The 142,604-nt window shown below is 46.0% G+C and overlaps 1 protein-coding gene and 2 long non-coding RNA genes across 5 annotated transcripts; 1 reads left to right on the forward strand and 2 right to left on the reverse strand.

The window, feature by feature from the left end:
• Positions 1–10,800: 10,800 nt before the first annotated feature.
• LOC138754600 (uncharacterized) lies at positions 10,801–34,763 on the forward strand. The gene is made up of 3 exons (XR_011351848.1): positions 10,801–10,855; positions 16,658–16,793; positions 34,263–34,763. It is a non-coding gene; the product is annotated as an uncharacterized lncRNA (long non-coding RNA).
• On the reverse strand, positions 15,802–30,869 carry LOC138754601 (uncharacterized). Its single transcript, XR_011351849.1, has 3 exons — positions 30,752–30,869; positions 28,602–29,579; positions 15,802–17,316 (listed from the first exon to the last, which is right to left on the reverse strand). It is a non-coding gene; the product is annotated as an uncharacterized lncRNA (long non-coding RNA).
• A 2,373-nt stretch (positions 34,764–37,136) lies between the features above and the next one.
• Positions 37,137–72,772, reverse strand: hp1bp3 (heterochromatin protein 1, binding protein 3). Of its 3 annotated transcripts, none has more exons than XM_069919071.1 (12): positions 72,671–72,772; positions 65,141–65,241; positions 61,905–62,049; positions 60,538–60,691; positions 59,192–59,335; positions 57,803–57,886; positions 50,575–50,729; positions 45,072–45,162; positions 44,228–44,387; positions 41,591–41,702; positions 39,863–40,000; positions 37,137–39,299 (listed from the first exon to the last, which is right to left on the reverse strand). In XM_069919071.1, exons 2-12 carry the CDS (start codon positions 65,205–65,207, stop codon positions 39,023–39,025), a joined length of 1,527 nt encoding a protein of 508 aa, XP_069775172.1. In that variant the 5' UTR covers positions 65,208–65,241; positions 72,671–72,772; the 3' UTR covers positions 37,137–39,022. The 3 variants fall into 3 exon arrangements, with proteins under 3 accessions (XP_069775172.1, XP_069775173.1, XP_069775174.1); XM_069919072.1 differs by having other exon boundaries at positions 65,141–65,229; positions 72,671–72,771; XM_069919073.1 differs by lacking the exons at positions 37,137–39,299; positions 39,863–40,000; positions 41,591–41,702 and adding an exon at positions 43,104–43,208.
• Positions 72,773–142,604: the final 69,832 nt, after the last annotated feature.

Genomic DNA, 142,604 nt, shown 5'->3' on the forward strand with positions numbered 1-142,604 from the left:
TGATGGAAATCTGAAGTAAAAACAAAGTGCTGGAAGCAATCAGTAAGTCAGGCCACATCTGTGGGAAGGGAAGCAGAGTTAATGTTTCAAGTTCGAGGCCCCTCATTAGAACTCAGGGTCTTCGATGAAGAACGTTGGACCAGTCGAGAGAAGAAAATAGGCTAAGCACTGGCCGCTGTGTCGTGACAAACCCATAAAACCCTGATATATGTTTCACACCATTATTGTGAGTGTTCTGAATGTTATGTATAATTGTGGTTAGTTCAGTGTTAAATATGGGGGTTGGGGAGATGAAAAGAGCTTGAACTCTGCAGAAAACTGTATAAAATGGATAATTGTAAAATGTTGTCAGTGATGACACTGTAAAAATGGACACATAATATTGATAACTGTTTGAATTTAATTTTGGAAAATCATAGAAACATAGAAGATAGGAGTAGGAGTAGGTCATTCGGCCCTTCGAGCCTGCTCCGCCATTCAACGAGATCATGGCTGATCTTAAAGTTCAGTACCCCGTCCCCACCTTCTCTCCATAACCCCTAATTCCCTTATACTGAAGAAATAGATCTAATTCCCTCTTAAATAGATTCAATGAACCTGCCTCTACTGCCCTCTGTGGCAATGAATTCCACAGATTCACCACCTTCTGGGTCAAGAAATTCCTCCTCATCTCGGTCCTAAATGGTTTGCCTATTATCCTCAAACCATGGCCCCGGGTTCTGGATTTTCCCATCATTGGAAACATCCCACCTGCATCCATTCTGTCCAGTCCTGCCAGAATTTTATAGGTCTCTATGAGATCCCCTCTCAATCTTCTAAACTCCAGCGAGTACAATCCCAATTTGCGCAATCTTTCCTCATAAGTCATTCCTGCCATTCCAGGTATCAGCCTGGTGAATCACCTCTCTGCACTCCCTCCATTACAAGAACATCCTTCCTTAGATAAGGTGACCAAAACTGCACACAATACTCCAGGTGGGGTCTCACCAAGGCCCTGTACAGCTGCAGTAAGGTATCCTTGTTCCTATACTCAGACCCTCTTGATATGAAGGCCAACATACCATTTGTCTTTTTAACCGCCTGCTGTACCTGCATGTTCGCCTTCAGAGACTGGTGTACAAGTACCCCTAGGTCTCTCTGCACTTCCCCATCTCTTAATCTATTGCCATTCAAATAGTAATCTGCCCTCCAGTTTGTATTACCAAAGTGGATAACCTCATATTTATCCACATTCTAGTGCATTTGCCATGTATCTGCCCAGTTCCTCAATTTATCCAAATCACACTAGACCTTCCTGACCCCCTCTTCCGTGCACACAACCCCTCCTAGCTTAGTGTCATCTGCAAATTTGGAGATATTACATCCAATCCCCTCATCCAGATCATTAATGTAAATTGTGAGCAGCTGGGGTCCCAGTACAGATCCCTGTGGCACCCCACTGGTCACCGCCTGCCACTCAGAAAATGAGCCATTTATCCCAACTCTCTGTCTTCTACCTGCCAGCCAGTTCTCAATCCACATCAATACTTTGCCCCCAATCCCATGAGCCTTGATTTTGGAAGCCAGTCGTTTATGCGGGACCTTATCGAAGGCCTTTTGGAAGTCCAGGTACACCACATCCACTGGCTCTCCTCCATCTATTTTACCTGTCACCATCTCAAAGAATTCCAATAGATTTGTCAAGCACGATTTACCTTTTGTAAATCCATGTTGACTCCGTCCGATCCCTTCTCTGCTAGTCATATGCTCCGCTATTACATCCTTAATAATGGATTCCATCATTTTGCCCACTATAGGCTCACCAGCCTAAAATTCCCCACTTTTTCTGTACCCCCCTGTTTAAATAGTGGGGTAACATTAGCTACCCTCCAATCCATGGGTACTGATCCTGAGTCTATCGAGTTCTGGAAAATAATTCTTAAAGCATCTGCTATCTGAATGGCCACTTCCTTAAGTACCCTAGGATGTAGATTATCAGGCCCTTGGGATTTATCTGCCTTCAATCCCATCAATTTCCCCAAGAACATTTCCTGAGAGATACTGATTTCTTTCAGTTCCTCCCTTGCATTAGTCTCTATGTTTCCCAACATCCTTGGGAGGTTATTTGTATCCTCTCTTGTAAAAACAGAACTAAAGTAAGAATTTAATTGGTCTGCCATTTCCTTATTCCCCATTATATATTCCCCTGATTCCGACTGCAAGGGACCTACTCTGGATTTCACCAATCTTTTCCTCTTGACATATTTATAAAAGTTTTTGCAGTCGGTTTTTATATTTGCTGCAAGCTTACTTTCGTAATTTATTTTTGCTCTCTTGATTAATCCCTTTGTCCTCCTTTGGTGCATCTTGAACTGCTCCCAGTCTTCGGTTGTGGTACTTTTTTTGGCCAATTGATATGCTCTCTCTTTGGACCTAATGCTGTCTCTAATTCCCTTGTTATCCATGGTTGAGTCACCTTTTTTGGTTTATTTTTATGCCAAACTGGTATAAACGATTTTTGCAATTTCACCATTAGATCTGTGAATGCTTTCCATTGTCTATCCACAGTCAACTCCCCCATAAACACCACCCAATCAATCTTATTCAACTCCCGTCTCATACCATCATAATTCCCTTTATTTACCTTACTCTCAGTTTTAATTTCATCACTCTCCATGTCGAGTGAGAATTCGATCATATTGTGATCGCTCCTACCCAAAGGGCCTTGTACAACAAGATTGTTGATTAGCCCCTTATCATTGCATAATACCCAATCTAAAATGGCCTGCTCCCGAGTTGGTTCCTCGACATATTAGTCTAGATAACTGTCCCGTAAACATTCAAGAAATTCCTCCTCCTCAGTATTTTTACCAATTTGAGTAGTCCAATCTATATGCAAATTAAAGTCTCCCATGATGACAGCTGTTCCCTTATTGCATGCTTTTCTAATTTCTCTTTTAATGCCTTCCCTCACCTCTACATTACTATTTGGAGGCCTATATACCACCCCCACTAACGTTTTCCGCCCCTTGCTATTCCTCAGTTCTACCCATATAGATTCCGCATCTTCCGAGTTGATATCCTTTCTGTCAATCGTGTCGGTCCCTTCTCTCACCATCAATACTACCCCACCCCCTTTTCTTTCTTGCCGATCCCTCCTAAATATCGTATACCCCGGGATGTTAAGTTCCCAGGTTTGCCCACCCTGCAGCCATGTTTCTGATATCCCAATCAAATCATATTTGTTTATCTCACTCCCCTGCCAAATTAGTTTAAACCGCACCCGACGGCTGTACCAAACCTAGCTGCCAATATATTGACCCTGTTTGGGTTTAGGTGTAACCCATCCTTCTTGTAGAGGTCATGCCTTCCCCAAAAGAGATCCCAATGATCCAAGAAGCCAAAACCCTGTCCTTTACACCAGCCCCTCAGCCACACATTCATTTTTCTTAACCTTTCATTTTTGTCCTCAGTTGCACTTGGCACAGGTAGCAAACCAGAGATCACCACCCTGGCTGTCCTATTTCTTAGTTTCTGTCCTAGCTCTCTGTAATCCTTTTTTTCAGTACTTCCTCCTTATTTTTATCTATGTCATTGGTACCCTCATGTACCAAGACATCAGGCTGTTCGCCTTCCCCTTTTAGAAAACCCTGGACCCGATTTGAGATATCCCGCACCCTTGCACCAGGGAGGCAGCACACCATGCGGGCATACCTATCTGGCTCACAGAATCTCCTGTCTTTATTTCTGACAATGGAGTCCCCAATGACCACTGCATTCCTCTTCACCTTTTGGTCCACCATGCCAGGCTCAGTGCCAGCGACCTGGTCACTGCTGCCAGCTTCTGTCAGGTCATCTCCCTCAACAGCATCCAACAAAATATACCTGTTACTGAGAGGGATATTCACAGGTGTGCTCTCCATTTTCCTGGTATTTTTCTTCCCTCCCCTGACAGTTACCCACTTACCTGACACATCTGGTCTTGGGGTAACTATGTCCCTGAAAGTTGAATCTATCAACTCCTCACTCTCCCTTACCAGCCGTCGGTCCTCAAGTTGCAGCTCCAGTTCCCCAACTCGGTCCTTAAGGAACTGCATCTCGGTGCACCTGACGCAGATGTGGCTATTTGGGAGGGTGGGACTCACCCATGGTTCCCACATCTGACATCCAGTACAAAGCACTAACCCCATAGGCATGACTGAGCTAAAATAATGCCACTTACCTTTCTCCTCGCCTGCTTTTGCCTAAATAAATTAAATTAAATAAATTAAATATTTTTTTAAAATTAAAGTTGGACCTGATAAAATATCTGTGTCTCCTGGCTGCCATTATTATTTTTACCTCATGCCTCTTTCTTTCAAATCTCTTTTTTCATAGGCATGAGGTTACTAAAAAATAGTTTTGCCAATTTAAGCAATAGGTTCTCTGTATTGTCTGTTCCTTACAAGAACATACAAAATAGTGGTAGACTATTTAGCTCCAATAAAAGTTGTGGTTAAACTTCTATTTTGGTTCAATTTTTTTCCATACTGACCACAGATCTTGTCATTCTCTTAATAACGGAAAATTTCACTCTCTGTCTTGAGTGAAAAAGCAAATGTGATGTTGGCCCTCACTGCTAGAGCAATTGAATTTAAAAGCATGGAAATTAGTCAAGAAAAATAAAAGGATGTGAGATGAATCATGGCTGAAATATTATTTCCTTCAACCCCATTTTTCAGCCTTTCTCCCATAATTTATGACATTCTTACCAATCAAGAATCTATCAACCTTTAAGCCTACCCAAAGATTTGGCCTCCACAATGAATTTCACAGATTCACCACCTCCTGGCTGAAGTAATTTCTCCTCACCTCTGTTCTAAAGAGACACCCTTTTATTTTGAGGCTGTGTCCTCTGGTCCTAGACTCTCCCACTACTGGAAACATCTTGTTCACGCCCACTCAGCTTTTTTCAATATTTGGTAGGTTTCAATAAGATCCCCCTCTCCCTCCCCCCCTCCCCTCCTCATCCTTGTTGTGTTGGGGATGGTATCAGGTTCGATGCGTTCACAGAGGGATGAGTCTGGACACAAGCGTTACACTCACACACAACTTTAATTAACACATGGGAGACCATTAAATTACTATTTCACTTAACCAATGATATAGACATTTACCGCAGACCTAGGTTGGTCTCCAACAATAGTGAACCTGTACTCAACACATTCACACATTTGAGTTCACAAATTATAAACAGGGACTCTTACACACAACCGGTCCCCTGTGCCAACAAGTGTGATCTCGGCAAGTATTGATCTTACGCAATAGTACGCCTCAGCTTCAGTGTAGTGCACACCGCAACACTTCCAGCATCGTCCACAGGGGGGACCTGGCATGGAGCAATGTCTGGGGCTTGAACCATAAGGCAGAGAGAAAGAAATGCTCTGTACTACAGTACTAATCTATGCTTCTAGCTAATGATGACCCAAGGTAATTTAAACTAGCCAATGGCAAGGTGTGCACAAGTGAGTGGCCAGAGTTCAACTTTGATTGGCAGGGGATGTGACTTCTGAATAAGTTTCAGACAGGGAGAGTACGTGACCGCCCGCAATCCACACATTCCAGACAGGCAGGGAGGCCTTTTTTACTCCACATACAATGTTCCACCCTTCGGAAGTCACATTACTCTGCAATTACTGTGAAGACAATCAATCATTCTATGTACGTTATATCTATATAATAAAAGGAAAAGAAAAATACAAAAAGACATGATAAAAAAAATGATACCAATCAAGTGGATCAATATCTACAACAGTGTCTTCCGTATACTGGACAAGGCACATAATCAAATTCAATGACAGTGCCTCACCAGCTCCCCCCACCCCTCCCCCCCCCCCCCATCTGACCAAACTGGGTCACTGTGTTTCCAATGGGGCAGGGTGCTGTGGGAGCTGATCCCCAGTGTCAGAGAGGAGGATAGAGAAAGAAATTTGTCTGGTCACTGACTCGTGTCACTGGTTTCTCCGGCTTGGCTGGCAAACGTGAGCACCAGTGTCCATGAGCAGACAGTGCAAGGTCATCCATAGGTTCCAGAGCCCTCTCTTGGCTTCTGCACCCCACGCCTTGACCTCACGCTGGGGCACTCTCTAAGCACAGCACCCAGACGGCGGTCGCCATGCTATCCCGTGGTGAGGGAGGGGTCAGAACAGCAGACGCATATCCAGGGTGTACCCAGGGAACCCTGTTTTCCTGGTCAGTCGTCCAACACCAGGATGCCATTTTTTGCTCTCTTTAAACGGGTGCCACAAGTGCCTGTGTTGGATCCGTGTAACAATAGCCTCCGGTCTAAAAGGTAGCCGATTTGTGATTTGAAATAAAACCTCCTGAAACCCTCACCTCATGAAGTATTTGTTTCTGGGAATGTGGTGAATGTCTGCCAAGCTGCCTGTATCCCCTTTGGCGAGCCTTACTGTACTAACATTGGCTGTGCATTAACTCTACTGCTAAGGACACTCCCCTTTGGTATAACTGTGTATGCACCTATTGTCTTTCATTATTGTACCATGAGTTTCTGCTAATAAAAGCCATGATTATTGTTTGACCGCATTGTCTTTGTCAACTTCATCAACTGGAACTTCAATTTTATTAGCAGAAATGGGTGCAGCCCTCAAGCCAGAGCGGTTGATAATCGACCAGTCTGCCCCGAGGGCCAGAGAAATTTTCAACCACTGGATTGCTTGCTTCGATTACTACATGGTTTGAAACAACATGGTCGATGAGGCGATACAGTGGGGCTACCTGAACTTTCTGCTAGGTGAGGTCCCTTTCGCCGTATCACAAGGAGCTACCGAGGTGCTTGCTCGACACCAGTTGCTGACTAGACGCCAGAAACCCGGGGAAAGTGATCTGCCTATGCACTGGCCCTCGAATCACTGGCAAATGAATGTGATGTCAGGGCAGTCAATGTGCAACTACACCGCAATGCCTTGAAGCTGGATGCTTTAGTCAACAGGATTGACTCCAGTTACATCCGACAGAGGCTGCTGGAGACGGCTCCCTTAACCTACGACCGGGCAGTCACTCTAGCCAAAACACTGAGAAGTGCCATGCAGTCCAGTGAAATGCTAGAAATCAAAAAGGAAACATACAGGAGTGCTGGAACCCCGAAGAAAAGAAAAAGGCAAACTCCTGAAAAATGCAACTTCTGTGATAAGAGCTGGCACCCCAGACAGAAGTGCCCAGCTCGATTTGCTACCTGCAGCTATTGTGGGAAACTCAGCCACTTTGCTAAAGCGTGTAAGGTGAAAAGTACTCCCACTGATAAGAAGAATAAGAGAAGCACCAAGAAAATGCGTCCTGGAGCTGCAGGAATGGAAGACAACTGTGAAAAGGGGGAATCTTCAGATGAGCAGGCTGAATCGACTTCAAGTGACGGTGAGATGAGATCCCCCGTGATAGCTCAATTGACTCCAAAGCTCGGGAGATGTTACGGACTGGAATGGTTGACTATGAAGTGGGAGGTGAATGGTGAGACTCTTGATTGTCTAATAGATTCGGGGAGTACTGACAGCTACATCCACGAGAGAGTTGCCAGAGCATTAAATTTGCGGAGATATCCAGCGAACCGAAAGATATTGATGGCTTGTAGTGAACTTACAAAAACTCTATGGGACAAGTGTAAAGTTACTTTAAATTTGTAGGGACATTGCCTGGCTGATGTGTGGCTCTTTATTATGCCGGAGCTCTGCACCCCTGTGGTACTGGGGTTAGATATCCAATCTCAGATGAACAGTGTAGTGTTAAATTTCGGTGGGCCACTACATACACTTACCATCCCCCACGCTAGTTACTGCGGTCTGTCCACATTAAAGATCAAAGCTCCCTCCCTTTTCAGTGATTTATCCCCTGAGTGTCGGCCGATTGCCACTAAGAGCCGTTCTTACAGCAAAGTGGATCATGAGTTTATCAAAGCTGAGACCCAGAGATTGCTTAAAGAGGGAGTAATTGAACCCAGTAAGAGTCCGTGTGGGCCCAGGTGGTAGTTGTGAAAATTCACACTAAGAAATGACTGGCTATTGACTACAGCCAGACAATCAACCGTTACACTAACCTGGATGCCTACCCCCAGCTACGTATCAATGAAATGATTAATCAGATAGTGCAATACAAACTCTACTCCACTATCGACCTCAAAGCAGTTTACCACCAAATCCCCATTAAAAAAAAGGAACGACCCTTTACAGCTTTTGAGGCTGATGGGGGGGTTATACCAGTTTAAAAGGGTACCTTTTGGAGTCACTAATAGTGTGCCAGTGTTTCAGAGGGAAATGGATAAGATTGTTAGGACGTATGAGTTACAGGGTACATTTCCCTATCTGGATAATGTCACTATCTGTGGGAAAACACAGGCTGAGCACGACAACAACTTAAAGACATTTTTAGCAACAGCTAAAGAACTCAACTTTACATTTAACGAGGGTAAATGTGTGTTCAACGCGACAGAGCTACCCATTCTGGGCTACATTGTCCGCAAGGGCGAAATCCACCCCGACCCAGAAAGAATGACCCCCCTTAAGAAGTTACCACCCCCAAACTCAGCAAAACCCCTTAGAAGGTGTATGGGATTCTTTTCCTACTACTGCAAATAGGTTCGGGACTACGCCACGAAGGCACGGCCGCTGTTTGACACTAAATCTTTTCCTCTCTCTACAATGGCCTTGAAGGCTTTCAAGAGAATTAAAGCTGATATTGCCAAAGCTGCACTCTCGTCCATTGACGAGGATGTCCCATTCCAATGGAAACTGATGCCTCAGATTGAGCCTTGGCAGGAACCCTTAATCAAAAGGGCAGACCTGTGGCATTCTTCTCCCGCACGTTATGCGGACCTGAACTTAAACATCCTGCCATTGAAAAAGAAGCCCAGGCTATTATTGAAGCTGTTCGCTACTGGAGACACTTTCTAGATGGCAGAAAATTTACTCTTGTCACTGATCAGAAATCTGTAGCCTACATGTTCAGTACTAAACACAAAAGTAAAATCAAGAACGATAAGATGGCACGCTGGCGAACAGAACTCTCAACATAATTATGAGATCCAGTACAGACTAGGCAGGTTAAATGGTCCCTCTGACGCATTGTCACGATCTGCTGCTGGTGCTCAGCTGGAGGGGCTAAAAGAGATCCATAGCAGACTGTGCTACCCAGGAGTCATGAGGTTCTTCCACTACATAAGGGATAACAACCTTCCTTACTCCCTGGAAGAAGTCATGAAACTGACTAAAAGCTGTCCCGTTTACGCAGAATGCCAACTGCAATACTTGAAAGTTCCAGAGGCCACTCTCATCAAGGCAACCTGACCTTTTGATAGGATTAGCTTAGATTTTAAAGGGCCGTTACCTTCCAACAACAATAATGTATATTTCTTTAATGTAATTGACGAATATTCCATGTTTCCCTTTGTGATACCCTGCCCTAACATCTCGTCAGCGTCCGTCATTAAGTCACTTGACAGAATTTTCAGCATTTTTTGGTTTTCCCAATTACATTCATACCGATAGAGGTTCAGCATTCATGAGCGCTGAACTGCAGCAAGCCCTGCTATGAAAGGGGATTGCCACCAGCCGTACCACGAGCTACAACCCGCAGGGCAATGGGCAGGTTGAAAGGACTAATGCTACAGTCTGGAAGACTGTTAATTTTGCTTTAAAAACACATGGTTACCCTGTTACCTGGTGGCAGGAGGTGCTGCCTGAGGTGTTACATTCTATTCGGACTTTATTGTGTACTGCAACAAATCAAACACCTCATGAACGTATGTTTGCCTTTCCTAGGAAAACAGACCCCCTAGACCAACCAGTTCAGCTACTGCATACTAACCCCAGCTACGCTCATGTTAAATTCCCAAACGGGAGTACTGACACTGTACCCCTAAGAGATCTGGCCTCGCCTGGTTCGCCCCTTCCTCGCACCCTTACTCAGAGTGAGCCTGAGAGGATGGACTCACCCCCCCACCCCCCAGCCTGTGACCAGCTTTCAGATGGCCATGCTAAGGCTCCACTGCCTCATGCAGGCGATTCTGGAGTGGGTCCAGAAGTCAGTCCTTCCCACATGACAGACCCAGGACCTGTACCAGTTCCCAAGGTTGCAAAGGAGCCACCTGTTTTGAGGCAAAGCACCAGAATTCGTAAACAACCTGATAGGCTGACATACTCATAAAACATCTCATTATGTTTCGATTGCTTGCAAGATACTGGTGTATTTTGGCTGTTAGAGTATCTCAAGGCCAAACATGGTATCCATGTATCACTTGGTTCAGTCTTTCATAGCAGCTGCCCTTTTGATTTTAACCCTTCTTCTGCAAGGGGAGACCGTGGTGAATTTCTGCCAAGCTGCCTGTCTCCCCTCTGGTGAGCCTTACTGTACTAACACTCCCCTTGGATATAACTGTATATGCATCTATTGTCTTTCATTATTGTACCATGAGTTTCTGCTAATAAAAGCCACGATTATTGTTTGACCACATCGTCTTTGTCTACTTCATCAACTGGCACTTCAGGGAGGACTGGGACGACGCTGTCATTGTCGAGTGAAACAAAGTACTACAACATTTCTTTCTAGCATTTGATCTGTGACACTCTAATGTAACTGTAACTTTGAAACAGTGAACTGTAACTCCAATTCCCTAAGTGAGGATAAATACATTAAAAATGAGAAAAACAAAACTAAAGGTCCATAACAAACCCATACCCGGAACACACGTAACAAAAGGTGCAATCGAATGTCCAATGTTAAGGTTTAGGTTTCCATGGCAACAGCTGTTGCTTGTCTTGCTGAGAGTTCTTTGTATAATAATGGAGTTCCTTTCCTATCTGTTGGTCACCTCCTGCTGCCCAAGTTGGTGAGTAGGTATACAATCTCTCTCTCTCTCACACACACACACACACACACACTTGTTAGTACGATCTTTCACATGGTTAGTAATCCACGTGTGACCAGCTGAAACTCTTTGAACCCTGCTTGCAGCACCAATTGTCATGTTGGGGAGAGTGTCAGGTTCAGTGGGATTACAGAGAGTCTAGGCACAAGTATTACAATAGCACGTAACTTTAATTAGCACACGGGAGATAAACAGGGGAGAACGTTAAACGGTACTCAATTACTATTTCATTTAAGCAATGATATAGACATTCACCTTTGACCTCGGTTGGCCTCTGATAATAGTGAACCTCTACTCGACACGCTCACACACTTGACTAAACACACACTACAAACAGGAAATCTTACACACACCTGGCTCCTTGTGCTAACAGGGGTGTGGGTCTCTGCAAGTCTTGATCTTTCGCAAAACTACAGCTCAGCTTCAGTGTAGTGCATACCTTACCTACAACACTTCCAGCAATGTCCACAGTAGTGACCTGGTGTGGAGCAATGTCTGGGGTTTGGACCATGAGGCAGAAGTGCTAATCTGTGCTTCTAGCCAATAATGACTCAAGGTGATTAAAATTAGCCAATGGCAAGGTGTGCACTAATGGGTCGCCAGAGTCCAACCTTGATTTAACAGGTGATGTGACTTCAGAATAAGGAAATTCTCATGTGTACAGGCCCAGAGCCATCAAACGCTCCTCATATGTTAACTCTCTCAACACTGGGATTATTTTTGTAAACCTCCTCCGACCCTGTTCAATGCCAGCACATCCTTCCTTAGATATAGGGCCCAAAACTGCTCATAATACTCCAAATATGGTCTGACAAACAATTTATAAAGCCTCAGCATTACATTGGTGCTTTTATATTCTAGTCCTCTTGTAATGAATGCAAACATTACATTCGGCTTCCTTACTACTGTCTCATCCTGCAAGTTAACCTTTTGGAAATCCTGCACTGGGACTCCCAGATCTCTTTGGAACTTTGCTTTCTGAATTTTCTCCCCATTTAGAAATTATTCCTTCTACCAAAGTGCATGCCCATACACTTCTCTCCACTGTATTTCATCCACCACTGTTTTGCCCATTCTCCTAACATGTCTGTCCCTCTGCAGGCTCCCTGCTGCTTCTCCACCTATCTTTCTTATTATCCACAAACCTGGCCATAGAGTCATCAATTCTGTCACCTAAATCATTTACTTACATCGTGAAAAGTAGTGGAACCAACACCGACCCCTGCGGATCACCCCGACTCACCAGGACCCCTTTATTCCCACTCTTTGCCTTCTACCAGTCAGCCAGTGTTCTACCCACACTGGTACCTTTCGTGTAATACCATGCACTCCTATCTCATTTAGCAACCTTTTGTGTGGCACCTTCTGAACATCATAATAAACAACATCTTTGTCTGTTCTGCTCATTATTTCATCAAAGAACTCCAGCAGATTTGTCATGCTGAGTTCGGCCTATTTTATCTTGTACATTCAAATACCCTGAAACCTCATCTTTAAGAATGGACAATGGAATCTTATCCACCACTGAAGTCAAGTGAACCGGTCGAAGGTTTCCTGCCTTTGCCTCTCTGACTTCTTAAAAGTGTGGAGTGACATTTGCAATTTCCCAGCCCTCTGGAACTATTCCCAACTCTAGTGTTTCTTGAAAGATCACTACTGATGCTTTCACAATCAGCTGCCTTTTTCAGAACCCTGGGGTGCAAACCATCTGGTCCAGCTGATTTACCCGCTTTTGGCGCCTTCAGCTTCCCAAACACCTTTTTTGTAATAGTGACTTCACTCAGTTCTACTCCCGATTCTCCAATTCTCCAGCAGTCTGATAACCACTATTGCTCCTTTTCTAATCTTTATGAACTTTCTGCGATTGTACAGGTTAGTGATGAGGCAGCGCCTGGAGTTCTAGGTGCACTTCTGGTCTCTTAACACAAGAAAGGGCTTACCGACTTTGGAGGCAGTGCAGAGGGGTTCACAAGCTTGATGCTGGAAATGAAGGCATGGTTTATGAGCAGAGATTGAGTAATTTAACATGATACTCTTTGGATTTGGAAGGGTGAGAGGGGATCTTATAGAGATTATGAAAGGATAGAAATGGATTTTTTTTTCCATGTTTTCACCTTCACTTATGTAATATTATCCTTTTTGACTTCGATTTTTATATCGGGCTCTAACCAGAATTGTTGACTGACCATTTCTGCCCATGGGTGCTGCCTGGCCCAGTTCCACATGCCTGCATCTGCAGGCAAAGCCACCTGTGCACTCAGGGACATAGCCTTAAGATTCAGGGGAGTGGATTTCAGGCAGAGAAAAAGTCTGCCCCAGGAAGCAGTAGCGGTTGCCTCATTAAATTTATTGAAGTCATAGATAGATGAGGTAGATGATAAATAGATGAGATAGATAGATATTTAAACAGGGAAATTAAGGCTGGTGGGGAACAGACAAGTAGGTGGAGCTAGTCCTTGGCCAGAGCTGCCACAATCTTGTTGAATGGCAGAGCAGGGTCAGTGGGCTACAACAGGCTTGATGGGCCAGAGCAGGGTTGGTGAGCCAGACGGTCCACTCCTGCTCTTATGTTTTCACGTTGAGCATACTCACCAACTGAGCCTCCACGGTCCTCAGATAGGGAATTGCAAAAATTCACTACCCTTTGGGAGAAGTGTCCTAAAACCCTTCATTTTAAGAATGTGACCTGGGTTCGAGACAGTCCAGACAGTGAATCCCATCCTGAAACGACTATGCCAATTCCGTAAGAATGTCGTTTGTTGCAGCGAGGTCACCTTAGTTTCAAGGTTTCCCCACCTCTCCTCAGAGGTTAATCACCCTGATCCAGGAATCCGTTTTTGTTAATATTTACTATACTCTCTCTATTGGAAGTCTTCAATCTGAAACATCATTTCTATTTCTCTTTCCACAAATGAAGCCCATCCTTCTGAATGTTCTGGTCTTTTCTGATTTGACCAGATTTCAAACATCAACAATTTTTGATTTGAGGGTTCATATTTTCTCAGGATCAGATGGCAGGTACACAGTATTCCAGGTGTAGTCTAATCAAGACAGTGTATAATTATAGCAAGACGTTTTTTTAACTCATGGTCAAATCCTCTTATCGTGGTTCCTAATTATTTTGCAAACACATAGGTTAACTTTCAGTGCTTCCTGAGTAAGAATAGGTTGCTCCAGTTAGCGTAGCGTAGCGTAGTGACCTGAGTTTGAATCCAGCTAATGTCTGTAAGGACAACATTATGGCTGGGTGGGTTTCCTGCGAGTTCTCCGGTTTTGTCCTACCTTTCAAAACGTACAGGGGATGGAGGTGAATTTGGCAGCACGGGTTGGAAAGGCCTGTTACTGTGCTGTACGTCTAAATTTTACAAAGTAAAACATTAAAATACCCAAATCCTTTGCAACATCAAAAACTTTAAATCTCAATTCTTCTTTTCTACTAAATGGATGAACTTTCATTTTTCCACTGGAAGGCATTTTTAGGTATTGCACTACAGTCTGAAGACTTTCCTGTTTAACTCCCACCAGTTTGTTACAATAGGGAGAATAAAGATTTAGACCCAGCAGCCCTGAAGGAACAGTGATGCATTTCCACGCCAGAAGGTTCTGCAACCTGGAGGGGAACCTACAGATGTAGGCATTTCCTTGCTTGTCCTTCTTGCTGGTAGCAAATTGCATTGAGGAGTAGCGATCAGGATATGCAACGATGGCCAGTTCGGCTGATATTGGAGGGAACTGATGTTCAGGATGGTAGATGGAATGGGCTGTTTTGAGGTGAATAGTGTGGACCTCTGCAAATGTTCTTGGAGCGCAATGCAAAGAGGGGAAAAAAATGAATAAAGATGAGTCCTTAAATGAGTTCCTGATTGAGTCTGTCCTTGAGAAGTCTGATGGTGGAGGTTCCTTAACCTCATGGTGCAAGTCCTGTGGTACCGATACCTCTTTCCTAATGGTAGCAGTGAGAACAGAGCATGTACAGGGAGGTGTGGATGCTGGATCGCTGCTGCTCTCCGATGGCAGCGTTCCCTGCAGGTGTTCTCGATGGTGGGGAGGGTTTGTTCCTGTGAAGCCCTAGGCTGTGTCCACTACCTTTTGAAGGGCTGTATGCTGTGCCCCTACCAGACCACAACACTGACAGTTAACTTTGGAGTGAGACAAGATGAGTCACTTACTGGAGGATATCCACCTGTTGTTGTCATGGTATTTTTATTGGTTGTTCAGCTGAGCTTCCAGTCGAAGATACCCCATGGTTGTTGACCAAGGTGGACTTAGTGATTGCCATGATGCACTCCATCGCCCCGATCCTGAAGCAAGGATGATTGACCTTCACCTTTGTTATCAGAGTGCTTCCCACTTGATGGGCATTGATTTCAATTTCCCAAAAGTTTTTAAATTTAAATTTAGACATACAGCACAGTAACAGGCCCTTTCAGCCCATGACCCCAAATTACACCCAATTCTTTTTGAACAGAGGGAGGAAACCAGAGCCCCTGGGGAAAACCCTCTTGGGGAGAATGTACAAATTCCTTACAGACATCGCAGGATTCAGACCCCGGTCCCAATCGCTGATGCCGTAACTGCATTTCTCTAACCACTTCACTATCCATGCCGCTGATGCTATGGCCACAAGGGCAGTCACTCTCACATCACCTTTGGAATTCAGTGGAATATATAAAGGTATTACCATGCCTTGACGAAGGGCTCAGGCCCGAAATGCTGGTTATTTCCTATAGATGCTGCTTAACCTGTTGTGCTACTCCAGCATGTCTTGTGTAATTCACTACAATCCTAGTCTCTGCAGTCCTTCCTATTTAACATCTGGAATTCAGTTCTTCAGTTCACAATTGGCTGTGTTATGGTCTGGAGATGAGTGGTCCTGGCAAAACTTAAAGCAGACATCAGTGAACAGATTACACTGGACAACAAACTTTATTTTTCAAAAGGTTCACTTCCTGAAAAAAAAGCATTGGGGATTATGATAGACAACTTCCAAGCTGAAGACAAAGATAATTTCAGATTTGCTGCATCACGTAGGAAGTTGGAGAAACATTAAATTAACTTTTATTGAATTTAGCATGTTTAATCGCATAATGATGCTGACACATTGCGTTAGTTCAATTGACCTAAAAGTGTTTTGCCGCTGTTTAGTTAGCCAGAATTGATGGATTGCAGTTGACCTGATATTACTTTTCCATGGTGGCATGTCCTGGTGAATCTTCTCACCATGTTCATTACTGACAAGTCCAAGTGCGGATGCAGAAAATGATTTTTCCTTGACATGTTACACTTCATGGCTTTGTCTGCTTGAAGTATGTGTATCAACATGCGTTCAATCTACATCAATGTAATGCACAGCATCTAATTATGTGAGCTGTTTTTATAGCCTGTCTGCATCTATCCTGACTAAGCATGCTCAGGCCTAAGGCAACATTTGTATAGCACCTGCACTGAGTGCATGCCCAGGCATTCTTGGACTGACCAAAACAACTTGCTTTGTGGGCAATATACTAGTCGACTTAAAATATGACAGGAAATCACAATATCTAAAAAATTGGTACATAATAGAAAAAATTTGAAGTGATTTTCATGATTAGTAGCCGAAAATCCATAAAGTACACCCAAAAGTGTTCAGGAAGCAAAATCTTCATTGTCCAATGTTATTGGTGAGTAAGTGAGGTCTGATTATAAGTGTTAATTGGCTGATGTTTGATGACCAATTGGGAGATCATTTGCTGGATTATTATGTACTTTTTTTTGTTTGAACAGGAAATACCAGGTCAATGCTCACTTTGTCAGGAACACAAATTGGTGTTGGAGAGTGGAGCACGTCTTTGGCCTTAAGTGAGGTGTTATCTGGTCTTAAACCTGTGCTGTATCCCAGGTGTGGCCAAACTTGCTTAAGGTAATATAGCCAACAAACAATGAAGTTCAGATGTTTGAGAGCCACATGAAAAAATATTACTTGCACATTTTTACTCATACTTTTTTGTACAAATATTTTATACAAATATACACGTAATAATATTTATTCATGCATGTGGTTTTTAAACTGCTAATTTGTATTAGTTTTAATATTCAAAAAATACACACATATATGTTCCAAATATTTTCAGAATCCTGACTGATTATCTGAGTATCCATCTTGGCTGTGAGTTGTTGAAAATCCAGCTGATAAATTGTCAAGCCTGTACGAATTAGCTCAGTCAGGATTGATTTGTAAGGATTGCACGATGCTTCGACTTCACAGACTTCACAACAGGGTACAGTGATTCACAGCAGCAGGTTGTTCTGAAAACTGAGATGAGTCACACGCTGGTTTTCTTCAGTTCAGGATATTTTATTTCTGGAACTTGCTTCCAGATTCAATTATTGACTGGGATTTAGACCTTGGAACTCCATGAGTTCCATTTCAAGAGTAGATGAATCTGTAACAAGAGCACCGAGAATTAGACAACCATCACTGACCACATCAACCATGAATGGATTTACAAGAAAGGCGAAGCAGGACTTTAGCTTCTGCAAGTCCTTGAACACATCTGCAACAGGCCCCAGATTACCAAGCCCCCTCCCATGTTTATGTAGTATGAATTATGAGAATTTTTTGCTTTCATCTTTGTGCAGTGGCTATGAGATACCACACTGATAGTCTATGTTAATAACCCCAATTAAAGGTGATAATTGGCTAAAATCGCTAATCTTAAAGGAGGGGGCACTGTCCTCACCTCGCCCGACCACCTCACTCCTAGAACTGGCTGTCTGTCGCCTCCCCCCCCATCTAACTCCTGATGCGGCAGCAGGGTTGAAGTGCTGCCAGAGTTCACCGGAGCGCTACTCCAACATCTGATGGGGTTGCTTCAATTGAGCTTGCGGCACCGGCTCAATGTGGGAGCGATGGCCGTGTTCGTTACCCAGAGCCAGGGAAGCACAGAGCAGTTCCAGCTGTGTGGGAGATTATGGGTAATGAAGACGGCCATTGATTCCACATTGAGCCACAATCGTAAGTAAGTTTTGTGTCAACAAAATGTTTAAGTAAGTTTTAACAGGGGAGGGTGGGGGTGCAATTTCAATGATAGGCCATAGGTACTATGTTCCCTAGACACGACACTGGTAATCGTTGAATATATTGTGATCTGAGAAAATTAGCATCATTGTTAAGAATAATTAAGACTATTTCAAACTTACCAAAACGGACATGAAGGGTCAGTGTCAGAAACTCCCTCGAGGGGAGGGGGGTGCTGTAGTGACACTCCCCCTCACCATGCAGGTGCCAGCTGCAACAATTTAAGGCCCCTTTAAAATAAATGCTACAGGCCCCACCTATCTTAATCCAGCTCTGGTTCCAGAAGTGGACAACTTTTAAATTTAGACATACAGCACAGTAACAGGCCATTTTGGCCCACAAGTCCGTGCCATCCAATTAACACCCCCCCCCCCCCCCGTTACATACATGTGGGCTGAAATGGCCTGTTAATTAAAAATTAAACGGTTGGCCATCCTTAGTCTAAATCCGTCTTATTCATGTATCTGTCCAACATTTTCTCAAATATTACTGTAGTACTTCCACCAGCAGCCCAATCCAACGCCCCTCTACCCTCCACAGGTTCCTGTTAAATTGCTCCCCCCTCACCTTAAACCTATGCCATCTAGTGACAAAAGCCTGTGTTCACCTGATCTATTCCTCTCATGATGTTTTACACCTCTTTTATGAGATCATCCCACCCCCATCCTCCTTCACTCCAATAAAGCCCTCACCTGCTCAACCTCTCCCTGTAGTTCACACCTCCAAGTCCTGGCAACATCCTCGTAAACAAAATTTATTGATGGGTGTTTAATGACAGCAAGTGTGGACAGAAGAGTGAAGGATATTGTGGTCAATCCCATTCCCTTCCTTACAGTACAATCACACACAGGGAACTACCAGATCCATGGGTTGTCGCCACAAGTGGGAATTGCAGCGAGACTCAATGAAGCCAAATTTAGTGTGAAAGTTGCTCACCGTGGATTAACCAAGACTTTACATTTAGAAGTTGAATGAACTGTCCTTGCTCATTCTTCCGACAAACATGAGGTGCCTAATGGGGCTGGAGCAGCCGGTGCGGGACTATGGGGCTAGAGTGGCTGGTGCAGGACTACGGGGCTGGGGCGGCCGGTGCGGGACTATGGGGCTGGGGCGGGCGTTGCGGGACTATGGGGCTAGAATGGCTGGTGAGAATGTCCTTTCTCACTCAATTTCAAAGCTAAATAGAAAGTTTTAGAATTGGTCACAACCAAGTGGAAACAAGGCAGTTACACAGGAATATCTTCCACCTTTGTAATGGATCAGTATTGCTAGACTTTCAGTGTAATTCCTGAAGCTAACATTTAATCTTCCACTGGAGATTTGCTTACATAACTTTATAACTGGGGAGGTAGCCAGAGGCACTGGATGTTAATTCCAATCTCAGTTGTAAACGGAATCAACCACAGAACATTGCAGCACAGAAGCAGGCCCCTTTGGCCATTCTAGTCTGTGTCAAACTATTCATTTTGCCTGACCCACTGACCTGCACCCAGTCCATAGCCCTCCATACCTCTCCCATCCACATACCTGTCCAAATTCGTCTTAAATGTTAAAATTGAGCCCGCATTCACCACCTCAGCTGGAAGCTCGTTCCACACACTGTTTGAAGAAGTTCCCCCTAAAACTTTTCCCCTTTCACTCTTAACCCATGTTTGTACCTCACCTCCTCTTACTATCTACATTTACTCTATCTTCCTCATAATTTTAAATACCTCGATTAAATCTCATTTTGGTATGCTCCAGGGAATAAATTCCTAACATGTTTAACCTCTCCTTGTAACTCAGTCCCTGAACAACTTGATGCAAGATTCCCTTATTCCTGCTTTCTATTGGACTTTCTCCCAAATGTTTTCTCTTTGCATTTGCAGAATTTGTTCTCCTGAGCCTCATCTAGAATGATCTGAAAATGTCAGTCTTGGACGCAGGTTGAAAATCCAAAGCACGTCTTTCGTTTGCATTTCCCATTAACCATCTCTACTCTTTCTAGTCAGTGGAAAATTGCCACCAACAGAATATTGCCTTCAAGTTAAAGTACCAATGGTTCTCAATCTTTTTCTTTCCACTCACATACCACTTTAAGTATTCCCTGTGCCAGTGGTGCTCTGTGATTAGTAAGGGATTGCTTAAGGTTTGTTTGTGGGTTCGAAAACCACTGTTTTAATCATACCTAATTGACTAGTCATGTGCACAGTTTCATAACTCGAAAGGAAATGAGCCAATGACAATTTTTCTCAAGCAAAATATCTCAGTAATAATTGGATCTAGAGCAGTGATTCTCAACCTTCCCTTCCCACTCACATCCCACTTTAAGCAATCCCTTACTAATCCCATTTGCTGGCCTTTAAATGGGGTAACTCTTTGACACTAGCCGCTTTCAGGTGCTCAGACGCAGATAACGTGCCGGCAGACGCGGCTGGGATATTCAGGTGGCCGTGGGGAAGACGCCTTTCTGTCACCTGAACGTGCCAGCTTAAGGAGAGCCATGTCCGAGTGAACCCCGGCTCCTGTGGACTTGTTTATGGAGCATCTTGTAGCAGCACTACATGAAAATAATGGAAAATAAAAAAACTTTAATTGTCGTCCACAAAACAGTTGTTGGTTTGTTTTCACGAGGACAGTATCTCCGCGTGTTGCTCCCTATTGATGTATCCTTTCCTCGATCAATGATATTTTATGACAGAACTTCTGTGGGTTTCAGTTTATCAGGTTTAAGGACACAAAGGTTGAGAGATGCTCGTGTAGAACTCTCTCCAGAATGCAAAAATCAATATGAAAGATTAACTGCAACTAACAAGCTTTCCTCATTCTTTATAAACCGACACCAAATTGTGGCCGGCGCGGGACTACAGGGCTGGAGCAGCCGGAGTGGGACATCAGGAGCCCAAAGTCCCGCACCGGCCGCCCCAGCCCCGTAGTCCTGCATCAGCCACTCTAGCCCCATAGTCCCGCCCACCCCAGCCCCATAGTCCCGCACCGGCCGCCCCAGCCCCGTAGTCCTGCACTAGCCACTCTAGCCCCATAATCCCGCACCGGCTGCTCCAGCCCCATTAGGCTGTCAGACAATGGGAAGGGTAGGTGCTGGCAGCAGGGAGGGTAGGTGCCGGCAGCGGGGTGGGTGACTGTCAGCAGGTCGCCAGATGCCTGTCAACAGCCCACCCGCTGCTAGACACTTGAAAGCACTTTGCCTTGCTGCTTTCAGGTGCCCTAGGGGGAGCGCTCCGAGCTGGAGATTATACCTCCCTGAGGAGGGTTGGGTAAGGTCTCCTCGAGGCCAGGTTCTCCACTTTCAGGTGGTCTCCCGACAGCCGCATTCGGGTATTTTAGGCCACCTGAAAGCATCTACTGAGTATAATGTCCCCCTATAAGGGGCATAATTTTACTTCAATTCATGTACATTCAGTCTTCATGCAGATGAGGAAACTCCAAAATATCCACTAAGGTCATCATTATGGAGTGAAACATGATCCTGATAACTGCACCGAACCACTGCAGCCTGCAGTAAACTAACACTAAACCCGTGAAACAAACTAATAGCCAGACCAACACATCCAAATTCAGAATTGCCAATAAATCTAGATTAAATTGTACAAAAGCTTTTGCAGAAATATTGGCTTTATTGGATTTGGAAGTGAAAACCATAGAAATCAGCCATTCTCAACAGGGTCCCTGGAGCTCCCCCTGCAGGCCACTTCGCATAGCATAAATAATTTTTATGTAGTCGGAAGGAGACAGCGAAGCTTGACTGCTTCACCTAAACTCAAGCAGAGTCCTGGGAGGAAAATGCTCGAGAATGACTGGTCTGGATGGTACCCTACAGCACTACGCTGCTTTCCGATTGATCGATATTTGAGAAAAGCTCACCTCCAAGTTTACAATCTTCCATCGTGACTTTATAAAATTAGACATACAGCACGGTAAATAGGCTTTTTCAGCCCACGAGCCCTACAACCCTGGTGTGTTTTGAATGGAGGGAGGAAACTGGAATTCGTGGAGGAAACCCGTGCAGACGGGGGGAGAACTTTCAAAATGCTTACAGATGGCACTGGATTAACCAACTGAAAAACCTCACAAAGATAAGCGTATACAAAGCCGTTGTCATACCCACACTCCTGTTCGGCTCCGAATCATGGGTCCTCTACTGGCACCACCTACGGCTCCTAGAACGCTTCCACCAGCGTTGTCTCCGCTCCATCCTCAACATCCATTGGAGCGCTCACACCCCTAACGTCGAGGTACTCGAGATGGCAGAGGTCGACAGCATCGAGTCCACGCTGCTGAAGATCCAGCTGCGCTGGATGGGTCACGTCTCCAGAATGGAGGACCATCGCCTTCCCAAGATCGTATTATATGGCGAGCTCTCCACTGGTCACCGTGACAGAGGTGCACCAAAGAAAAGGTACAAGGACTGCCTAAAGAAATCTCTTGGTGCCTGCCACATTATCAGCCAGTGGGCTGATAACGCCTCAAACCGTGCATCTTGGCGCCTCACAGTTTGGCGGGCAGCAACCTCCTTTGAAGAAGACCGCAGAGCCCACCTCACTGACAAAAGGCAAAGGAGGAAAAACCCAACCCCCAACCCCAACCAACCAATTTTCCCCTGCAGCCGCTGCAACCGTGTCTGCCTGTCCCACATCGGACTTGTCAGCCACAAACGAGCCTGCAGCTGACGTGGACTTTTACCCCCTCCATAAATCTTCGTCCGCGAAGCCAAGCCAAAGAAGACTGTTGCAATAACTGTATTGCTCTAACCATGATGCCCTTTATATTACAAAATTCTAAATATTAAGCAAATAATAGTCAAATTTATTGTCATCTGGTTGCACAACTTGATGAAACTGTGTTTTCCGATCCTCAGTGCAAAACACTCAGATGCACAACCAGACAGAGGTTTGGCGCCAAAGGGAAGCTTTTGCGAGCATTGCCACCCCCAAAGCAAGGTGCTGTGTCCCCATCTGGTCACTCGTCATCAGACCCGCCCAAGTCACTAGCATGCATTAAGCGTCACTAACATCCAGCTCGATGCACGCTAGTGACTCTCCGCGCAATAAAAGCCGCATGTTCGGAGGGATGGAGAAGGTTTACGTCCATTCCCCTCTCCCCCCCGTTGAGTGAGTTTATGACTGACAGACTGTGCCATTTCCCCCACCATCCCCCCCCCTCCGCAATTACCCTAATGGCCCCCTCTAACACTTTCTGGTGCCGACAAATAATACATTAGCAGAACAAGTAGTCATATATATAAATAATTATCTTTTCATGAATATGATAGTCTTGGATGGTCAGTGTGAGCAGTTCCTTTGGACGTTCAGCTTTCTTGCTGCTCGTGGGAAGAAGCTTACCTCAGCCTGGTGGGGCCAGCTCGGATACTCCTGCATCTCTTCTCTGACAGGAGCAGCTGAAAGATGCTGTGTGCGGGGTGGAAGGGGTCCTCAATGATTTTGTGAGCCCTCTTCAGAAAACAATCCCAGTGGATCACGTCAATGGGGATGGGGGGGGGGGGGGGGGGAGGAGGGGGAGGGAGACTCCAGTGATCGTCCCTGCCACTCTTATGGTCCTGTGGGTTGTCCTCTGATCCATTTCCCCGCAGCAACTGTACCACACTGAGATGCAGTCGGCCAGGATGCTCTCAATAGAGCTCCTGTAGAAGGATGACCTGATGGTGGCTGGTAGCCTTGCCCTGATTCAGTCTTTTCAGGAAGTGCAGTCGCTGATGCATCTTCCTGACTTGAGGAGATGTTGTGTGTTCATGATGCTTCACTAGTTAAGTTGACTCCAAGCAACTTGGTGCTCTCCGCTACTACAGATTGATGGTCATTCCTGGTCTTCCTGAAGTCCACGATCATCTCCTTCGTCTTGTCCACGTTGAGAGGTTGTTACTTTTACACCATATCATGAGAATTTCCACCTCTTCTCTGCAGTGCAACTCATTGGTGTTGCTGATGAGGCCGACGGCTGTTGGGCATCTGCAAATCTGGTGACACTGTTGGATCTGGATCTGGCAATTGTGGATCAGTAGCATGAACAGGAGTGGGCTGAGCTCACAGCCCTGAGGTGCGTCAGTGCTCAACTCGACTTTCTGCTACCAACCCAGACATTTTAAATTTAGACATACAGCACGGTAACAGGCCATTTCAGCCCATGAGTCCGTGCTGCCAAATTTACGCCCAATTAAGCTACATCCCCAGTACATTTCGAAGAGTGGAAGGAAACCAGAGCCCCTGGGTAAAACCCCACACAAACACGGGGAGAACGTACAAACTCCTTATAGACAGTGTGGGATTTGAACTCCGGTCCCGATCGCTGGTGCTGTAAATGATTTGTGCTAACTGCGACACGATCCTTTCCACCCATGCCAACCGTGGTCTTTCCGTTAGGAAGTCCAGCATCCAGTTACAGAGAGGGGTGTTGAGTCCCAGCGAGGACAGCTTCTGCACCAGCCTGGAGATCATATTAAGTCAATGAACAGCAGCCTGGCGTATGAGGTGTTGCTCTCCAGGTGGGTCAGGACTGAATGAAGGGACAAGATTATAGCATCATCTGTGGAACGGTTTCTTCTATAGGTGAATTGAAATGGGTCTAGTGTCTCTGGGAGGTGTGTTGTGATATATTCCATCACCAGATGCTTGAAGCATTTCATACTGGTGTTCAGTGCCACAGTGTTAGTCATTGAGGCCTGTTATTCTCACCCTCTTGGGAACCTAAACCCTGTGCGAATGATGGGCTGCTACAATGAGGTGCTGAAGATGTCCATGAAGACTTCCATCTATTGATCTGTGCAGTACTTTCGTACCTGACCAGGTATGCTGTCAGGTCCAGCCACCTTGAGTGGGTTCAGTTGGAGAGGGTTCTCCTCACCATGTCCACAATTAAGCAGGAGGCCCGTTCATCAGAGAAACAAAGAGCTTTCGTTGGCATCAACCTGTTCTTCTCATCAAACCGTGCACAGAAGGTTTTCAGTGTGTCCTGCAAGGGAGGAGTCATTGTCTTTAACTCACAAAGTTGACTTCTGATCCGTAATAGTCTTGCTCCCTTGCCACAAGTGCCAGTGTTGCACAGCTCTCAGTGGATCCCTTGCTTTGGCTTCCAGATTGCGTGGGAGAGTTCAGCCCCTATCCCCTGTCCTGAAGGTTGCATCACGAGCTCCGAGAAGGGATCAGATCGCTGCATCCAACTATGGTTTCTGGTTAGCCCTGGCTGTGAAGCATTTGATCTCGGTGACACCATCAATGGACTTGCTGATGTAGCCAGTCACTGGGCTTGGGTATAAATGACCATTGTAGGTGGCTGCCTCCCTGAGTCTATGGTCACAAAGCAGTCTTGCAGCGCTGCTATGGCCCCCACCACCACCATCCCCGGCCACATCCTGATCCTCCTGCGCACTGACCTAGTTTGCTTTCCCAGCGGTCTGTACGCCAGCGTTAACAGGACTGATATACAATCAGAGTCTCTAAGGTGACGACGACGTGCAGCCTTGTACACACCAGGGATGTTGGTGTACACCCGATCCAGGGTGTTCTCTCCTCTGGTGGAAAAGTTCACATGCTGTTGAAACAGTGGAAGAACTGCTTTCAGGTCGATGCGATTGAAGTTGCCAGCTTCAATAATGACACCATCAGGGTGGGACGTCTGGGCTTTGCAAGTGGCAAGTAAATCTCCTTCATTGAAATACACACTAAAGGTGGGACATAAACTACAGTATTCAGTGTGAATTCCCTGGACAGGTAGGAGGGGCTGCATTTCACCATCACATACTAGAGTATGCTCTGCTGAACAGAGAGTCTTTACAATAGAGACATGTGTGCACCAGTTTTCTTTGATCCCCCCCACCCCCTCCTCGAGTCTTGTCAGAAGCAGCTGTGTCTCTGTCTGCCCTGAGGCAATTAAAGCCATCTAGTTGGATCGCTGAGTCTGGAGCAGAGTCCTGAGCCATGTTTCTGTAATCACCAGAGGATAGCAGCCCTGCATTTCTCTCTGGTTCAGATGTAGTCTCAGGTCATCCACTTTCTTTCCTCCAGATATATTACATTTGTGAGTAAGATTTCCAGGAGCACAGGTCTGAAGGGGTTAATTCTTTGTCTGGCTCCGATGCTGGCCCCTCTTTCTGCGTTTCTGCCCTCTCCCACAGACTTCCTTGCGCCAACAGTGATCCGCTCCGCATTTTACTACAAACTTGCTAGCAAATATAGCTCTTTTTCAAATATTTTCCCCAATTAGTTGGGTAATCAAATCTCTCTTTGGTTTGGCGTGGAGCGAAGATTTATGGAGGGGTAAATGTCCACGTCAGCTGCAGACTCGTTTATGGCTGACAAGTCCGATGCGGGACAGGCAGACACGGTTGCTTGAGGTGGGCTCTGCGGTCTTCTTCAAAGGAGGTTGCTGCCCGCCAAACTGTGAGGCGCCAAGATGCACGGTTTGAGGCGAGATCAGCCCACTGGCAGTGGTCAATGTGGCAGGCACCAAGAGATATCTTTAGGCAGTCCTTGTACCTCTTCTTTGGTGCATCTCTGTCATGGTGGCCAGTGGAGAGTTCGCCATATATCAAACTGTTCTAACAGTTAATAGTATCTGGTATAATTGATTGCATTATTTTATCGATATAAAATTAATGTGGGGTAGATGAATGCATCTTACATTGATGCACTCAATTTAAAATTAATTAACGTAACTGCAGAATTTGCTTAATGATTTTTAAGTTATTTACATTACCAATTTAAAGTCAGTCATAACATTTTACAGCATGGAAACTTACCCTCAGCACAACACGTCCATGCCAAGTTTCTTACATGAGCTAGTCCCAAATGCCATTATTTGGCCCATATCCCTCTGAACCTGGGCCCTACAAATCCATAGAAAATGAGCAATATCAGATTTAACTGTCAAAACGCTCAAAGAAATAGACGTCTTTTAAAAAATATAGCTTGAACATTACAGCAGGAGAGATAATCAACCTCATGCATGTAATACTGTTGACGTCCTTCCTCTCCTTCCCCATCAACTACCTGATTTCAACCATCTTCAGTCCACAGTGAAACAATCAAGTGGATAAAGAGGCATCAACATGGGGAGAAACTGAGAAATTACAGATGTCGCAAGGTGACAAAATAAATTCCAAAAAACATTTGGCCCAAAAGAGACATCAGCTAGGTAGAAAGTTATTTCTACCTTATTAGAATCTTTAACATAGCTGGGAGATAGATTTCTCCACTGGAGATGTACTCATGTTCAACGCAGTCTTGTTTTTTAACTCCAGGAGCAGCCCTTTTCATTTTTAGCATCCTCCAATTCCATCATCGATCAACACAACTCACTGGAATACACTCAGAGAATGTAGACTATAGTCAATGGGTCAGGCAGGACCAGTGGAAGGTTTAAGGACAATGACATCTGTAATATTTTTCTTCATAAATTATAAATTATGAATTGTTGGGGTCAGCAGAAAGTAAAATTTTCAGTGGCTTTATTCATGGTGATTTCTTTGTATATTTGTGTTTTACATAAGAGCATAAGAAATAGGGGCAGGAGTCGGCCATTCGTCCCGTCAAGCCTGATCCGCCATTCAAAGAGATCATGGCTGATCTGATGATGGGCTCATCTCCACCGACCTGCCTTTTCCCCATATCCCTTAATTCCCCGACTATGTAAAAATCTATCCAACCTTGTCTTAAATATATTCACTGAGGTCGCTTCCACTGCTTCAATGGGCAGCGAATTCCGCAGATTCACCACCCTCTAGGAAAAGCAGTTCCTCCTCATCTCTGTCCTGAATCTTGAGGCCATGTCCCCAAGTTCTGCTCTCCTCCACCAATGGAAACAACTTACCTACCTCTATATTATCTATGCCTTTCATAATTTTATAAGTTTCTATAAAATCCTCTCTCATTCTTCTAAATTTTCTTTCGAGGTTCTATAGGCATTGAAAACTATTAAATATTTCCTCATTTATAATCAGTTATATAAAATAGCATTGTATGGGAGGTTAACCCAGTATCAAATGATGACCGTGGATATCTGTGCACGTCATCAAACAGTTGCAGATAAACAACCACTTAACCGCTGTGTCTCAGCTCGCACAACCTACACGACCTCTAGCATCATTCAGTCATTCCCAGTCTCCACCCCAACACAAATCTAATTTCTTCTTTGTAACTTAATTGTTAATCATTTAAATTTAAATACAGCATGGTAATAGGCCATTTCAGCTCAAATGTCCGAGCCATCCAATTTACACCCAATTAATCCACAACCCCCGGGACGTTTCAAGCAGTGGGAGGAAACCAGAGCCCCCCCAGGGAAAACCCATACAGACACAAGGAGAACGTACAAACTCCTTAAAGACAGCGCGGGATTCGAACCCAGGCCCCAGTCACTGGTGCAGTAACAGCATTGTGCTAACCGCTGTGATACCTTATTTCTAACTTACCCAGTTCTGATGTCGTCACTGATCTGAAATGGTGGCTCTGTTTATCTCATCACAGATGCCACATAACATGCTGTAAAGTTCCATCATTTTGTTTTAATCTTTAGATTTCCAACAACTGGGTTTTTCCTCTTCTGGATTTCCATTTAAAATCTCTTCAGGTGAGAGATTTCACTTGCAAAAATCTGTACGATTTCCCCAGACAGTTATAACCCAGCAGTTTTGGTACTGACCTTGTGAAAATATTTCTTGCATTTTCAGCAGTATTTTATTCCTCAGCTCCAGACTCCAAAAGTCAGTCACTTTTCATGGTTTTCCATTCTCTTACTTTTGCACTAATGCCATTGTCATGCAGTTTCACCCAATTCAATAATTTGTTCCTCCCTAAAGGTAGGTTCTTGTTAGTTTTGCCACAGTCGCGGCGAGAGTGGGAGTTGGAACGAGAGCAGGACTCGTTGAAAAGCAGCGGGAAAGATACAGTAGGTGCTTGTTAGTTAGTTATTAGCTGTAGCTAATTAAAGCAAGGGGTGTTTAAGTGGAGTGACCTCTGTAGGTGTGGCTCGAGAGGCATCGGCAAGCAGAGGTTGAGGAGGATGTGCGGGTGACAGCAGGCCCTCCAGAAAAAGGCAAAGGTGAGAGCGGGCAAGTCAGGCAAGATCTTTACTTATTGTACAGTCCGAGCAGAGGGAATGGCAGCCAGGAATGTTGTCTGCTCCTCTCTCGGGATGTGGGAAACCTGTCCCTGATGACTACACCTGCAGCTCCACACAGACTGAGTTAGGGTCAAACTCCGAATCGTTCGGGAGGCAAAGGGGCTGATGAATCGGGAGACAGTCACACCAAGGAGGCAGGAAGCTGGGTGTCTGTTATGAGAGGGAAATGGAACCGGGTGGCCATTCCCCACAATAACAAGTTGACTGTTTTGGATACTGGGGGAGGGGGATTGACCAACCAGGGAAATAACCCAGCAGCCAAGTCTGGGTCTGTGGCTCAGAAGGGAAGTGAAGGGAAGAAAGGAAGAGAGCAATAGTGATAGGGGATTCATTGGTTCGGAGTGCACACAGGGGATTCTGTGGGAGGGATAGACTCATGGATGGATGTGGCTTCCCAGGTGCCAGTGTCAGAGATGAGTCCATAGAATTCTTGAGAGGAAGGGTGAGCAGGTGCATGTCATGGTATTCTATGACGGAGATGGCAAAAGCAACGAGGTCCTGAAAGGCAAATATGGGGAGTTAGGAAGAAGCAAAACAGCAGGACCTCAAGAGTTGTAATCTCTAGATTGCTGCCTGTGCCTCGCACCAGGTAGGACAAGACAGGGCGGTGCCAAGGGAGAATTCACAGGCATTGCCCCCCCCCCCAAGCAATGTGCTGTGCCCCCATATGTTTGCAGACACAGCCCGCCATCAGACCCACCCCCCCCACCCCCTCTGGCTTCACTAAAGCAGGCGCCAAGTGTCACTAGTCACTTGACGCAATAAAAGCAGCGCTCTCGGCATCTACATCAGAGGGGGAAATGATGGTAACATCACCCCCGCTGAGCGAGTTTATGAGCACTTCACTGCGCTTCCTCCTCCCCAACACGCTAATGACCCCAACATTCATTCTGGGGCTGACACTGAAGCAAGAATAGGTAGATGAATTTGTGGATGAGGAGTTGGTTCGGGTTTGTGGATCATTTAGATCTCCCCGGGGGGGGGGGGGGGGGTGGGGAAGGTACAACCTGTACAAAAATGGCCTGAATTGGAGGAACCAATATTCTTGATAGAGCTATTGGGGAGGGTTTAAAATAACTAGTCAGGGAATGGGAACCAGAGTGTGGGTCAGATAATGGAGCAGTTGGCGAAATGGTTACTTGACTGTAATGAAAGACAACAGGCATTGGATGGACCATAAATACACCAAGTTGGATGGGTTGAAATGCATGTACTTTAACGCAAGGAGTATTAAGAATAGAGCAGATGAACTCAGAATGTGGAACTATGACATTGTGGCCATTACAGAGACCTTGCTGTCTCAGGGTCAGGAACATGCCAGGTATCAGATGTTTCAAAAAGGACAGGGAGGGAAGTGAGAGAGGTGGGGAGTGGCATTGCTGATCAGGGATATTAAACACAGATGCAGAAAAGGGGGAAGTAGTGGTTGGAAATCAGGAACAGGAAGGAGATAATAACCCTACTGATGTATATTATAGAGCCCCCAATAGTAACGGAGTCATCGAGGAGCAGATAAGGAGGTGGATTCCAAAAAGGTACAAATAACTGCTCAGCTTTCAACCCTAGACCTCCCTCTGCAACTGGATCCTTGACTTCCTCATCGGAAGCCCACTGTCAGTGTGAATTAATAACAATGTCTCCTCCTCATTAACAATCCACACAGTACTCACCTCAATGATGTCCACTGCTCTACACCCATGACCGTGTGGCTAGCCACAATTCAAATGCCATTTACAAATTAGCCGATGACACCTCGGATGTCAGCAGAATCACAGGCGGCAATGAGGAAGCGTATGGGAGTTGGATAGATCAGCTGGTTGAGTGGTGTCACAACAATCTGACATTCAACGTTTACAGAACTAAGTGTGGACCAGGAAAGGGATACAAGAACACAAACTTTATTGAGGGGTCAGCAGTGGAAAGAATTTCACAATCCTTCCCTGAAGATCTCTCCCAGGGCCTTCGTGTTGACACAATCATGAAGAAGGCTCATAAGCAGCTCTACTTCATTTGGAGTTTGAGGAGATTGTCACTAAGGACTCCAGAAAATTTCTACAGGTGTACCACGGAGAGTATTCTGATTGGTTGCATCATTGTCTGGTATAGAGGTGCTAAGGCCTAGGACAGGAAGAGGCTGCAGAGAGTTGTGAACCCAGTCAGCGCGATCATGGGCATTAGTCTTCACTCCATTAAGGACATCTACCAGGGCTGGTATCTCAAGAAAGCAGCCTCGATTATCATGGACTCTCAGCACCCAGGTCATGTCCCCTCTCACTGCTACCATCAGAAAGAAGATACAGGAGCCTGAAAACAAACGCCTGATCCATAGACACTGTCTCACTTTTTCTCTTAGTTTGCATTTTTAAAAACGTTAGTCATTTCAATTTTTGTACTCAGAATGGTACCAAATTTCATGGCAATAAATTCTAAGGTTGTCATGACGCGTGATTTAATGTCCCTAATATTGATTGGCACTACCTTGAAGTGAATATGTTAGGTGCCTTTAGGAAGGTGTCCTGACACAATATATAGATACCCCAACTGGAGAGGGTATACTTGACCTGGTATTGAGAAATGAACCAAGTCAGGTTCAGATCTCAGTGAGTGAGCATTTCAGTGAGAGTGAAAGAGGACGAGAATAGACAATTTGGGAAAACATTTACACTGGATTTACATTGGCAGTGGAGATTTCTATGAACTTATGTATTTTTTGTTGCAATGGTCTTAAATGAAATGATCCTCATACTAACTGGATTATAGGTTTAGCATATTTCGATCGACTCAGCGCCACCCCCCCCCCCCCCCCCCCCACCATGTATCGAATTGGCACTTCCATTTGAATTACAGCCAAGATGTAATTAGAGATTTGTTGCAACTTCGAAGCATTGGTTAATTAATTTTTCACATCTTCCCGATGCCTTCAGCAAATGTCGCACTTGTATTAGTCCAAGAATCAGCCATTGATCTGAGAAACAGCCACAAATAAATTCCTTTCTCTCATAGCAAATGAATTAAAGCAATAGGGACAGAGCTACAAAATGAAAGCAGGAGGGCAAAAATGGGACAGCAGATAGCCACAGGAGATTACATTAAGGATAATCCCAAAATATTTTATGTATGTATGTAGGAGAAAAAAATCATCAGAAAAAACTGTGAGACCCCATGGAATCAATGAGGTCAACTTTGTGGGAGCCACAGCTGGGCAAGGTCCTCAGTGATTACTTTTGTTTTAACTGGAGAAATACACGAAAACTGAGGAACTTGAGCAAGTCTTGATATCAGTCAGAATTACATTTGAGGAAGTGCAAAAGGTTCTCATGCACATGCAGGTAGATAAATCTCCTGGGCCTGTATTCAAGGACTCTGTGGGAAGCTAGAGAGGAAACTGCAGATGCCCCGGTTGAGATTTTTGAGTTGTCTTTAAGTTCACAAGAGGTGCCAGAACACTGGAAGGTGTAAAATGTGCTCCTGGTCAAGAAAGGCTGCAGGGAATAAACCTGGGGACTACCAACCAGTGAGCCCAATACTGTTGGTAAGTTATTATAGAAATACAGTGCCCTCCATAATGTTAAGGACAAATACACTTTTATCCTTTATTTACCCTTGTGCTTTACAGTTATAAATTCTTCTTTTCTTTGGCTTGGCTTCGCGGACGAAGATTTATGGAGGGGGGTAAATGTCCACGTCAGCTGCAGGCTCGTTTGTGGCTGTAATTAGTAATCAAACAATTCACATGATTAAAGTGCACATTCCAGATTTTATTCCAAGTTCTTTGTGTTTGACATTCTAGAAATGACAGCACTTTTTATACATCGTTCCTTCTTTTCAGGGCAGTATAATGTTTGGGACATGGCAGTGGTATCTATATTAGTCATGTGCAGATGTACTTTGTTGCCTATCCCTTGCATGCAATGACTACTTGAAGTCATCACCAGGTGCTGAATATCTTCTCTGGTGATGCTCTGCCAGGCCTGTACCGTGGACATCTTCAGCTCCTGCTTGTTTCGGGGGCTTGTTCCCTTAAGTGCTCTCTTCTTCATATGGAAGGCATGCTCAGTTGGATTTAGATCGGGTCACTGACTTGGCCATTCAAGAATTTTCCAGTTTTTTGCTAAAGCATCAAAGGAGTTTTTCTGAAGCAGTCTATTTGGGTTCATTGTCTTGTTGTAGGATGAAGCGCCGTCTAATGAGTTTGGAGATATTTTCTCGAATTTGAGAAACCTCAGAATTTATTTAGCTACTGCCAACAGCAGTTACATCATCAATGAAGACAAGTTCACCAGTGCCTGTGGCAGCCATAACACCCCCATCACCATGTTTCACAGATAAGGTGATATGCTTTGGATCTTGGGCATTTCCTTTATACCTCTACACTTTGCTCTTGCCGTCACTCTGATACAGGTTAATCTTGGTCTCAAGATCCCATTCCAGAATTCTGCAGGCTCATTTAAATACTTGTCAGCCAATTGTAATCTGGCCATCCTGTCTGTAGCTAGCTAGTGGTTTATATCTTTATTTTTGTTCAAGAAGCCTTCTGCAGACAGTAGTATAGACGACACTTTCCTTATTCTAATATATCCTAATTTCAAAGTGTTTCCCCCCCCCCACCCCCAAGGCGTGAGCTACAATATTCCAAATTTCAATCTCTTTAATCCAAGAAAGTCTTCCACTGCTGAAGAATTCTCATCATAATGAAGAAAAATCCCCAAGCACCCGTCCAACAGATCAGAAACACTCTTCAGGAGGCAGGTGCAGATGTGTCAATGACTACTTGTAAAGGTTAAAACCTTTGTGTTTTTTTTAAACACTTAATTTTATGCCTGTCTCTTTAAGAGAACTATTGTTTGTAGTGTTACCATAGTGACTATAATGTAATATGTCACAATATCTGCCCAGAATAACAGCTTGCTCATTATTCAACCAGATATGAAGGAAGCGTGAGCATGAGAAATTTTTCTTTACTTTTTTTGCATCTCTTTAAAATTTGAGGAATTGTTAAAGCTAGTATCTCTGAGCTTTTGTATCATACAGTAAATGCTTTGTTATTCATCAATGGCCCATCAGTCCCTTTGTGATTACTGAGCTCACCAGTACACTCTTTCTTCCTAATGTTTCAAACAGTTGATTTTGATAATCTTAAGGTTCGGCCATGTCTCTTACTAATTTATTCTTGTTTTTCAGCCTTTGCCTTTCATTGGAACAGCTCTGGTCCTTATGATTAAAAATGGCAACTACAGACTCCAAAGGTGATCAAAAGCTTAGAAGGAAGCCTAGCTCTTTTACACCTGCATCAATGAAGCAATTAAACATAATCGAGTTATCAAAGCCAAATGTTCCAACATTATGGTGCCATGAAATCGGAGGACAATGTTGAAAAAGTGCTGTAATTTCTACATGGTCAAACCGAAATATATACAAATAACCTTGGGGTGGCAGTTAGTGTAGTGGTTAGCACAACTCTGTGACAGCACCAGCCATTGGGACTCTGGTTCAAATCCCGCACTGTCTGTAAGGGGTTTGTACGTTCTCCCCGTGGGTTTTCACTGGGGGCTCCAGTTTCCTTGCATTGGATCGAAACGAACCAGGGGTGTAGGCTAAAATTGGGTGGCATGGGCTCATGGGCCAAAATGGCCTGTTACCATCCTGTACATCTAAATTTTATAAATTTTAAAAACCTTGAAAGTGCCCTTTAATCATGTGAATTGTTCGATTACATATTTAAAACTGTGGAGCACAGGCAAATAAAGGAAAATATCTTTGTCCTTAACTTATGGAGGCCACTGTACATGCACTTGGATAAACAAGGGGTGATCAGTGATAGCACGGTTTTGTAACTGGGAGGCCTATGTGAGCTTTTTGAAGGGGTGAACAAGGTTAACAAAGGCAGTGCTGAAGGAATTTACTGAACATTTTGACTGAGTCAACTGCAGATTAAGTTGGTTCCTTTTCAGCCTAATTTAATGGTTTTGTATCGGGCATATGTCAGCCCCCCCAAAACTGTGATGACTGAGTTGTTGGGCGTTGGCAGAAGGTGATCGTTATCATGGAGGCTCCAGGAAAACACCGAAAGTATGAAGCGAGTTTTAAAGTAAAAGTGATAGAAATGGCTGAGAAAACCAACAACTGCAACAATGCAGTAAAATTCGATGCATAGGAGAAGTTGGTAAGATTGAAGAGACTAAAGGAAAATACCAAAAAGGGAATGTTTGATGAGAAGTGGAATCACTCGTTGGCCAGATTTGGAAAAATCACATCGCAGCATGGTACGTGAACAGAGGCAAGATTGCAACAGACAAGCAAAATCAGTTTATTATACATAACTGGAAGAAACACCAGTTTGCTTTGGCAACATGGACGAAACTCCCATGAATTTCGACAGGATAGGCGACGGAACAGTGGAACGTAAAGGTGTGAAAACTGTACAAACCTGAAGTACAGGCCATGAAAGGTACAGGTTTATGGTGGTATCATTCATGGTCAACAGGACAAAATTAAGACCCATGGAAATCTTCAAGTTCAAACTTAAACCTAAAATAATATTCCCAGAAGGTATTTTCATGAAAAAGGGTGGATGAAAATGGTGTTAAACTATGGGGAGACTATGTGTGGAACAGGCGGCCAGGCGGTTTACGTGAGGAATGTTCACTGGTCTGGGATAGGTTTTGTCGTCACTTAACTGAAAACACAAAGTAGATTACCACTACATAATACTTACATGATGGTTATCCCAGGTGGTTTCACGTCTCTATTGCAACCTCAATGTCTGGTTGAACAAACCATTCAAAGACCATGGATCATGACTGCAGAAAAATCATTTACAAAAGGCAGGGAATTGTGCGCTGCATCACTTAATATGCTGTGTGAATTTGTGCTCAAAGCATGGGATAAAGTGAAAGTAGACTAATAAAATCATTAGAAAAGTGCGGTACCTTTTGTACAATTGATGGTACAAAAGAGGATTTATTGTGGGACACTGACGACAAAACTGAAGCCACCTCATCAGATACTGACTGGAACCTGCAAGATGATTGCTTGCTGCAATCTTTGCCTCCGATAGTGATTTTGAAGGATTCGAAATATTTTTTTCCCCCAATAAAAATTGTGTTCTAATATACTGGTAGCATGGAAATGTGTTTTAAAAAAAATTTTCAAGGGTCGACTTGTACGCTCAATCCATATCCAGCGGGTTTTTTTTTTAAATTGAAGGTGCTAAAACTATGTCTGGCGTACAAGTCATTCCCTTTTTGAGAGATTTTAATATTGGACATGCACCAAAATATACGGTACATGAATTTCAGCAAGGCATTGCTCTGGAAAATTAGATTAAATGGGATCAAAGATGAGATGGCAGAATAGAGAAAATTGACTTTATGGGAGAAAGTACAGGATGATGGTGGAAGGTTGTTTTTCAGACTGGAGGCTGTGACAAGGAGTATCCTATTGCCGTGGTCATCTATATTAATGAGTTAGATGAAAACGTACATGGCATGATAAGTAAGTTTGCCGAGGACACTGAATTGTCTGGTATTGTAGATAATGAAGACAGGTGCCAAAAATTGCAGCAGGATCTTGATCAGTTGGGAAGGGGAATGGTTGATGGAATACAGGGAAAGGTGAGATCTTGAATTTTGGGAGGTCTAATATGGGAAGGACCAACACAGAGAATGGTAGGGATCTGGAGAGTGCTGTAGAGCAGAGGGATTAAGGAGTACAGAAACATAATACCTTGAAAATGGTGTCACAGTTAGATAGGGTGGTCAAAAAGACTTTTGGCACATTGGTCTTCATCAGTCAAGTAGAGTTGGGGAGGTCACATGGCAGTTGTACAAGATGTGGGTGAGGCTTCATTTGAGGTATTGTATTTAGTTTTGGTCACCATGATATAGGGAAGAATGCTGGAACTCAGTGTTTAATACCATGAGTGACAAGTAGGTACAGAATAAAGGAAAATCTACTCTTGAGGACTGCAAGGATGACAGTCAGCATAACAAATGCAAAAAGAGCAGTCTAAATTCTTTGTAAAATTGATGAATTATTGACTCAGGGCAACAAGGCTTATGAATCGCAAGTAACTGATTATTTAATATGCAACCAATTAAAAGTACAAATGTAAACTTACGGACAATTATTTAATCCAAAACCTTGTACTGTATTTGTTCTTATAATCAAACCAGCTGACCTCAGTCGGTAATTTCAATGAACAATGACACTGTATCACTTCATCAGAGCCCCTCCTGGTTCCCCAGCATCTGATTCTAACTGGATCGATCCTCTATTTTCAAAATTATAGAGGTTGACAAAATTTTAATCAAACATTATTAAAATAGATCAAAAGTTCATACCCATCATTCAAATTCTATGCAAGTCTCCCCAGCTAAACAAAACAATTAAGCTCCCAAAGAATCCTTTGTCATAAGAATCCCTGTACATTAAACCCTTACCTTCCACAGAGGATGCATGTTGCCAGAAATGATAAAAAGTCAAAAGCTCAAGGAAAAAAAATTATTTCTGGCCAGATTAAATAGAGTGCAGGTACAAGAATTTCTTTCTTTTAAATAACAATTAATTCTGTTAACTCAGTCCAAAAAAATGTAAAAATATTGCAGGTTTTGACAGATCTGAATTTGAAAGACAGTCATTAGACAGGTTCCTTATCATTTTTTGCAGTAGCTTATTATTCTAACAATGTTTTGAGTGAATGGGGATGAGGTCTCCCATAGTCTACGTGGGTAACAGGTAGCAAAATATTACAGATGCCAGAAATCCAAATTTCCATCCAGGTGTGGGAAAAAAAGATGACATTGACAGAGAGAATCTACGTTTCAGATTGACAACAGCCTGCTCTCATCGAGTTCAATGAACCTAAAGCTCTCCTCATTCTCAGATGCTGCCTGGCTTGCTGAATATGCTTTCAATACCTTCGGTTTTATCATTACAGAAGCTTATACCAAATGACAAAAACTCACTTTTGGTGTGCAATTTTGAGAGGGGAGCTTAAGGCTGTTCAGTTAATGTTTGAGGGCAATAGTAGATATGATAGATGGAAAATTGTGTTCCAATGTTTCTTCATCCATCATGAAAAAGGACAGTCACCTTAAACTGAAAGATCAGAAGTGATGGAGAACCAAGAGTAACTTTTTCTGAAACAATTCATGCAAATTTGTGGACAAAGGATCTTTGACAACAATATACAGTATTTTTTACTAAGTGAGACAATACAGGAAAAAGCTTAACAAAATGGTGCTGCATGCAAGTACTATACTTACATATCCGACACTAATGTATATCAAAAGTAAGAGCAGCAACATTCAGTAATACACATATTGTGTGTACATGATCATTTCTTAAGACTAATCTCAATCCAATACAAATCATACAAGGATTGTGAACAAAATTAATGAACTTGTAATACCTGAACTTCAAAGGGCAAAGACACACCAAAACGTTTCAATTTTCACCCTACCGTTCTCTCATTTATTTTCCATGACACAGGCAGTAATGTCAAACCTCATTATACAATGGCACAGATAAACTTCCACCTTAGTCCATCAGGATCTTCCCTCCCAAAAATGTGTCAACTGTACATATCAATGATCTTATATAAAAAACAGCAATGAATGAATTCTCTGTAATCACAATTTCCATTTAATTCAACTAGCATTTTGGTTTGCTCCCCACTTAAAGGTAGAAATCAAGTGTGTTGCCCACAATTTTGTTAAAAGGTCACACACTTAAATATAAAGTATTAAAACTTGTTAAACTAAAAAAAATTCTTGAAACAACTTGATGTCCAACAGCTTATCTAAAATAGCATTCTACGCAATTATCTAAAAATAAGTTTCTACTTTTTTCTAAGTTAGCTGCAGAAAAGTATTGTGTCATGTGGTGCATTTCCATTGATAAACACGTGCGCCACAGAGGAGCATTCCACCTCTGCTGCGTTACTTTCTCTGCCTCTGTGAATGCCTTGTGGTGGCCTTGGCTCGTCCTTTCACCTTCTTTGGGGTTGCAGGAGACTTTTTAGAAGACACACGTCGAGGTTTTGGAGGTGCTGCTGGCTCTTTAGCCAACTTTGTAGAGGAGGGCCTTGACTTTTTAGGTGTTTTTTTTGCAGATACTTTCTTTGACAGGGTGCTCCTCTTAGTAGTGACTGCTTTCTTCAGCTTAGCTGCTTTTTGCTTCTGCAACTTGGCTTTGGCTCGTGGAACTGGCTTGTGTCTGTTTCAGGTAATATATGTGAGATTTAATATTAGTCGTCCAGAATCAAATGGCACCACTGACTGCCTGGGCTTAAAGTAAAACTTCAAACTGTTGGCATCCATCAGGTATAGAAGGCAAAGTTTCAACCAATGTCACTTGACAGAGGTGCTATACATTTGCCTTTTCTAGGCAGTGATGGACAACATTGAGTATTTGCAATATTCCACATTTATTTCAGATTTCCAGGGGCTTGGTGATTTTCAAGCAACAGTACTCTCTACTGCTTTTTAAAAAAAGCAACTAGTGAAACCTCATTAGAAGGTGATTCGTTAATCCACGGAATTGCTTATAGCGCGGATGTCTGTGGACCCCAAACTTCTAAGGGGCCCGCGACCCAACTCCCCACGCCTGACGGCCTGCCCCGACGTCCCACAACTTGGCTGTAACGTGGTATGAAATCTTGGACTCCAACTCCCACGTCCTTAAGAGGTTTTACTGTAACTTGCTGTGCAGCCTTTTCAATACATTAAAAATGCACCAACCTACACCCGCAAAATGGAAATATGATGGAAAACACACACCTTTTTTTGGGTGGCTCATCCTCATCAGATTCTTCTTCTGATTCTGACACCTCATCTTCTTCATCTTCTTCTTCTTCTTCTTCTACTTCAGATTCATCTTCATCCTGATGCTGTTTTTCAGGGAAAAGTACACTAGGACTAAATAAAAAGAGAATTATTTACTCACAGTTAAGAAACATTGCTCAACACCAAGAAAGCTTGGTCCCAACATCTGCCCGTGATCTCAATGGAAGAAACCTATAGTAACATAGGTAATCCTGTTAATGCAATTTTTAGACAGCAAACTATTGAAAATAGAGACAATGGAGAAAATTTGGATGCAAATGAAAAAGGTCCAAGAAAGAAACAGTATCAGAACACAGTCTCACGGCATCTCCAAGCACTTGAAAGTCAATGAAGTACATTTGAATTGTTGTCAATCACAATACAAGAAATTATCCAAAGGTTCAGCACCTTTAAAGTTGTATTTAGATCGTCTCATTACAAAAAGCCCAAACCTTCCTATAAGGACCTCCAAAATAACAGAAAATATTTCAAAAACAAAAACTTTAGACACTGTGACCAAACACAACAGGAAGGAATATCTTAATGTTTAACAGGAATACACTCCATCATTCACATTATCCAACCTCCATTAGAAACACAACAAAGCATCCTTCTTTGTTTGGGTTTCAACAATCAAATCCATGTTGAAAATGAAAAAAAACCCACAAATGTTGAATATGCCAAAATAATAAATTTCATGGCCATGGTAACCCATTCCCTGGACTATTGATGACTCTAGGTACTTGCAAGTAGTGAATTAACGAAAGAGAAGTGCTGTTTGTGAAACATGGAAACAAAAATTTAACTTGCATATAAAAAAATGGCCAAATATTCAAAGATGGTCAGCAATCTAGAATGTCGTTTGACCAAAATTGTATAGTCATACAGTGTGGAAACAGGCCCTTCAGACCAACCTGCACACGCTGACCAAATCATCCCACCCACACTAGTCCCAACTATCCGTCTTTAGCCCATATCCCTTGAAACCCATTCTGTCCGTCTATCTGTCCAATTTTTCCTTAAACATTGCATCTACCTCAACCACCATATGGCAGCCCACTCCATATACCCAGCACCCTCTGAGTAAAACAGTTACTCTTCAGGTTCCTGTTAAGTTTCTCTCCTTGCAACTTAAACCAATGTCCTCTGGTTACAGATTTCCCTATTCCGGGCAAAAGACTTTTCATGTTCACTGATCTATTCGTTTCATCACAGGATCACTCCTCATCCTTCTGCACTCCAAGGATCAAAGCCCTAGCCTACTTGACCTCTCCCTATAGTTGGGGTTTTCACCAAGACCCCCATCCTTTAAATCTCTGCACCTGAACAACATCTTTCCTGTAGAACAGTGACCAAAGCTGAACATGATCATCTAAATGGGGCATCAACAGTGCCTTATACTGCTCCAACATGTCCTCCCAACATCTATACTCAGTGATTTGATTAATGAAGGCCAATGTGCTGAAAGCTTTTTAGTCCACTCTATTTACTTGTGCCACCACTTTCAAGGTACTATATACTTCTTGATCTTTCTGCTCCACAACACTACCAATCACTATGTAGGCCCTACCCACATCAGACCTTCAAAAAGAAATGCAACACCTCAAATTCTCTGTATTAAATTCCACATTTCAGTATACTGTTGGATCTTTATAATTTTTTTTAAATTAAAACAATTCTTGCCTGGGGTAAAAAGGGAAACAAAGCTGAAAGGAGCCACTGAATCCTTTGCCAGAAATCTGTTCAATCCATCCATTTTTTTCACATTTCTGCAGAGTTCTCTTCAACAGATGCACTGGAAAAGAGAATGCAGGACAATGAAACAAGAATGACGATGAAAAAAACGTGTATTTTGATAAAAGTGTACAGACCCCTGCACAATAAGATTTGCTCTCCTTGGAAGAGAGATTAAAAATTAATGTTTCGAAAAGAAGTGGCACTCCAACTTTCAATTAAGGGGCAATACATTATTCAAATGTACCTTTTATATAACCAAAAGTTACTATTTGTTCATCATGTTCTAACACTGCAATAATGTAGACTTTGCATAAATTTGTTTAAATTATTTTAAGATTCTAAAGGAGCATATTATCAACTTGGCATTTGATTTTGTTTAAAAAAAATGCCATTTTGATTTCTTCCTTCACCTTGGTATGGGTTAAATACCAATTAATAGCATCACCCATTCATTTCAAAAACTCAATGAGATATCAAATGGAATCTTGCAAGCCTTTCTGAAACTCCTACCTCAATGATATTCCAGCTCGAGAAAACATATTAATGTGGACAATCACTCACCCAAGTATGCTGGACCAAGGGATAAAAAACTTTGTCTGCTTTACTCAAAAGTCCAGAAACTGAGCTAATGTAGAAGAAATGGATAGTACAGTATTTACACAGAAACTAATTTGATTACATGAGGTGTGGCACATTGTGAAAAGGGGCTAGTTGTTCAGAGATAACTCTTCACTATCGAACTAGATACAAATATTTTGGAAAAGGAGATGAAAGCAGATATTATATTTTCATGCAGTCAGCAGCCTTCTGTTCTCCTAGACTAGGTTCATTAAATAATTTTTCATTAGTTGAGCTGTTCTGCCTTTTGATCCCATTGCAATTAAGTGAGGAAGGTTTGACGTATCATACTGTTAAATAGTAAACACAACAAATTCCATGCATTTTAAATTAATTTATGTACATCCAGAAATAAGGTTGTACAAGAACTATAAGCTGATTTCCATTTTAAGTAAAATCCAGAATTATAATAGATTTCTAAACAATGTTTCTTTTACCCTTCAAAAATAAACGAATACCCCCCCCTTAGATTTCTATTTTTTTCCCCCATTTGCCTGAAGATAATGCAGTCCTGAGATTTCTAATAATTCCAGGTATTTTGCTGACTGCATATTCCTCTTGGAAGATCAGCTCAAACAAACTAATGAGTCCAGCCCAGAATTAGCAACTCCATTTATTTCAATGCTGAGAAATAATATTAAAATAATTTGGTTGTCTTTGTAAGGTTTTATTTAAACCAAAAGATGGATTTCATCTAAATGTTTAATTTTTTTCTAATTTGAGTATAGTTAAATTAGAATGGACATGTAAAAGCAATCGACAGTCATCAAAGCCAAGGGTCATCAGTGCTTTTTAAAGTTTTTGCAGGCAGTCATTGTACGTGAACTTCCCTTGAGTAACATACCTGGGATGCGAAAAGCCCTCATCATACCAAGAATCAATTGCTCTGTTCCTCACACTACAATTCCAGTATAAAATGCCAGTCAACAATGAGGATGGTAGCTTGCTGTTGACCAGAAAATGTGGCCCATTAGTCCTCAATCTAATGTATTGCCCTCCTCTCCTACCCAACATACTAGCAATTTTCTTAACACTTTTCCCCAAGTATGATCTTCCTTTAAAATTTTTAAAATAAAAGCTTTAAAATGCTTCTAATTATTCTTATACCTTTCTTCCCTAGTTTGGCATTCATGTCTTTACCCTAGATTGTAAAACAACTGTGAACATTTGTTTACATGAAAGCCAAGTGAAAATTGTAATCTCCTCAATTTCATACAGATCCACAGATTACTTTAATAGCATTACCAAATTAATTAGAGGATTGGGAAATGCATAACTCATCAGTTTTTACCATAATCAGGTTTTTAGTTAGATTAAAAAACACAAAAACACCATCATCACCAAATATTAACGGACTTTTGAAGAAGCGCCATGAAGCTCAAAGTAAAATTACATTAATAATACTATTACTAGATAATACTTCAATCATCAATTGACCTTTATCAACATAGATTTATGAACCAAAAGAAAAACCAAGTACAATTACAAGAACAAGTATGGACCTCACATTCAGTAGCTTCAACTCAAGAAAAGCACTACGGTTTTTACAATTAAAATCGCAGTTTCCCCACCAATTTAAGCCGGGACTTTTCTCCCTGAAGTGCAAGAAAGCTAAGGGCATCTTATAGAGATTTATAAAATCACTAGGGGCACAGATATTAGACATGTGCTTTTTCCCCAAGGTAGGGGAATCTGCTTGAGGGGCACTTTATTCACAGAACGAGCCTGCAGAGAAAACTGTTAGAAGCAGAGACAATTGCAATGTTCGAAAGACATTTATACAGTTACAAGGATAAGAAAGTTTAGAGGAATAGTTGGGGTGAACAAGTGGGCTAAATGACCCATTTCAGTATTGTACAATTTTATGACTCTCAAGTGTCAGGAAATTGAATCCCAGAGAATTAAATTGTAATTTAATTAATTAAAAAACTAATTATAAATTGAATACATAAGTGCCCAACTTACTCTGAAAATTCAAATTTGTCGCAGGAACTTTCTCCGAAACATATTTTTTAAGAGCTGTGGTCGAACAGGTTTTTGGTTCATTCATGGCAGTTATAGCACTTAGAATTGCATCCTCAAATGGACCCCCACTTAACAATGGCTTGTCTCCAGTCCTTTTAAGCTGCAATAGGAGATGTAAACAGTAAAATTCAGCATTAATCAATATTATTCTACATGTGGAGCCAAGATGCTGATTGCACAACTCCTTGCAACATCAGGTCAACAGAATGGTCCGACCTGGCCCAACTCTGAGTGGCAGGCTGTCAAGCAAGAATTCATGCGAAAAACCATCCCTGCCCAAATTCAAGGGGCAAGAATTTCCTCTGCCTGTTGTCCCAAGTGGGAATATCTTATGATGAGGGTATCATCAAAGTCCACCCATTTAAAAATGTAATTCATTCTTCACAGGTCCAACTGGACAGATACAGCCCCCTAATTTAATGATGTCATGCAGATAACTTGCACTGCATCACTAGATCCTGGTGTCTAAATTTGGACCAGCAATGAAAGTCTCAGGAATGTCAGGAATACCATGCATACCTGAGCGAGTGCCAGATTTGATTTGGTGTTCAATGTAGCCCAACCCTCAAAAGAAAATGTGCTCCAATGGTTTATGCATTTTAACAGGCGTTTCCAATTTGCTTTACTCTTGGGTGGGTCTTTGCGATGAGATAAAACCAAAATGACAGACGAGATTTATAATTAAGCAATGCTTCTATGGGTCAAAATAGTCAAGGTGAACTTCTAAAGGGTGGTGAGACAACCTGCCTATTCATTCTTCACACTGTTATACAGTAGCACTTGCCTGAAACGTGCCTGATGCTCCTTTGCCAGTGATTTGCTCCAATTGACCCTTATCTACAGCTCTCTGCAAAGCCTGTTTGAGTAAATAGGGCCTGCAAATAAACCACATGCAAAATAATTTTCGATGGTAGAATGATGAAAGATTTTTTTAAAAATCACAGTCACAAAAGTGCTGGAGAAACCCAGCAAATCACATAGCACCCGAAAAGACAATCAACATTACTGTCTCAGCAGTCTTCAACCAATGGTATCAATATTGACATCTCCAATTTCCGTCAACTCCATCCCCCAATCTCTCTTTCCCTACCCCTCTGTTTCCTTTCTTCCAGTTCTACACCCTTTCCTTCTCCTATCAGGGAGTCACCCTTCTTAGCCCTCTATCCTCTCCCCCCACCACCATGCAGTTTCTTTCTCTTATACCCTCATATCTGTATCCACCTTTTACGTTAGCCTGTACATGTCCCCCCTCATTATCAATCATGCATCTACCTGCTTTTTCCCCCAGATTCACAATTAAGGGCTTAGGCCCAAAACGCTATTTGCCTTTTACTTCCTATGGATGCTATTTGACCTGCCAATTATCTCCAGCTCTTTTGTGTATTGCAAATTACCCCAGCATCTGCAGATTTTCTTGTTTAATCACAACCTCAAAGCATACATGACTCACAGAAATGAACAGCCTACTTGAACATGCCAGAATTGCGATGAAGAGCTGCCAAAAAGGTTATGTAGCACACTCGGGCATTTTTAGTCATTTGATTTCTACTTCCGCTCTTCCCAGCTTTCTCCATGCTCACCAGGAAGAAGATAAAGGAAAGTGATGTAATACAATTGAGAGAGAGCAAATAAATTACTCCAGGACCATGGAAGTTCAAAAAATTATTACTGAACTTTTTGGATCTCAGCTTGGGACTGTGTACAAGTTGCAAGTAAGGGGCAGAGCAGATAAATCAGCAGTGGGATTGCTAAGTGTTCTTTTGAATCTCTCCATTGGCCAATTAATTCTAGCCAATAAAAAGAGGGGAAGCAGAAACACAGTGGTCAGTATCTCAAGATAGGAATGGGACTTTAATTCGGCAAGCAGAGGCTGAGGAGAAGCTACAGGGGTTGAGGCAAGATAAGGACAGGTTATTCAATTTATTTTTTTTCCTATTTCAGATAGTGGGAATGGCAGCCAGGGCAGGGACATGCTCCTCTTGCAGGATGTGGATTGTTGGGGAAACCAACAGCATCCTTAACTAATTGTTGTGCAAGAAGTGCATTGAACTGCAGCTCCTGACAAACCGAGTTAGGGACCTGGAGCTGGAGGAACTCCGGATCATTCAGGAAGCAGAGGGGGTGATAGATAGGAGTTACAGGGACGCTATCCCTCCTAGGAGGCAGGATGAGGGTAGAGAGTCAGAAGGAAAGAGAACCGACAGTCAGTGTAGGGGACCCCTTTAGCTGTTCCCCTCAATAACAGGTATACCGTTTTGGATTCTGTTGGGGAGATGAGTGCTCATGTCTCTGGCATAGAGTCTAGCCTTGTGGCTAAGAGAAAGGAAGAAAGAGATGAGCTCCAGTGAAGGGGTCCATAATAAGAGTTTCTGTGGTATATTGCCTCCCTGGTGCCCAAGATATCTCAGTTTCCGCACACAGCATTCTCAGGAGGGAGGGTGAGCAGCCAGATGTCGTGGTCCATGTAGGGACCAATGATATGGGTAGGAAGGGTGAAGAGGTCCAGCAAGGAGAGTTCTGGGAGTTATGTACCAGGTTGAAGGACAGGACCTCTAGGGTTCTGATCTCAGGACTGCTACCCGTGCCAATGGAAATAAGAAGAAAATGCAGTTTAACATGTGGCTAAAGAGACGGTGCAGGAGGGAGGGCTTCATGTTTCTGGATCATTGGACTTTCTTCCAGGGAAGGTGGGACCTGTTCTGACAGAATGGTTTGCACCTGAATTGGAGGGGAAACCAATATCCTTGCATGAAGGTTTGCTCGTGGAGCTGCTCTGAGGGGTTTAAACTACTTGCAGTGGTGTGGGAACCACAGGGAAAAAGATGAAGTGAAGGCAGTGTTCTCAGGTGCATCTATTTCAATGCAAGAAGTAATGTCGGAAAGGCAGACGAGCTTAGAGCGAGGATTGGCATGTGAAATTATTACATTATGGCCATCACAGTGAAACTTGGTTGCAGGAGGGGCAGGATTAGCAGCTTAATGTTCTCGGCTTCAGATGCGATAGAATGGGGAAAAAGGGGAAGAGTGGAACTGCTTGCCAGGGAAAATATCCCAACTGTGCTCAGGCAGGACAGACCAGTGTTTGTCTACTGAACTTATATAGATGGAACAGGAATGGGAAGGGTATGACCACAGATAAGGTTACATAATATACAGCGAGAATATCTATAGAGATAGCAGACGGCTGCATAAATTTGTGATAGTAGATTTTTACTTTCCACATATTGACTGGAACTCCCATACTATAAAAAGGTTGGATGGCTTGGAGTCTTTCAAATTTGTTCAGGTAAGTTTTCTAAATCAATATATAGAGGAACCAACTAGAGAGAGTGCAATACTGGATCTCTTATTAAGGAAGAAGGCAGGACAGGTAATAGAGGTATGTGTAGGGGAATATTTTGAGTCCAGTGATCATAATGCCATTAGCTTCAAGTTAATTATGGAGAAAGGCGGCATGGTTGGTGTAGCAGTTAGTGCAACGCCTTTAGTGTCAGCGATCAAGACTGGGGTTCAAATCGAGCAATGTCTGTAAGAAGGTTAGATGTTCTCCCAGTGTTTACATGGGTTTTCCCTGGGGGCTCTCCCACAGTTCGAAAAGTATTGGGGGTGCAGTTTAATTAGGTGCAAATTGGATAGCACGGACTTGTGGGCCAATATGGCCTGTTATCATGCTGTATGTCTAAATTTAAAAATAAAGAATAGGTCTGGTCTTCAGGTTGAGATCTAAATTGAGGAAAGGCCAATTTTGAGGAAATGAGAAAAGATCTAGAATACATGGATTGGCAGTTTTCTGGAAGGGATGTGCTGAGGAGGAGCTTCAAAGGTGAAATTTTGTAAGTCCTGTCAGGATTAACAACAAAGCCTTGGTTTTCACGAGATATTGGGGATCCAGTTTCCAAGAAGGGAGAGGTGCATAGCAGGTAAATGAGGTACGAGGAGTATAAAAAAATACAAGAGAAAATTTAAGAAAGGAAAAAATGTAAAACAATGAAGAAATCAGGAGGGCTAAAAGGTTGCATTGGCAGACAATGTGAAAGAAAATCCTAAGGGATTCTACTAGTATATTAAAAGCAAAAGGATAGTAAGGGAGAAAACTGGTCCCCTTATAATCAGAGTCATAGGCTATGTATGGAGCCAGAAGAGATCTTAAAATGTTTATTTATTTTAAAATTTAGACATACAGAATATTAACTGGCCCTTTTAGCCCTCTAGCCTATGCCACCCAATTATACACGATTGACCTTCCACACCCCTGGAACATTTTCAAGGGTGGAATGAAACCGGAGCATCCAGGGAAAACCCACACAAACACAGGTAAAACGTACAAACTCTCTCAGGATTCAAACCCTGGACTGCAACAGCATTTGCACTAACCGCTACATTAACCGTACCACCCAGTATCAGTATTTTCTGAACCAGTATTTACTCAGGAAACTGGCACAGTTTATAGAAGTAAGGAAAACAAGCAGTGAGGTCATGGAACTTATACAAATTAAAGGAGGTGCTTGCTGTCTTAAAGCAAATAAAAGAGTGGATAAATCCCCAGGGTCTGTCAAGATATTCCCTTGGACCTTGAGGGACACTAGCCAAGGCTGTAGTGCTGGATGATTAGAAGGTGGCTCATGTTGTTCCGTTGTTTATAAAAGGCTCCAAAGTAAGCCTGGAAATTATTGAATGGTCAGCCTGACACCAGTAGCAGGAAAGTTATTGGAAGGTGTTCTTAAAGACTGGATATACAAGTATTTGGATAATCAACATGGGTTTTAGTATGTAATCAATCTTATAGATTTTCGAGGTTATCTGAATGATTCCACATGGGAGGTTAGTCAGAAAGGTTTAGATGCTAGTATTCATGGGGAGGTAGTCAACTGGATTCAACATTAGCTACACAGAATCCAGAGAGTGGAGGTGACTGATTGCTTCTCTGACTGGAAGCCTGTGACTAGTGGTGTGCCTCAGGGATTGGTGCTGGGACCATTGTTTTTTGTCATCTATATAAATAATCTGGATGATAATGTCGTAAACTGGATCAGCAAATCTTCAGATGACACAAAGATTAGAGGCATGTGGACTGTAGTTTTCAAAGCTTTCAGAGGGATCTGAACCAGCTGGAAAAGTGGTAGATGGAATTTAATGCAGACAAGATGTGAGGTGTTGCATTTTGGAAGGACTAACCAAAGGACCTACACAGTAAATGGAAGGGCACTGAGGAGAGTGGTAGAACAGAGGGATTTGGGAATACAATATAAAATTTCCCAAAAGTTCCATCACAGATGGATAGGGTTGTAAAGAGAGCTTTTGGCATACTGGCCTTCACAAATCAAAGCACTAAATGTAGGAGTTGGGACATTGTGGCAAAATTGTACAAGATATTGGTGAGGCCAAATTTGGAGTATTGTATGCAGTTTTGGTCACCCAATTACAGAAATGATATCCCCAAGATTGAAAAAGTGCAGAGAAGATTTACGCAGGAACCAAGTTACAGGGAAAGGTTAAACAGGTTAGGACTTTATTCCCTGGAGTGTAGAAGAATGAGGGGGGGATTTGATAGATATTTACAATTATGAGGGGTCTAGACAGAGCACATGTAGGCAGGTTTTTTCCACTGATGGTAGGCAATATAGCAACCAGAGGACATCACATTAGGAGGAATTTCTTCACAGTGGTGGGAGTGTGGAACGAGCTGCCAGTTGAAGTGGCGAAATGCGAGCTCAATTTTAATTTTTAAGAAGAATTTGGACAGGTACATGGATTGGAGGGCTATGGTTGGAGTGGAGGTAAGTGGGATTAGGGAGAATAGTTCAGCATGAACTAAAAGGCCTGTTTCTATCCTGTATTGTTCTATGGTTCTAAATAATGTTGTTTCTTTAAGCCTTTTCCTTCCCTTATATATGCATGCAATCTTCTGGTGACTTTATCCTCGTCCGACTAAAATTTGGTGAATTCAGAGTTAAGGCAGAAACCCATTCTTTTCTTTTTTTTTGTCTCTTATGGATCAAAACTCACCTTCCTAAAATTCATTTCGCTTTGGAGAACAGAATATACTTAGGAGCTAGATTCTGAAGTTACGCAGAGGCTGTTTTAAGCACCTGGGATAACATTTGAAAGTTTTATTTGGACAAATTAATGACAACTTTACTGCATCTGAAGAACAATCTTCAAGAATGAAAACCAGACCCCACTAAGAGAATCCATCATCTTTTTTTGGGTGAATTTCAGAGTAAGAAGGAGCTTTGACATTTGTTGTAGCCTTGGCCAAACATACCGGTAAATCTTTATTTTTATACCTGCTCTCAGCGTTCAGTTTGGGGTAATACTGAAGAAGATATTTCTTGATAAGACTGTATGATGCCTCTTTAGGTTCACACAGCTTTGTGAATGCCAGTGGTAGAGCATCCTCCAGTTTTATTGGCTGCTCCGTTGGTCCAGATGAAGTGGTTTTCTATTTAAAAAAAATAGGAGGCTTGATCAACGGCAACTTTTCTTTGAAAAAGCAATTACCATCTATACAATCCATTTTAAGTAGTCTGTGCAATAGGCAAGATTTGAGATGGTCAAGATCCTGCTCCAACTGGAAGAGCATACAATATATTTCAGCAAATAAGACGACCTTTAAACAAGATGGGTCACCAATTTCAGCCTGAATTTCATGGTCTTATTGTATATCGGGTGTATAAGATGGACCCCCCCACCCCCCATACATGTTTTGACTGAGCACTGAGCTGGTGGGGGTGGGTGTTATCATGGAGCCACCAGCAAAACAAAGAAAGTATGAAGCAAGTTTTAAGTTAAAAGTAATTGAAGTGGCCAAGGAATCTAACAACTGTGCTGTTGCGAGGACTTTTAACATAACTGAGGTGGTAAGAGAGTGGAGAAAGAATTAAGATGTTTTAAGAAAAATACCAAAGAAAAGATGTTCGATGAGAAGAGGAATCATTCATTGTCCAGAATTGGAAAATCACGTTGCAGAATGGGTACTCGAACAGAGGCAAGATTGCTACATAGTCACAAGAAATAAAATCAGAGCATATGCACTGAAGTTGTCAAGGTCAAACCGAGAACACAAAAGATTTTCAAGGTATAGTAGGCTGATGCAGCCATGTCATGAACAGGAAAAATCTGGAAATATGACAAAAAAAATTACAATACAAATTTCTTTCTCATTACCAGTATCTTAACAATTTGTTGTGAGGTGGGATCTAAGTGAGTTATGAAACCAATTTAGTGGTACTTTGAGTAGAATTTTATGGTCACTTTTTCTAAGTGGCCTATAAGACGACCCTTACTTTTGGCATGTTTTTGGAGTGCTTCAAGGGTCGTCTTACATGCCAAAATATACTGAAAAAAAATTGTAAATATAGCTTATTATCTGGCCAAGAAACTTTGGAGAATATGAAAGGTTTGTAGGTCATTTCTGCTAAAGCCCAGAAGCATGAAACAGAGCCTGGTTACCTGATCAGAGTTCAAAGGGAACCAAATATACAATAAGTTAACTGCCTCAAATGGACATGCTGTTACATAGACAGTAAACCATCTCCTGTTATGTCTGAAGCCACATCCAGCTGTCCATCAACACTGAAGCACTGCCCAGCCTCTTCAGCCTGCCAATCAGGTGTGAGCCCACCAGCCAGAGCACACACTCCCATTGGCCAACCCCATACCTCACAGGCTCTGCTGAGCAGGGGAAGTTATAAACTGCAGCACTTCACTTTCTCATGTGGCAGCATGAGCTCAGTCACCTGGTGCATTGTGACGTCATAATTGCTGCCCAGGGCGCGCACTGGAAGGGATGCTGGAGTCCAGAAGAAACTCCTGATGATGCCATCTCCTAATGGCTACTCCGCCACGTGGCGATACAAGCACGGCCGGTTCGCCATTAGGCTGTGCACCGCCACACAAGCCCCCCACCACCGAACCGGTGGGCGGATTTCAAGTGGTTCAAGGTAAACAATTTCTTCTTGCCCCCCATGTCCAAAGTAAAAGTTCCACCCGACCGCCGGAGAACCTTGTACGACCCCTCGTAAGGCCGCTGCAGTGGTACTCTCTGTGGTCCCCTTCTGACAAAGACGAATTGCGCCACATCGAGTTGTTTTGGGCCGATGAGATGGTCGGGTGCCGTGGTGCGACAGGGGTCAGGTTGCCCAGGCATTTACGGAGATCGGCAAGCCGCTCACCTTCGCTGTGTGTGGGCCTCCACTTGCGGGCCGAAGAATTCCCCTGGCAGGGAGAGTGGTGAGCCATAGACCATTTCAGCTGACAAGGATTGCAGGTCCTCCTTGGGTGCAGTTCTGATTCCAAGGAGGACCACGGGCAACTCGTCCACCCAGTCGGGGCCGGAAAGCCTGATCATCAGGGCAGACTTCCATCATCAGTGGTGATGGAACCTCTCTACCAACCCGTTACAGAGGTGGTAGGCCGTGGTGTGGTGCAGTGTTACCCCCTGAAAACCTCGCCAGCTGCGACCATAGGGCAGAAATAAATTGAGTGCCCGTGTCACTCGTAATATGCGCCGGCACGCCGAATTGAGCGATCCATTTGCTGACCAGGGCACTAGCGCACCAGGATGGTTTCCAGCCACCTGGTAGCTCTGTCCACTATGGTGAATAGGTACCGTGACTCCCTGGACACCAGCAAGGGGCCCACGACATCTACATGGATAGGTTGGAACCTCCGCAGTGCCAGGTTGAAATGTTGGATAGGTGCTTGCGTGTGCCTGCAGACTTTGGAGGTCTGGCATCGGACGCAGTTGAGGGCTAGTGCTGTGACCTCCTTCTTGAGGCTGTGCCAGATGAATCGCTGAGCCACCATGCGGACAGTAGTCTTTACTGAGGAGTGAGTGAGATCGTGGATGGAACTGACGACCCTTGCCCTTCAGTCCTGTGAAACTGCCGGGCGCGGTGAGCCGGTGGAGGTATCGCAGACCAGCAGCTGGGCGGAATCGGGGAGGCGGATATCCTCAAGCTGGAGCCCTGATATGGTGGTGCGGAGAGCCTGGGTTTTGGCGTCGCCCTTTTCGAGCTGTAGAACGGGAGCTAGCGTGCTGATGGCCGGGCGGGAGAGCGCGTCAGTGACTACATCGTCCTTACCCACCCTGTGCCGGATGCCTATTGTGAATTCTGAGACATAGCACAGGTGGCGCTGTTGCCTGGCTGACCACGGGTCTTTGGCCATTGATAGTGCTTGGGTGAGGGGCTTGTGGTCGGTAAAGACAATAAAAGTCCTGCCCTCTAGCAAATATTGAAAATGGCGAATGGCCAGGTACAGCGCCAGGAGCTCCCGGTCGAACGCACTGTATTTGAGTTTGGGAGGCCGCAACCGCCTGCTGAAAAAGGCTAGCGGGCGCCATTGCCCGTCCAGCCACTGCTTGAGCACCCCTCCGACTGCTATGGCAGAAGCATCGATCGATAGTGCCATGTGTGCTTCCGGGCGCAGGTGCACTAACAAAGTCGCCTCAGTGAGGGCCCGTTTCGTCGCTGTGAAAGCCTCGTCTGCCTCCCCTGACCAGGACAAGATCTTCTCCTTCATCGCTATTAGCGTGATGCTTGCGGAGTTGGGAATGAATCGATGGTAAAAGTTCACCGTCCCCACAAATTCCTGTAGCCCTTTGAGGGAGGAGGGCTTGGGGAAACGTTGGACGGCTGCCACCTTCTCCGGTGCTGGAGCTGCCCCAGATGCTGTGATGGTGTGCCCCAGGGACTGCAAAGTTTGTTTCCCAAACTGGCATTTGGCCTTGTTGACCATGTGGCCGAATTCTGCCAGCCGGGCGAACAGGGTGCAGAGATGGGCCTTGTGCTCTTTGTGGGTGCGGCTAGCTACCAGGATGTCATCTAGGTAGATAAAGACAAAGTCCAAATCCCTACCCACTGCGTCCATGAGGCGCTGGAATGTCTGAGCGGCTTTCTTCAGGCCGAACGGCATGCAGAGAAACACAAACAGGCCGAGGGGGGGGTAAGAATGGTGGTCTTTCCAATCTCATCGGAGTGGACCGGGATCTGGTGGTATCCGCGCACCAGATCAACCTTTGAAAAGAACCACGCGTCGTGGATATGGGGGACTGGGTACCTGTCTGGAGTCGTGGCGTCACTCAGTCGTCTGTAGTCTCCGCAGGGCCTCCAACCTCCCGATGACTTGGTGACCATGTGTAGCGGCGCCAACCAAGCGCTGTTCGATTGCTGAATGATGCCCAACTCCTGGAGTCTGGAGAATTCCTCCTTGGCTTGCTTCAGTTTCTCCGCCAGCAGCCGTCTAGCACTGTTGTGGATTAGGGGGTCTTGTGTGGAGACATGATGGAATACTCCGTGTTGGGGGAGGGGGGGGGGGGGCAATGTCGAAGCGAGGCTTCAGGATGGCAGGGAACTCACTGAGGACCCCAGTGAATTAGTCTTCGGCGGCGGCGACCTCCAACCATGCCCAGGTGCACCGAGCAGAAGGTGTGGGCGTTGAGCAGCCTCCTGCCCCTCACATCCACCAACAGGCCGTGAGCCCTTAGGAAGTCAGCGCCCAACAGTGCCGTGCTCATGGAGGCCAGGACGAACCTCCAAGTGAACTTCTCTTCCCCGATCTGTATCTGTGCCCTACGAGTGCCAAAGGTTTTGATTGTAGAGCCATTGGCAGCCCACAGAATTGGACCAGGGTATAGAGTCAGTGTTTCCAGCGCTGTTGTGGTTGGGGGGGGGGGGAAAAAGGACTCTCAGCTCAGCCCCTGTTTCGACTAGGAACCGGCAGCCTGTAGATCTATTTTGGATGTAGGAGGCTGATCATGTGGCCAACCATCGCAACCATCAACGGCGGTTGGTCTGGCAGTTTCCCTGGTAATCGCAGGGCTGGCGGCACTTGTGGGCTTTAGCCCCCCAGCGTTGATGGTAGAAGCACCATGATGACTGGGCTTCTTCGGGCTTGCCCTTGGGGGAATCTTGCCGACGACGGGGCGCCGGCTTGGAGACCTGGCTGAGTGCTGCCTCATTCTCCTGCTTAGCTCGCCAGAGGGCATCCGCCCGGGTTGCTGCCTTGCGGGGGGTTGGAGAAGTCCTCTTCAGCAGATAGAGCCGAATGTCCTCTGGCATCTGTTCTAGAAATATCTGTCTGAAGAGGAAGCACAGCTCATGATCCTCTGCCTGGGCCAGCATCTCGTCCATGAGGGCTGAGGTCTCCCAACCTGTCTAGATGCAAGAGTCTGGGCGTATGCTGCTGGGATGAGAGGACATATTTCTCCAGGAACAGATTCTTGAGGGCTGTGTACTTTTCGGTCGCTGGTGGCCGATGAATGATATCGTCCACCCTCGACACCGTGTCCTGATCGAGGGCGCCCACGACACGGTAAAACTTGGTGGTATCAGTCGTGATATTGCAGAGGTGGAACTGAACCATGTCCGTGGGCGATGTGGCAGAAAGGGGGAAGTTTGAGGGCTACCGTGATCGCCATTAGTCTGTGCGCCGCCACAGCAAATCATTATCAAATTTTCTGTTTTCAAACAATATTAGGTGTTTTATCTTTAAAGAGATGAATAATATGTTTGTGGATAGGCCTTGATCAGATCGGGTTATAACTAAGCAGACCCCAGTATGAAAGGCCAGACAGATTTCAATTAAAATTCCCCAGTTCTTGAAGGAATCCCCTGCTCACAGAGCTAAAAGAAGTAACAGGCATATAATACAAATACTGTATATGGTCCAAAAAGCCACCGTCGTGGATAGCACTCCTGACTACCCCATTCTGCAGGTCTGTTCATACACAGCACTTGCAGACTGGATCCCTATCTGGTACTGGACTGTCAGTTTACAATTATTAAAATTCTAACTACTAGACACATCAAAATCTTCAGTTAGATGAGTATCTAAAGCTTAGCACAAAGTACAGAAATTGTATCACTATCAACTGTTTCTGCTCTAACATTTTCGTGAGTAATTTGGGATATTGATGAAAATCCTAATTTGCAAATACTCTTGGAATCAAACAAATCAGTCCATCAAAATCCCAGGTTACCACCATCTGATCTGCATTGTAAACCAATGTATGCATGTGGATCCATAAATGAACTTTTCACAAAAGGCAGTTTCCTTCCTTAAAATACCCCATCTATTTTCCCTGGCCAATTTTAGTAATTATGAGCCTAATCACAGATAGTGTAGCGGTCAGCACCACAGTGTTACAGTGCCAGTGACTGGGGTTCGAATCCAACAATATCTGTAAGGAGTTTGTACACCCCCCACCCCCAAGTCATCGTGGGGTTCCTCCGGGTGCTCCGTTTCCACCCACTCAGATAATTGGGTTACCATGGTGTATGCCAAAATTTAAAAAAGTTCACACCAAAGATGGAAATACAACAGAACACATGGAAATTGTAGTTTGACATCTGGCACACCCATTGGTTTAGTACCAGATAAGGATCCGGTTTGTACGTCCAGTGCGTGAACAGTGAGGGGTGGAGTCAGGGCTGCTATCCATGAGGGGTCAATTCAAGCCATATCAAAAAACTGGGTTCTATTTCCCCATTCTTGTCAAACTTAGTCAATTCACTGAAAGATTTATTAGACACAAGGGCTACAGATGCTGCAATATGGAGCAAAATCAAAATTAATGTTCTGCAAGAGCCATCTTTAGCTTGTGGCTCCACTCCATTTCTTCCTACAATGACCCATCTTCAGCCTCCTTCATTGCCCCAATGCAAACTTGAATAATAGTACCTCTCATTCTGTCTGGGAAACCTGCAATCCAACACTAAACTCCCAGTTTAGATATTACACATCTTGCATTCTTGATTCCCTTTTCCTGACCCACCCAGGTTCTCAACCCCACCGCCTTCTTAACAAGTACCCCAATAGTTTCTTCCCCCACCCCACCCCCATCTGTTTCTGTCATCATACCATCCTTGCTCATCACATTTGAGAATCTAGATCAATTTTTTTTGCCTCCACTATCACATTCCAGACAGGCAGTAGATCCATGAAACCACCTGCCTATCAACCTGCTTTTATATCACTGCCATCTTCTACCTTGCCCTCCCAGCTGCATTCCCGTCCTGAGTCAGGTTCTCAACCCGAATCACTGACAATTCCACAGTCTCCAAAGATGTCACCTAACCTGCTGAGTTTCTCCAGTAGCTTGTTTGTTTATGGCTGGAAAATTTGTAGTAGAATAACAACCAATTGTTTGTAAAATCCATTGTTCTGCCACTACTAAAGTTCCAAGGATGCTGAATTATCAGACCTTTACCATGAATGTGAGAGAAAACAATTACTAAGTAGATAAAAGCTTTGAAACTTAGATTATCATGTATATTATATTTAAGGGACATTACATTTTGAATGTATATTACATTTAATGTAATACTACATGACAATAAAATGATCCTTTGAAATTTTAGATCAGCTGCAAAAGTTGGATGTCACTGTTTACAGTGGGCAATAAATGGATATGAGAAGAGCTTACTTAAATGAAAAATGTTAAAGCATTAGCAAATGTGCAAAAGAGCAATCATGGTTTTTTTCTACTTGAACATCAAAGTAGTTCATTACCTTCTTATCCTGTTTGGATTTATGTGATTGTTTCCCTGCATTTGACACAACCACAAAACTTCCAGAGGCACCTTTTCCTTTTACCTGAAGAACAGGACGTATTCAAGATCAATCCTTGCAAGCTGATAACCACTTGAGAGCTTAATTCATTGACAATATCATTCAGAATTTGCAAGGAAATAATTCATCCAAGTAGATGGAATCAAGTAAAAATAAAATTAAATATTTCTTCACAATGTTAATTATACAAACCAAATGATATTATACACAAACATCCTAAAGCAGAGTTACCATTCTCATGAAATTCAGTCTTCTATTGAATTCATCATATGGCCGAATAGAACTTGCTTTTTATTTCTATTATCCATTAGGCTATAGAGTTTGGGAGACAACAGCAGAACCTCAAGTACAACCTCCAAATATTACCCCGGCCCCTTTGTAATGCATGTCTTCATTGCCTCCTCATCCACCCACCTACCCCCTGGCTAAAATAATTAACGTACTTTATCCCCTCACAGGAATTATGCCAATACATGTATACTACTGATTCCTATGTGTACCACCAACTCTCATAACATTTCAGAGCTTCTGGTGCCTAGCCTGGGTAAATTTGAATTGGGTCAAGTAGGGAATGGAACAGAACTCTTACCATACCTTCTCCAGCAATCATACAATTTCCCAATAGTCCTTTTCGTTTAGCAAACATGCCCTATTTGTAAGTCTGCTGCTCAAGTTCCAATTCCTGCATTCACCAAGTACAATATTCTTTTTGCACTGTGGCAACCAGAACTGTGCATGATATGTTCTAGATACAGAGGCAACAATGATTTATAGTGGAAACATTCTCTCACTATCCTGGGGAAAGAGGAGCAAGTTAGAAGTCAGAAAAGGGCAAAAAAAAAGTGAAATACAGGGGCATATCCCTTTATCCATAATTCCAAAAACCAGAAATCTCCAAAAACCAAACTTTTTTCCATGGACAATAGGTGCTCACCAAACATGACCTGATGAGACCCACATTCAACTCATGCTTGAAAATCCTATGATGGTCCGCACCGTTAATTAGTGGAACACGAGGGAATGCTTACTTTATGTGCCACCAGAGAAAACAGAGTCCACGACATCCAGAACTGCCGCAACAGCCTCCGACATCCAGTGCCATGTGTCTTTGTTTTACACAAATCTGTATCACCGGCATTTTAATTCCAAAATGATCCGAAAACCGAGAAGTGTCTGGTCTCAAGGATTTTGGATAAAAGGTTAAGCACCTGTATTATCTTTCCAGAGTGCTAAAATTTCTCTGTACCCCAACCATATTACCAGATTTCAATTCACTCCTACCTACATATGTTATAGGTTTTTAATTTCACAAAATAATCTAGGATTTACCTGTTTGATAGCACCACGGAGCAGCTCCCGCTTTAAAGCTTGCTTTAGTATATATCCCCTGCGCTCGAGTTCAAGCGACGGATACTTGTTAATGATATATTTTCTTATCGCAACTGCGGAAGCACCAGACTTCTGGAAACAAGCCTGAAAAGTGTCTGAGTATTTTTAAAATGTCCACTTTCAGCATGCATTTACAGTTTGAAATGACTCTAACAAGAAGAATGTTTTGTTTTAATGAAATTAATTTCAACAATAATAAGTATAAATAATGCTAATTATCCTAAAGAACAAGACAGCAAATAAAAAACCAGGCCATGCCACATCATTTGAGATTTAAAAAAATATACTACACCATGAACATCATTCTTGATTACAAGTTGAAAAGCAACCTTACTGAAAGTTCAAAGATCAATGCTAACTGGACAGACTTCAAATAGGTTAATGCAATTGACCTCAACACCCAGGGCAAAGATGAAATATCAGCCAATCAGCCAACATTGATGTTTGTTAAAACAAAATCATTTATTCCTAAAAACAAAATTCCTATTATCACACGTCATCCCTACCTTCTGCTGCTGGAAACATTCAACTCCTTTTGTCATCTCATGACACAATCCTTTCCCACACACATGCAATTCACCCCATCCTATCCCATGATACTTTTACATATTGGAAGGAGCACTACTGGCAGAGTGCCACCTTTCAAGAAAATGTAAACTGATGCCATAGATACAAAGCATTAAATGGTATTAATCTATAGCCAAGAGGTGGTTACATCCAAACAGCTATTCAATACTTATCCATAAATGAATACAATACTAAGATTTCCCCCCACCACCCCCCAATCTCTTTCACATTATTGCTTTCAAAGTATTTGCTATGCGACTACAAACTACTTAATTAACTGAAGGAGTCGCAGACTGTGAAAAGTGTTGCACAAGTCTAACGTTGAGAAGGTCTACGGACTATATACTATTCAGTACTAGATTCAGCTTCCTCAATATCTTTAATGCAAAACCAAATTCATTTAAATTTCATTATGGCATTACTCTACCCTATGTGTGCAACATCATTCTTTAAATTCTCCCTAACCCTCTGCTCACAATCCCAACACCAGAACTGTCAGCAGTGAGATCCAGCTAACTCGGCTTCCTGCTCTGGGATCTTTTCCATTAAATTCTCTGTATCTCCAAATTAGATCTTGCACTCAAAATAGTCAAGCATAGAGTTGACAAAGGAACCAAGTGAGTATTTCAAAAAAATAAGACCACAAAGTTAGGCATTTTAACATTTGATATTTAAGTACAAAAGTCAGAGAATTTCTATGACATCATGAGATTTTCTACCTTAATAGCTTCCATGACAATTGCATCTATTTTTGGTCGTGCAGTAGGAGTCATCTGAGAATTTTTCTGCACTCGAGCTAGTTGTCTAGCAGACAAGGTAGCCCATGATGGAATGGTCTTTTTAACCTTCTTATCCTTGGTTGGTTCCTTTTCTCTAAAATAGATCATAAATTTAGGTCATAAACTTCAGTGTTGTTCAACATTTAGTATTCTCTCCTTCAAATTTAAACTAATACCTAATCAAATACTTTATATTTCATCTACAAAATTATGTAATTATGTTATGTGATATTGGTTGAACAACAAAGGATGCCATGATAATGGGAGAACTCATCACATTACTTCAGATTAAGTCACTGGACCTCCGATATTCTTCAGAAACAAAGGCAAAGATGATCTTAACTGAGGAACTGCGCAATACAAGTTCACTGTAGAACAGCAGAGCAACTACTGACATGCATTTAACAATTTTTTTATATAGATGTCATGTTATTAAGGATGGGAACATGCACAATGCTATCACAACACTAGCGACCTGGGTTCAAATCCGGCACTGTCTACAAAGTGTTTGTACGTTCTTCCCAACCTGCATGGGTTTCCTCCACATTGTAAAGTCATACGGCGTTAGTAGATTAATTGGTCACATGGGTGGATTTGCACTGTGCGGGCCAGAAGGGCCTGTTACTGTACTATATCTCCAAATTAAATATGAAATCTACTACGCAAAGGGTAGCTTTAATCGAACCTCAAATAACATCATTCAATACATTAACTTTTGTATATAGCTGCAGAGACAGAAGAGGAAATAGACATACTGGTTATATATCTAGATAACCTGTCCAAGAATAAGAAACACATTTTCATACAAATGATTCCAAAAAGGAAGCAATATTTTAATGTTGGACACAGTTGGTGTAGTGGTAGGTGCAATGCCTTTACAGCGCCAGTGATCCACACCGGGGTTCAAATCCCACACTGCAAGGAGTTTGTATGTTCAACCCGTGGGTTTCCCCCCCTCCCCCCCCCCCCCCCACCACTGGGGGCTCTGGTTCCATCCCACCATTTGAAAAGTATCAGGGGCATAGGTTAATTGGGTGGCATGGACTCATGGACCAAAATGTCTTACTATTATGCTGTATGTCCAAATTAAAAAGAATTGAGGCAACAATTACCATCCATATATTGTAAAACAATGTTAGAAGAAAAACAAAATCAAAAACCCTGAACTACAAAAATACCTGCTCACTCTGGGGTCTGTCATGAATACCATAGCAATGCACTACAACAAAACACCAAAGTAGTCAAATTTCTTACGCAAGCAGCAGGATTTAAATACACGCAATGTTTTGGAGTCGACATGAACATACTCTTTCTTAGGTTCCTCTGAAGGTTTGGTTTCTTTCTCTTCATCACCACTTTTTTCTGCTTCTTTCTTTTCCTCCTCTTGAGCTGAAGTGTCGTTTTCTGGTTCCTCCTCCGCTGAGACAGATTCTTCCGAAGTTACATCTGCATCTTAAGGTATGGAAAATGGGAAATACTGCTGAACTTGCAAATCACTGCCAATTATGTTTGATGACAAATAGAGTCATAGTGAAAACTACAAAACCGTTTCACCAGCCAGAAAGAAATTATAGCAAGTAAACAAGCCAATCCTGCGGTGCACCTCTCTACTAAAGAGGTGTACTGTCAATCTTTGTGAATGACATAAGTGAGCCAAGCCAACTTACAAAACATGAACAGCATCCCAACCTACACTGGGTTGGCCCAACCTAGATTATGAAATTTTTAGGACAAACGCTTGATCTTCGATCCATTTTCATGACCATTTTCACAAATAATTACAATCTGGAGAAATATGAGAGGTAGAATTACACAATACAGAAAGGATGTGCCATAAGAATGGAATTTGGTAAATATTTGATTTTCTCCTTGCAAATGAAGTGATTTATATCACATTAATTTATACACAGCAGTTTCTTATGAGAAAATTTAAAAGATTTGTTTAAGGTTTTTGGCACCACATAGAAATCCAAAGCCAATTCTTGACATAAACAGCAATAAGCCAAGATGTAAATCCATTGAATTAAATCTCAATAAACTGTGAATAAAGTAGATGCCATACTTCCTTCAGTGTAATCATTAAACTTTTACAATAGTTTCTTGGAAAAGTGAATTGAGAAGGTCTTCAATGGGGACATAAAATGTGTTATATAAATGAAATCCTTTTCTTTCCTTCTGTAGCTATCTTGAAATAAGAGTTGCAAATAGTTCATCCTTGTTAGGCTTGCATTGTAAAGTTTTTCAGACCGTTAGCTAGTTAATTGCCTGCCACTACTAACCGACAAAAGGCAAAGGAGGAAAAACCCAACACCCAAACCCAACCAACCAATTTTTCCCTGCAGCCGCTGCAACCGTGTCTGCCTGTCCCGCATCAGACTTGTCAGCCACAAACGAGCCTGCAGCTGACGTGGACTTTTACCCTCTCCATAAATCTTCGACCGCGAAGCCAAGCCAAAGATACTAACTTTACTGAAAATCTCCAATCTTGTTTAGTGATGTCAATTGCAAAACTGGTTCACTTTGACAAGTAAATGTAGCTGTTTAGCATTAATCCTGCAATGCCACTTTCCCAAGTTTCATCATGTTTTTATACATGGCTCATGTTGCTCCCATCAAGATTCTTTTCATTCATCGTCAACCCAGGTTTGATACTATCCTGAATGTAATGGTATAGCATGGGATGTACCAGGCCATGAGATTAGTTTGTTGTAGGATCGATGGCCCATAGCCAACTCCTTTATAGTTGCCCAGTTTTGAACTGTTAATTCTGAGTCGATCCTGTCTGATTCATTAAGAGTGCCATATAAAATGAAGAGTGCTTTTAATCTGAAGATAGAAGCTTACAAGGATTATGCAGTGGCTATTCTCCAACATTCATGTTTAAAACACTAGATTGGAGATGGGGTCCAGTAGATTTATCCCCTGCACCTCATCTGGCAACTTTGACAAAGTGCCACCGTGATAGACACTGTTCTCCTATCCTCAATACATTTTCTGCCTTTATTAACTTCATTGCTTCATCAAAAAGTTGTTTTCCTTTGGTACTGAATCAACTTGTTTTTTGACCCAATGCCATGAACTCCTACAGGTTATGAAGTCCAAGTTGAGAATCCAAATGCCATGTTCTCGTACAGTGCCATTTTACTGGGTTAAAGTGATTTAGCTTAGCTTTATCAAAGTGTTACTTCACTTCAGGATACTGAAATTTAATTTGACCAAAATTCTTTTATGAATGGCCTAACCTCACATAGATTTAAAGTTATAGTTTACATAATTAAAAAAATGAAATGTAAACGGGTTAGGAAATTCTGTTTCATCACATTGAACTAACAACCCCACTTGACTTGTTCCAGCATGGGCTCAGTGGGTAGATTTCACCTCAAACAGAAATTATGAAACTTCTAAGGAAGTCAAAAATGCCCGACAGGACTCCTCTTGGAGACCAACAGCATAGCACAAATGATCCAAAACTCTGGAGTCTTGATCTTAATCACAAGGCCGAAAATCAGACTGTGATCACAGATCTATCACTTCCTGGATTAATTTACAAAATCCCCCTTCTAACTTGCTCAAGGTCCTTTACCAGTGCAATTCTTTCCCATTATGCCCACCCTTCCCAATATCCTGATGACTGGACATGTTGCTTCCCTAATGAACTTGACTAATTCCATTTAACTTTGGCCACATTCACCACTGATTTGTGAGCTGCTCAAGCTTCTTGGTCACCTGTTCCTGAAGCCCTGGTTGTAAATGAAATGAGACCACAAATAAGGCTCACAGAGCAATCAAGAAGCAAGAGATAGAAAAAAGGAGGTTGTCAGAGAGCTGGGGGGTGGGGGTGCAGAGGTTAAAAGAGAACCTCAATTAAATTTGTTTCTCTTGTTAAAACATCAAGGTCAAACAACAGTTGTTGGGTAACCCATAAGCTTCACACTGATGGCAGTTACTAAATGTTGCAGCTAGGGCCCACCAATTTTAACTATGATAGTCAATTATCCAGTTAACAATCAGCCAACCTAGAGTACATGAATGCATTTGACTGAGAGTTTAAATGCAATCTTTGCACCAAGTCTCAAATAATGGACATCTTGAACAAGTAGAAGCCAGGTATGTCTTTCTAACTTCAGTCAACACCATCAAATCTTCACCATTCATATCTTATGGTTTGGGGAACAAGAAGTGGACAAAGAACACAAAATACAACTGCCTAGTGCCCTTTTTTGGAAGCACAACTTGCGTTGCAAGATGAACTTTTAGCACAAATTATTACATTTTGAAACTGCAATCCACACTACAATCCCTAGTCCTGGTAGTGCCACCAAAGGCTTTTCACTTCTTACAGAGCTGAAGTAAAACCGTATAACTCAGCAATGTGTTTAAAAAAAAACAAGTTTGAAACTATTCAGGACAGGACAATTTACCTGATCTATCCAGCAACACAAAAACACACCGACATGACCAAAAATTTATTGATTGCTCTTTAGCACGCAGATCACAATAAATCACAAACATGAAGTACAATCTCATCAAACATGTCTTTTACCTGTAGTCGGCTTGTTTCTCACCGGACTCTCCTGTGCTGGGGGACTTGCATTCCTCCGAATAGGCATGTTTATAGATAGAATGAACAACCTGTTAAAGGAACTACATAACATAGGTTGAGCCAAAATATTATTCTGATCGTGTTTCATAACAATGGATAGAGTATAGAAGGGCTCAAACACTTTAGCCCAGTTTAATGAATAAATGAATATTAAGCATGATAAAGCAGCAAAGCAAGCATTACCATTTTAAGTCTGCAGTTTATAACTAAAAAAACTAAAGATAACATGAAAAAAAAATCTAGTAAATGTTCGACATTGAATTGTAAAAGAACAGATAAAACTGAGAATTAAGCAGCTGGTCACGCATTTTGTAATGTTAATAAAATGGTCATTGATCTTTCTACAATTTTAAAAAATTGAATCTGACAGAGAAAATAGATTGTCTTCAATTTACACAGATAACAAGAAGGATAACACAAGCAGATTTCTGATTGCATAGGTGAAACCGAACAAATTTTAAATGTCAGTTACAGCATCCAAGAAACCCAATTATGCCTGTGAATGTAATGGAAAATGGGGAAAAAACACAGGACAATACCTGAAAAAAAAAGCCAGTGTCACTGAAGTCATGCTCATACGATGGGAAGTTTACTTTAATGTCAAAGAATATCAACTGAAACAACTGAAAAGACTTATTTTGCAAATAGGAAACCAGGGTTTACAATTGAGTTTAGATTGGTTTCAGTGTTCCTGACAATTTAGTTGAAGCAAATCTCCTGAAATCCAGTATTGGAAATCAAACAAGCAGCCTAACAATTTGGATAGAGTGGGCCAAGGAATATGACACAGGAGTGGAGCCAGGGTTCACCAGTAAACACTGTTGTAGATTTTGAATGCTTCTGTCAAAGAATCAGAAGTTTACGGGGACACAAGGAAGTAAGTTTTATTGCTTCTTTGGCTGGATGGATAAGAACATGCCATTTTACTCATGGAAAATTATCAGGTTCTGACATCAGGATATTACAGAAGGGAAGGCTTGTACACCAGAGGCGAGGTAAACAGATCAAACATTATTCCATTTTAACTGGAATGCGAGTAGGGAATTTTAAAAACCTGATACCAGCAAAAGTGTGCAGCCAATCTGTCTTCCTAATGTCCTCAAGTGAAAGAACACTGCCTTCCCCATGCGGACCATCTGTATGCAGCTCCAGTTCCTTGTCCACATGGTTGAACCTGAACTACTTACTAAAGTGACTCAACAAGTCAATCCATCAACTGCTACAAGTCAAGACTCTCGTAAAGTTCATCGCCGCTTTTATAAGCCATTACGTTTCAGTTATCACCCATATCACAAGACAGTATTAGAAATAGCATTAGTTTGAAGTGAATGCACTGATGAAATAAGCTTTGCCAAAAACTAGTTTCCCACAAAACACTGATACTGAATATAAGCAAATAGCATTAAGGCACCAAACATCAGTTAAACAACGCAATTGCTGGATAGAGCTTGTATTTTTTTCTGTCTTGGAATTGAAGTTATTGTTTCTATTCCAGCAAAGAATTTGTAATTTTAATTATTCAAAATTAAATGTAGGAACAACTTTAAAATATTTAGCACTGTACCTATACCCCAATCAACATTTCGTCTTTTGAATTATTAACAAATATACACAACTAAGATTTAGCTTGATATGAATTAGCAATTTCTATATAAATTAGTAAAATGTCAGAAAGTGGGTGGAGATGGAAAATTACAAACTTTTTTTTCCCAGATACGCATTAATTATATGAGCAGCCCGATGTATGCATTGCAGCTCGAGAATACTGTCCATGGTCTTTGGTCATATTTTGGACAATTGCAAAAACGTCCTTTGATAAACCTCATATTGTTAAAGTCAATGGAAAAAACTAATTAGCAGTATTCTAACACCTGACTTAATCAGTCACCCCTAAAATTTAATCTTATTTTCAAATATTTCACCAAAGTTCTTTAGACAAAAAATATTCAACCTGAACCTACACAATTCTACCTATAACTGATTCTAAGCTCAAAGGTATTTAGTCCATTGTTACCAAAGATTAAACCAATAATTGCATTGAATCAATTGTATCACCGCCTTGTTTGGAGCCGTACCACCTAAGACTGCAAGACCCGGCAGAGGATAATGAAGTCAGCAGAAAAGACCATTGGGGAACCTCTTCCTAGCAAGAACTACACTAGATATAGGCAGAAAGCAATAAACATTGTGAAATACTCTACACACCCCGCATGTAAACTGTTCTCCTTTCTGCCATCTGGCAGGAGGTATCATAGCACTCGGGCCCTTATGTCCAGAATGGGAAATATTTTCCCCCAAGCCTTCAGGCTCTCAGTACACGTGGATTTTCAGTGTATACATCTTATAACCTTAATAAGATATGTTAACTAGTTTCCTAACTTCCTTCTATGTAAATATGCTCCATAGTCCTGGAGAAATGCTATCACGTCCCACTGTCGAAGGATAAATAATTGTCAAATTGCCAGGTAACTGAAATTTTTTAATTGCTTTCAGTTTTCTGGTTGCATTGCTGAGAATATACATAATTGAACATGGTTTCATTTACAATACCAACTAGACATATAAAATATCTGAATTTCTAAGTAAAGGCAATAATTTCTCCATGCAAATCTTCAATTACATCATGCCAAAAGAAACCTTTTATTTCAAAGAAGGGCCAATGTCACATTGTAAATGAATGAGATTACCTCCCACACCAAAAACTGCTTGGAGACTGGCTGACTGGGTACCAGGTATCAGAAATAGGATGCAAGAGGGTGCTGGAGGCTTCCTGATCATGTCAAGAGGTATGGACCTGGAGCTCAGATTGTTGATCATTTAAAATGAAGACTGTATCTGTGGGAGCGCTGGAGGCAATGCCATGAACATTCAGTGACCCTGGGGGGATCTCCTTTGCTTCTCTTTCTCTATCCTGTAAGGGACACTGGGCAATTTTTGCTGAATCTTTGTCTGCCTTTTGATAAAGGAAATTTGGTGTAATATCACATGTTCTGTTTTATTACAAGGAAATAATATTAAAAGATCAAGGAATTTTGCTGAGGCTGGAGTAAAACAGGTAAAACCCATTTTTAGGCAAAATCATAAAGGACCCCTTCCATCCTGTTAACTTCAGAAAAGAGAAGAATATCAGAGCCAACATCAACAGGCTGAGGAACAGCTTTTCCCCCACAGGCAGTGAGAATGCTGAACTGCGAAAGAACTGCTCACAATAACCATCTGAGACTCTCTTATTCACAAAACAACATTTATTTATTTATTTATATAGATAAAATACTTGTTTTTGTTTGTGCACAGGTGTTTGTACCTGTGCGCAGGCATGCATGTTATGTCTGGTTGTTTATCTGTGTGTTTTGCCCCAAGGACCAGAAAACACTATTTCCTTGGTTTGTTCTTGTGTAGACAACAATAAACTCGACTTGAAAATCCCTTTAAAAAAAGCTTGCACTACTCCTGTTTAATAGGAAAAGTCTTAGATGTGCCCGGGTTTAAATCAGCAGGGTAATAGACTAGCCCCGGTATAGAACGGCAGGGCAACAGACGCGCCTCCGTCGATGGCTGCAACAGGCGCTCCCCCGGCGGCAGGGCAACAGGCGCGCCCCCGGCGGCAGGGCAACAGGCGCGCCCCCGGCGGCAGGGCAACAGGCGCGCCCCCGGCGGCAGGGCAACAGGCGCGCCCCCGGCGGCAGGGCAACAGGCGCGCCCCCGGCGGCAGGGCAACAGGCGCGCCCCCGGCGGCAGGGCAACAGGCGCGCCCCCGGCGGCAGGGCAACAGGCGCGCCCCCGGCGGCAGGGCAACAGGCGCGCCCCCGGCGGCAGGGCAACAGGCGCGCCCCCGGCGGCAGGGCAACAGGCGCGCCCCCGGCGGCAGGGCAACAGGCGCGCCCCCGGCGGCAGGGCAACAGGCGCGCCCCCGGCGGCAGGGCAACAGGCGCGCCCCCGGCGGCAGGGCAACAGGCGCGCCCCCGGCGGCAGGGCAACAGGCGCGCCCCCGGCGGCAGGGCAACAGGCGCGCCCCCGGCGGCAGGGTCACAGGCGCGCCCCTGTCCAGAACGGCAGGGTCACAGGCGCTCCCCTGTCCAGAACGGCAGGGTCACAGGCGCGCCCCTGTCCAGAACGGCAGGGTCACAGGCGCGCCCCTGTCCAGAACGGCAGGGTCACAGGAGCGCCCCTGACCAGAACGGCAGGGTCACAGGTGCGCCCCCGTCGACAGTGGCAGGGCAACAGGCACGCCCCCCCCGTGGACGGCGGCAGGGGAACATGCGCCCCCCCCCGTGGACGGCGGCAGGGTCACAGGCGCGTGGGGGGGGGGGAACATGCGCGCCCCCCCTGTGGACGGCGGCAGGGTCACGGGCGCGCCCCCCCCCGTGGACGGCGGCAGGGTCACGGGCGCGCCCCTGTCCAGGGCGGCAGGGTCACGGGCGCGCACCCGTCGACGGCGGCAGGGCCACGGGCGCGCACCCGTCGACGGCGGCAGGGCCACGGGCGCGCACCCGTCGACGGCGGCAGGGCCACGGGCGCTCCCCCGTCTGGAACGGCAGGGCCACGGACGCGCCCCCTTCTGGAACGGCAGGGCCACGGACGCGCCCCCTTCTGGAACGGCAGGGCCACGGACGCTCCCCCTTCTGGAACGGCAGGGCCACGCACGCGCCCCCGTCTGGAACGGCAGGGTCACGGACGCGCCCCCTTCTGGAACGGCAGGGTCACGGACGCGGCCCCTTCTGGAACGGCAGGGTCACGGACGCGCCCCCGTCTGGAACGGCAGGGTCACGGACGCGCCCCCGTCTGGAACGGCAGGGTCACGGACGCGCCCCCGTCTGGAACGGCAGGGTCACGGACGCTCCCCCGTCTGGAACGGCAGGGTCACGGACGCGCCCCCGTCTGGAACGGCAGGGTCACGGACGCGCCCCCGTCTGGAACGGCAGGGTCACGGAGGCGCCCCCGTCTGGAACGGCAGGGTCACGGACGCTCCCCCGTCTGGAACGGCAGGGTCACGGACGCGCCCCCGTCTGGAACGGCAGGGTCACGGACGCGCCCCCGTCTGGAACGGCAGGGTCACGGACGCGCCCCCGTCTGGAACGGCAGGGTCACGGACGCGCCCCCGTCTGGAACGGCAGGGTCACGGACGCGCCCCCGTCTGGAACGGCAGGGTCACGGACGCGCCCCCCGTCTGGAACGGCAGGGTCACGGACGCGCCCCCGTCTGGAACGGCAGGGTCACGGACGCGCCCCCGCCTGGAACGGCAGGGTCACGGACGCGCCCCCGTCGACGGCGGCAGGGCCACGGGCGCACCCCCGTCTGGAACGGCAGGGCCACGGACGCGTCCCCTTCTGGAACGGCAGGGTCACGGACGCGACCCCGTCTGGAACGGCAGGGTCACGGACGCGCCCCCGTCTGGAACGGCAGGGTCACGGACGCGCCCCCGTCTGGAACGGCAGGGTCACGGACGCGCCCCCGCCTGGAACGGCAGGGTCACGGGCGCGCCCCCGTCGACGGCGGCAGGGCCACGGGCGCACCCCCGTCTGGAACGGCAGGGCCACGGACGCGTCCCCTTCTGGAACGGCAGGGTCACGGACGCGACCCCGTCTGGAACGGCAGGGTCACGGACGCGCCCCCGTCTGGAACGGCAGTGTCACGGACGCTCCCCCGTCTGGAACGGCAGGGTCACGGACGCGCCCCCGTCTGGAACGGCAGGGTCACGGACGCGCCCCTTTCTGGAACGGCAGGGTCACGGACGCGCCCCTGTCTAGAACGGCAGGGTCACGGACGCGCCCCTTTCTAGACTAGAACGGCAGGGTCACGGACGCGCCCCTTTCTAGACTAGAACGGCAGGGTCACGGACGCGCCCCTTTCTAGACTAGAACGGCAGGGTCACGGACGCGCCCCTTTCTAGACTAGAACGGCAGGGTCACGGACGCGCCCCTTTCTAGACTAGAACGGCAGGGTCACGGACGCGCCCCTTTCTAGACTAGAACGGCAGGGTCACGGACGCGCCCCTTTCTAGACTAGAACGGCAGGGTCACGGACGCTCCCCCGTCTGGAACGGCAGGGTCACGGACGCTCCCCCGTCTGGAACGGCAGGGTCACGGACGCACCCCCGCCTGGAACGGCAGGGTCACGGGCGCCCCCGTCGACGGCGGCAGGGCCACGGGCGCTCCCCCGTCTGGAACGGCAGGGTCACGGACGCGCCCCCGTCTGGAACGGCAGGGTCACGGACGCGCCCCCGTCTGGAACGGCAGGGTCACGGACGCGCCCCCGTCTGGAACGGCAGGGTCACGGACGCGCCCCCTTCTGGAACGGCAGGGTCACGGACGCTCCCCCGTCTGGAACGGCAGGGTCACGGACGCGCCCCCGTCTGGAACGGCAGGGTCACGGACGCGCCCCCGTCTGGAACGGCAGGGTCACGGACGCGCCCCCGTCTGGAACGGCAGGGTCACGGACGCGCCCCCGTCTGGAACGGCAGGGTCACGGACGCGCCCCCGTCTGGAACGGCAGGGTCACGGACGCTCCCCCGTCTGGAACGGCAGGGTCGCAGGCGCGCCCCTTTCGAGAACGGCAGGGTCGCAGATGCGCCCCTGTCTAGAACGGCAGGGTCTCAGACGCGCCCCTGTCTAGAACGGCAGGGTCACAGACGCGCCCCTGTCTAGAACGGCAGGGTCTCAGACGCGCCCCTGTCTAGACCGGCTGGGTCACAGACGCGCCCCTGTCTAGAACGGCAGGGTCACAGACGCGCCCCTGTCTAGAACGGCAGGGTCTCAGACGCGCCCCTGTCTAGAACGGCAGGGTCACAGACGCGCCCCTGTCTAGAACAGCAGGGTCTCAGACGCGCCCCTGTCTAGACCGGCTGGGTCACAGACGCGCCCCTGTCTAGACCGGCTGGGTCACAGACGCGCCCCTGTCTAGACCGGCTGGGTCACAGACGCGCCCCTGTCTAGAACGGCAGGGTCACAGACGCGCCCCTGTCTAGAACGGCAGGGTCACAGACGCGTCCCTGTCTAGACCGGCTGGGTCACAGACGCGCCCCTGTCTAGAACGGCAGGGTCACAGACGCGCCCCTGTCTAGAACGGCAGGGTCACAGACGCGTCCCTGTCTAGAACGGCAGGGTCACAGACGTGCCTGAGTACTAGGGCAGGACCATCCCAGGGTCAGCACCATGCAAGGGGCAGGCGGCTGTCAGTGCGCATGCTCAGTCGAGTACGATCCAGCCGCCCCCTCGGACAAAAAGCAATCCCATTCATTCATCGGCCTCGGAGAGGCATGCGGGCCGCGTACCCCACTTCCCGGGCCGGACACACACAGCTGGGCGCCGGCACACTTTCGGCCCCTCCAACCCTCGTCCCCATCAAAACCTCGACGCTAAAATGGCGGTGCGAGAAAAGCCGCCGCCGTGCCCGTTCCCGGAGCCGGAGCTCACGGCCGGGCAAGGGTCCGCGGCCTGGTACGCTGGGGGGGGGGTTGGTCACCCTCCTTACCGTGACGGCCGCCCTCCGATTCACCTCCTCCTGCTCCCGTTTTGCCTCCAACCCCGAAGCTGCTGCCTCTCCTCACCCTACCTGGCTTCAACCGGAAATGTCGTCACCCAACGGACGAGGCGCGCAGCCGATTCAAACAAAAACAATCAAGAAATAAACACTTCCGAGTTACAAAACGTAGCCACCGCGCCAAATTTAAGCGGTAAACGAATGTGAGTTAAGTTGCTCCATTTTATTTTAATTTGTAAAATTGTTAGTGTCTCTTCAATCACCGTTTTTATTCTGTTTTGCCCCGCACAAAGATGGCACACATGGCTATTGCCCCGCACAAACATGACGGAAATTGTCAGTCGCTGGCATTGCCCCTCATAAAGATGGCGGGTCGATTCTTCTCACTCTTACTCCCACCCCTGACGTACCTGGGTTTGTTTCCTTACAGTTAAATCAAAGCGGGACTTCAAATCCGGATAAATGCTTCACTGGAAAGCCACGCGTGTTAAAGCCACGAAAAGTAACCAGTGCATCATCGTGGAATTATTTTCATTTTGTGCCACTTTCCTCGACCGAGATCAAGGGCCGACATTCCTCACCTCGCGTCGTCCAGGAGCCACCGCCTCTCCCCGGCCACGGCGCCCCACCCGTCCCACGCTAGCCCCGCACACTCCCACCACCAACACGACACCCCTGCACCCACCCCTCCCCCCCCACCCACCATCCTCAGCCTTTGCCCCTCCCCACACACTGCACCATCCCCCCCTCCCAATTCTGGCCTTCCCCCCCCTACCTCCACACTGCACCACCCCCCATCCCCAGCCTCTCCCCTACCCCCACACTGCCCCACTCCCCTTCCCCAGCCACTACCCTACCCCCACACTGCCCCACCCCCCATCCCCAGCCTTTCCCCCTCCCGCCACGCTGCTCCATCCCCAGCCTCTCTTCCTACCCCCACACTGCCCCAACCCCAGCCTCTCCCCTACCCCCACACTGCCCCATCCCCAGCCTCTCCCCCTACCCCCACACTGCCCCATCCCCAGCCTCTCCCCTACCCCCACACTGCCCCACTCCCCTTCCCCAGCCACTACCCTACCCCCACACTGCCCCACCCCCCATCCCCAGCCTTTCCCCCTCCCGCCACGCTGCTCCATCCCCAGCCTCTCTTCCTACCCCCACACTGCCCCAACCCCAGCCTCTCCCCTACCCCCACACTGCCCCATCCCCAGCCTCTCCCCCTACCCCCACACTGCCCCATCCCCAGCCTCTCCCCCTACCCCCACACTGCCCCATCCCCAGCCTCTCCCCCTACCCCCACACTGCCCCATCCCCTACCCCCACACTGCCCCATCCCCCTACCCCCACACTGCCCCATCCCCCTACCCCCACACTGCCCCATCCCCCTAACCCCACACTGCCCCATCCCCCTACCCCCACACTGCCCCATCCCCCTACCCCCACACTGCCCCATCCCCCTACCCCCACACTGCCCCATCCCCAGCCTCTCCCCCTAACCCCACACTGCCCCACCCCCAGCCTCTCTCCTACCCCCACACTGCCCAACCCCCAGCCTCTCTCCTACCCCCACACTGCCCCACCCCCAGTCTCTCCCCTACCCACACTGCCCCATCCCCAGCCTCCCCTACCCCCACACTGCCCCATCCCCAGCCTCTCCCCCTACCCCCACACTGCCCCATCCCCAGCCTCTCCCCCTACCCCCACACTGCCCCATCCCCTACCCCCACACTGCCCCATCCCCCTACCCCCACACTGCCCCATCCCCCTACCCCCACACTGCCCCATCCCCCTAACCCCACACTGCCCCATCCCCCTACCCCCACACTGCCCCATCCCCCTACCCCCACACTGCCCCATCCCCAGCCTCTCCCCCTAACCCCACACTGCCCCACCCCCAGCCTCTTCCCCTACCCCCACTCTGCCCCAACCCCCAGCCTCTCTCCTTCCCCCACACTGCCCCACTCCCCTTCCCCAGGCACTACCCTACCCCCACACTGCCCCACCCCCCATCCTCAGCCTTTCGCCCTCACCCCACACTGCCCCATCCCCAGCCTCTCCCCCTACCCCCACACTGCCCCATCCCCAGCCTCTCCCCCTACCCCCACACTGCCCCATCCCCAGCCTCTCCCCCTACCCCCACACTGCCCCATCCCCAGCCTCTCCCCTACCCCCACACTGCCCCATCCCCAGCCTCTCCCCCTACCCCCACACTGCCCCATCCCCCTACCCCCACACTGCCCCATCCCCCTACCCCCACACTGCCCCATCCCCCTAACCCCACACTGCCCCATCCCCCTACCCCCACACTGCCCCATCCCCCTACCCCCACACTGCCCCATCCCCCTACCCCCACACTGCCCCATCCCCCTACCCCCACACTGCCCCATCCCCCTACCCCCACACTGCCCCATCCCCAGCCTCTCCCCCTAACCCCACACTGCCCCACCCCCAGCCTCTCCCCTACCCCCACAATGCCCCATCCCCAGCCTCTCCCCCTACCCCCACACTGCCCCATCCCCAGCCTCTCCCCCTACCCCCACACTGCCCCATCCCCAGCCTCTCGCCCTACCCCCACACTGCCCCATCCCCAGCCTCTCCCCCTACCCCCACACTGCCCCATCCCCAGCCTCTCCCCCTGCCCCCACACTGCCCCATCCCCAGCCTCTTCCCCTACCCCCACACTGCCCCATCCCCAGCCTCTCCCCCTACCCCCACACTGCCCCATCCCCCTACCCCCAAACTGCCCCATCCCCCTACCCCCACAATGCCCCATCCCCAGCCTCTCCCCCTACCCCCACACTGCCCCATCCCCAGCCTCTCCCCCTACCCCCACACTGCCCCATCCCCAGCCTCTCGCCCTACCCCCACACTGCCCCATCCCCAGCCTCTCCCCCTACCCCCACACTGCCCCATCCCCAGCCTCTCCCCCTGCCCCCACACTGCCCCATCCCCAGCCTCTTCCCCTACCCCCACACTGCCCCATCCCCAGCCTCTCCCCCTACCCCCACACTGCCCCATCCCCCTACCCCCAAACTGCCCCATCCCCCTACCCCCACACTGCCCCATCCCCAGCCTCTCCCCCTAACCCCACACTGCCCCACCCCCAGCCTCTCCCCTACCCCCACTCTGCCCCAACCCCCAGCCTCTCTCCTACCCCCACACTGCCCCACCCCCAGTCTCTCCCCTACCCACACTGCCCCATCCCCAGCCTCCCCTACCCCCACACTGCCCCATCCCCAGCCTCTCCCCCTACCCCCACACTGCCCCATCCCCAGCCTCTCCCCTACCCCCACACTGCCCCATCCCCAGCCTCTCCCCCTACCCCACACTGCTCCATCCCCAGCCTCTCCCCCTACCCCCACACTGCCCCATCCCCAGCCTCTCCTCCTAACCCCACACTGCCCTACCCCCCAGCCTCTCCCCCTACCCCCACACTGCCCCATCCCCAGCCTCTCCCCATACCCCACACTGCCCCATCCCCAGCCTCTCCCCCTACCCCCACACTTCCCCATCCCCAGCCTCTCCTCCTAACCCCACACTGCCCCACCCCCCAGCCTCTCCCCCTACCCCCACTCTGCCCCAACCCCCAGCCTACCCCCACACTGCCCCACCCCCCAGTCTCTCCCCTACCCCCACACTGCCCCATCCCTCATCCCCAGCCTCTCCCCCTACACCCACACTGCCCCACCCAATCCCCTGCCTCTCCCCTAACCCCACACTGCCCCAGACTCTCCTGTACCCCGCACCCACACTGCCCCAGCCTCTCCTGTACCCCCCACTCACACTGCCCCACCCCCCTTACCACCACACTGCCCCACCCCCCTTACCACCACACTGCCCCCCATCCCACAGTAGCCCCACCAGCCTCCCCACATCCACCCCCTACCCCCAAACCGCATCATCCCCGGCCTCCCCTGCACCTTCACCTACACCCCACCCTGTCCTTTAGCCTTCTCCACTCCTCCTCCATGGCCTTCACCTGCATCCCCCTTTATTCCCCTCCTACCGGCCTCTTACCCACACCTGAACCCCCCCCCCCCCGAAATCGGGCCTCCCCCTCAGTACCCCAGCCTCTGCATGGAGCTCAAAGGCACTTTGAAGAATTTACTGGAACCCTAAGGAATTTGTCAAAATTGAAGCCACAGTGATGGGGTAGGTGGGGAATCTGAGGCAGATGTTCAAGAGGCCTAAATGGATATTCATCCCATGGTGGACACCACCCCACACAACCCTCCTCACTTTGACTCCATCTGTTCCACACAACCTATTAAAATAATTGGGATAAGCAAAAAATCTGCAGGTGCTAAGGTCAGGCAGAGTACACAAATATGAAGGAAACTCAGCAGGCCATGCAGCATCCATAGAAAGTAAAAAAGCTGTCAATATCTCGGCCTCAAGTCCTTCAAGAATGCTGAAAATCAGGTAGAAGTGGGAGTAAGCAGGGGGATGGGAGAATAAAAGAAGCACAGGCTAATGGGGAAGAAGCTGAGAAGTGATGGGGAAAGAGGGCTAAGAAAGACATCTCTCTGATAGGAGGAAGTGAAGGGACTAGGGTGGTGGAGGAAGGAAGACAAGGGATGAGGAAAAGGGAGACCAGAGAGATGAGGAAAAGGGAGACCAGAGAAGGGGTTTCATAGAAATTGCAGATCATGATTGATGCCATCTGGTTGGTGATAGAATATTGGGTGTTGTTCTTCCAATTTACAAGTAACCAATATGACACTATGTGAGACCATGGACAGATGTCAATTTGTGTGGCAGGAGGATGAGAAACTTTGGTTTTGCAGCTGACTGCTACAAAGAAACACACACACACAATGTGGCAGGTTAAGCTCACTCCTTTATTAGGGCTGGAAAGGCTGCTTTTAGACTGTTTAAGTTCCCGTTGTTTTTGCTGATTGACTGAGTCATCCATATGAATACCATAGCGGGCAGGAACATACATGCATATGAATGCCCTTCTTCCCCAGCCTGTTTCTGCTGAATTAGCTGGGCAGCTTGACCATTTTAGGGCTGTTGGTCTGATGCTGTCCCAGCTTCTACTCCTGCCGGTTCGTTGTCTTGGGAGTCACTTTAGCGATCTCTGTCCGCGTCTGCTGCCACGCAATGTGCCAGCCCAATCTCTGCAATTGCAGGCCGTCACAGTTGGCCATTGAGAAGTCCTTGTGTGGTGATAGGTAATTACACCACTAGGTCACCAGGGGTCATCCTGATGACCTTATCTATTAGTCCAGAGCTACAATCTCGCCTTCCAGGTTCGTCTTGCAGAGAGACAAGACCTCTTAGTGTACATATTAGTTTATTAAATTGTACTGACAATAGCCACACCAGCAGTGCAAGTATAAGACAGCTTTAATAAACTAATATGTACACTAAGAGGTCTTGTCTCTCTGCAAGACGAACCTGGAAGGCGAGACTGTAGCTCTGGACTGCTTGATAGACAAGGTCACCAGGATGATCCCTGGTGACCTAGTGGTGTAATTACCTATCACCACACCTTGGAATTGCAGACAAGGTGCTCAACAAAACAATCTTTCAGTCTGCGTCCAATCTCTCCAATGTAGAAAGTGCTGCATCAGGAGCACCAGATGTAGTAAATGACACCCCCCCCCCGCCCACAGATTCACATGTGAAGTGTTGCTTCACTCGAAAGGACTGTTTCGGAGCCTGAATAGTGAAGGCGGAGGAAGTGCAAGTGAATCACAGCACTTCTTAGAGTCATGAGGGTGGGTGACCTCTGCAGAAAGCGGAGAGGGGAAGATGTGTCTGGTGGTGGGATCACGTGGTAGGGTGATGAAAATTGAGGAGTTGTTGGATGCAGAGGCTACTGGGGTGGTAGGTGAGGGTAAGAGGAACCCTGTTCATTCACTGGGGGTGTAGGGGTGCAGAACAGATGTGTGACAAAAAGGGAAGATTCCAGTGAAGGTTGAGTTAATGACAGAGGAGGGGAAGTCACATTTCTATTAGAATGAAATCAATGAGAATTACAGGATAATTTCTCCACTTCTGGGAATTGAACCAGAATCAATTCTTCATCTCCTTGTTGTTAATGAAGGACATCCTTGGGATTTTCACCCCAGCACCCTCTGCATACAGCACATCATCCTCCACACTAGAATGCTAGCTTCAACTTGACCACACCACCAGACACATCAAGCACTCCCCACCCTTTTCTCACCCTGATGCCTTCCCAATCATTGTTGGAGACGTCAACCTAAAGAAGACTCCAACAAACTATTACCAACCATGGGGAGCCAATGCATTTGACCACTGCTACACCACCATGAAGAATGCCTACCGAACCATCCAATGGCTGCACTTCGACAAGTCTGATCACCTGGCCGCACTTCTACATCTGGAGCACACGCCGAGACTGAGGACCATAGCAACAGTGGTGAAGACAGACAAAGTGTCGTTGAGGCAGGCAGAGAAGCACCTGTAGGACTGCTCTGAATTGGTGGACTGGACCATATTCAAGCAACCATCAAACTTGAATGTATATGCCACGGCTGTCATTGACTTCATCAAGACCTGTGTGGATCAATCAAAAGATTCACAACCTGCTGAGTCAAGGTCGATGGTTTAAGACCTCTACAGGTATGAGCCATCACAGCAGCAAATTCTGAGGGAAGCTAGAGAGAGTCAGATACTTGCCATCTGTGGCAAGGATTGCAGGCTATTTCATTCCACAAGGCCAAGTTGAACAGCATAAATGGCTGTGATGACTCCCTAGCAGGTGGCATGGTTAGCATAGTGGTTTGTACAATGCTGTTACAGTGACAATGATAAGGACCTTGGTTCGAATCCCGTAAGGAGTTTGTACATCCTCCCTGTCATCTGTGTGAGTGTTACAGAGTTCTGTGCTGTGTATTGGCCTATGAATTGTGTGGTTTTATATTAAAAAGTGACAGTTTGCCTTAGAGAGCCAAGGTGAAGGTGGGCTGCTGAGAATGGGAGACAGACTGAGCATGTGCAGAAAACGAAAAAAATTTATGGACTTGGATGACTGTGGAGTGGAAGTAGGCCCAGAGCATGAGTCATGGTCTGGAGGACAGTTTAGAATGTTGGGATTTCAAAAAGAATGAACATTCCGAAGGCAGCCAGCAGGATCCAGACCAAGCCCCGTGGTTCCTCTCTCTGCAGTAACACATCTTTGAATTTTGTGCTCTCTCTCTCTCTCTCTCTCTCTCTCTCTCTTTTTCTCTCTCTCTCTCACACACACAAAGATCTTTTGGTTTCAGTTTACCAAACAAACTGAATTTTGTTTATGATCTTTACTTCAGTTGAGATTGAAGTTTTGTGAGTCTTGTGTGTTTTGTGTTTGTTTTGTGTCTAAGTTTTTCTGTGGGCTGGTTGGAAGTGTAGCTTTGACTTTAATTACATATGTTATATTTAGGTTGGGGAATTTATTAGTTTTACCCTGTTATAGGAATTTGCATAGTAACCTGTGGGCATTGTTATAAAAGGGGGGGGATTTTGAATTAAAGTTTGAAGGAAAAATTTTGTTAATAAAGTAATTGTTCATCTTTACCCCTGTGTGATCTGCCTTCTTTGTGGTTTGATCTTGTAACATAATTTGGGGGAATCATCCAGGATCAAACTAATTTGGAAACTTTAGGGGTGATTGACTTGTGCTTAGTTATCAGTCGTCTGAGTTTGACTCAACCTCCAGCTTGAAATTAAAAAGTAAACAAGTGAGTGTATAAATCACCAGCAGAAAAACCAGCAACTATGAATATTGACCAGTTCATAGCGAACCCTTCAGTGGTTAATTTAAAAATGGCTAAAAAGTCAGAACTGATGGTTATAGTTGGCAAGTTAAAACTTCTTGTAGAAAGAACTGGGATGAAAAAGGAAGTTGTCCGAAAGATTGTTAAGCACTATGTAGGAAAGAAGGTATTTGAAGAAGCTCCATTAGGACAATTTCCCAAGGAGAAAACTTCAGAGGAAGTAAAGTTGGCTTTGAGAAAACTAGAATTAGAGGGAAAAAAGAGAGGCAGAAAGGAAAGCCGAACGGGAAGCCGCAAGGGGGGGAGAGAGAGAAACAATGGAAACTTGAGCTAGAACTAGCTAAATTAAAGCTGACCCTGACCCAAGGAGAGGGACCCACGTGCTGGTCAGGAGGAGAGGTTTCTGGTCAGTAGAGAAGTGAGGTTAGTTCCTCCATTTGAGGAAGCTGAAATAGACCAGTATTTCCAGCAATTTTGAGAAAGTAGCTGTAAATTAGTCACTCCTGCTACAAAATGTTCTTTAAGGGAAAGCCCAACAGGTGTACTCGTATCTCACTGTACAACAGGCAGCTGATTACGAATTTGTAAAGCAGGCTATACTCTGATCTTGTGAACTAGTCCCAGAGGCTTATGGACAAAAGTTCAGGAGTTTAAAAAAAAGCAGCAACTCAATCTTACCTGGATTTTGCTTATAGGAAGGTTGTGTGTTTTGATCGGTGGTGTGCTGCAATGAAAGTAGAAAATAACTTTGATGCATTGAAGGAAATCATTCTGATTGAGGAGATTAAAAATTGTGTTCCTGACGATATTCAAGTGTACTTGCAGAGAAAAATATAAAAACTTGGCAAGAATTGGCTAAATTCGCAGACGAATATGCTTTAACCCATGAGTCTAAGTGGACACCAGGGAAAACCTTTCAAAGGAATCTGCTGATAATCCAAGTAGAGTTGAAAAAAAATCTAGAAGTGAGGTTAAAGGAAGAGAGGAAGAGAAATGAGTGAAGGAAAAATTTTCGAGTGTTATTTGCCACTATTGTAAGAAGCCAGGGCACATAATAGCAAATTGTCCTGTACTGAAAAGGAAGAAAGAGAAAGGGGTTGTACCAACTGCCTGTGTTCAGAGTGAGAAAGTTAGGGATATTTTTAAACCATTCATGACTGAAGGTTTCATTTTGGTTAAAGAAGGATCCAATCAAGTGCCGATTAAAATCCTGCGGGATACTGGATTAGCCCAATCGCTTGTATTAAGAAATGTTTTGAATTTTGGTGAGGAAATCGATACTGGAGATGTGAATTTAGTTAAAGGTATTGGTGGTGAAGCAGAGCTTATACCTTTGCATAGAATAGTGATGAAATCAGACTTAGTTAATGGCCCGGTTATGATAGGGTTAAGATCAAGTCTGTCGGTGGACGGAGTTTCTCTTTTGTTAGGAAATGATTTAGCAGAGGGTAAAGTCATACCTGCAGTGAAACTCACAAGTAAACCATTGGTTTATGAGTCCAAATAGGATTTGGAAATCTACCCTGCGTGTGCCATTACTAGAGCCATGTCTAGAAAAAAGGTTGAGGTAGAGAAAGTATGTGATGATCCTGTAGTGGAGGCAAGCATTGAGGACAAACCTAAGGATCCAGCTTTGCTGTTGTCAAGAGAAGAATTAATAACCAGACAAAAGCATGATGCTGATCTTGCTGGGATAAGAGATAAGATTCTGTCTAACCAGGAAATTGAAACTGTGCCAGTAGGTTACTTTGTTCAAGATGGAATATTGATGAGAAAGTGCAGACCACAAGTGATACATGCCAGTGAAAACTGGGCAGAAGTAAGGCAATTTGTAATTCCCAAACTTTCAGGAATTAAATATTAAAGTTGGCTCATAGTACACCTTTAGGAGGACATATTGGAGTGAAGAAGACAGTAGAAAAGATAAGGAAACAGTTTTATTGGCCAAATTAAGAAAGGATGTTGTGAACTTTTGTAGAACCTGTCACACTTGTCAACTGGCGTGCAAGCCTAATCAAGGCCCACCAGTGGTACCTTTACAACCCATCCCTGCTTTCAGGGAGCCCTTCTCAGAAGTGATAGTGGATTGTGTTGGCCCATTGCCAAAAACCAAAGCAGGAAATGAATATTTGTTAACATTCATGTGCACAGCTTCAAGGTTTCCAGAGGCTATTTCCCTGAGAAACATTAAAGCAAAGATGATTGTGAAGGCTATGCTAAAGTTTTTCATACTGTTTGGTCAACCAAGGGAAATTCAATTGGACCAAGGGAGTAATTTTATGTCTGGAATATTTCAACAGGTGGTGTATGAATTGGGAGCCCATTAAATTGTGTCGTCTGCCTATCATCCTGAAAGTCAAGGGGCCTTGGAAAGGTTCCATTTAACTGTGAAAAATATAATGAGGGCTTATTGCATGGAAAATAATAAGGATTGGGATGAAGGAATCCATTTGTTATTGTTTGCTGTTAGAGAGGCAACTCAGGAGTCTCTTGGCTTTAATCCATTTGAGTTGGTGTTTGGTCATGAAGTCAGGGGTCCATTACTATTGTTGAAGGAACAGTGGATACATAATGATATACAATCAAATCTGTTGGATTATGTTTTCAAATTTAAAAACAGATTACATAAGGCTTGCGAGATGGCAAGGAAAAATGTAAAAACTACTCAGGTAAAAATGAAAATTCGATATGATCAAAAAGCAAAAATTATGGACATTAAAGTTGGCGACCAAGTATTGGTTTTGTTTCCAATGCAGTCAAACCCTTTGAGAGCTCAGTTTTCAAGACCATATAAGGTGAAATCAAAAATTAGCCAGGTCACCGATGTCATTGAGATGCCTGATCGTCAAAGAGAGACACAGGTCTGTCACGTGAACCTAACTTTGAGAAAATGACTGAGGAGGAGACTAGGATTCCAACCAAGGTGCTAGTTATAGAGAGTAAGTAGGAGATAAGTTTCGTGGAAGGTCATGGAGCACAGAATGTGATAAGCCGTAGGCTGGAAAATTCTATAGTTTTGTAAAACTTAGACACCAAGTTAATGCATTTGACTAAATCAGAAAGAGAAGAAATGAAGACATTACATGAAATTTAAGGATGTATTCCCAGATGTTCCAAGAAGAACTACTGTGGCTTGTCATGATGTGGAGGTCAGTGATGCTAAGTCTATTAAGCAGCATCCTTGCCGAGTTAATCAGGAAAAGAGCAGATTGTTGGATCAAGAGGTAGATTATATGCTTAAAAATGACATCATCCAAAAATCAAGTTCAAATTGGAGTTCACCCTGTGTTCTGGTGCCTAAGCCAGATGGCTCAATTAGGTTTCGAACAGATTATCGAAAGGTAAACATGGTGACAAAAACTGATGTGCTCCCTATTCCCAGAATAGATGATTGTATAGATAAGGTGGGGAGGGCTAAGTTTCTTTCAAAGATTGATCTCTTAAAAGGATACTGGTGTGTTCCTTTGACAGAGAAAGGCAGGGAGATTTCTGCATTTGTTACACCTTCGGGATTGTATGAGTATAATGTTATGCCTTTCGGGATAAAAAATGCAGCTGGCACATTTCTGTGATTAAGGCAGTAATTCAGGGTTTAGAGCACACAGGAGCCTATATCGATGATTTAGTCATTAGTACAGATACATGGGAAGAACAGATGCTTGAATTAGAGCAGTTATTTCAGAGACTGATGGAAGCACACCTCACAGTGAATTTGCACAAGAGTGAGTTTGGACATGCCACTGTAATTTATCTGGGTTACGTGGTAGGACAGGGACAGGTGGCACCGGTTGGACCGAAAGTATTGACTATCACTGCGTTCCCTATCCCCATTAATAAGAAAGCTCTTTGGAGATTTCTAGGTATGATTAGCTACTATTGTAGATTTTGTAAAAACTTTGCAAAATTGCACTCCCATTAACAAAACTACTTGGGAAGAAAGAAAATTTTTTCTGGTCAGATGCATGCCAGGAAGTGTTTCTGAAGTTAAAGGCCATTTTTTGCCATCAGCCTGTACTTTTGTCCCCTATCTTTGAAATGCCATTCTTTTTAGCCATGGAAGCCAGTGACGAAGCAGTTGGTGCTGTACTGTTACAAAAGAAGGATGGTGATGGAGTAGAAGATTCTATTTTGTACTTCGAAAAAGTTTAACGACCATCAACAAAATTACTCGACCATTGAGAAGGAGTTATTAGTGCTTTTTTTAGCATTGTGACATTTTGATGTGTATATTTGTACTGCTCAAAAACCATTAATAATATATACTGAACATAATTCATTAGTTTTTCTGTCTAAAATGAAAAATAAGAACAGATGATTATACAATTATAAGAGTATGATTTAATTATTACACACATCAGCCAGCTCCCCACCATGACTACCAGCCCCCGCCCCCCCCCACATCTCCATCGGGCACACTGAACTCAAAACGGTCAACCAGTTTACCTATCGGCTGCACCATTTCATCGGACGCAAGGATCGACAACGAGATAGACAACAGACTCGCCAAGGCAAATAGTGCCTTTGGAAGACTACACAAAAGATTCTGGAAAAACAACCAACTGAAAAACCTCACAAAGATTAGCATATACTGAGCCGTTGTCATACCCACACTCCTGTTCAGCTCCAAATCATGGGTCCTCTACCGGCATCACCTATGGCTCCTAGAACGCTTCCACCAGCATTGTCTCCGCCCCATCCTCAACATTCATTGGAGCGACTTCTTCCCTAACATCGAAGTACTCGAGATGGCAGAGGCTGACAGCACCGAATCCATGCTACTAAAGATCCAACTGTGCTGGGTAGGTCACGTCTCCAGAATGGAGGACCATCGCCTTCCCAAGATCGTGTTATATGGCCAGCTCTCCACTGGCCACCGTGACAGAGGTGCACCAAAGAAGAGGGTACAAGGACTGCCTAAAGAAATCTCTTGGTGCCTGCCACATTGACCACCGCCAGTGGGCTGATCTTGCCTCAAACCGTGCATCTTGGCACCTCACAGTTCGGCGGGCAGCAACCTCCTTTGAAGAAGTCCGCAGAGCCCACCTCACTGACAAAAGACAAAGGAGGAAAAACCCAACACCCAACCCCAACCAACCAATTTTCCCCTGCCACCGCTGCAACTGTGTCTGCCTGTCCCGCATCGGACTTGTCAGCCACAAACGAGCCTGCAGCTGACGTGGACATTTACCCCTCCATAAATCTTTGTCTGCGAAGCCAAGCCAAAGAGAAAGAGAAAGAAAGGGGATGGATAATGTAATAACAGGTTGTTTGTCAAGATGTTAATCTGGGTAGATATAAATCTAATCACATACTTATTTTTTTTTAAAGTGGAGTGTTTATTTTACTGATGTAATACTTCCATTAATTGTTAAAAATTTGTTCTTGTGGACCAATATTTTTTTTTGTCAGTGGAGGTGTTACAGAGTTGTGCATTGGCCTATGTGTTGTGTGGTTTTATGATAAAAAGTGACTGTTTGCCATCAAGGTGATGATGGACTGCTGAGAGAGTAGGAGATGGGCTGAGCATGTGCAGAAAATGATCTAAACATTTCTGGATTTGGACGATAAACCACCACTAGGTGGTGCTGTGGAGTAGAAGAAGGCCCAGAGCAGGAGTCATGGTCTGGAAGAGAGTTTAGAATGTTGGGATTTCAAAAAGGATGAACATTCCGAAGGCAGCCAGAAGGATCTGGACCAAGCCCGTGGTTCCTCTCTCTGCAGCAACACAAGACCACTTTGAATTTTGTGCTCTCTCTCTCTCTCTCTCTCTCTCTCTCTCTCTCTCTCTCTTTCTCTCTCTCACAAAGATCTTTTGCTTTCAGTTTACCAAACAAACTGAATTATGTTTCTGATCTTTACTTCAGTTGAGATCGAAGTTTTGTGAGTCTTGTGTGTTTTGTGTCTAAGTTTTTCTGTGGACTGGTTGAAAATATAACTTAAACTTTAATTACATATGTTATATTTAGGCTGGTGAATTTATTAGTTTTACACTGTTATAGAGATTTGCATAGTAACCAGTGGGCATTGTTATAAAAGGGGGGATTTTTAATCAAAGTTTGAAGGTGAATTTTTTTAAATAAAGTAATTGTTCATCTTTACCCCTGTGTGATATGCCTTCCTTGTGGTTGCTGGTTTGATCTTGTAATAGTGAGTTTTCCCCGGGGGCTCCAGTTTCCTCCCACTGTTCAAAATGTACCAGGGGTTGTGGATTGATTGGGTGTAAATTGGGCAGCATGCATCTAAATGGCTTCTACCGTGCCGTAAATAAAATTTAATGTAAACTTACCTGATGAGCTGAACACTTTCCATGCTCACTTTGAAAGGTGAATTCAATGTTACCAATGAGAATCCCGGCAGAAGCTATCAGCCCTGTAATATCTGTCTCTGAGGGCAATAACAGAACATCCTTCAAAAGGGTGAACCTTCGCAAGGTGTCAGGCCCTGGTGGCTTACCTGACAGGGTTCTGAGAATCTGTGTCAATAATCTAGCAATCTCTCATTCTGCAGTTAGAGGTTCCCACCTGCTTCAAAAGGGCATCAAGAAGAGTGGTGTGAGCTGCCTCAACGACTGTCACCCAGTAGCGCTAACATCTACTGTGATGAAATGCTTTGAGAGTTTGGTCATGGCCACAATTAACATGCACCTAAGCAAAGGTCTGGACCTGCTGCAATTCACCTACTATCACAATCGCTCCACAGCATTTGCAATCTCACTCAGCCCTGGATCACCAAGACAACAGCAAAATGTACATCAGGTTTCATCGACGACAGCTTAGCTTTCAACACCATCATCCCCTCAGTAGTGGTCAGCAAGCATCAAAACCTGGGCCTCTGCATGCACCTCCCACCCAAATCTAGATCAGGAGCGGGCAACCTTTTACCATGCGTGGGCCAGATGGCGGGCTGCACTGATGCTACCATAAATGAAATAAATACTGAAATGCCGACATTATGTCATTCATGTTTTTGATTGTCTCTGCTTGAAGTACGTAATGTATGAACATAATTGATGATAATTTATCAAAAAATAATCCACAATAAAAGTTAAATCAACCATATTCCTTCCAAGAAAATTACAGTGATGCACTTCAGGTCAGGGAAGGCAGCTTCAAATCTGGAAATGCACCAAAATCACAAATGTACCGTAGAGAGCATTCTGATTGGTTGCATTATTCATATGGAGGTACCAATGCTTAGGACAGGAAGAAACTCCAGAGGGTTGTTAACTCAGCCTGTAACATCACAGGCACCAGATTTCACTCCATCGAGGACGTCTATAAGAGATGGTGTCTTAAGAAAGCAGCCTCTATCCTCACATACCCCCACCACCCAGGCCATGCCCTCTTCACTCTGCCACCATTGTGGAAAAGGTACAGGAGCCTAAAGACCAGCCCTCAGTGGCACAAGGACAGCTTCTTCCCCACTGCCATCAGATTCCTGAATGATCAATGAACCACAGACACTACCTCACTTTTTCTTGAACTACTTTTATATATCTTATAAAGGGGTTTATATAAAAGTTTACACTGTGAGGCTGCCACAAAACAATGAGTTTCTTGACAAGAAATTCTGATTCTGAATTTATTGCCAGAGACGGCTTTGGAGGCTGTTATTGGTCTATTTAAACCAGAGGTTGAATAGTATGATTATCAAATGTTATGGAAGAAGACACAAAAATGGGGTAAAGAGTAAAAATATGGGCCAAATGTCTTAATTTTCCTCTGACATAACCATATAACCATTTACAGCACGGAAACAGGCCATGTCGGCCCTTCAAGTCCGTACCGGTTCACTTGAACAACTCCACTAGCTCCTCCGCGAACTCCTGAGGAAGTAGAGGCTTTCTTCATGATGCCATTAGTGTGTTGGTTCTAGGAAAGATCTTCCGAGATAGTGACTCCCAAGAACCTACATTTGCTCATCCTCTCAGACAATTAAAATAATTTGAAGATATGAAAAGACTTGAAATATTCATTGATATACCCTGCAACTTTGTGGGTTGAAGCATGTTCAATTTGTGCCATTGTCCAGGTCTCCATCACCATCATCTTCCATCTGCTTGGATTCCATTCAACTTTCCTAATGCCATTCTGAAGCTCTTTTTCCTTTCAACACTCCAGGCGGACTTGTTTCCAGTGTTATGAGCTCCCGTTTCATTTCATGTGAGTATCACTTTAAGGGCTGGTACTGGCTGCAACCATTCACAGCTTTGGAGAAACTGGTTGGCATCAGCTAGTAGAAGCTGTACCCAAATTCATTACTTTGTAGAGTTGCATAGAAACATAGAAGGGCCATTTGGCCCTTCAAGCCTACACTGCCATTCAAAATGATCATGGCTGATCAGTACCTGGTTCCTGCCTTCTCCCCATACTCCTTGATCCCCTTAGCCACAAGGACCAAATCTAACCTACTCTTGAATATTGACAAGGAACCGGCCTCAACTACTTCCTGTGGCAAAGAATTCCACAGATCCACCACCCTCTGAGAGAAGAAATTTTTCCTCATTTCAGTCCTAAAAAACTTCCCCCTTATCCTTAAACTGTGACTCCTGGTTCTGGTTTTTCCCAGCATTGGAAACAACCTCCCTGCATCTAGTCTGTCTAATCCCTTAAGAATTTTATATGTTTCTATAAGATCCCCCCTCAATCTTCTAAATTCCAGAGAATACAAGCCTAGACTATCCAACCTTTCTTCATATCCAAGTCCTTCCTTCCCTGGTATCAGTCTAGCGAACCTTCTCTGCACCCCCTCCATGGCGAGGATGTCCTTCCTCAGATAAGGAGACCAAAACTGCATGCAGTTCTCCAGTTGTGGTCTCACCAAGGCCCTGGACAGCTGTAGCAGGGATTTCCCTACTCCTGGATTCAAATCCTCTCGCTATAAACACCAACATACTATTCGCCCTCCTCACCACCTGCTGCACCTGCAGGCCCACTTTCAACGACTGATGCACAGCAACACCCAAGTCTCGCTGCATATCCCCTTTTTCTAAATAGAATCCATTTAGATAATAGTCCTCTTTCCTGTTCTTAACTCCAAAGTGGATAACCTCACATTTATCCACATCATATTGCATCTGCCATGTCTAGGCCCACTCACCTAACTTGTCCAAATCACTCTGCACCCTCCTAGCATCCTCTACACAGCCAACCCACTACCCATCTTCATATCGTCTGCATATTTTGAGATATTGCTATCTATTCCCACATCTAAGTCATTGATATATATTGTAAACAATTGTGGCCCCAGCACGGAGCCACAATTCTAGTCACTGGCATCCATTCTAAAAATAACCCATTTATTCCTACTCTTTGCATCCTGTCCATCAACCAATTCTCTACTATACCTCCTATACCGTGCTTTTCAAGTTTGTATGCTAATCTTCTGTGTGGAACCTTATCAAAAACCTTACTAAAGTCCAGATATACCATATCCACAGATTTCACCCTATCCACTCTAATGGTTACATCTTCAAAAAAACTCTATTAGATTTGTCAGACATGATTTTCCCTTCACAAAAACATGTTGACTCTGTCCGATGATACCACTACTTTCCAAATGTACTGTGATTGCATCTTTAATAACTGATTCTAGCACCTTCCCTACGACCGACGTCAGGCTAACTGGTCTGTAGTTTCCCAGTTCCTCTCTCCCTCCCTTCTTAAAGAGTGGGATTATGTTGGCCACCCTCCAATCCTCAGGAATGAATCCAGTATCTAAGGAGGTTTGAAAAATTATCACTAACGCATCCACTATTTCCTGGGCTACTTCCTTCAGCACTCTTGGATGCCATCCATCCAGCCCTGTGGATTTATCTGCCTTTAACCCCTGCAATTTAACTAATACAGCCTCTCAACTTCCCCGATCATCAACAATTTCCTGAAGATTAGTTATGTCCTCCTTGGTGAAGACAGACTAAAGTAGCCATTCAGACATACCCTTGTTCCCCATGATTAACTCACCCATTTCTGTCCACAATGGACCCACATTTGTCTTAACCAACCTCTTTCTCAACATATCTATGAAAGCTTTTACAGTCATTTTTTATGTTCCCCGCCAGCTTCCTCTCAATCCCTTTTACCTTTCTTAATTAATCCTTTTGTCCTACTCTGCAAGGTAGTTGTGGGAGATACTGGGTTTGAAATATATGTCGGTGGTCGGCTTGTCTACCGAGATCCAGGAAGGGGAGAGTATTGTCAGAGATGGACCAGGTGAGTTTGAGATCAGGGTGGAAGTTGGCCGCAAAGTGGATGAAGTTGACAAGCTCATTACAGGTGCAAGAGGCAGCCCCAATATAGTCGTCAATATACCAGAGAAGGAAGTGAGGGGTCTTGCTCTACAAAGCCCACAAATAGGCAGGTGTAGCTGGGACCCATGTGGGTTCCCATGCCTACTCCTTTGATTTGGAGGAAGTGGGATGAGTTAAAGGAGAATTTATTTAGAGTGAGGACAAGTTCTGCCAGGTAGAGGAGGGTGATGGTAGAGGGTGACTGGTCAGGTCTTTGGTCCAGGAAGAAGTGAAGTGCTTTCAGACCTTCTGCATGGGGGATGGAGGTTTAAAGGGGTTGGACATCCATTGTGAAGATGAGGTGGTCCGGTACAGGGATCTGAAGTCATTGAAGAGATGGAGGGCATGCGTGGTATCGTGGATGTAGGTTGGGAGGTATTGGACCAGGGGAGAAAAGATAGAATCAAGGTAAGATTAAAATTAGTTCAGTGGGGCAAGAGCAAATAATGCCCAGATGGTAGGGTTTGTATATGTTGGGTAGAAGGTAGAAACGGGCAGTGTGGGGATAGGAGACAATGAGGTGGAGACTGTGGGGGGGGGGGGGCAGGTGACCAGAGGTGAGGAGGTTAGAGATGGTGGCTTGATGAGCCGTGGTGGGATCCTGTGGGAGAGGTAGGAAAGAGGAGGTGTCTGAGAGCTGTTGTCTGGCCCTGGGTAAACTTGACCCTCTCACTTTGTTCGTTTTAGATTGATCACAGTGTTTGAGCTACCGAAAGAAAACAGACACACACACCGAGAGCACTTCAGTTTATTCAAATCTTTATTACTAAATCTAAAGCTGAATTCAAACTAAAATATGCAAGCCCTTCCCAATTATACTTATCAATGCCTGGACTGGTCCCAACTGCCGAAGCGAGGCAACAACCGCACACTTGTAGTAGGTTGTCGGGACGCCGGTAGTAGCTTCTCCACCTCCCCTGACCGGGACGTTGGTTGGAGTCTAGAAGTTCTTCTTCTTGCTGAGAGATGTTGCCACCTCTCGGAGAGTCTCAAACTTCAGCAGTGGGACCATGACTTATATTACCTAAAAATTGTTTACTCATAGCTTATCTCTTTGAATAAATGATTTAATTATCTTCAACGTCTCCTGACAGTCTCTGACCAACAAAAGACAACTGCATCTCTGGGCCTCATGGTGTAAATTAGATTATGTCTTCTGATTCAACTGCATCCCTTCTTGCATAAGCTGGTCTAAATCCTCCATTACATTCCACCCCTTGGTCACAGCCTGTTATTTTCGAGACCTTACAAGCACTCGAGTACAGAAGGAGCAAAAAAGAGAAACTAAAACTATAATATCACAAAAATAAGCAATAATGCGAGCAACCAACGGAGAATATTATGGCCCAATCCCCTAAATGTACAAGCTAACCATGAAAAAGGATTCCAACCAAGGCTCAAACTATCCTTGTGGGCCACAATACCCAGACGCTGAAGCTCACGAACAGATTTTGAAACATGCTGAACAATATCAATACATTAGTGGATACATTGGGAACATACGAGCAACATTCAGAACCGACAACAGCACACTTGCCACCCCGTTTTGCTAAAAGAAAATCCAGGGCCATACGATTCTGTAAAGCCACTGTCCTGACAGCAGTGAGCTCGTGATTAAGGTAATTAAGGCCCTAACTGACAGATAAAAGGGCGAAAGATGTCTCATTTGCAATAGAGCTCATCAGCCTGCGGGTAATAAGGAATATGGTGGATCTATAAAATACTGTTGTCAGCTGCCCAATCACAGGTTGCCTTCCTGGAGAAGTGCGAGCAATTATCAGACTGAATCTCATGTGGTACATCATAACGAGAAATGAAATGGTTTAGTCTTTGGATAGTGCTAGCTTGGTCAGCCGTCTTGGTGGGAAAAGCAAAAACCAGGCCCGAAAAGGTGTCAACCATTACTAGGATGTAACGTTTTCCCATACAGTCTGGCATGGGGTCTATGTAATCAATTTGCCAGACCGCAGCTGAGTGAGCTCCCCGTCTTATTCGGCCATGCGGACCAGGAGGAACAGTGCGGGACTTCACAAGCTGGCATGCTGGGCATGTACGAAAGACCATGCGGACATCATCCTGATGGACGGGTAAGGCATGTGTATGGGCCCACCTAGATGATCCCTTCTCCCCCAAATGGCCTCTCTGTTCGTGTGCCCATCGAGCCAGGGGGACGGTATCGGCGTGGCTGATAGTGGCAAGCTGATCTGCTACTGCATTATGTTGTGCCATGTTCGCCGTCGCATTGGTATGGGTGTCAACGTGATATACGGTTATCTCACGATGATGGGAAGCATCCCACAACAGCTGCCACAACTGTTTGTCCCATACCAGGCGGTCACGTACCAGTTAGTTATTCTTTTGCCAATCAGGCATCCATTCCATTAGTCCATTAGCCACAGCCCAGAATCAGTAAACAGCCGAAGAGGGTGATCATGGGAGTCTAGTGGTAAAGTGACCACCTTCAACTCAGCATATTGACTGGAGCCACCATCCCCCTCCTCCAATAAGTGAGTTCCCGACCTGGGATGGTAAGCCACCGCCTTCCACTTCTGCTTTCCTTGCACCCACCGGCTGCTTCCATCAGTAAACCAGGCGTCCTCTTGTTCTGCAGGAGTGAGCGAATCATATGGTTTACCCCACTGAACTGGTGAAGGGGGTAGGGGAGGGGGCAAGGTGGGTTCAGCGTCCTCATGATGAGACAGAAGATCAGCCACCTGTTCATGTATCCACCCCTTCAGGCCCTCTGGTCGCACGATTCTCAATATACCACTTCCATTTAACAATAGAGGACTGTTGAGCCTGCCCAATCTTTAGATTAACGTCATTAGCCAGGACCCAGTTCATTATTGGAAGTGCAGGTCGCTACTGGACACCTGCATCATCTGTCATTCTTTCCATCTCCAGCAGGGCCCAGTAACAGGCCAGTAACTGTTGTTCAAAAGCAGAATAACGAGTGGCAGCCTTGGGCATGGTTCGTGACCAGAAGCCCAGCGGGACTTGGCGGCCCTCTTGTTTCTGCCAGAGACTCCAGGAGGCCACATGATCAGTAACGGAGACCTGTAGTTCGTAGGGGGTATTTGGGATGCGGGGAGAAATGGGCAGGGCCTGAAGAATAGCCTGCTGGGCGGACTGGAACGCCCTTTCCTGATCGTCACCCCATACAAAGTCTGTTTTCTTTCGGGTAACCTTATATAGAGAACGTAAAAGCGATGCCAAGTGTGGAATATGGCATTGCCAGTATCCCAATAACCCTAGGAAATGCTGGGTCTCATTTTTACTAGTAGGAGTGGCCAAGACTGCGATCTTATTGCGAACTTTATCGGGAACCACCTGTTCTCCAGCATGCCACTGAATTCCAAGGAAAATAACCGTCTGGGATGGGCCCTGTACCTTGGCGGGGTTATGGCCCACCCTCTTTGCATCAGGGTATTTTGGACACTCTCCATACCTTCCTGTACCATCTCTTCCATGGCCCCTTGGATCATCACATCATCAATATAATGGTGAATCGAGAGAGAAGGCGATACTGGCACCGTCTCCAGATCACGGACAATTAGGCTGTTGCAAATAGTGGGAGAGTGAAGGTATACTGGTGCCCCTTCCAGGTAAAGGTGAACTGATCCTGTGAGACCTCAGCGATAAGAATATTGAAGAAGGCATTAGCGAGATCAATGACAGCATACCATGTTCCTGAGTTCCCAGTAGCAATGTTTTCAATAAGGGTAACAATGTCCTGAACTGCCGAAGCAAGTGGTGGGGCATGTTTGTTCAAAAAACGATAATCAACTGTCATTCTCCAGGAGCCATCCTGCTTCTGGACTGGCCAACCAGGGCTCTTAAAGGGCGACGTTGCGGGCCTCACTACCCCTTCTTGCAAAACATCGATGGTGGCAGTAATCTCTTCTTGCCCTCCAGGGAGACGATATTGTGGAATGCACACTGGTTTCATGGGGGGAGGCACCACCACAGGATCCCACTTAGCCTGACCCACCACTAGTCTTTTTGTAATAGTCCAAATTCCAAATGCAAATCCCCCTTGGCTAGTATTAAGGGCCGTACTGGCCAACATATTGATACCCAGGATACACTCGTCAGTGGTAGCCACCAGGGAAGGGCCATCACACACTATGGTGCGGACTTTTATTTCCTTCACCAGGGTGATCACTCCTCCCATCCCCTCTATTTGAAATGTCGGTCCAGTCCAGAGGTTGGGGTTACCAGGAATCACCAAGTGTTCCGCACCGGTGTCAACCAAGGCCAAATATTGGCGCTCATTACCACCACCCCAATGGATTGTTAATGGTATGTAGGGCTGCAGATCCCCGTGTATCCACCGTATCTCAATGGAGTAGACACGGGAATCCCGCCCGCACCCTCATGCCTTAGTAGGGTTCGGGGGCTTCCAGGACCACATGCTACTATTATCCATAAGAGCCTTTTTAACCAATTGTTGTACCTCATCACGGATAACTGGAGCAAGAGAAGCTGGCTCAATAGGAGCAGCAGTGTGAGCAGAGGGCACAGCTGGGCCAGGAAGACTCAACAGCTGGGGATGATGTTCTCCTGCCTTCCTCTTATAAAAGGCATAAAGGACCGCAGTAGGTTTCCCATCAATATCACTTTTAGGTACGCCTAACTCTAACAAGTTTAGAAAAAGGTCCTTTCTTGTCAATCCGTTATTACCAGCAGACCCTCTCTTTTCATCCTGCTTGTCTGATTTAACCTGGGTTGTACGTGAGTGGATTTTACCTCCCAACTCTAATTCTCTAAGCCCAGATAAGGCGTGCACCGCCTCAGACACAGGGTGCCCAATTAGTGGACTAGTTACGGACAGAACCAGTCCCCGTACAGTGGGTTGGGCAGAACGAACCAATCGGGTATGCATTCCGGCCGTGAATATCTCTTCATCAGGGCTCCCCCCATGTACCCACAGCCTCAAACGCCCGGCATACAAGGCAGAGGCCAGGGCCTGTTGACGAATTACTGCTATACCCTCCTCTGGGGTTCCCCAATTGTTCTGCAAATGTAAATCCCAATCTACTGGTGACGGGTATACTCGTAACAGGGCATCCCCTAGAGTGGCAAGTAAGTAATCCACCCCTCTCCTTCTACCATGTAGCTCAGCAGTGACCCAGATATCACTAGTCTATGTTTGTAATCCCAACAATTCCTCAGGGGTTAAATATACATTACCCCCTTGTTCCCAAACACGCAGGAGCCAGGCTGCCAGAGTTTCTCCCGTCTTTTGCCTAAATCGATCTCCAATGGCAGCCAGCTCTTTTATAAAGAAGTCACGTATCATTGACTGATCTTGACCCCTGTTCCCACTTTGGCCCACAGGGCCCTCTGCCCAGTGGACGGGAGGATGCCCAAGCCATCCCATGGGGGTGGGGGGGCATTGAGAACAAGCAGGGGTTCGAGAACCTTCCCCTGAGTCCGCTTGGGAGGCCAGGACATCATCTATCCCTTCATTCTCTTCATTTACATCATCTCCCCTTCCATCTTCATTTGTTTGGAAAGTCCACTACCTTACAGGGTGGGTGTGAACAGTAGGTGGAGAGGGGAGGGGAGTACGTCAGGGGTATCTGCATTATTACCATTGTCATCATTCTAGATATTCCCATCCCAATCATCAATTACATCAGGATCGTTGCCATTCCTTATCATGGCACGAATACGATGTGGATTGGGTTCTACTCCATGCCTTTCCTTATCTGCACAGAGCTGCTGCCGGAGTTTAATATTACGGCAAATCGTTTGGACATGCTTATCCTCCCATTCTTTGGCTCGGTCCTGACTGGTGCAAACAATCTCGCTCATCATGGAACAGCATTGTCGCATGGCTTCTATCTCTTCCTCTAGTTGCTCTCTCTTGTGCTGAGATTCTACTTCTCGCTTTACAGATTCTGCTTCACGCTGAACGGCGCGGCGTAAGGCTGTGGCCAGCAGCTAAAAACGATCCATCAGCGTCCCCATTTTATCAGCAAATTTACTTTCTCAAAGGAGAGTAGCAACCCATTCTCCCAGAGGCGCACTTGATGGATCTAACCTTTCATCCCAACTAATGGGTGGTCCCAACAAAGACAGGGTATTGGCCAACATGCCAAACCCATCGTCTTTGGAAGTCCATCTCGGAATCAAGAACTGCTCAGGGCTCACCTCTTTCTTTCGCCAAAACATCTTGAGACCAATCCTGCTGACTACGCCAATTGTCCTGGGTAAACTTGACCCTCTCACTTTGTTCGTTTTAGATTGATCACAGTGTTTGAGCTACCGAAAGAAAACAGACACACACACTGAGAGCACTTCAGTTTATACAAATCTTTATTACTAAATCTAAAGTTAAATTCAAACTAAAATATGCAAGCCCTTCACTATTATACTTATCAACGCCTGAACTGGTCCCAACTGCTGAAGTAAGGCAACAACCGCACACTTGTAGAAGGTTGTTGGGGCACCGGTAGCAGCTTCTCCACCTCCCCCGACCAGGACGTTGATTGGAGTCTAAAAGTTCTTCTTCTTGCTGGGAGATGTTGCCACCTCTCGGAGAGTCTCAAACTTCAGCAGTGGGACCATGACTTATATTACCTAAGAATTGTTTACTCATAGCTTATCTCTTTGAATAAATGATTTAATTATCTTCAAGGTCTCCTGACAGTCTGCGAACAATATAAGACAACTGCATTTCTGGGCCTCATGGTGGAAATTAGATAATGACTTCCTATATTCAACTACATGCCTGGGCCCCATGGTTGAATTTAGATTACGTTTTCTGAATCAACTGCATCCCTTCTTGCATAAGCTGGTCTAAATCCTCCATTACAGGTGGAGACCTTGGGGGGGGGGGGGTGGGCAGGTGACCAGAGGTGAGGAGATTAGAGGTGATGGCTTGATTAGCCATGGTGGGATCCTGTGGGAGAGGTAGGAAGGAGGAGGTGTCTGAGAGCTGTTGTCTGGCCTCAGCAAAGTCAGGGTGCTGGACCACAACAGCACCACCCTTATCTGTGGGTTTGATGGTGAGGTTGGGATTATTGCGGAGAGAGTGGAGGGTAGAGTGTCCGGAGGAAGTAAGATTATGAGAGGGGAGGGGTGAAGTTGAGATGGTTGATGTCTTGGCAGCAGTTGAAAATAAAAAGGGCCAGAGCGGGCAGCTGGTCAAGACGAGGTGTTCATGAGCAGGAGGAAGGCTTGAAGTGGGAGAAGAGATCTTGGGTCGGGGGGATAGAAGTAGGCCTGGGACTTGTTTCCATTTAGACCTACCTTCTACTCAGTCATATTTAATCCCTTTTCCCACAAATTATTTGGCACACAGCATTGTGAATACATCAACCAAATGTAGTGGCGAGACTCCACAGACTTAAAGAGATACAAGTGTGTTGTTTAGCACCTGAAATAAGGTCAATGCCTGGAGTTCAGGCAACATCTGTGCAGGGAGGGTCGTTGTAATTTCCGGTCAAAGACCCTTCATTGGATCAGGTCGATGACCTGAAATGCAAATTTTGTTTCGGGCACCACTGATATTCCTGACAAGCTGAGTATCTTTGAGATTTTTGTTTTTAATTCAGATTTTCAGCATTTGTAGTTTTTTGTTCTTCCACAACAATTCTATCATTCATCAAAGATCTGGCTCCACACCATCAGATTTCTGCTTGGACAGTGAACCACACCTTTTTTTTTAAACCACTAATTTTAAACAAAATGTAATTTATGGTGTGGCAACACAATGAATTTCGAGACATGTTCATGACAAAAAATTTTGATTCTGAATCTAATTTCTACTCACAGATCCTGTTGTTTGCACCAAGATACAGCAGTCAGATTTAGATTCAATGATACTTTAGTGGTACTCACACAAGAAACACTGCGCTCATCAGAGAAGGGTCAATGACCGACTGCTTTTAATTATAAACAATCCCCTACCACAGAAAGGGGAGTGAGGTCAGCGCTTCATATGGGGAGTGTGGTCAGTGTCTCATAAAGGGAGTGAGATCAGTGTCTCATAAAGGGAGTGAGGTCAGTGTCTCATAAAGGGAGTGAGGTCAGTGTCTCATAAAGGGAGTGAGGTCAGTGTCTCATAAAGGGAGTGAGGTCAGTGTCTCATAAAGGGAGTGAGGTCATTGTCTCATAAAGGGAGTGAGGTCAGTGTCTCATAAAGGGGAGTGAGGTCAGTGTCTCATAAAGGGAGTGAGATCAATGTCTCATAAAGGGAGTGAGGTCAATGTCTCATAAAGGGAGTGAGGTCAGTGTCTCATAAAGGGAGTGAGGTCAGTGTCTCATAAAGGGGAGTGAGGTCAGTGTCTCATAAAGGGAGTGAGGTCAGAGTCTCATAAAGGGAGTGAGGTAAGTGTCTCATAAAGGGAGTGAGGTCAGTGTCTCATAAAGGGAGTGAGGTCAGTGTCTCATAAAGGGAGTGAGGTCGGTGTGTCATAAAGGGAGTGAGGTCGGTGTCTCATAAAGGGGAGTGAGGTCGGTGTCTCATAAAGGGAGTGAGGTCAGTGTCTCATAAAGGGAGTGAGGTCAGTGTCTCATAAAGGGAGTGAGGTCAGTGTCTCATAAAGGGGAGTGAGGTCAGTGTCTCATAAAGGGAGTGAGGTCAGTGTCTCATAAAGGGAGTGAGGTCAGTGTCTCATAAAGGGGAGTGAGGTCAGTGTCTAATAAAGGGAGTGCGGTCAGTGTCTCATAAAGGGAGTGAGGTCAGTGTCTGATAAAGGGAGTGAGGTCAGTGTCTCATAAAGGGAGTGCGGTCAGTGTCTCATAAAGGGAGTGAGGTCAGTGTCTCATAAAGGGAGTGAGGTCAGTGTCTCATAAAGGGAGTGAGGTCAGTGTCATAAAGGGAGTGAGGTCAGTGTCTCATAAAGGGAGTGAGGTCAGTGTCTCATAAAGGGAGTGAGGTCAGTGTCTCATAAAGGGGAGTGAGGTCAGTGTCTCATAAAGGGAGTGAGGTCAGTGTCTCATAAAGGGACTGCGGTCAGTGTCTCATAAAGGGAGTGAGGTCAGTGTCTCATAAAGTGAGTGAGGTCAGTGTCTCATAAAGGGAGTGAGATCAGTGTCTCATAAAGGGAGTGAGGTCAGTGTCATAAAGGGAGTGAGGTCAGTGTCTCATAAAGGGAGTGAGGTCAGTGTCTCATAAAGGGGAGTGAGGTCAGTGTCTCATAAAGGGAGTGAGGTCAGTGTCTCATAAAGGGAGTGTCTCATAAAGGGAGTGAGATCAGTGTCTCATAAAGGGAGTGAGGTCAGTGTCTCATAAAGGGAGTGAAGTAAGTGTCTCATAAAGGGAGTGAGGTCAGTGTCTCATAAAGGGAGTGAGGTCAGTGTCTCATAAAGGGAGTGAGGTCAGTGTCTCATAAAGGGGAGTGAGGTCAGTGTCTCATAAAGGGAGTGAGGTCAGTGTCTCATAAAGGGAGTGAGGTCAGTGTCTCATAAAGGGAGTGAGATCAGTGACTCATAAAGGGAATGAGGTCAGTGTCTCATAAAGGGAGTGAGGTCAGTGTCTCATAAAGGGAGTGAGGTCAGTGTCTCATAAAGGGGAGTGAGGTCAGTGTCTCATAAAGGGAGTGAGGTCAGTGTCTCATAAAGGGAGTGAGGTCAGTGTCTCATAAAGGGAGTGCGGTCAGTGTCTCATAAAGAGAGTGAGGTCAGTGTCTCATAAAGGGAGTGAGGTCAGTGTCTCATAAAGGGAGTGAGGTCAGTGTCATAAAGGGAGTGAGGTCAGTGTCTCATAAAGGGAGTGAGGTCAGTGTCTCATAAAGGGGAGTGAGGTCAGTGTCTCATAAAGGGAGTGTCTCATAAAGGGAGTGAGATCAGTGTCTCATAAAGGGAGTGAGGTCAGTGTCTCATAAAGGGGAGTGAGGTCAGTGTCTCATAAAGGGAGTGAGGTCAGTGTCTCATAAAGGGAGTGAGGTCAGTGTCTCATAAAGGGAGTGAGGTCAGTGTCTCATAAAGGGAGTGCGGTCAGTGTCTCATAAAGGGAGTGAGGTCAGTGTCTCATAAAGGGAGTGAGGTCACTGTCTCATAAAGGGAGTGAGGTCAGTGTCTCATAAAGGGAGTGAGGTCAGTGTCTCATAAAGGAAGTGAGGTCAGTGTCATAAAGGGAGTGAGGTCAGTGTCTCATAAAGGGAGTGAGGTCAGTGTCTCATAAAGGGGAGTGAGGTCAGTGTCTCATAAAGGGAGTGAGGTCAGTGTCTCATAAAGGGAGTGTCTCATAAAGGGAGTGAGATCAGTGTCTCATAAAGGGAGTGAGGTCAGTGTCTCATAAAGGGAGTGAGGTCAGTGTCTCAAAGGGAGTGAGGTCAGTGTCTCATAAAGGGAGTGAGGTCAGTGTCTCATAAAGGGAGTGAGATCAGTGTCTCATAAAGGGGAGTGAGGTCAGTGTCTCATAAAGGGGAGTGAGGTCAGTGTCTCATAAAGGGAGTGAGGTCAGTGACATAAAGGGAGTGAGGTCAGTGTCTCATAAAGGGAGTGAGATCAGTGTCTCATAAAGGGAGTGAGGTCAGTGTCTCATAAAGGGAGTGAGGTCAGTGTCTCACTAAGGGAGTGAGGTCAGTGTCTCATAAAGGGAGTGAGATCAGTGTCTCATAAAGGGAGTGAGGTCAGTGTCTCATAAAGGGAGTGAGGTCAGTGTCTCATAAAGGGAGTGAGGTCAGTGTCTCATAAAGGGAGTGAGGTCAGTGTCTCATAAAGGGAGTGAGGTCAGTGTCTCATAAAGGGAGTGCGGTCAGTGTCTCATAAAGGGAGTGAGGTCAGTGTCTCATAAAGGGAGTGAGGTCAGTGTCTCATAAAGGGAGTGAGGTCAGTGTCTCATAAAGGGAGTGAGGTCAGTGTCTCATAAAGGAAGTGAGGTCAGTGTCATAAAGGGAGTGAGGTCAGTGTCTCATAAAGGGAGTGAGGTCAGTGTCTCATAAAGGGGAGTGAGGTCAGTGTCTCATAAAGGGAGTGAGGTCAGTGTCTCATAAAGGGAGTGTCTCATAAAGGGAGTGAGATCAGTGTCTCATAAAGGGAGTGAGGTCAGTGTCTCATAAAGGGAGTGAGGTCAGTGTCTCAAAGGGAGTGAGGTCAGTGTCTCATAAAGGGAGTGAGGTCAGTGTCTCATAAAGGGAGTGAGATCAGTGTCTCATAAAGGGGAGTGAGGTCAGTGTCTCATAAAGGGGAGTGAGGTCAGCGTCTCATAAAGGGAGTGAGGTCAGTGACATAAAGGGAGTGAGGTCAGTGTCTCATAAAGGGAGTGAGATCAGTGTCTCATAAAGGGAGTGAGGTCAGTGTCTCATAAAGGGAGTGAGGTCAGTGTCTCACTAAGGGAGTGAGGTCAGTGTCTCATAAAGGGAGTGAGATCAGTGTCTCATAAAGGGAGTGAGGTCAGTGTCTCATAAAGGGAGTGAGGTCAGTGTCTCATAAAGGGAGTGAGGTCAGTCTCTTAAAGGGAGTGAGGTCAGTGTCTCATAAAGGGAGTGAGGTCAGTGTCTCATAAAGGGAGTGAGGTCAGTGTCTCATAAAGGGAGTGAGGTCAGTGACATAAAGGGAGTGAGATCAGTGTCTCATAAAGGGAGTGAGGTCAGTGTCTCACTAAGGGAGTGAGGTGAGTGTCTCATAAAGGGAGTGAGATCAGTGTCTCATAAAGGGAGTGAGGTCAGTGTCTCATAAAGGGAGTGAGGTCAGTGTCTCATAAAGGGAGTGAGGTCAGTGTCTCATTAAGGGAGTGAGGTCAGTGTCTCATAAAGGGAGTGAGGTCAGTGTCTCATTAAGGGAGTGAGGTCAGTGTCTCATAAAGGGAGTGAGATCAGTGTCTCATAAAGGGAGTGAGGTCAGTGTCATAAAGGGAGTGAGGTCAGTGTCTCATAAAGGGAGTGAGATCAGTGTCTCATAAAGGGAGTGAGGTCAGTGTCTCATAAAGGGAGTGAGGTCAGTGTCTCATAAAGGGAGTGAGGTCAGTGTCTCATAAAGGGAGTGAGGTCAGTGTCTCATAAAGGGAGTGAGGTCAGTGTCTCATAAAGGGAGTGAGGTCAGTGTCTCATAAAGGGAGTGAGGTCAGTGTCTCATAAAGGGAGTGAGGTCAGTGTCTCATAAAGGGAGTGAGGTCAGTGTCTCATAAAGGGAGTGAGATCAGTGTCTCATAAAGGGAGTGAGGTCAGTGTCTCATAAAGGGAGTGAGGTCAGTGTCTCATAAAGGGAGTGAGGTCAGTGTCTCATAAAGGGGAGTGAGGTCAGTGTCTCATAAAGGGAGTGAGGTCAGTGTCTCATAAAGGGAGTGAGGTCAGTGTCTCATAAAGGGAGTGCGGTCAGTGTCTCATAAAGGGAGTGAGGTCAGTGTCTCATAAAGGGAGTGAGGTCAGTGTCTCATAAAGGGAGTGAAGTCAGTGTCATAAAGGGAGTGAGGTCAGTGTCTCATAAAGGGAGTGAGGTCAGTGTCTCATAAAGGGAGTGAGGTCAGTGTCTCATAAAGGGGAGTGAGGTCAGTGTCTCATAAAGGGAGTGAGGTCAGTGTCTCATAAAGGGAGTGTCTCATAAAGGGAGTGAGGTCAGTGTCTCATAACGGGAGTGAGGTCAGTGTCTCATTAAGGGAGTGAGGTCAGTGTCTCATAAAGGGAGTGAGGTCAGTGTCTCATTAAGGGAGTGAGGTCAGTGTCTCATAAAGGGAGTGAGATCAGTGTCTCATAAAGGGAGTGAGGTCAGTGTCATAAAGGGAGTGAGGTCAGTGTCTCATAAAGGGAGTGAGATCAGTGTCTCATAAAGGGAGTGAGGTCAGTGTCTCATAAAGGGAGTGAGGTCAGTGTCTCATAAAGGGAGTGAGGTCAGTGTCTCATAAAGGGAGTGAGGTCAGTGTCTCATAAAGGGAGTGAGGTCAGTGTCTCATAAAGGGAGTGAGGTCAGTGTCTCATAAAGGGAGTGAGGTCAGTGTCTCATAAAGGGAGTGAGGTCAGTGTCTCATAAAGGGAGTGAGGTCAGTGTCTCATAAAGGGAGTGAGATCAGTGTCTCATAAAGGGAGTGAGGTCAGTGTCTCATAAAGGGAGTGAGGTCAGTGTCTCATAAAGGGAGTGAGGTCAGTGTCTCATAAAGGGGAGTGAGGTCAGTGTCTCATAAAGGGAGTGAGGTCAGTGTCTCATAAAGGGAGTGAGGTCAGTGTCTCATAAAGGGAGTGAGATCAGTGTCTCATAAAGGGAGTGAGGTCAGTGTCTCATAAAGGGAGTGAGGTCAGTGTCTCATAAAGGGAGTGAAGTCAGTGTCATAAAGGGAGTGAGGTCAGTGTCTCATAAAGGGAGTGAGGTCAGTGTCTCATAAAGGGAGTGAGGTCAGTGTCTCATAAAGGGGAGTGAGGTCAGTGTCTCATAAAGGGAGTGAGGTCAGTGTCTCATAAAGGGAGTGTCTCATAAAGGGAGTGAGATCAGTGTCTCATAAAGGGAGTGAGGTCAGTGTCTCATAAAGGGAGTGAGGTCAGTGTCTCATAAAGGGAGTGAGCTCAGTGTCTCATAAAGGGGGTGAGGTCGGTGTCTCATAAAGGGAGTGAGGTCGGTGTCTCATAAAGGGGAGTGAGGTCAGTGTCTCATAAAGGGAGTGAGGTCAGTGTCTCATAAAGGAAGTGAGGTCAGTGTCTCATAAAGGGGAGTGAGGTCAGTGTCTCATAAAGGGAGTGAGGTCAGTGTCTCATAAAGGGAGTGAGGTCAGTGTCTCATAAAGGGAGTGAGGTCAGTGTCTCATAAAGGGAGTGCGGTCAGTGTCTCATAAAGGGAGTGAGGTCAGTGTCTCACAAAGGGAGTGAGGTCAGTGTCTCATAAAGGGAGTGAGGTCAGTGTCTCATAAAGGGAGTGAGGTCAGTGTCATAAAGGGAGTTAGGTCAGTGTCTCATAAAGGGAGTGAGGTCAGTCTCATAAAGGGAGTGTCTCATAAAGGGAGTGAGATCAGTGTCTCATAAAGGGAGTGCGGTCAGTGTCTCAAAGGGAGTGAGGTCAGTGTCTCATAAAGGGAGTGAGGTCAGTGTCTCATAAAGGGAGTACGGTCAGTGTCTCATAAAGGGAGTGAGGTCAGTGTCTCATAAAGGGAGTGAGGTCAGTGTCTCATAAAGGGAGTGAGGTCAGTGTCATAAAGGGAGTGAGGTCAGTGGCTCATAAAGGGAGTGAGGTCAGTGTCTCATAAAGGGGAGTGAGGTCAGTGTCTCATAAAGGGAGTGAGGTCAGTGTCTCATAAAGGGAGTGCGGTCAGTGTCTCATAAAGGGAGTGAGGTCAGTGTCTCATAAAGGGAGTGAGGTCAGTGTCTCATAAAGGGAGTGCGGTCAGTGTCTCATAAAGGGAGTGAGGTCAGTGTCTCATAAAGGGAGTGAGGTCAGTGTCTCATAAAGGGAGTGAGGTCAGTGTCATAAAGGGAGTGAGGTCAGTTTCTCATAAAGGGAGTGAGGTCAGTGTCTCATAAAGGGGAGTGAGGTCAGTGTCTCATCAAGGGAGTGAGGTCAGTGTCTCATAAAGGGAGTGTCTCATAAAGGGAGTGAGATCAGTGTCTCATAAAGGGAGTGAGGTCAGTGTCTCATAAAGGGAGTGAAGTCAGTGTCTCATAAAGGGAGTGAGGTCAGTGTCTCATAAAGGGAGTGAGGTCAGTGTCTCATAAAGGGAGTGAGGTCAGTGTCTCATAAAGGGGAGTGAGGTCAGTGTCTCATAAATGGAGTGAGGTCAGTGTCTCATAAAGGGAGTGAGGTCAGTGTCTCATAAAGGGAGTGCGGTCAGTGTTTCATAAAGGGAGTGAGGTCAGTGTCTCATAAAGGGAGTGAGGTCAGTGTCTCATAAAGGGAGTGAGGTCAGTGTCTCATAAAGGGGAGTGAGGTCAGTGTCTCATAAAGGGAGTGAGGTCAGTGTCTCATAAAGGGAGTGAGGTCAGTGTCTCATAAAGGGAGTGCGGTCAGTGTCTCATAAAGGGAGTGAGGTCAGTGTCTCATAAAGGGAGTGAGGTCAGTGTCTCATAAAGGGAGTGAAGTCAGTGTCATAAAGGGTGTGAGGTCAGTGTCTCATAAAAGGAGTGAGGTCAGTGTCTCATAAAGGGGAGTGTGGTCAGTGTCTCATAAAGGGAGTGAGGTCAGTGTCTCATAAAGGGAGTGTCTCATAAAGGGAGTGAGATCAGTGTCTCATAAAGGGAGTGAGGTCAGTGTCTCATAAAGGGAGTGAGGTCAGTGTCTCATAAAGGGAGTGAGGTCAGTGTCTCATAAAGGGGTTGAGGTCGGTGTCTCATAAAGGGAGTGAGGTCAGTGTCTCATAAAGGGAGTGAGGTCAGTGTCTCATAAAGTGAGTGAGGTCAGTGTCTCATGAAGGGAGTGAGATCAGTGTCTCATAAAGGGGAGTGAGGTCAGTGTCTCATAAAGGGGAGTGAGGTCAGTGTCTCACAAAGGGAGTGATGTCAGTGACATAAAGGGAGTGAGGTCAGTGTCTCATAAAGGGAGTGAGATCAGTGTCTCATAAAGGGAGAGGTCAGTGTCTCATAAAGGGAGTGAGGTCAGTGTCTCATTAAGGGAGTGAGGTCAGTGTCTCATAAAGGGAGTGAGATCAGTGTCTCATAAAGGGAGTGAGGTCAGTGTCTCATAAAGGGAGTGAGGTCAGTGTCTCATTAAGGGAGTGAGGTCAGTGTCTCATAAAGGGAGTGAGGTCAGTGTCTCATTAAGGGAGTGAGGTCAGTGTCTCATAAAGGGAGTGAGATCAGTGTCTCATAAAGGGAGTGAGGTCAGTGTCTCATAAAGGGAGTGAGGTCAGTGTCTCATAATGGGAGTGAGATCAGTGTCTCATAAAGGGAGTGAGGTCAGTGTCTCATAAAGGGAGTGAGGTCAGTGTCTCATAAAGGGAGTGAGGTCAGTGTCTCAAAGTGAGTGAGATCAGTGTCTCATAAAGGGAGTGAGGTCAGTGTCTCATAAAGGGAGTGAGGTCACTCATAAAGGGAGTGCGGTCAGTGTCTCATAAAGGGAGTGAGGTCAGTGTCTCATAAAGGGAGTGAGGTCAGTGTCTCATAAAGGGAGTGCGGTCAGTGTCTCATAAAGGGAGTGAGGTCAGTGTCTCATAAAGGGAGTGAGGTCAGTGTCTCATAAAGGGAGTGAGGTCAGTGTCTCATAAAGGGAGTGCGGTCAGTGTCTCATAAAGGGAGTGAGGTCAGTGTCTCATAAAGGGAGTGAGGTCAGTGTCATAAAGGGAGTGAGGTCAGTTTCTCATAAAGGGAGTGAGGTCAGTGTCTCATAAAGGGGAGTGAGGTCAGTGTCTCATAAAGGGAGTGAGGTCAGTGTCTCATAAAGGGAGTGTCTCATAAAGGGAGTGAGATCAGTGTCTCATAAAGGGAGTGAGGTCAGTGTCTCATAAAGGGAGTGAAGTCAGTGTCTCATAAAGGGAGTGAGGTCAGTGTCTCATAAAGGGAGTGAGGTCAGTGTCTCATAAAGGGAGTGAGGTCAGTGTCTCATAAAGGGGAGTGAGGTCAGTGTCTCATAAATGGAGTGAGGTCAGTGTCTCATAAAGGGAGTGAGGTCAGTGTCTCATAAAGGGAGTGCGGTCAGTGTCTCATAAAGGGAGTGAGGTCAGTGTCTCATAAAGGGAGTGAGGTCAGTGTCTCATAAAGGGAGTGAGGTCAGTGTCTCATAAAGGGGAGTGAGGTCAGTGTCTCATAAAGGGAGTGAGGTCAGTGTCTCATAAAGGGAGTGAGGTCAGTGTCTCATAAAGGGAGTGCGGTCAGTGTCTCATAAAGGGAGTGAGGTCAGTGTCTCATAAAGGGAGTGAGGTCAGTGTCTCATAAAGGGAGTGAAGTCAGTGTCATAAAGGGTGTGAGGTCAGTGTCTCATAAAGGGAGTGAGGTCAGTGTCTCATAAAGGGGAGTGAGGTCAGTGTCTCATAAAGGGAGTGAGGTCAGTGTCTCATAAAGGGAGTGTCTCATAAAGGGAGTGAGATCAGTGTCTCATAAAGGGAGTGAGGTCAGTGTCTCATAAAGGGAGTGAGGTCAGTGTCTCATAAAGGGAGTGAGGTCAGTGTCTCATAAAAGGGGTGAGGTCGGTGTCTCATAAAGGGAGTGAGGTCAGTGTCTCATAAAGTGAGTGAGGTCAGTGTCTCATGAAGGGAGTGAGATCAGTGTCTCATAAAGGGGAGTGAGGTCAGTGTCTCATAAAGGGGAGTGAGGTCAGTGTCTCATAAAGGGAGTGATGTCAGTGACATAAAGGGAGTGAGGTCAGTGTCTCATAAAGGGAGTGAGATCAGTGTCTCATAAAGGGACAGGTCAGTGTCTCATAAAGGGAGTGAGGTCAGTGTCTCATTAAGGGAGTGAGGTCAGTGTCTCATAAAGGGAGTGAGATCAGTGTCTCATAAAGGGAGTGAGGTCAGTGTCTCATAAAGGGAGTGAGGTCAGTGTCTCATTAAGGGAGTGAGGTCAGTGTCTCATAAAGGGAGTGAGGTCAGTGTCTCATTAAGGGAGTGAGGTCAGTGTCTCATAAAGGGAGTGAGATCAGTGTCTCATAAAGGGAGTGAGGTCAGTGTCTCATAAAGGGAGTGAGGTCAGTGTCTCATAAAGGGAGTGAGATCAGTGTCTCATAAAGGGAGTGAGGTCAGTGTCTCATAAAGGGAGTGAGGTCAGTGTCTCATAAAGGGAGTGAGGTCAGTGTCTCAAAGTGAGTGAGATCAGTGTCTCATAAAGGGAGTGAGGTCAGTGTCTCATAAAGGGAGTGAGGTCAATGTCTCATAAAGGGAGTGAGGTCAGTGTCTCATAAAGGGAGTGAGGTCAGTGTCTCATAAACGGAGTGAGGTCAGTGTCTCATAAAGGGAGTGAGGTCAGTGTCTCATAAAGGGAGTGAGATCAGTGTCTCATAAAGGGAGTGAGATCAGCGTCTCATAAAGGGAGTGAGGTCAGTGTCTCATAAAGGGAGTGAGGTCAGTGTCTCATAAAGGGAGTGAGGTCAATGTCTCATAAAGGGAGTGAGGTCAGTGTCTCATAAAGGGAGTGAGGTCAGTGTCTCATAAACGGAGTGAGGTCAGAGTCTCAAAGTGAGTGAGATCAGTGTCTCATAAAGGGAGTGAGGTCAGTGTCTCATAAAGGGAGTGAGGTCAGTGTCTCATAAAGGGAGTGAGGTCAGTGTCTCATAAAGGGAGTGAGGTCAGTGTCTAATAAAGGGAGTGAGGTCAGTGTCTCATAAAGGGAGTGTCTCATAAAGGGAGTGAGATCAGTGTCTCATAAAGGGAGTGAGGTCAGTGTCTCATAAAGGGAGTGAAGTCAGTGTCTAATAAAGGGAGTGAGGTCAGTGTCTCATAAAGGGAGTGAGATCAGTGTCTCATAAAGGGAGTGAGGTCAGTGTCTCATAAAGGGAGTGAGGTCAGTGTCTCATAAAGGGAGTGAGGTCAGTGTCTCATAAAGGGAGTGTCTCATAAAGGGAGTGAGATCAGTGTCTCATAAAGGGAGTGAGGTCAGTGTCTCATAAAGGGAGTGAAGTCAGTGTCTCATAAAGGGAGTGAGGTCAGTGTCTCATAAAGGGAGTGAGGTCAGTGTCTCATAAAGGGAGTGAGGTCAGTGTCTCAAAGTGAGTGAGATCAGTGTCTCATAAAGGGAGTGAGGTCAGTGTCTCATAAAGGGAGTGAGGTCAGTGTCTCATAAAGGGAGTGAGGTCAGTGTCTCATAAAGGGAGTGAGGTCAGTGTCTCATGAAGGGAGTGAGGTCAGTGTCTCATAAAGGGAGTGAGATCAGTGTCTCATAAAGGGAGTGAGGTCAGTGTCTCATAAAGGGAGTGAGGTCAGTGTCTCATAAAGGGAGTGAGGTCAGTGTCTCAAAGTGAGTGAGATCAGTGTCTCATAAAGGGAGTGAGGTCAGTGTCTCATAAAGGGAGTGAGATCAGTGTCTCATAAAGGGAGTGAGATCAGCGTCTCATAAAGGGAGTGAGATCAGTGTCTCATAAAGGGAGTGAGGTCAGTGTCTCATAAAGGGAGTGAGGTCAATGTCTCATAAAGGGAGTGAGGTCAGTGTCTCATAAAGGGAGTGAGGTCAGTGTCTCATAAACGGAGTGAGGTCAGTGTCTCATAAAGGGAGTTAGATCAGTGTCTAATAAAGGGAGTGAGGTCAGTGTCTCATAAAGGGAGTGAGATCAGCGTCTCATAAAGGGAGTGAGATCAGTGTCTCATAAAGGGAGTGAGATCAGTGTCTCATAAAGGGAGTGAGGTCAGTGTCTCATAAAGGGAGTGAGATCAGTGTCTCATAAAGGGAGTGAGGTCAGTGTCTCATAAAGGGAGTGAGGTCAGTGTCTCAAAGTGAGTGAGATCAGTGTCTCATAAAGGGAGTGAGGTCAGTGTCTCATAAAGGGAGTGAGGTCAGTGTCTCATAAAGGGAGTGAGGTCAGTGTCTCATAAAGGGAGTGAGGTCAGTGTCTCAAAGTGAGTGAGATCAGTGTCTCATAAAGGGAGTGAGATCAGCGTCTCATAAAGGGAGTGAGATCAGTGTCTCATAAAGGGAGTGAGATCAGTGTCTCATAAAGGGAGTGAGGTCAGTGTCTCATAAAGGGAGTGAGGTCAGTGTCTCATGAAGGGAGTGAGGTCAGTGTCTCATAAAGGGAGTGAGATCAGTGTCTCATAAAGGGAGTGAGGTCAGTGTCTCATAAAGGGAGTGAGGTCAGTGTCTCATAAAGGGAGTGAGGTCAGTGTCTCATAAAGGGAGTGAGGTCAGAGTCTCATAAAGGGAGTGAGGTCAGTGTCTCATAAAGGGAGTGAGGTCAGTGTCTCATAAAGGGAGTGAGGTCAGTGTCTCATAAGGGGAGTGAGATCAGTGTCTCATAAAGGGAGTGAGATCAGTGTCTCATAAAGGGAGTGAGGTCAGTGTCTCATAAAGGGAGTGAGGTCAGTGTCTCATAAAGGGAGTGAGGTCAGTGTCTCATAAAGGGAGTGAGGTCAGTGTCTCATAAAGGGAGTGAGGTCAGTGTCTCATAAAGGGAGTGAGGTCAGTGTCTCATAAAGGGAGTGAGGTCAGTGTCTCATAAAGGGAGTGAGGTCAGTGTCTCATAAAGGGAGTGAGGTCAGTGTCTCATAAAGGGAGTGAGATCAGTGTCTCATAAAGGGAGTGAGGTCAGTGTCTCATAAAGGGAGTGAGATAAGTTTCTCATAAAGGGAGTGAGATCAGTGTCTCATAAAGGGAGTGAGGTCAGTGTCTCATAAAGGGAGTGAGTGTCTCATAAAGGGAGTGAGGTCAGTGTCCCATAAAGGGAGTGAGGTCAGTGTCCCATAAAGGGAGTGAGGTCAGTTTCTCATAAAGGGAGTGAGGTCAGTTTCTCATAAAGGGAGTGAGGTCAGTGTCTCATAAAGGGAGTGAGGTCAGTGTCTCATAAAGGGAGTGAGGTCAGTGTCTCATAAAGGGAGTGAGGTCAGTGTCTCATAAAGGGAGTGAGGTCAGTTTCTCATAAAGGGAGTGAGGTCAGTGTCTCATAAAGGGAGTGAGGTCAGTGTCCCATAAAGGGAGTGAGGTCAGTGTCCCATAAAGGGAGTGAGGTCAGTGTCTCATAAAGGGAGTGTGGTCAGTGTCTCATTAAGGGAGTGAGGTCAGTGTCCCATAAAGGGAGTGAGGTCAGTGTCTCATAAAGGGAGTGTGGTCAGTGTCTCATTAAGGGAGTGAGGTCAGTGTCCCATAAAGGGAGTGAGGTCAGTGTCTCATAAAGGGAGTGAGGTCAGTGTCTCATAAAGGGAGTGAGGTCAGTGTCTCATAAAGGGAGTGAGGTCAGTGTCTCATAAAGGGAGTGAGGTCAGTGTCTCATAAAGGGAGTGACGTCAGTGTCTCATAAAGGGAGTGAGGTCAGTGTCTCATAAAGGGAGTGAGGTCAGTGTCTCATAAAGGGAGTGAGGTCAGTGTCTCATAAAGGGAGTGAGATCAGTGTCTCATAAAGGGAGTGAGGTCAGTGTCTCATAAAGGGAGTGAGGTCAGTGTCTCATAAAGGGAGTGAGGTCAGTGTCTCATAAAGGGAGTGAGGTCAGTGTCTCATAAAGGGAGTGAGGTCAGTGTCTCATAAAGGGAGTGAGGTCAGTGTCTCATAAACGGAGTGAGGTCAGTGTCTCATAAAGGGAGTGAGGTCAGTGTCTCATAAAGGGAGTGAGGTCAGTTTCTCATAAAGGGAGTGAGGTCAGTGTCTCATAAAGGGAGTGAGATCAGTGTCTCATAAAGGGAGTGAGGTCAGTGTCTCATAAAGGGAGTGAGGTCAGTGTCTCATAAAGGGAGTGAGGTCAGTGTCTCATAAAGGGAGTGAGATCAGTTTCTCATAAAGGGAGTGAGGTCAGTGTCTCATAAAGGGAGTGAGGTCAGTGTCTCATAAACGGAGTGAGGTCAGTGTCTCATAAAGGGAGTGTGGTCAGTGTCTCATAAACGGAGTGAGGTCAGTGTCTCATAAAGGGAGTGAGGTCAGTGTCTCATAAAGGGAGTGAGGTCAGTGTCTCATAAAGGGAGTGAGATCAGTTTCTCATAAAGGGAGTGAGGTCAGTGTCTCATAAAGGGAGTGAGGTCAGTGTCTCATAAACGGAGTGAGGTCAGTGTCTCATAAAGGGAGTGTGGTCAGTATCTCATAAAGGGAGTGAGGTCAGTGTCTCATAAAGGGAGTGAGGTCAGTGTCTCATAAAGGGAGTGAGGTCAGTGTCTCATAAAGGGAGTGAGATCAGTGTCTCATAAAGGGAGTGAGGTCAGTGTCTCATAAAGGGAGTGAGATCAGTGTCTCATAAAGGGAGTGAGGTCAGTGTCTCATAAAGGGAGTGAGGTCAGTGTCTCATAAGGGGAGTGAGATCAGTGTCTCATAAGGGGAGTGAGATCAGAGTCTCATAAAGGGAGTGAGATCAGTGTCTCATAAAGGGAGTGAGATCAGTGTCTCATAAAGGGAGTGAGGTCAGTGTCTCATAAAGGGAGTGAGATCAGTGTCTCATAAAGGGAGTGAGGTCAGTGTCTCATAAAGGGAGTGAGATCAGTGTCTCATAAAGGGAGTGAGGTCAGTGTCTCATAAAGGGAGTGAGGTCAGTGTCGCATAAAGGGATTGAGATCAGTGTCTCATAAAGGGAGTGAGGTCAGTGTCTCATAAAGGGAGTGAGATCAGTGTCTCATAAAAGGAGTGAGGTCAGTGTCTCATAAAGGGAGTGAGGTCAGTGTCTCATAAAGGGAGTGAGGTCAGAGTCTCATAAAGGGAGTGAGGTCAGTGTCTCATAAAGGGAGTGAGGTCAGTGTCTCATAAAGGGAGTGAGGTCAGTGTCTCATAAAGGGAGTGAGGTCAGTGTCTCAAAGTGAGTGAGATCAGTGTCTCATAAAGGGAGTGAGGTCAGTGTCTCATAAAGGGAGTGAGGTCAGTGTCTCATAAAGGGAGTGAGGTCAGTGTCTCATAAAGGGAGTGAGGTCAGTGTCTCAAAGTGAGTGAGATCAGTGTCTCATAAAGGGAGTGAGATCAGCGTCTCATAAAGGGAGTGAGATCAGTGTCTCATAAAGGGAGTGAGATCAGTGTCTCATAAAGGGAGTGAGGTCAGTGTCTCATAAAGGGAGTGAGGTCAGTGTCTCATGAAGGGAGTGAGGTCAGTGTCTCATAAAGGGAGTGAGGTCAGTGTCTCATAAAGGGAGTGAGATCAGTGTCTCATAAAGGGAGTGAGGTCAGTGTCTCATAAAGGGAGTGAGGTCAGTGTCTCATAAAGGGAGTGAGGTCAGTGTCTCATAAAGGGAGTGAGGTCAGTGTCTCATAAAGGGAGTGAGGTCAGTGTCTCATAAAGGGAGTGAGGTCAGTGTCTCATAAAGGGAGTAGGGTCAGTGTCTCATAAAGGGGAGTGAGGTCAGTGTCTCATAAAGGGAGTGAGGTCAGTGTCTCATAAAGGGAGTGAGGTCAGTGTCTCATAAAGGGAGTGCGGTCAGTGTCTCATAAAGGGAGTGAGGTCAGTGTCTCATAAAGGGAGTGAGGTCAGTGTCTCATAAAGGGAGTGAAGTCAGTGTCATAAAGGGTGTGATGTCAGTGTCTCATAAAGGGAGTGAGGTCAGTGTCTCATAAAGGGGAGTGAGGTCAGTGTCTCATAAAGGGAGTGAGGTCAGTGTCTCATAAAGGGAGTGTCTCATAAAGGGAGTGAGATCAGTGTCTCATAAAGGGAGTGAGGTCAGTGTCTCATAAAGGGAGTGAGGTCAGTGTCTCATTAAGGGAGTGAGGTCAGTGTCTCATAAAGGGAGTGAGGTCAGTGTCTCATTAAGGGAGTGAGGTCAGTGTCTCATAAAGGGAGTGAGATCAGTGTCTCATAAAGGGAGTGAGGTCAGTGTCTCATAAAGGGAGTGAGGTCAGTGTCTCATAAAGGGAGTGAGATCAGTGTCTCATAAAGGGAGTGAGGTCAGTGTCTCATAAAGGGAGTGAGGTCAGTGTCTCATAAAGGGAGTGAGGTCAGTGTCTCAAAGTGAGTGAGATCAGTGTCTCATAAAGGGAGTGAGGTCAGTGTCTCATAAAGGGAGTGAGGTCAGTGTCTCATAAAGGGAGTGCGGTCAGTGTCTCATAAAGGGAGTGAGGTCAGTGTCTCATAAAGGGAATGAGGTCAGTGTCTCATAAAGGGAGTGCGGTCAGTGTCTCATAAAGGGAGTGAGGTCAGTGTCTCATAAAGGGAGTGAGGTCAGTGTCTCATAAAGGGAGTGAGGTCAGTGTCATAAAGGGAGTGAGGTCAGTTTCTCATAAAGGGAGTGAGGTCAGTGTCTCATAAAGGGGAGTGAGGTCAGTGTCTCATAAAGGGAGTGAGGTCAGTGTCTCATAAAGGGAGTGTCTCATAAAGGGAGTGAGATCAGTGTCTCATAAAGGGAGTGAGGTCAGTGTCTCATAAAGGGAGTGAAGTCAGTGTCTCATAAAGGGAGTGAGGTCAGTGTCTCATAAAGGGAGTGAGGTCAGTGTCTCATAAAGGGAGTGAGGTCAGTGTCTCATAAAGGGGAGTGAGGTCAGTGTCTCATAAATGGAGTGAGGTCAGTGTCTCATAAAGGGAGTGAGGTCAGTGTCTCATAAAGGGAGTGCGGTCAGTGTCTCATAAAGGGAGTGAGGTCAGTGTCTCATAAAGGGAGTGAGGTCAGTGTCTCATAAAGGGAGTGAGGTCAGTGTCTCATAAAGGGGAGTCAGGTCAGTGTCTCATAAAGGGAGTGAGGTCAGTGTCTCATAAAGGGAGTGAGGTCAGTGTCTCATAAAGGGAGTGCGGTCAGTGTCTCATAAAGGGAGTGAGGTCAGTGTCTCATAAAGGGAGTGAGGTCAGTGTCTCATAAAGGGAGTGAAGTCAGTGTCATAAAGGGTGTGAGGTCAGTGTCTCATAAAGGGAGTGAGGTCAGTGTCTCATAAAGGGGAGTGAGGTCAGTGTCTCATAAAGGGAGTGAGGTCAGTGTCTCATAAAGGGAGTGTCTCATAAAGGGAGTGAGATCAGTGTCTCATAAAGGGAGTGAGGTCAGTGTCTCATAAAGGGAGTGAGGTCAGTGTCTCATAAAGGGAGTGAGGTCAGTGTCTCATAAAGGGGGTGAGGTCGGTGTCTCATAAAGGGAGTGAGGTCAGTGTCTCATAAAGTGAGTGAGGTCAGTGTCTCATAAAGGGGAGTGAGGTCAGTGTCTCATAAAGGGGAGTGAGGTCAGTGTCTCATAAATGGAGTGATGTCAGTGACATAAAGGGAGTGAGGTCAGTGTCTCATAAAGGGAGTGAGATCAGTGTCTCATAAAGGGAGAGGTCAGTGTCTCATAAAGGGAGTGAGGTCAGTGTCTCATTAAGGGAGTGAGGTCAGTGTCTCATAAAGGGAGTGAGATCAGTGTCTCATAAAGGGAGTGAGGTCAGTGTCTCATAAAGGGAGTGAGGTCAGTGTCTCATTAAGGGAGTGAGGTCAGTGTCTCATAAAGGGAGTGAGGTCAGTGTCTCATTAAGGGAGTGAGGTCAGTGTCTCATAAAGGGAGTGAGATCAGTGTCTCATAAAGGGAGTGAGGTCAGTGTCTCATAAAGGGAGTGAGGTCAGTGTCTCATAAAGGGAGTGAGATCAGTGTCTCATAAAGGGAGTGAGGTCAGTGTCTCATAAAGGGAGTGAGATCAGTGTCTCATAAAGGGAGTGAGTTCAGTGTCTCATAAAGGGAGTGAGGTCAGTGTCTCATAAAGGGGAGTGAGGTCAGTGTCTCATAAATGGAGTGAGGTCAGTGTCTCATAAAGGGAGTGAGGTCAGTGTCTCATAAAGGGAGTGCGGTCAGTGTCTCATAAAGGGAGTGAGGTCAGTGTCTCATAAAGGGAGTGAGGTCAGTGTCTCATAAAGGGAGTGAGATCAGTGTCTCATAAAGGGAGTGAGGTCAATGTCTCATAAAGGGAGTGAGGTCAGTGTCTCATAAAGGGAGTGAGATAAGTTTCTCATAAAGGGAGTGAGATCAGTGTCTCATAAAGGGAGTGAGGTCAGTGTCTCATAAAGGGAGTGAGTGTCTCATAAAGGGAGTGAGGTCAGTGTCCCATAAAGGGAGTGAGGTCAGTGTCCCATAAAGGGAGTGAGGTCAGTTTCTCATAAAGGGAGTGAGGTCAGTTTCTCATAAAGGGAGTGAGGTCAGTGTCTCATAAAGGGAGTGAGGTCAGTGTCTCATAAAGGGAGTGAGGTCAGTGTCTCATAAAGGGAGTGAGGTCAGTGTCTCATAAAGGGACTGAGGTCAGTGTCTCATAAGGGGAGTGAGGTCAGTGTCTCATAAAGGGAGTGAGGTCAGTGTCTCATAAAGGGAGTGAGGTCAGTGTCTCATAAGGGGAGTGAGGTCAGTGTCTCATAAAGGGAGTGACGTCAGTGTCTCATAAAGGGAGTGAGGTCAGTGTCTCATAAAGGGAGTGAGGTCAGTGTCTCATAAAGGGAGTGAGGTCAGTGTCTCATAAAGGGAGTGAGATCAGTGTTTCATAAAGGGAGTGAGGTCAGTGTCTCATAAAGGGAGTGAGATCAGTGTCTCATAAAGGGAGTGAGGTCAGTGTCTCATAAAGGGAGTGAGGTCAGTGTCTCATAAAGGGAGTGAAATCAGTGTCTCATAAAGGGAGTGAGGTCAGTGTCTCATAAAGGGAGTGAGGTCAGTGTCTCATAAAGGGAGTGAGGTCAGTGTCTCATAAAGTGAGTGAGGTCAGTGTCTCATAAAGGGAGTGAGATCAGTGTCTCATAAAGGGAGTGGGGTCAGTGTCTCATAAAGGGAGTGGGGTCAGTGTCTCATAAAGGGGAGTGAGATCAGTGTCTCATAAAGGGAGTGAGTTCAGTGTCTCATAAAGGGGAGTGAGGTCAGTGTCTCATAAAGGGGAGTGAGATCAGTGTCTCATAAAGGGAGTGAGTTCAGTGTCTCATAAAGGGGAGTGAGGTCAGTGTCTCATAAAGGGGAGTGATGTCAGTGTCCCATAAAGGGAGTGAGGTCAGTGTCTCATAAAGGGAGTGAGGTCAGTGTCTCATAAAGGGAGTGAGGTCAGTTTCTCATAAAGGGAGTGAGGTCAGTGTCTCATAAAGGGAGTGAGGTCAGTGTCTCATAAAGGGAGTGAGGTCAGTGTCTCATCAAGGGAGTGAGGTCAGTGTCTCATCAAGGGAGTGAGGTCAGTGTCTCATAAAGGGAGTGAGGTCAGTGACCCATAAAGGGAGTGAGGTCAGTGTCCCATAAAGGGAGTGAGGTCAGTGTCTCATAAAGGGAGTGAGGTCAGTGTCTCATAAAGGGAGTGAGGTCAGTGTCCCATAAAGGGAGTGAGGTCAGTGTCTCATAAAGGGAGTGAGGTCAGTGTCTCATAAAGGGAGTGAGGTCAGTGTCTCATAAAGGGACTGAGGTCAGTGTCTCATAAGGGGAGTGAGGTCAGTGTCTCATAAAGGGAGTGAGGTCAGTGTCTCATAAAGGGAGTGAGGTCAGTGTCTCATAAGGGGAGTGAGGTCAGTGTCTCATAAAGGGAGTGAGATCAGTGTCTCATAAAGGGAGTGAGGTCAGTGTCTCATAAAGGGAGTGAGGTCAGTGTCTCATAAAGGGAGTGAGATCAGTGTCTCATAAAGGGAGTGAGGTCAGTGTCTCATAAAGGGAGTGAGATCAGTGTCTCATAAAGGGAGTGAGGTCAGTGTCTCATAAAGGGAGTGAGATCAGTGTCTCATAAAGGGAGTGAGATCAGTGTCTCATAAAGGGAGTGAGGTCAGTGTCTCATAAAGGGAGTGAGGTCAGTGTCTCATAAAGGGAGTGAGGTCAGTGTCTCATAAAGGGAGTGAGGTCAGTGTCTCATAAAGGGAGTGAGATCAGTGTCTCATAAAGGGAGTGAGGTCAGTGTCTCATAAAGGGAGTGAGATCAGTGTCTCATAAAGGGAGTGAGGTCAGTGTCTCATAAAGGGAGTGAGGTCAGTGTCTCATAAGGGGAGTGAGATCAGTGTCCCATAAGGGGAGTGAGATCAGTGTCTCATAAAGGGAGTGAGGTCAGTGTCTCATAAGGGGAGTGAGATCAGTGTCTCATAAGGGGAGTGAGATCAGTGTCTCATAAAGGGAGTGAGATCAGTGTCTCATAAAGGGAGTGAGGTCAGTGTCTCATAAAGGGAGTGAGATCAGTGTCTCATAAAGGGAGTGAGGTCAGTGTCTCATAAAGGGAGTGAGGTCAGTGTCCCATAAAGGGATTGAGATCAGTGTCTCATAAAGGGAGTGAGGTCAGTGTCTCATAAAGGGAGTGAGGTCAGTGTCGCATAAAGGGATTGAGATCAGTGTCTCATAAAGGGAGTGAGGTCAGTGTCTCATAAAGGGAGTGAGATCAGTGTCTCATAAAAGGAGTGAGGTCAGTGTCTCATAAAGGGAGTGAGGTCAGTGTCTCATAAAGGGAGTGAGGTCAGTGTCTCATAAAGGGAGTGAGGTCAGTGTCTCATAAAGGGAGTGAGGTCAGTGTCTCATAAAGGGAGTGAGATCAGTGTCTCATAAAGGGAGTGAGATCAGTGTCTCATAAAGGGAGTGAGGTCAGTGTCTCATAAAGGGAGTGAGGTCAGTGTCTCATAAAGGGAGTGAGGTCAGTGTCTCATAAAGGGAGTGAGGTCAGTGTCTCATAAAGGGAGTGAGGTCAGTGTCTCATAAAGGGAGTGAGGTCAGGGTCTCATAAAGGGAGTGGGGTCAGTGTCCCATAAAGGGAGTGAGGTCAGTGTCCCATAAAGGGAGTGAGGTCAGTGTCTCATAAAGGGAGTGAGGTCAGTTTCTCATAAAGGGAGTGAGGTCAGTTTCTCATAAAGGGAGTGAGGTCAGTGTCTCATAAAGGGAGTGAGGTCAGTTTCTCATAAAGGGAGTGAGGTCAGTGTCTCATAAAGGGAGTGAGGTCAGTTTCTCATAAAGGGAGTGAGGTCAGTGTCTCATAAAGGGAGTGAGGTCAGTGTCCCATAAAGGGAGTGAGGTCAGTGTCCCATAAAGGGAGTGAGGTCAGTGTCCCATAAAGGGAGTGAGGTCAGTGTCCCATAAAGGGAGTGAGGTCAGTGTCTCATAAAGGGAGTGTGGTCAGTGTCTCATCAAGGGAGTGAGGTCAGTGTCCCATAAAGGGAGTGAGGTCAGTGTCTCATAAAGGGAGTGTGGTCAGTGTCTCATCAAGGGAGTGAGGTCAGTGTCTCATAAAGGGAGTGAGGTCAGTGTCTCATAAAGGGAGTGAGATCAGTGTCTCATCAAGGGAGTGAGGTCAGTGTCTCATCAAGGGAGTGAGGTCAGTGTCTCATAAAGGGAGTGAGGTCAGTGTCTCATAAAGGGAGTGAGGTCAGTGTCTCATAAAGGGAGTGAGGTCAGTGTCTCATAAAGGGAGTGAGGTCAGTGTCTCATAAGGGGAGTGAGGTCAGTGTCTCATAAGGGGAATGAGGTCAGTGTCTCATAAAGGGAGTGAGGTCAGTGTCTCATAAAGGGAGTGAGGTCAGTGTCTCATAAAGGGAGTGAGGTCAGTGTCTCATAAAGGGAGTGAGGTCAGTGTCTCATAAAGGGAGTGAGGTCAGTGTCTCATAAAGGGAGTGAGGTCAGTGTCTCATAAAGGGAGTGATGTCAGTGTCTCATAAAGGGAGTGAGGTCAGTGTCTCATAAAGGGAGTGAGGTCAGTGTCTCATAAAGGGAGTGAGGTCAGTGTCTCATAAACGGAGTGAGGTCAGTGTCTCATAAAGGGAGTTAGATCAGTGTCTAATAAAGGGAGTGAGGTCAGTGTCCCATAAAGGGAGTGAGGTCAGTGTCCGATAAAGGGAGTGAGGTCAGTGTCCCATAAAGGGAGTGAGGTCAGTGTCCCATAAAGGGAGTGAGGTCAGTGTCCCATAAAGGGAGTGAGGTCAGTGTCTCATAAAGGGAGTGAGGTCAGTGTCTCATAAAGGGAGTGAGGTCAGTGTCTCATAAAGGGAGTGAGGTCAGTGTCTCATAAAGGGAGTGAGGTCAGTGTCTCATAAAGGGAGTGAGGTCAGTGTCTCATAAAGGGAGTGAGGTCAGTGTCTCATAAAGGGAGTGAGGTCAGTGTCTCATAAAGGGAGTGAGGTCAGTGTCTCATAAAGGGAGTGAGGTCAGTGACCCATAAAGGGAGTGAGGTCAGTGTCCCATAAAGGGAGTGAGGTCAGTGTCTCATAAAGGGAGTGAGGTCAGTGTCTCATAAAGGGAGTGAGGTCAGTGTCCCATAAAGGGAGTGAGGTCAGTGTCTCATAAAGGGAGTGAGGTCAGTGTCTCATAAAGGGACTGAGGTCAGTGTCTCATAAGGGGAGTGAGGTCAGTGTCTCATAAAGGGAGTGAGGTCAGTGTCTCATAAAGGGAGTGAGGTCAGTGTCTCATAAGGGGAGTGAGGTCAGTGTCTCATAAAGGGAGTGACGTCAGTGTCTCATAAAGGGAGTGAGGTCAGTGTCTCATAAAGGGAGTGAGGTCAGTGTCTCATAAAGGGAGTGAGGTCAGTGTCTCATAAAGGGAGTGAGATCAGTGTTTCATAAAGGGAGTGAGGTCAGTGTCTCATAAAGGGAGTGAGATCAGTGTCTCATAAAGGGAGTGAGGTCAGTGTCTCATAAAGGGAGTGAGGTCAGTGTCTCATAAAGGGAGTGAAATCAGTGTCTCATAAAGGGAGTGAGGTCAGTGTCTCATAAAGGGAGTGAGGTCAGTGTCTCATAAAGGGAGTGAGGTCAGTGTCTCATAAAGTGAGTGAGGTCAGTGTCTCATAAAGGGAGTGAGATCAGTGTCTCATAAAGGGAGTGGGGTCAGTGTCTCATAAAGGGAGTGGGGTCAGTGTCTCATAAAGGGGAGTGAGATCAGTGTCTCATAAAGGGAGTGAGTTCAGTGTCTCATAAAGGGGAGTGAGGTCAGTGTCTCATAAAGGGGAGTGAGATCAGTGTCTCATAAAGGGAGTGAGTTCAGTGTCTCATAAAGGGGAGTGAGGTCAGTGTCTCATAAAGGGGAGTGATGTCAGTGTCCCATAAAGGGAGTGAGGTCAGTGTCTCATAAAGGGAGTGAGGTCAGTGTCTCATAAAGGGAGTGAGGTCAGTTTCTCATAAAGGGAGTGAGGTCAGTGTCTCATAAAGGGAGTGAGGTCAGTGTCTCATAAAGGGAGTGAGGTCAGTGTCTCATAAAGGGAGTGAGGTCAGTGTCTCATAAAGGGAGTGAGGTCAGTGTCTCATAAAGGGAGTGAGGTCAGTGTCTCATAAAGGGAGTGAGGTCAGTGTCTCATAAAGGGAGTGAGGTCAGTGTCTCATAAAGGGAGTGAGGTCAGTGTCTCATAAAGGGAGTGAGGTCAGTGTCTCATAAAGGGAGTGAGGTCAATGACCCATAAAGGGAGTGAGGTCAGTGTCCCATAAAGGAAGTGAGGTCAGTGTCTCATAAAGGGAGTGAGGTCAGTGTCTCATAAAGGGAGTGAGGTCAGTGTCCCATAAAGGGAGTGAGGTCAGTGTCTCATAAAGGGAGTGAGGTCAGTGTCTCATAAAGGGAGTGAGGTCAGTGTCTCATAAAGGGACTGAGGTCAGTGTCTCATAAGGGGAGTGAGGTCAGTGTCTCATAAAGGGAGTGAGGTCAGTGTCTCATAAAGGGAGTGAGGTCAGTGTCTCATAAGGGGAGTGAGGTCAGTGTCTCATAAAGGGAGTGAGGTCAGTGTCTCATAAAGGGAGTGAGGTCAGTGTCTCATAAAGGGAGTGAGGTCAGTCTCATAAAGGGAGTGAGGTCAGTGTCTCATAAAGGGAGTGAGATCAGTGTTTCATAAAGGGAGTGAGGTCAGTGTCTCATAAAGGAAGTGAGATCAGTGTCTCATAAAGGGAGTGAGGTCAGTGTCTCATAAAGGGAGTGAGGTCAGTGTCTCATAAAGGGAGTGAAATCAGTGTCTCATAAAGGGAGTGAGGTCAGTGTCTCATAAAGGGAGTGAGGTCAGTGTCTCATAAAGGGAGTGAGGTCAGTGTCTCATAAAGTGAGTGAGGTCAGTGTCTCATAAAGGGAGTGAGATCAGTGTCTCATAAAGGGAGTGGGGTCAGTGTCTCATAAAGGGAGTGGGGTCAGTGTCTCATAAAGGGGAGTGAGATCAGTGTCTCATAAAGGGAGTGAGTTCAGTGTCTCATAAAGGGGAGTGAGGTCAGTGTCTCATAAAGGGGAGTGAGATCAGTGTCTCATAAAGGGAGTGAGTTCAGTGTCTCATAAAGGGGAGTGAGGTCAGTGTCTCATAAAGGGGAGTGAGGTCAGTGTCCCATAAAGGGAGTGAGGTCAGTGTCTCATAAAGGGAGTGAGGTCAGTGTCTCATAAAGGGAGTGAGGTCAGTTTCTCATAAAGGGAGTGAGGTCAGTGTCTCATAAAGGGAGTGAGGTCAGTGTCTCATAAAGGGAGTGAGGTCAGTGTCTCATAAAGGGAGTGAGGTCAGTGTCTCATAAAGGGAGTGAGGTCAGTTTCTCATAAAGGGAGTGAGGTCAGTGTCTCATAAAGGGAGTGTGGTCAGTGTCCCATAAAGGGAGTGAGGTCAGTGTCCCATAAAGGGAGTGAGGTCAGTGTCTCATAAAGGGAGTGTGGTCAGTGTCTCATTAAGGGAGTGAGGTCAGTGTCCCATAAAGGGAGTGAGGTCAGTGTCTCATAAAGGGAGTGAGGTCAGTGTCTCATAAAGGGAGTGAGGGCAGTGTCTCATAAAGGGAGTGAGGTCAGTGTCTCATAAAGGGAGTGAGGTCAGTGTCTCATAAAGGGAGTGACGTCAGTGTCTCATAAAGGGAGTGAGATCAGTGTCTCATAAAGGGAGTGAGGTCAGTGTCTCATAAAGGGAGTGAGGTCAGTGTCTCATAAAGGGAGTGAGATCAGTGTCTAATAAAGGGAGTGAGGTCAGTGTCTCATAAAGGGAGTGAGATCAGTGTCTCATAAAGGGAGTGAGGTCAGTGTCTCATAAAGGGAGTGAGGTCAGTGTCTCATAAAGGGAGTGAGATCAGTGTCTCATAAAGGGAGTGAGGTCAGTGTCTCATAAAGGGAGTGAGGTCAGTGTCTCATAAAGGGAGTGAGGTCAGTGACCCATAAAGGGAGTGAGGTCAGTGTCTCATAAAGGGAGTGAGGTAGGTGTCTCATAAAGGGAGTGAGGTCAGTGTCTCATAAAGGGAGTGAGGTCAGTGTCTCATAAAGTGAGTGAGGTCAGTGTCTCATAAAGGGAGTGAGGTCAGTGTCTCATAAGAGGAGTGAGGTCAGTGTCTCATAACGGGAGTGAGGTCAGTGTCTCATAAAGGGAGTGAGGTCAGTGTCGCATAAAGGGAGTGAGATCAGTGTCTCATAAAGGGAGTGAGGTCAGTGTCTCATAAAGGGAGTGAGGTCAGTGTCTCATAAAGGGAGTGAGATCAGTGTCTCATAAAGGGAGTGAGGTCAGTGTCTCATAAAGGGAGTGAGGTCAGTGTCTCATAAAGGGAGTGAGGTCAGTGTCTCATAAAGGGAGTGAGGTCAGTGTCTCATAAAGGGAGTGAGATCAGTTTCTCATAAAGGGAGTGAGGTCAGTGTCTCATAAAGGGAGTGAGGTCAGTGTCTCATAAACGGAGTGAGGTCAGTGTCTCATAAAGGGAGTGAGGTCAGTGTCTCATAAAGGGAGTGAGGTCAGTGTCTCATAAAGGGAGTGAGGTCAGTGTTTCATAAAGGGAGTGAGGTCAGTGTCTCATAAAGGGAGTGAGGTCAGTGTCTCATAAAGCGAGTGAGGTCAGTGTCTCATAAAGGGAGTGAGGTCAGTGTCTCATAAAGGGAGTGAGGTCAGTGTCTCATAAAGGGAGTGAGATCAGTGTCTCATAAAGGGAGTGAGGTCAGTGTCTCATAAAGGGAGTGAGATCAGTGTCTCATAAAGGGAGTGAGGTCAGTGTCTCATAAAGGGAGTGAGGTCAGTGTCTCATAAGGGGAGTGAGATCAGTGTCTCATAAGGGGAGTGAGATCAGTGTCTCATAAAGGGAGTGAGATCAGTGTCTCATAAAGGGAGTGAGATCAGTGTCTCATAAAGGGAGTGAGGTCAGTGTCTCATAAAGGGAGTGAGATCAGTGTCTCATAAAGGGAGTGAGGTCAGTGTCGCATAAAAGGATTGAGATCAGTGTCTCATAAAGGGAGTGAGGTCAGTGTCTCATAAAGGGAGTGAGATCAGTGTCTCATAAAAGGAGTGAGGTCAGTGTCTCATAAAGGGAGTGAGGTCAGTGTCTCATAAAGGGAGTGAGGTCAGTGTCTCATAAAGGGAGTGAGGTCAGTGTCTCATAAAGGGAGTGAGGTCAGTGTCTCATAAAGGGAGTGAGGTCAATGTCTCATAAAGGGAGTGAGGTCAGTGTCTCATAAAGGGAGTGAGGTCAGTGTCTCATAAAGGGAGTGAGATCAGTGTCTCATAAAGGGAGTGAGGTCAGTGTCTCATAAAGGGAGTGAGGTCAGTGTCTCATAAAGGGAGTGAGGTCAGTGTCTCATAAAGGGAGTGAGGTCAGTGTCTCATAAAGGGAGTGAGGTCAGTGTCTCATAAAGGGAGTGAGGTCAGTGTCTCATAAAGGGAGTGAGGTCAGCGTCTCATAAAGGGAGTGAGGTCAGTGTCCCATAAAGGGAGTGAGGTCAGTGTCTCATAAAGGGAGTGAGGTCAGTGTCTCATAAAGGGAGTGAGGTCAGTTTCTCATAAAGGGAGTGAGGTCAGTGTCTCATAAAGGGAGTGATGTCAGTGTCTCATAAAGGGAGTGAGGTCAGTTTCTCATAAAGGGAGTGAGGTCAGTGTCTCATAAAGGGAGTGAGGTCAGTGTCCCATAAAGGGAGTGAGGTCAGTGTCCCATAAAGGGAGTGTGGTCAGTGTCTCATCAAGGTAGTGAGGTCAGTGTCTCATAAAGGGAGTGAGGTCAGTGTCTCATAAAGGGAGTGAGGTCAGTGTCTCATAAAGGGAGTGAGGTCAGTGTCTCATAAAGGGAGTGAGGTCAGTGTCTCATAAAGGGAGTGAGGTCAGTGTCTCATAAAGGGAGTGAGGTCAGTGTCTCATAAAGGGAGTGAGGTCAGTGTCTCATCAAGGGAGTGAGGTCAGTGTCTCATAAAGGGAGTGAGGTCAGTGTCTCATAAAGGGAGTGAGGTCAGTGTCTCATAAAGGGAGTGCGGTCAGTGTCTCATAAAGGGAGTGAGGTCAGTGTCTCATAAAGGGAGTGAGGTCAGTGTCTCATAGAGGGAGTGAGGTCAGTGTCTCATAGAGGGAGTGAGGTCAGTGTCTCATCAAGGGAGTGAGGTCAGTGTCTCATAAAGGGAGTGAGGTCAGTGTCTCATAGAGGGAGTGAGGTCAGTGTCTCATCAAGGGAGTGAGGTCAGTGTCTCATCAAGGGAGTGAGGTCAGTGTCTCATCAAGGGAGTGAGGTCAGTGTCTCATAAAGGGAGTGAGATCAGTTTCTCATAAAGGGAGTGAGATCAGTTTCTCATAAAGGGAGTGAGATCAGTTTCTCATAAAGGGAGTGAGGTCAGTGTCTCATAAAGGGAGTGAGGTCAGTTTCTCATAAAGGGAGTGAGATCAGTTTCTCATAAAGGGAGTGAGGTCAGTGTCTCATAAAGTGAGTGAGGTCAGTGTCTCATAAAGGGAGTGAGGTCAGTATCTCATAAAGGGAGTGAGGTCAGTGTCTCATAAAGGGAGTGAGGTCAGTGTCTCATAAAGGGAGTGAGGTCAGTGTCTCATAAAGGGAGTGAGGTCAGTGTCTCATAAAGGGAGTGAGGTCAGTGTCTCATAAAGGGAGTGAGATCAGTGTCTCATAAAGGGAGTGAGGTCAGTGTCTCATAAAGGGAGTGAGATCAGTGTCTCATAAAGGGAGTGAGGTCAGTGTCTCATAAAGGGAGTGAGGTCAGTGTCTCATAAGGGGAGTGAGATCAGTGTCTCATAAGGGGAGTGAGATCAGTGTCTCATAAAGGGAGTGAGATCAGTGTCTCATAAAGGGAGTGAGGTCAGTGTCTCATAAGGGGAGTGAGATCAGTGTCTCATAAAGGGAGTGAGATCAGTGTCTCATAAAGGGAGTGAGGTCAGTGTCTCATAAAGGGAGTGAGGTCAGTGTCTCATAAAGGGAGTGAGGTCAGTGTCTCATAAAGGGAGTGAGATCAGTGTCTCATAAAGGGAGTGAGGTCAGTGTCTCATAAAGGGAGTGAGGTCAGTGTCTCATAAAGGGAGTGAGGTCAGTGTCTCATAAAGGGAGTGAGGTCAGTGTCTCATAAAGGGAGTGAGATCAGTTTCTCATAAAGGGAGTGAGATCAGTTTCTCATAAAGGGAGTGAGGTCAGTGTCTCATAAAGGGAGTGAGGTCAGTGTCTCATAAAGGGAGTGAGGTCAGTGTCTCATAAAGGGAGTGAGGTCAGTATCTCATAAAGGGAGTGAGGTCAGTGTCTCATAAAGGGAGTGAGGTCAGTGTCTCATAAAGGGAGTGAGGTCAGTATCTCATAAAGGGAGTGAGGTCAGTGTCTCATAAAGGGAGTGAGGTCAGTGTCTCATAAAGGGAGTGAGGTCAGTGTCTCATAAAGGGAGTGAGGTCAGTGTCTCATAAAGGGAGTGAGATCAGTGTCTCATAAAGGGAGTGAGGTCAGTGTCTCATAAAGGGAGTGAGGTCAGTGTCTCATAAAGGGAGTGAGGTCAGTGTCTCATAAAGGGAGTGAGATCAGTGTCTCATAAAGGGAGTGAGATCAGTGTCTCATAAGGGGAGTGAGATCAGTGTCTCATAAAGGGAGTGAGATCAGTGTCTCATAAAGGGAGTGAGGTCAGTGTCTCATAAAGGGAGTGAGATCAGTGTCTCATAAAGGGAGTGAGGTCAGTGTCTCATAAAGGGAGTGAGGTCAGTGTCTCATAAAGGGAGTGAGATCAGTGTCTCATAAAGGGAGTGAGGTCAGTGTCTCATAAAGGGAGTGAGGTCAGTGTCGCATAAAGGGATTGAGATCAGTGTCTCATAAAGGGAGTGAGGTCAGTGTCTCATAAAGGGAGTGAGGTCAGTGTCTCTTAAAAGGAGTGAGGTCAGTGTCTCATAAAGGGAGTGAGGTCAGTGTCTCATAAAGGGAGTGAGGTCAGTGTCTCATAAAGGGAGTGAGGTCAGTGTCTCATAAAGGGAGTGAGGTCAGTGTCTCATAAAGGGAGTGAGGTCAGTGTCTCATAAAGGGAGTGAGGTCAGTGTCTCATAAAGGGAGTGAGGTCAGTGTCTCATAAAGGGAGTGAGGTCAGTGTCTCATAAAGGGAGTGAGGTCAGTGTCTCATAAAGGGAGTGAGGTCAGTGTCTCATAAAGGGAGTGAGGTCAGTGTCTCATAAAGGGAGTGAGGTCAGTGTCTCATAAAGGGAGTGAGGTCAGTGTCTCATAAAGGGAGTGAGGTCAGTGTCTCATAAAGGGAGTGAGGTCAGTGTCTCATAAAGGGAGTGGGGTCAGTTTCTCATAAAGGGAGTGAGGTCAGTTTCTCATAAAGGGAGTGAGGTCAGTGTCTCATAAAGGGAGTGAGGTCAGTTTCTCATAAAGGGAGTGAGGTCAGTTTCTCATAAAGGGAGTGAGGTCAGTTTCTCATAAAGGGAGTGAGGTCAGTGTCTCATAAAGGGAGTGAGGTCAGTGTCTCATAAAGGGAGTGAGGTCAGTTTCTCATAAAGGGAGTGAGGTCAGTGTCCCATAAAGGGAGTGAGGTCAGTGTCCCATAAAGGGAGTGAGGTCAGTGTCCCATAAAGGGAGTGAGGTCAGTGTCCCATCAAGGGAGTGAGGTCAGTGTCCCATAAAGGGAGTGAGGTCAGTGTCTCATAAAGGGAGTGTGGTCAGTGTCTCATCAAGGGAGTGAGGTCAGTGTCTCATCCAGGCAGTGAGGTCAGTGTCTCATAAAGGGAGTGAGGTCAGTGTCTCATAAAGGGAGTGAGATCAGTGTCTCATAAAGGGAGTGAGATCAGTGTCTCATAAAGGGAGTGAGGTCAGTGTCGCATAAAGGGATTGAGATCAGTGTCTCATAAAGGGAGTGAGGTCAGTGTCTCATAAAGGGAGTGAGGTCAGTGTCTCATAAAAGGAGTGAGGTCAGTGTCTCATAAAGGGAGTGAGGTCAGTGTCTCATAAAGGGAGTGAGGTCAGTGTCTCATAAAGGGAGTGAGGTCAGTGTCTCATAAAGGGAGTGAGGTCAGTGTCTCATAAAGGGAGTGAGGTCAGTGTCTCATAAAGGGAGTGAGGTCAGTGTCCCATAAAGGGAGTGAGGTCAGTGTCTCATAAAGGGAGTGAGGTCAGTGTCTCATAAAGGGAGTGAGGTCAGTTTCTCATAAAGGGAGTGAGGTCAGTTTCTCATAAAGGGAGTGAGGTCAGTGTCTCATAAAGGGAGTGATGTCAGTGTCTCATAAAGGGAGTGAGGTCAGTTTCTCATAAAGGGAGTGAGGTCAGTGTCTCATAAAGGGAGTGAGGTCAGTGTCTCATAAAGGGAGTGAGGTCAGTGTCTCATTAAGGGAGTGAGGTCAGTGTCCCATAAAGGGAGTGAGGTCAGTGTCCCATAAAGGGAGTGAGGTCAGTGTCCCATAAAGGGAGTGTGGTCAGTGTCTCATCAAGGTAGTGAGGTCAGTGTCTCATAAAGGGAGTGAGGTCAGTGTCTCATAAAGGGAGTGAGGTCAGTGTCTCATAAAGGGAGTGAGGTCAGTGTCTCATAAAGGGAGTGAGGTCAGTGTCTCATCAAGGGAGTGAGGTCAGTGTCTCATAAAGGGAGTGAGATCAGTTTCTCATAAAGGGAGTGAGGTCAGTGTCTCATAAAGGGAGTGAGGTCAGTGTCTCATAAAGGGAGTGAGGTCAGTGTCTCATAAAGGGAGTGAGGTCAGTGTCTCATAAAGGGAGTGAGGTCAGTGTCTCATAAAGGGAGTGAGGTCAGTGTCTCATAAAGGGAGTGAGGTCAGTGTCTCATAAAGGGAGTGAGGTCAGTGTCTCATCGAGGGAGTGAGGTCAGTGTCTCATCAAGGGAGTGAGGTCAGTGTCTCATCAAGGGAGTGAGGTCAGTGTCTCATCAAGTGAGTGAGGTCAGTGTCTCATAAAGAGAGTGAGGTCAGTGTCTCATAAAGGGAGTGAGGTCAGTGTCTCATAAAGGGAGTGAGGTCAGTGTCTCATAAAGGGAGTGAGATCAGTTTCTCATAAAGGGAGTGAGATCAGTTTCTCATAAAGGGAGTGAGGTCAGTGTCTCATAAAGGGAGTGAGGTCAGTGTCTCATAAAGGGAGTGAGGTCAGTATCTCATAAAGGGAGTGAGGTCAGTGTCTCATAAAGGGAGTGAGGTCAGTGTCTCATAAAGGGAGTGAGGTCAGTATCTCATAAAGGGAGTGAGGTCAGTGTCTCATAAAGGGAGTGAGGTCAGTGTCTCATAAAAAGAGTGAGGTCAGTGTCTCATAAAGGGAGTGAGATCAGTTTCTCATAAAGGGAGTGAGATCAGTGTCTCATAAAGGGAGTGAGGTCAGTGTCTCATAAAGGGAGTGAGGTCAGTGTCTCATAAAGGGAGTGAGGTCAGTATCTCATAAAGGGAGTGAGGTCAGTGTCTCATAAAGGGAGTGAGGTCAGTGTCTCATAAAGGGAGTGAGGTCAGTGTCTCATAAAGGCAGTGAGGTCAGTGTCTCATAAAGGGAGTGAGGTCAGTGTCTCATAAAGGGAGTGAGGTCAGTGTCTCATAAAGGGAGTGAGGTCAGTGTCTCATAAAGGGAGTGAGATCAGTGTCTCATAAAGGGAGTGAGGTCAGTGTCTCATAAAGGGAGTGAGATCAGTGTCTCATAAAGGGAGTGAGGTCAGTGTCTCATAAAGGGAGTGAGGTCAGTGTCTCATAAAGGGAGTGAGGTCAGTGTCTCATAAGGGGAGTGAGATCAGTGTCTCATAAGGGGAGTGAGATCAGTGTCTCATAAAGGGAGTGAGATCAGTGTCTCATAAAGGGAGTGAGATCAGTGTCTCATAAAGGGAGTGAGGTCAGTGTCTCATAAAGGGAGTGAGGTCAGTGTCTCATAAAGGGAGTGAGGTCAGTGTCTCATAAAGGGAGTGAGATCAGTGTCTCATAAAGGGAGTGAGGTCAGTGTCTCATAAAGGGAGTGAGGTCAGTGTCTCATAAAGGGAGTGAGGTCAGTGTCTCATAAAGGGAGTGAGGTCAGTGTCTCATAAAGGGAGTGAGATCAGTTTCTCATAAAGGGAGTGAGATCAGTTTCTCATAAAGGGAGTGAGGTCAGTGTCTCATAAAGGGAGTGAGGTCAGTGTCTCATAAAGGGAGTGAGGTCAGTATCTCATAAAGGGAGTGAGGTCAGTATCTCATAAAGGGAGTGAGGTCAGTGTCTCATAAAGGGAGTGAGGTCAGTGTCTCATAAAGGGAGTGAGGTCAGTGTCTCATAAAGGGAGTGAGGTCAGTGTCTCATAAAGGGAGTGAGGTCAGTGTCTCATAAAGGGAGTGAGGTCAGTGTCTCATAAAGGGAGTGAGGTCAGTGTCTCATAAAGGGAGTGAGGTCAGTGTCTCATAAAGGGAGTGAGATCAGTGTCTCATAAAGGGAGTGAGGTCAGTGTCTCATAAAGGGAGTGAGATCAGTGTCTCATAAAGGGAGTGAGATCAGTGTCTCATAAAGGGAGTGAGGTCAGTGTCTCATAAAGGGAGTGAGGTCAGTGTCTCATAAGGGGAGTGAGATCAGTGTCTCATAAGGGGAGTGAGATCAGTGTCTCATAAAGGGAGTGAGATCAGTGTCTCATAAAGGGAGTGAGATCAGTGTCTCATAAAGGGAGTGAGGTCAGTGTCTCATAAAGGGAGTGAGGTCAGTGTCTCATAAAGGGAGTGAGATCAGTGTCTCATAAAGGGAGTGAGGTCAGTGTCTCATAAAGGGAGTGAGGTCAGTGTCGCATAAAGGGATTGAGATCAGTGTCTCATAAAGGGAGTGAGGTCAGTGTCTCATAAAGGGAGTGAGATCTGTGTCTCATAAAAGGAGTGAGGTCAGTGTCTCATAAAGGGAGTGAGGTCAGTGTCTCATAAAGGGAGTGAGGTCAGTGTCTCATAAAGGGAGTGAGGTCAGTGTCTCATAAAGGGAGTGAGGTCAGTGTCTCATAATCGGAGTGAAGTCAGTGTCTCATAAAGTGAGTGAGGTCAGTGTCTCAAAAAGGGATTGGGGTCAGTGTCTCATAAAGGGAGTGGGGTCAGTGTCTCATAAAGGGGAGTGAGATCAGTGTCTCATAAAGGGAGTGAGTTCAGTGTCTCATAAAGGGGAGTGAGGTCAGTGTCTCATAAAGGGGAGTGAGGTCAGTGTCTCATAAAGGGAGTGAGTTCAGTGTCTCATAAAGGGGAGTGAGGTCAGTGTCTCATAAAGGGAGTGATGTCAGTACCTCATAAAGGGAGTGAGGTCAGTGTCTCATAAAGGGAGTGAGGTCAGTGTCTCATAAAGGGAGTGAGGTCAGTGTCTCATAAAGGGAGTGAGGTCAGTATCTCATAAAGGGAGTGAGGTCAGTGTCTCATAAAGGGAGTGAGGTCAGTGTCTCATAAAGGGAGTGAGGTCAGTGTCTCATAAAGGGAGTGAGGTCAGTGTCTCATAAAGGGAGTGAGGTCAGTGTCTCATCAAGGGAGTGAGGTCAGTGTCTCATAAAGGGAGTGAGGTCAGTGTCTCATCAAGGGAGTGAGGTCAGTGTCTCATCAAGGGAGTGAGGTCAGTGTCTCATCAAGGGAGTGAGGTCAGTGTCTCATCAAGGGAGTGAGGTCAGTGTCTCATAAAGGGAGTGAGGTCAGTGTCTCATAAAGGGAGTGAGGTCAGTGTCTCATAAAGGGAGTGAGGTCAGTGTCTCATAAAGGGAGTGAGGTCAGTTTCTCATAAAGGGAGTGAGGTCAGTGTCTCATAAAGGGAGTGAGGTCAGTGTCTCATAAAGGGAGTGAGGTCAGTGTCTCATAAAGGGAGTGAGGTCAGTGTCTCATAAACGGAGTGAGGTCAGTGTCTCATAAAGGGAGTGAGGTCAGTATCTCATAAAGGGAGTGAGGTCAGTGTCTCATAAAGGGAGTGAGGTCAGTGTCTCATAAAGGGAGTGAGGTCAGTGTCTCATAAAGGGAGTGAGGTCAGTGTCTCATAAAGGGAGTGGGGTCAGTTTCTCATAAAGGGAGTGAGGTCAGTTTCTCATAAAGGGAGTGAGGTCAGTGTCTCATAAAGGGAGTGAGGTCAGTTTCTCATAAAGGGAGTGAGGTCAGTTTCTCATAAAGGGAGTGAGGTCAGTTTCTCATAAAGGGAGTGAGGTCAGTGTCTCATAAAGGGAGTGAGGTCAGTGTCTCATAAAGGGAGTGAGGTCAGTTTCTCATAAAGGGAGTGAGGTCAGTGTCCCATAAAGGGAGTGAGGTCAGTGTCCCATAAAGGGAGTGAGGTCAGTGTCCCATAAAGGGAGTGAGGTCAGTGTCCCATCAAGGGAGTGAGGTCAGTGTCCCATAAAGGGAGTGAGGTCAGTGTCTCATAAAGGGAGTGTGGTCAGTGTCTCATCAAGGGAGTGAGGTCAGTGTCTCATCCAGGCAGTGAGGTCAGTGTCTCATAAAGGGAGTGAGGTCAGTGTCTCATAAAGGGAGTGAGATCAGTGTCTCATAAAGGGAGTGAGATCAGTGTCTCATAAAGGGAGTGAGGTCAGTGTCGCATAAAGGGATTGAGATCAGTGTCTCATAAAGGGAGTGAGGTCAGTGTCTCATAAAGGGAGTGAGGTCAGTGTCTCATAAAAGGAGTGAGGTCAGTGTCTCATAAAGGGAGTGAGGTCAGTGTCTCATAAAGGGAGTGAGGTCAGTGTCTCATAAAGGGAGTGAGGTCAGTGTCTCATAAAGGGAGTGAGGTCAGTGTCTCATAAAGGGAGTGAGGTCAGTGTCTCATAAAGGGAGTGAGGTCAGTGTCCCATAAAGGGAGTGAGGTCAGTGTCTCATAAAGGGAGTGAGGTCAGTGTCTCATAAAGGGAGTGAGGTCAGTTTCTCATAAAGGGAGTGAGGTCAGTTTCTCATAAAGGGAGTGAGGTCAGTGTCTCATAAAGGGAGTGAGGTCAGTATCTCATAAAGGGAGTGAGGTCAGTATCTCATAAAGGGAGTGAGGTCAGTGTCTCATAAAGGGAGTGAGGTCAGTGTCTCATAAAGGGAGTGAGGTCAGTGTCTCATAAAGGGAGTGAGGTCAGTGTCTCATAAAGGGAGTGAGGTCAGTGTCTCATAAAGGGAGTGAGGTCAGTGTCTCATAAAGGGAGTGAGGTCAGTGTCTCATAAAGGGAGTGAGGTCAGTGTCTCATAAAGGGAGTGAGGTCAGTGTCTCATAAAGGGAGTGAGATCAGTGTCTCATAAAGGGAGTGAGGTCAGTGTCTCATAAAGGGAGTGAGATCAGTGTCTCATAAAGGGAGTGAGGTCAGTGTCTCATAAAGGGAGTGAGGTCAGTGTCTCATAAGGGGAGTGAGATCAGTGTCTCATAAGGGGAGTGAGATCAGTGTCTCATAAAGGGAGTGAGATCAGTGTCTCATAAAGGGAGTGAGATCAGTGTCTCATAAAGGGAGTGAGGTCAGTGTCTCATAAAGGGAGTGAGATCAGTGTCTCATAAAGGGAGTGAGGTCAGTGTCTCATAAAGGGAGTGAGATCAGTGTCTCATAAAGGGAGTGAGGTCAGTGTCTCATAAAGGGAGTGAGGTCAGTGTCGCATAAAGGGATTGAGATCAGTGTCTCATAAAGGGAGTGAGGTCAGTGTCTCATAAAGGGAGTGAGATCTGTGTCTCATAAAAGGAGTGAGGTCAGTGTCTCATAAAGGGAGTGAGGTCAGTGTCTCATAAAGGGAGTGAGGTCAGTGTCTCATAAAGGGAGTGAGGTCAGTGTCTCATAAAGGGAGTGAAGTCAGTGTCTCATAAAGTGAGTGAGGTCAGTGTCTCATAAAGGGAGTGAGATCAGTGTCTCAAAAAGGGATTGGGGTCAGTGTCTCATAAAGGGAGTGGGGTCAGTGTCTCATAAAGGGGAGTGAGATCAGTGTCTCATAAAGGGAGTGAGTTCAGTGTCTCATAAAGGGGAGTGAGGTCAGTGTCTCATAAAGGGGAGTGAGGTCAGTGTCTCATAAAGGGAGTGAGTTCAGTGTCTCATAAAGGGGAGTGAGGTCAGTGTCTCATAAAGGGAGTGATGTCAGTACCTCATAAAGGGAGTGAGGTCAGTGTCTCATAAAGGGAGTGAGGTCAGTGTCTCATAAAGGGAGTGAGGTCAGTATCTCATAAGGGGAGTGAGGTCAGTGTCTCATAAAGGGAGTGAGGTCAGTGTCTCATAAAGGGAGTGAGGTCAGTGTCTCATAAAGGGAGTGAGGTCAGTGTCTCATAAAGGGAGTGAGGTCAGTGTCTCATCAAGGGAGTGAGGTCAGTGTCTCATAAAGGGAGTGAGGTCAGTGTCTCATCAAGGGAGTGAGGTCAGTGTCTCATCAAGGGAGTGAGGTCAGTGTCTCATCAAGGGAGTGAGGTCAGTGTCTCATCAAGGGAGTGAGGTCAGTGTCTCATAAAGGGAGTGAGGTCAGTGTCTCATAAAGGGAGTGAGGTCAGTGTCTCATAAAGGGAGTGAGGTCAGTGTCTCATAAAGGGAGTGAGGTCAGTTTCTCATAAAGGGAGTGAGGTCAGTGTCTCATAAAGGGAGTGAGGTCAGTGTCTCATAAAGGGAGTGAGGTCAGTGTCTCATAAAGGGAGTGAGGTCAGTGTCTCATAAAGGGAGTGAGGTCAGTGTCTCATAAAGGGAGTGAGGTCAGTATCTCATAAAGGGAGTGAGGTCAGTGTCTCATAAAGGGAGTGAGGTCAGTGTCTCATAAAGGGAGTGAGGTCAGTGTCTCATAAAGGGAGTGAGGTCAGTGTCTCATAAAGGGAGTGAGGTCAGTGTCTCATAAAGGGAGTGAGATCAGTGTCTCATAAAGGGAGTGAGGTCAGTGTCTCATAAAGGGAGTGAGATCAGTGTCTCATAAAGGGAGTGAGGTCAGTGTCTCATAAAGGGAGTGAGATCAGTGTCTCATAAGGGGAGTGAGATCAGTGTCTCATAAGGGGAGTGAGATCAGTGTCTCATAAAGGGAGTGAGATCAGTGTCTCATAAAGGGAGTGAGGTCAGTGTCTCATAAAGGGAGTGAGGTCAGTGTCTCATAAAGGGAGTGAGGTCAGTGTCTCATAAAGGGAGTGAGATCAGTGTCTCATAAAGGGAGTGAGGTCAGTGTCTCATAAAGGGAGTGAGGTCAGTGTCTCATAAAGGGAGTGAGGTCAGTGTCTCATAAAGGGAGTGAGGTCAGTGTCTCATAAAGGGAGTGAGGTCAGTGTCTCATAAAGGGAGTGAGGTCAGTGTCTCATAAAGGGAGTGAGGTCAGTGTCTCATAAAGGGAGTGAGGTCAGTGTCTCATAAAGGGAGTGAGGTCAGTGTCTCATAAAGGGAGTGAGGTCAGTGTCTCATAAAGGGAGAGAGGTCAGTGTCTCATAAAGGGAGTGAGGTCAGTGTCTCATAAAGGAAGTGAGGTCAGTGTCTCATAAAGGGAGTGAGGTCAGTGTCTCATAAAGGGAGTGAGGTCAGTGTCCCATAAAGGGAGTGAGGTCAGTGTCCCATAAAGGGAGTGAGGTCAGTGTCTCATAAAGGGAGTGAGGTCAGTGTCTCATAAAGGGAGTGAGGTCAGTGTCTCATAAAGGGAGTGAGGTCAGTGTCTCATAAAGGGAGTGAGGTCAGTGTCTCATAAACGGAGTGAGGTCAGTGTCTCATAAAGGGAGTGAGGTCAGTGTCTCATAAAGGGAGTGAGGTCAGTGTCTCATAAAGGGAGTGAGGTCAGTGTCTCATAAAGGGAGTGAGGTCAGTGTCCCATAAAGGGAGTGAGGTCAGTGTCCCATAAAGGGAGTGAGGTCAGTGTCCCATAAAGGGAGTGAGGTCAGTGTCTCATCAAGGTAGTGAGGTCAGTGTCTCATCAAGGTAGTGAGGTCAGTGTCTCATAAAGGGAGTGAGGTCAGTGTCGCATAAAGGGAGTGAGATCAGTGTCTCATAAAGGGAGTGAGGTCAGTGTCTCATCAAGGGAGTGAGGTCAGTGTCTCATAAAGGGAGTGAGGTCAGTGTCTCATAAAGGGAGTGAGGTCAGTGTCTCATAAAGGGAGTGAGATCAGTGTCTCATAAAGGGAGTGAGGTCAGTGTCTCATCAAGGGAGTGAGGTCAGTGTCTCATAAAGGGAGTGAGGTCAGTGTCTCATAAAGGGAGTGAGGTCAGTGTCTCATAAAGGGAGTGAGGTCAATGTCTCATAAAGGGAGTGAGGTCAGTGTCTCATAAGGGGAGTGAGGTCAGTGTCTCATAAGGGGAGTGAGGTCAGTGTCTCATAAAGGGAGTGAGGTCAGTGCCTCATAAAGGGAGTGAGGTCAGTGTCTCATAAAGGGAGTGAGGTCAGTGTCTCATAAAGGGAGTGAGGTCAGTGTCTCATAAAGGGAGTGAGGTCAGTGTCTCATAAAGGGAGTGAGGTCAGTGTCTCATAAAGGGAGTGAGGTCAGTGTCTCATAAAGGGAGTGAGGTCAGTGTCTCATAAAGTGAGTGAGGTCAGTGTCTCATAAAGGGAGTGAGATCAGTGTCTCATAAAGGGAGTGAGGTCAGTGTCTCATAAAGGGGTTGAGGTCAGTGTCTCATAAAGGGAGTGAGATCAGTGTCTCATAAAGGGAGTGAGATCAGTGTCTGATAAAGGGAGTGAGGTCAGTGTCCCATGAAGGGAGTGAGGTCAGTGTCCCATGAAGGGAGTGAGGTCAGTGTCCCATAAAGGGAGTGAGGTCAGTGTCCCATAAAGGGAGTGAGGTCAGTGTCTCATAAAGGGACTGAGGTCAGTGTCTCATAAAGGGAGTGAGGTCAGTGTCTCATAAAGGGAGTGAGGCCCGTGTCTCATAAAGGGAGTGAGGTCAGTGTCTCATAAAGGGAGTGAGGTCAGTGTCTCATAAAGGGAGTGAGGTCAGTGTCTCATAAAGGGAGTGAGGTCAGTGTCTCATAAAGGGAGTGAGGTCAGTGTCTCATAAAGGGAGTGAGGTCAGTGTCTCATAAAGGGAGTGAGGTCAGTGTCTCATAAAGGGAGTGAGGTCAGTGTCTCATAAAGGGAGTGAGGTCAGTGTCTCATTAAGGGAGTGAGGTCAGTGTCTCATAAAGGGAGTGAGGTCAGTGTCCCATAAAGGGAGTGAGGTCAGTGTCTCATAAAGGGAGTGAGGTCAGTGTCTCATAAAGGGAGTGAGGTCAGTGTCTCATAAGGGGAGTGAGGTCAGTGTCTCATAAAGGGAGTGAGGTCAGTGTCTCATAAGGGGAGTGAGGTCAGTGTCTCATAAAGGGAGTGAGGTCAGTGTCTCATAAAGGGAGTGAGGTCAGTGTCTCATAAAGGGAGTGAGATCAGTGTCTCATAAAGGGAGTGAGGTCAGTGTCTCATAAAGGGAGTGAGGTCAGTGTCTCATAAAGGGAGTGAGGTCAGTGTCTCATAAAGGGAGTGAGATCAGTGTCTCATAAAGGGAGTGAGATCAGTGTCTCATAAAGGGAGTGAGGTCAGTGTCTCATAAAGGGAGTGAGGTCAGTGTCTCATAAAGGGAGTGAGGTCAGTGTCTCATAAAGGGAGTGAGGTCAGTGTCTCATAAAGGGAGTGAGGTCAGTGTCTCATAAAGGGAGTGAGATCAGTGTCTCATAAAGGGAGTGAGATCAGTGTCTCATAAAGGGAGTGAGGTCAGTGTCTCATAAAGGGAGTGAGGTCTGTCTCATAAAGGGAGTGAGGTCAGTGTCTCATAAAGGGAGTGAGGTCAGTGTCTCATAAAGGGAGTGAGGTCAGTGTCTCATAAAGGGAGTGAGGTCAGTGTCTCATAAAGGGAGTGAGGTCAGTGTCTCATAAAGGGAGTGAGGTCAGTGTCTCATAAAGGGAGAGAGGTCAGTGTCTCATAAAGGGAGTGAGGTCAGTGTCTCATAAAGGGAGTGAGGTCAGTGTCTCATAAAGGGAGTGAGGTCAGTGTCTCATAAAGGGAGTGAGGTCAGTGTCCCATAAAGGGAGTGAGGTCAGTGTCCCATAAAGGGAGTGAGGTCAGTGTCTCATAAAGGGAGTGAGGTCAGTGTCTCATAAAGGGAGTGAGGTCAGTGTCTCATAAAGGGAGTGAGGTCAGTGTCTCATAAAGGGAGTGAGGTCAGTGTCTCATAAAGGGAGTGAGGTCAGTGTCTCATAAAGGGAGTGAGATCAGTGTCTCATAAAGGGAGTGAGGTCAGTGTCTCATAAAGGGAGTGAGGTCAGTGTCTCATAAAGGGAGTGAGGTCAGTGTCCCATAAAGGGAGTGAGGTCAGTGTCCCATAAAGGGAGTGAGGTCAGTGTCCCATAAAGGGAGTGAGGTCAGTGTCTCATCAAGGGAGTGAGGTCAGTGTCTCATAAAGGGAGTGAGGTCAGTGTCTCATAAAGGGAGTGAGGTCAGTGTCTCATAAAGGGAGTGAGATCAGTGTCTCATAAAGGGAGTGAGGTCAGTGTCTCATCAAGGGAGTGAGGTCAGTGTCTCATAAAGGGAGTGAGGTCAGTGTCTCATAAAGGGAGTGAGGTCAGTGTCTCATAAAGGGAGTGAGATCAGTGTCTCATAAAGGGAGTGAGGTCAGTGTCTCATCAAGGGAGTGAGGTCAGTGTCTCATAAAGGGAGTGAGGTCAGTGTCTCATAAAGGGAGTGAGGTCAGTGTCTCATAAAGGGAGTGAGGTCAATGTCTCATAAAGGGAGTGAGGTCAGTGTCTCATAAGGGGAGTGAGGTCAGTGTCTCATAAGGGGAGTGAGGTCAGTGTCTCATAAAGGGAGTGAGGTCAGTGCCTCATAAAGGGAGTGAGGTCAGTGTCTCATAAAGGGAGTGAGGTCAGTGTCTCATAAAGGGAGTGAGGTCAGTGTCTCATAAAGGGAGTGAGGTCAGTGTCTCATAAAGGGAGTGAGGTCAGTGTCTCATAAAGGGAGTGAGGTCAGTGTCTCATAAAGGGAGTGAGGTCAGTGTCTCATAAAGTGAGTGAGGTCAGTGTCTCATAAAGGGAGTGAGGTCAGTGTCTCATAAAGGGAGTGAGGTCAGTGTCTCATAAAGGGGTTGAGGTCAGTGTCTCATAAAGGGAGTGAGATCAGTGTCTCATAAAGGGAGTGAGATCAGTGTCTCATAAAGGGAGTGAGGTCTGTGTCTGATAAAGGGAGTGAGGTCAGTGTCCCATGAAGGGAGTGAGGTCAGTGTCCCATAAAGGGAGTGAGGTCAGTGTCCCATAAAGGGAGTGAGGTCAGTGTCTCATAAAGGGACTGAGGTCAGTGTCTCATAAAGGGAGTGAGGTCAGTGTCTCATAAAGGGAGTGAGGCCCGTGTCTCATAAAGGGAGTGAGGTCAGTGTCTCATAAAGGGAGTGAGGTCAGTGTCTCATAAAGGGAGTGAGGTCAGTGTCTCATAAAGGGAGTGAGGTCAGTGTCTCATAAAGGGAGTGAGGTCAGTGTCTCATAAAGGGAGTGAGGTCAGTGTCTCATAAAGGGAGTGAGGTCAGTGTCTCATAAAGGGAGTGAGGTCAGTGTCTCATAAAGGGAGTGAGGTCAGTGTCTCATAAAGGGAGTGAGGTCAGTGTCCCATAAAGGGAGTGAGGTCAGTGTCTCATAAAGGGAGTGAGGTCAGTGTCTCATAAAGGGAGTGAGGTCAGTGTCTCATAAGGGGAGTGAGGTCAGTGTCTCATAAAGGGAGTGAGGTCAGTGTCTCATAAGGGGAGTGAGGTCAGTGTCTCATAAAGGGAGTGAGGTCAGTGTCTCATAAAGGGAGTGAGGTCAGTGTCTCATAAAGGGAGTGAGATCAGTGTCTCATAAAGGGAGTGAGGTCAGTGTCTCATAAAGGGAGTGAGGTCAGTGTCTCATAAAGGGAGTGAGGTCAGTGTCTCATAAAGGGAGTGAGATCAGTGTCTCATAAAGGGAGTGAGATCAGTGTCTCATAAAGGGAGTGAGGTCAGTGTCTCATAAAGGGAGTGAGGTCAGTGTCTCATAAAGGGAGTGAGGTCAGTGTCTCATAAAGGGAGTGAGGTCAGTGTCTCATAAAGGGAGTGAAGTCAGTGTCTCATAAAGTGAGTGAGGTCAGTGTCTCATAAAGGGAGTGAGGTCAGTGTCTCATAAAGGGAGTGAGATCAGTGTCTCATAAAGGGAGTGGGGTCAGTGTCTCATAAAGGGGAGTGAGGTCAGTGTCTCATAAAGGGAGTGAGGTCAGTGTCTCATAAAGGGAGTGAGATCAGTGTCTCATAAAGGGAGTGGGGTCAGTGTCTCATAAAGGGGAGTGAGGTCAGTGTCTCATAAAGGGAGTGAGATCAGTGTCTCATAAAGGGAGTGAGTTCAGTGTCTCATAAAGGGGAGTGAGGTCAGTGTCTCATAAAGGGGAGTGAGGTCAGTGTCTCATAAAGGGAGTGAGGTCAGTGTCTCATAAAGGGAGTGAGGTCAGTGTCTCATAAAGGGAGTAAGATCAGTGTCTCATAAAGGGAGTGAGGTCAGTGTCTCATAAAGGGAGTGAGATCAGTGTCTCATAAAGGGAGTGAGATCAGTGTCTCATAAAGGGAGTGAGGTCAGTGTCTCATAAAGGAGTGAGGTCAGTGTCTCATAAAGGGAGTGAGGTCAGTGTCTCATAAAGGGAGTGAGGTCAGTGTCTCATAAAGGGAGTGAGGTCAGTGTCTCATAAAGGGAGTGAGATCAGTGTCTCATAAAGGGAGTGAGGTCAGTGTCTCATAAAGGGAGTGAGGTCAGTGTCTCATAAAGGGAGTGAGGTCAGTGTCTCATAAAGGGAGTGAGGTCAGTGACCCATAAAGGGATTGAGGTCAGTGTCTCATAAAGGGAGTGAGGTCAGTGTCTCATAAAGGGAGTGAGGTCAGTGTCTCATAAAGGGAGTGAGGTCAGTGTCTCATAAAGGGAGTGAGGTCAGTGTCTCATAAAGGGAGTGAGGTCAGTGTCTCATAAAGGGAGTGAGGTCAGTGTCTCATAAAGGGGGTGAGGTCAGTGTCTCATAAGGGGAGTGAGGTCAGTGTCTCATAAGGGGAGTGAGGTCAGTGTCTCATAAGGGGAGTGAGGTCAGTGTCTCATAAAGGGAGTGAGGTCAGTGTCTCATAAGGGGAGTGAGATCAGTGTCTCATAAAGGGATTGAGATCAGTGTCTCATAAAGGGAGTGAGATCAGTGTCTCATAAAGGGTGTGAGGTCAGTGTCTCATAAAGGGAGTGAGGTCAGTGTCTCATAAAGGGAGTGAGGTCAGTGTCTCATAAAGGGAGTGAGGTCAGTGTCTCATTAAGGGAGTGAAATCAGTGTCTCATAAGGGGAGTGAAATCAGTGTCTCATAAAGGGAGTGAGATCAGTGTCTCATAAAGGGAGTGAGATCAGTGTCTCATAAAGGGAGTGAGGTCAGTGTCTCATAAAGGGAGTGAGGTCAGTGTCTCATAAAGGGAGTGAGGTCAGTGTCTCATAAAGGGAGTGAGGTCAGTGTCTCATAAAGGGAGTGAGGTCAGTGTCTCATAAAGGGAGTGAGGTCAGTGTCTCATAAAGGGAGTGAGATCAGTGTCTCATAAAGGGAGTGAGGTCAGTGTCTCATAAAGGGAGTGAGGTCAGTGTCTCATAAAGGGAGTGAGGTCAGTGTCTCATAAAGGGAGTGAGGTCAGTGTCTCATAAAGGGAGTGAGGTCAGTGTCTCATAAAGGGAGTGAGGTCAGTGTCTCAAAAAGGGAGTGAGGTCAGTGTCCCATAAAGGGAGTGAGGTCAGTGTCCCATAAAGGGAGTGAGGTCAGTGTCTCATAAAGGGAGTGAGGTCAGTGTCTCATAAAGGGAGTGAGGTCAGTGTCTCATAAAGGGAGTGAGGTCAGTGTCTCACAAGGGGAGTGAGGTCAGTGTCTCATAAAGGGAGTGAGGTCAGTGTCTCATAAAGGGAGTGAGGTCAGTGTCTCACAAGGGGAGTGAGGTCAGTGTCTCATAAGGGGAGTGAGGTCAGTGTCTCATAAAGGGAGTGAGGTCAGTGTCTCATAAAGGGAGTGAGGTCAGTGTCTCATAAAGGGAGTGAGGTCAGTGTCTCATAAAGGGAGTGAGGTCAGTGTCTCATAAAAGGAGTGAGATCAGTGTCTCATAAAGGGAGTGAGGTCAGTGTCTCATAAAGGGAGTGAGGTCAGTGTCTCATAAAGGGAGTGAGGTCAGTGTCTCATAAAGGGAGTGAGGTCAGTGTCTCATAAAGGGAGTGAGGTCAGTTTCTCATAAAGGGAGTGAGGTCAGTGTCTCATAAAGGGAGTGAGGTCAGTGTCCCATAAAGGGAGTGAGGTCAGTGTCCCATAAAGGGAGTGAGGTCAGTGTCTCATAAAGGGAGTGAGGTCAGTGTCTCATAAAGGGAGTGAGTTCAGTGTCTCACAAGGGGAGTGAGGTCAGTGTCTCATAAGGGGAGTGAGGTCAGTGTCTCATAAAGGGAGTGAGGTCAGTGTCTCATAAAGGGAGTGAGGTCAGTGTCTCATAAAGGGAGTGAGATCAGTGTCTCATAAAGGGAGTGAGGTCAGTGTCTCATAAAGGGAGTGAGGTCAGTGTCTCATAAAGGGAGTGAGGTCAGTGTCTCATAAAAGGAGTGAGATCAGTGTCTCATAAAGGGAGTGAGGTCAGTGTCTCATAAAGGGAGTGAGGTCAGTGTCTCATAAAGGGAGTGAGGTCAGTGTCTCATAAAGGG

This window comes from Narcine bancroftii, chromosome 2 (assembly GCF_036971445.1).
Source record: "Narcine bancroftii isolate sNarBan1 chromosome 2, sNarBan1.hap1, whole genome shotgun sequence".
In the NCBI taxonomy this organism is placed as follows: domain Eukaryota; kingdom Metazoa; phylum Chordata; class Chondrichthyes; order Torpediniformes; family Narcinidae; genus Narcine; species Narcine bancroftii.

Coding starts and splice junctions, on each gene's coding strand:
- hp1bp3 (XM_069919071.1), bottom strand. CDS start 65,207: ATGCCTATTCGGAGGAATGCAAGTCCCCCAGCACAGGAGAGTCCGGTG. Junction 45,163..50,574: donor AAACTGAACGCTGAGAGCAG/GTATAAAAATAA, acceptor GTTTATTTGCAG/GCCCTATTTACTCAAACAGG. Junction 40,001..41,590: donor TGTTTCCCTTTTTACCCCAG/GCAAGAATTGTT, acceptor CTTTTTATTTAG/TCCTAGTGTACTTTTCCCTG.